A 120,991-nucleotide genomic window follows, 5' to 3' on the forward strand; every position below is an offset into this window, starting at 1 on the left:
GGTAAAGTAATAGTGATGCACTGTATAGTGTCATATAGCGGGTGTTTGAGCGAACGCATGCAATTCTAGGGTCCTTCCTGTAAATCATAGAAAAAAGCGCAGTGGAACGAAAAAGGTCACTCTTTCGGTGACACATCATTCATGCCTGCGGGTGTCAGAAATTGTGAGATAATCTATATATAGTTAATTAACATCACTAATAAACATTTATTCACCTTACATAGTAAACATAATTTTGCTATTTAGGAGTCAGTATGTGCCGAAGGGGCTGGAATAAGCCCATATGCTGCTGAACTAGATAGGAAGGTCATTTCCGCAATAGTTTTCCACATATAGTGTCGAGGAATTCGTCGAGCAATGAAAATAATGCGCTATAATCGCGATGAAAATTAAATTCTCCCATGGACCAATCTCCGAGTACGCCTTACCGATAGATTTTCTGCTTGTCCAGCGGCCATATAGTTGAATCTTTGTGTAACGGCGTCATGTTTGTCGTACACCCGTTCTTTTTATTTTTCGCATAGTTTTGTGTTGAAAGCACATCTGCTGCTTTGTTATTTTTGTATCTGTACCTGTACAGAAACGTCTTCGTTTCTGGTGAAAATCAGATACGAAATACACTGTTTTACCGTATTGTGTCTTTAATGTGTCTAGATGGCTGAGCTGACGTGGAGCTTAAGCTCTTCGGTGTCTCTTTCTAAATAACGACACATTCAGGCGCATAGAATGAATGAATGAATGAATGAATGAATGAATACAGACGAGCTATTCTTTTTATCTCTACTTGTTTAATCTGGACTGATGCTACTGATTCTGTACGCGAGACGGTAAAAATCTTGTCTGCACTCCCGTGGCGCTGGAGGACGATGTGCGTAGTGGCGGCAAAAGACGATGAAACGAGCGGCGAAGTCGGGCCGGCTCTCAGAGAAGCCTGTGAAGCGCGTCGGTGAGAGGGAAGGAGCGCGCGCCGCACGAGCCGCTCGCGTCGTCGGCGTCCACGTCGAGCACGACGACCCCTGCATTGGCGAAGCGTCCCACCACGCCGGGGACGCGCAGCGCCCAGGGGGTCAGCGAGGCCATCCAGGTGCGGTTGCGGTGCGCCACGACGCACTCGCCCGTCGCGCTGCCGTAGCCGGACCAGCCGTGGTCCCTGCATTAAACGTGACAAGGGGCAAAGCGGGTGTTCTTGGATTGTATCGCGAAGTGACACGGACAGAGGCTAGAGGAAGACAGGACGAGCGCGCTCGTCTTGTCTGCTTTCAGTCTCTGTCCGTGTCACTTCGCGATGCAATCCAAGATCATGTTACCGTATTAACTCGCCCAACTTTCTATAATTTTGCATTACAAAGTGTGTGTTGTCGTGCTGGTGTGATTCAATGCATTGCGCGCTCTTAACAGACGGGTTGCGAGGGCGGGTTAGCGCCGAGACAGGGGAACAAAACAAGATAACCATAATGCCGACACGATATTCTCCAAGTCCTCGCTCCTCGCAAGTCCTACAGTGATGACATTTGACAAGTGTGAAAGTTGGGTAACACTTATAAAATGTATTGCCTTAATGTTATACTTGGTCTCGAAACGTCAGAGCTGGCGTCTTCGACATTATAAGATGACGTCGTGACACAGAGGTAAATTTGTTCAAGTCGCGCAGCAGTAAGGGTAAATATGATGACCTTGCTCTCTCTGCTCTCTCTTGTACACGCACACAAATAAAAGCGAAAACACGAACATCGCGTCTGTTTTCTGGCTGCGATCACGTGTGTCCGCCGCTAACGATCGTCGGAGCGATGCGTGTCGGTGCATCATGACGTCACGACGAATTCATGCCTCTCTTCGGTACGGAAACTGAGACTAATTCGTAGAAACAAGCATTACAGTAATATTTCATTGTTTTTTTTTTTTTGGGGGGGGGAGGGCGCTTTGACGTATGCCATCGCTTTTTCTCGGGTTCAAAGAGCTTTGGCCTTCAGTTGCTGCAAAATATAATAGTAATAATAATAGAGAGAGAGGTCGAAAATGACATGTCAGGATTCTGTCAAACGAGCGCCAGTACGCGCTTACGCGTACAGCGGAAACATTATATGCTAAGAGGTGCATCAAAATCAACCCGACCAGGTTAAGGAGAGCTCAAAGAAAGTAAAAAAAAAATTCTGATATCACCGACGTAGCTTCCAACCGGAAGAAAGCGCAAGACGCTATGGCCGCGCGTTCTCGCATGCGGCCACACTTTCAAAATCTGTCTCCACACCCAGTTTGACAAACCAGTATCCTGACACGGGGCGCTGTTGTCCATCATGAGCATAAAGTCCCCAGATAAGTTTCAAGTATAGTGCTCTAGAAGGTATATAGTTTCAAGTTAGCGCCATTCGATCTTTCCCGCTCCCCTTTTCCTCCTGTAATATCCTCTCACACGGAACGCCGCTAGCACCCCCAAAAGGTTCCAAACCTCTGAACACGCGCATAAGAACTAGCTTTTAGTTTGTCTCGTACTGTATTCCTTATCAATACTCGTTATGAAATTGTATTCCGTGCAGTAAATCCTTATTCATGCGTACGTTGGCATAAGCTATGCTACGCGAAAAAAAAAAAAAAGCTTTCGAACCATTAGGAGGCATTAGGTCACTTAGAAATGCCACGTGACCGCACTAGGTCACGTGGCATTTTGCAATATTGTCTCCGTGTAGATGGAGAGTAAGTAAACGCGGCGGTCACAATTAGAGAACCGACCACTGGTGCAGTGGAAGCCGTAGCTATTGATGTGAATGTATACAGCTGGTGGCTGCAACGGCTAGTGCGCCTTCCCTAATTTGTTGCTGGTTTATCCAAGCTTACCGTTGATACTGTAACGTTGTCAATCACACGCACACACAGATTTTCGAACTTTCCAGGTTATTGCATTTAGCAGCGTGGGCTCCACCTCATGAAGCCTTTTATAACAGCGAAGCCAGCTTTACACACACAGGCAGGGACAGTATTTGAAGTGCGTCCTATGTACCACAAACACGCTGCCACCTTAATGTAAGCGGACATGGCTTTTGTTCCTTTGAAACAAGTCTATGCGTCTTTCCTCAGACAGTGCACTGCAGAGGCGTACAGATGCCTGTAAAAGATACGCATGTATAGTTACATTGCTCTAGGAAAGTGGCACTGTTCCCTCCAAAACAATTTTTGGCTCCTCTTCCGGTGCTTCTTAGCACTGGCTCCGCTGGCAGCGATAGGTGTCGGTGTCGTGGCACCCGTACCTTATGGCGAGGCATACGTCCCTGTAGGCCGCGCTGCTGACGAGCAAGGCGGCGGCGCCTTCCCGGCCAATCGCTTCGCCGCCTTCAGGAAACGTGTATCGGACGCCCGAGAGCTGGATGCCCAGCATCACGTCGGTCGCGCTTTCGGCGTCGTCCAGCACGCGTCGGGCGAGGCCCCGCTGCGGAGACGCGAACAGCAGCGTCGTGTAAATGGGTTAGAGCGACAGCTACTTCGGGGACGTTACAGCTGCCATGTCGCTGCGTCACCGTACGTTGTCACCACTGTATATACGTCCTCGATAGTGAGCCCTTCACTGAAATGGAGCCCGGACATTATCCGAGCGTCGTTATTATTAAAGGAACGCTAAACGGCAACACTACGTTAGTTCAGTGTGGTGAAGTATTTGTTGAATCCATAATTTTGGAAATTGGTATTTAGCGTCTCGATGCAAGACACGGACTACGAGAAACGTCGTAGAGGGGGGCCCCCGGATTAGTTTTGGTCATCTGGGATTATTTGTGCTCGCGCGCGTCCTTGAGCACAAGCGCCTTGTTGCCCCCATCGGAACGCGGCTGGCGCGTTCGGAACTCGAATCCGCGACTTCGATCACAACATCAAAAGACCACAGCCACTGAACCACCGTGGCTAGTTAGGACTCACTTGATTTGCATTTGTTTGGAAGCAGCAAGAAAGTTCGCTGTTAGCTTTCCTTTATGAACGTCGCGCTGAAACTGTAGCGCCGGTACGTTAGTTGTGACGTTACCAATTAATACGTACTTTCACTCGTCTTGGGCCTTTCCTTCTTTTCAGAAAACGCCCACTGTGAATCGGTGCGCTTAGTGCAATGAACGCGTAAGCCGGTAAAAAAGAAAGAACCGCCCGTACACTTTGCCCGCTTCTCGCGCGTAGCGTTGCTTACACGAACGTAATTCTCATGTCATCATGCAGTCATGAAGCGACTAACACTGCACAAGGATTTTAAGCTGGGATAGTCAGTTTGCGGTCACCATGGCGAACAAGAGATGCCTCTGGAGCCAACGTTTCGACAAGCTGTGGATCAGTTTGAGCTTCAAGTGGACCTTTACGTTGCTGGGAGTTCGTTTAGCCACGCGCGTTTGATCGCTCTCTCGAACCACACTTCGCAAAATTATCTCCGTGTAGATGAAGAGTAAGTAAGCGTGGCGCAGCCACAATTAGATAACAGGCGTCTGGCGCAATCAAAACCGTAGCTAATGCTGTGCATGTACACATCTGGTGCCTGCAAAAGTTTTCGGAATGTGGAAGCTGCCAAAAAAGAAAGACCAAGCACTTTGCAGCATGAGTATATGCAGCCTGAAATTGAGCGTCGCCTCTGAGAGTTGGCCTTACGCGTTATTCTAGCTTTATTATAATTTTCGATTTCCTGCAAGTTTTGTGCGCAGCTGCACTGAGGTTTGTGCATATCTGACGAAGCTTTTCATTTCATCATCATCAGCCTATTTTATGTCCACTGCAGGTCGAAGGCCTCTCCCTGCGATGTCCAATTGCCCCTGTCCTGCGCCAACCGATTCCAGCTGACGCCTGTGAATTTCTTAATTTCGTCACTCCACCATATGTATTCTGCCGTCCTCGACTGCGCTTCCCTTCTCTTGCCACCCATTCTGTAACCCTAATGGCCCACCGGTTATCTAACCTACGCATTACGTCACTTGCCCAGCTCCATTTCTTTCTCTTAATGTCAATTAGAATATCGGCTATTCCTATTTGCTCTCTGATCTACATCGTTATCTTCCTGTCTGTTAACGTTACGCCTAAGATTCTTCGTTCCATCGCTCTTTGCGCGGTCCTTAACTTGTTCTCAAGCTTCTTTGCCAGTCTCCAAGTCTCTGCCCCATATATCAGCACTGGTAAAATGCACTGATTGTACACCTTCCTTTTCAATCATATTCGTAAGCTTCCAGTCAGGATATTATAATGTCTGCCGAATGCACTCCAACCCATTTTTATTCTTCCGTAAATTTCCATTCTCATGATTAGGCGTCCCCTGTGAGTAATTGACCTAGGTAAACGAGCTCCTTCACAGACTCTAGAGGCTGACTGGAGATCCAGAACTCTTGTTTCCTTGCCCGGCTATTGATCATTATCTTTGTATTCTGCCATATTAATCTTCAACCCCACTCTTACACTCTCTGTGATAAATCGTATTGCTGGAATATACTGGCGCTGGGTGTTGCCGGCGTTTACTGATGCAAGCGCTTTAGGTAGTTCAAGGGACTCTTGTGGGTGCTCTTTAAGGGACACACAGTGAGAGAGGCATAAATCAGAGATGTCTCGGCGTGCCTCTTTCAGGGGCAGCAAACACGAATACTCAGTTGAGTTTATTATCAGCAAACTACGCTTCTGCAAAGATTATTCTTACGACAATTGGATGCTTGGTTAGTCATAAAAATGCAAGAACGGAAAGCACGTGGCGATGTGACCCTGAACTTTACGCCCCGTATCTCGCCGTGCAGTGCATTCTAAATGGACAAAAACTACACTTAGCAACCTCCAGAACTTTTCCGGCGCCAGAACGTCCGCAAACGAAGCCTGCCACCATTTTCCTCACCATAAAGGCGCACCTTATTATGTACTGATGTGGTGAAAATAGACCATATAAAAAGCAACGAAACTTACCTGTTTACCATGACAAAATCTGTTGACATCACAGTGGTGTGCCGGCATCAGCTTTTCCATATGAAATTCTTTCCAGTAATTATCACTCTATTCCCGCTCCGCCAAATGATAATGGATAGATGGCGTTTCGAAAGAAAATAAAAAAAAGCACCGTACCAATCTAAACTCGTCTAGTATTTTCCGTTAGTATTGCTTGAACAGCTTTCGAGCGATTTGAGGTGTGGTGTACCGGACACTGGGTCCTGCTGGAGTTCGCTGAAGTCGGTATCAGTACGACGGGACCCAGCTTAGCTTCAGCGAACAGCCGCGTTCCGCCTTCGCCATCCGGGCACGTAACGGCGGCGGTGTAGCCGTGGTAGTCCAGGCGCTCGTACAGCGCCCGGTAGATGGCTACCTCGTCCGGTCCACCTGCGAGTCGATGCAGAAGTCACTAATATTTAACGCCACGGTATTCATCTTCTTTTCACCATAACCGGTACGTGTCAAGCACTGTCAGGAATGTGCGCGCGATGACCTCAGAGCTGTATCAACGTGCGCGTGCGTTGTGGCGCATATTGAAAAGTTCAGGGAAATAAGTACTTAGTCGTAGCTATTTCTGCCTTCTCCTCTTTCAATTGAAGTAATGGAAGCTAACCATGTCCATGCCTTGCTTATTTTACGCAATGTCGTAGCAATTTTGTGGGTAATTTCGTATTGTTAAATTTCCTTGTTCGATACTCTTTTGCCCGACACCAAACGTACTGCGATCGTACACATTGATAAAAAAATTTGTTTCTCTTCAAATTGGCAGATGAGCAAGATATTTTGACCGCTGCGTATTTTTCTTACTTTGCCGTCGCATATTTTCATTCTTGACTTGGCGTTCATTTCGGGACAAATAAGGAGAAAAGAAAAGGAACGAAAAAATACGTTCGCGCACTAATTCTCATCTCTTCAGTCGGCGGGTTAAAACCACAGCGAACATCTAACACATCGACGAGTTCGCGAAGCTCGAAGCTACAACGTCACAACGCGAGCGAGTCCGCGACCCACTCACAGTGCAGCGTGTAGAGGAGCACGCCGTCGAGCCGGTTGAACTCGACGAAGTGGAGCACGTGGACGGCGAGCCTCTTGGAGGCATTGCCGTGGTCACGTTGCGCCAGCGAGCGTAGCACCCCGGAATCCTGTTGGGGACCAGCCAGGGCCACCAGCAGGCTCGGTCTACGTAGAACGAAACAGTATGCACAGTAGATCTTGTGGCTGGTGAAGCTGTTCATTTCTTATGCCCGCAAAAAAAAAAGAAAGAGAAATGGTAAGTGACCCTAATCTTTGACTTAGGTGTCTCTCAGTGGCACTCGCACCTGGACGTTAGTGTTCTTTAGCTTAACTTTAGGCGAACGCAATGCACGAACCGAAGCCGGAGACAACTGCTTTCCATTAATTAGCTGGTTAAATATCATGCTATCTTCATGTGTGTGACGTCATTGGTGACGTAATTACTTCGGCTTTCTATTTCCGGGTTTCCAGGAATTTCGCCAAAGGCGTGCTCACGTGGCGGGTCTCTATAAAGTCTACGATGCTGTGCTTTGGTGTGCGGTAACCAGCGATTTCTAATCCATTCTAATTATCCCAGACACTTCAGTAATTCAACTTCTAACTAAACTTACGCTCTGATATCATATCTATAATGAAACCTATGAATTTTGTACTGTATTATCTTTTTAATTCTTTTTCTGATTTAATTTGAATTTCCTTCCCAGGCGTCTCGGGAAGTGAATGGGAATTGCTGCGCAAGAAACAAGAGTGTCACTCGATTCTCGTGCCACTCAAAAAGAAAAGCGATACTTCTGACCATACTGATTGTTAACTCCTTTACTGCGCATGTGTGAAAATTTGTTTGAAAATAAAAAAAAGTTGAAAGATTAGCCAACAGGTGTCTGTTCTTTCCTTCGTCCTTGTCCATGTCGCGCTTCGTGTTTCCTTCATCACAATGCACACATCATACTGGTTTGTGCGTGCGTGCGTGCGTGCGTGCGTGCGTGCGCGCGTGTGTGTGTGTGTGTGTGTGTGTGTGTGTGTGTGTGTGTGTGTGTGTGTGTGTTTGTGTGTGTGTGTGTGTGTGTGTGTTTCGTGTTGTTCCTTCCGTTTCCTCAATTCGTATGAAATCCTAAAAGCGATCGAACTTGAAGGGACAGAGAAAAGGTATAAAAGGTACCACTAGGCAATGTAGTACTTGTAAATTAGGCTTTCTTCAATTGTAAATAACAAAAAAAAGGAAACACAACAGACATACAAGCCAGATCTTACGGCGAGAGGGGACTCGGTGAGCCAGAAAAGACACGAAAACGGCGTATAACAGCGTGGCCATGAAATTCCCGCGACAGCCGCGCCGCGACCTCGTGCACTTTGTCAGCGACTGCTTGATTATAATTGTTTGCTTGTTTTTTTGGTAAAGAAACACTACACTGCAGTTTGAAGGTGAAAATAAGAGACAACCTAGTACGATAAAAACGAAGAACTTTTTGTGTTTTCGCGTGTTTCGTGTCGGTTTCGCGTCAAGACGGCCCAAATTCAAGTAAATACCTCAAAACCTGTGACGATGTGACGCTGACGCAAAGGCGTCTAGTTCTTGGCGCGCAATTCGAAGAGAAGATCATATTCGTATTCCCGACCAGTGTAACCATTTTCCTGCCAAATTAGTACAAATTGACTTTTTCAACAATCATATAGAAGTTAACATAACACGAAATGTCTTTTTTTAGATCCGGGCGAAACGGAAAGAAAAACTAGCGTGTACAAGGTGGCCAAAATCAATCCGGATCCCTCCACTACAGCGTCCACAATATTTTTTTCTTTTATTGTCTCTTTAAGCCACGAAGGATGGAAACTCAGGAGAGGCCCTGACGTCACTCTTTGTAAAGCTAAAAGTGAAGCCGGAAGTTGGTGTTGCTCGTGGCGTTGCTCCGCCTATCGGGCCAGCTCTCCTCTCTTGTTTACATTTCTCGTGAAACCACGCCGCGCTGCACGCAAAGGGGCTGCTCGGACGCGCGCGCTCCGCAGCAATACTAAACAATCGCGATGTCTCATTGCATTACCGTTGCCGAAGTCGTGTTGAAAGAATTTCGTAATGAACTTCGCAAATTTGGCAATGAAGTCGAATCGGCCGCTTTTACCGGTATTTATTAAAATAAGCATGCCTTATAAGGCTTGCCAACTGAACTGTTTTCATCAACCGCAGGTACCGGCCGCTGCTCAGTTCTTGCGTGTTTTTAATAGAAGGCCACCTTTATCGCTGCCTTCTACTTGGCTTTCTTAGCTTGGGCTTCCTGCGGCTCTCAGACGGACTTGCGAGCTAGACGTCTGGCGGTACGCGAAAAATGTACGCATTCTCAGTGCACTGCAAGAACGCACTGGAGACACGTACGACATACCGACCCATTTGCGATCCATTTGGAGTTTATGAGCACAAACGCATTCTCGCTTGAGGAACCGTCGTGTTTTATTGAACAAAATTCTGGTGGCCGCGCATCACTACGACAGCGCGCCGGCGAGGAAGCAGAATGTCATTTCTGACTCCGCGTTTAGATTCATTGACTGCGGCCTGAGGTGCATTCTTACCACGGTAAGTGAAGCATCACGAAACCAAAGTTTTACGATAGCCGGTGCACGGTGCAGAACAGTACGTGCGTAGAACCGGCCTACGTGCGACCATGGAACAGCCATTTGATGTGTTCGCAGGCGTACGTTCTGTGGAGCCTTGCTCACGTACTCTTGGGGCGCATCCGCTAACCTTCACTTCCCTGCGCTTCTCGCGCGCACATATAAGATACGCCTGCGGTAGGGAGGATTCGTTCCTTAAGTCAAAGCAGCCGCTTCTTTCCCATCTTCCAGGATGAAGCGTCGGCTGGCAGGCGCACGGTGCCGAGGGCAGCAAAATGCACATATTCTGCGTAACGCTCTATCAGCACATGTATTGAGGTACACCTGCGCAGGTGTAACTCAAACCTCGAACGCGCTCTGCTTAAAAGACCTCGTGCTGTCGCGAGTACTGCGAGGAACAAGCAACAGTTAAGCAAGGTGTGTTTTAATATGCGCAAAAGCAAGTTGTTACTGAACACAAACTATGAATTCATAACGTACGTTCTACGTGCCGCAAATGCACCATATGCGCTGTCAAAAGCAGGAATCGCTGACCTGCAAGGCGTTCATTGTACAGATTCTGAAACGCATCGGTTTCCGCCTGCGATGGCACGCTAGCATGATTCCGCCAAAGAGGGCAAAATTTCCCGCGGATATTCCTTCGTCCGTTGCAATTGCCGTGGCGTGGTACATTGCGTACAGCGTTGCATGCGCGTTAATTTCACGAACTTTAGTTCCTCTTGTCCCACCTGGCCGCAGCAATATTCGGGAGATCACAGTCCAGATAACACATCGCAACAAAACACGGAGACCAACGCAAACCTGCCCGCACGGCGCCTTTGCCACGGTACGAAACCTACGGAGGAACACGTGTGAGCGCACAGAACCAAAACAAAGCCGCCATTGTGGGCCGAAAGGCGTGGCCGCTACAGCAAATAAATAAAAAACAGCAAGAAAATGAGAACCTACTACGTCATTTCCTCCACACTTTTCCCCTAGCGCGCGAAGGGGGTAGGGCCTCTCCTCAGTTTCCTTCTTCCATGCTTTAAGCTAAAGCTCCGCGGCTTTGGCTTAGCATAGATAGGTGTTCACCTGCCGAGCACAGCGTCGCGGTTTCGATTGCCGACCGCGGCAGCATTCTTACGAAGCTAAAGGCAGAAACGCTCGTGATGATGGTGGTGATGATTTATTGGCATTTGCTTTGAAACGGCGCGGAGACAGTCACCTAGCCTGTGCATCTTTGGATTGGATTGGGTTTATTAGATGTGATGATGATGATGATGATTTAATTGCATCGCCTTTGAAACGGGGCGCTGACAAATAGTCACGTAGCCTGTACAGGTTTATACTGGATTGGATTTATTAGATGTGATGATGATGATTTAATTGAATCGCCTTTGAAACGGGGTGGTGACAGTCATCTAGCCTGTACATGTTTAGATTGGATTAGATTGAATTTATTGGATGTGATGATGATGATTTTATGCCATCCCCTTTGAAACGGGGCGGTGACCAGCTTGATTTAATCAGGTATGTTATATATGTTTTTTATCTAGCATTTTTGTATACATCTTAATCTTTTATCCCCCTTTAATATTTACCTTGTACCGCTATAGCTATGACTGTAAGAGATCCATAAATACTTTAAACGTCTCTTGATTACCTCGACTGCTGACCGGTTGAAGCTTCCGTTCACTTTAAACCCAAGCGCTTCTGGAAGGTGCACGTTATACCTACGGTTGGCACTGGGTGAATGCCTTCGCATTACATTAGGACGTGCTGAGAGGTCTGCAGATTTTCGCTGCAGCATGCACGCGCCTCATCTAGTTGTGAATATTTGTTCTGGTATGTTCTTGTTCTTAGACAACCGTCACGAGCCTCAAATAGCAAGGCACTGCCCTCTGTTTTGTCGTACAGATGTGCCATTCTAATTTCGTTCTTCTCATTCCTGTAAATCTCCATTGTCTTTTTTGTTTCCATTCTTTGCATACAGTTAACTGCCTCTGTTTCTCTTTCTTTCTGATGAATCAATCCTGGTTGTCTATTTACAGTTTCAATTACCCTGTAGTTGGTTGCCAACTTGCTTGACCTATTCCTCCATTCTGTGTCCACGCTTTTCAAGCACAGATACCTGTGCACTTTAGCTACCCATTTATTTTGATCCATGTTCCCGAGTCTTTCTTCAAAACTAATTTTGCTTTGTGCTTCTCTGACTTCAAAAGAAGCCCAACCTACGTCCTCCTGGACTGCTTCCCTTGTGGTTTTACCGTGGGTTCCCAAAGCCAACCGGCCTACCAATTTTTGTTTAACTTCCAACCCCGACAAGATATCCGATTTTAAGCAGAGAATGGCATTGGTGAACGTTAGCGCTGCTACCATTACTTCTTTCAGATTCCACGCACCACCTCATACTTATTGTGGCCCCACAGTGCTCCGTGTTTCATTACTGCAGCATTCCGCTTCCCCTTTATTTTCGTATTCTCTTGATGGGTGCTTCAGTAAGTATTTCCTTCGTTTATGTAAACGGCGAGGTACTTATATTGCTTGACTATGGGTATGGCTTGCTGTTGAGTTGACACCACGTATTTACTCGTCTCTTCATTAAAGATCATAATGCTCAATTTCTCTGTGCTAAACTTAAGGCATTGATTTGTTGCTGCGCGTTGCCACAAATATTCGCAAGTGTCTGTATATCTCTTGCATTGTCCGCTATTAACACTATGTCGTCCGCATGCATCAGGCCAGGGACCTTATGTTGCACCATTTGTCCGTTACGCATATAGAATAATTCAAACCTTAATTCGCTGTTTTCCAGTCGTCTTTCTACACCCTTAACATAAAGCGTGAAGAACAGTGCAGACAAAGGACATCCTTGCTTCAGTCCTTGGGGAACCGCCACCACATCATTACATTTTCGACCTTCCCATACAACTTGTACTCGGTTGTCTCTATCCATAATATCCCTCAGTAGCACGACGAAATCGTCCTTTACGCTTCCGTGCTTAAGAATATCCCATAACAATTCCCTGTCTACGTTGTCAAAGGCTCCTTTAATATCTAGAAATGCTATTGATAAAGGTCTACTCTGAGCTACTGAAACCTCTATGCACTGAGTTAGTACAAACATATTATCCTCTAAGCGTTCGCCTGGCCTGAACCCATTCTGCAGTTTCCCCATTACATCATTTTTCTCCACCCACTTCGACAGTTCCGATGTTATGGCTTGCATTGCCATTCTGTATATCACCGACGTTACTGTAACTGGCCTGTACGAGCTCGACATATCCTTATCACTTTTGCCTTTGTAGATGAGCGTCATCTTGCTTTCACGCCATCCAACCGGAATTTTCTTCATTATAATCACTTGCTCTATGGCATTAGTCAGCAGTGCCTTGTTTTTTGGACCTTGGTTTTTGATGAGCTGTATTTCTGCTTTTTTTTTCAATAAAAGCTTTCTATACTAAATTTGATCTTTCGGGCTTCTCTGCTGTTGCTGGATCTGTTTTCGGCCGTAAGAGAGATCGACGAACAACGCTACCAGAAATGACCGTTTCTGAAAAAGAGATCGCTCCCTGTCGTGTGTCTGCGGGCGAAACTTTTTCAGAAGTCTTTTTAGCTCAAAAGACTTTCGAGTGCCTGTGTGACAGGGACATAACTCAAGCAAGCCCTAGGTGACGATATTTCATTGCCCGTTTCAAAGGGGATGCAAATAAATAACGATCATTATCATCTGCCATCCACGGCTCAGGCTACTCGGTAATCTGCAAATGTTGAGGAGTTTACGGACAAACTAAAGCTCTCTGACAACAGTGCGTTACCCACCTCGTGTTCTTGCTGACGTCCTGTATTTTCAGGAAGTCGGCAAAGCGGAGATTGGGCGCCGACGGTTCCCCGTCCGGCGCCGTCAGGGGCAGGCAGCAGAGCACCACCGCCGAGCACAGGTGCAGCGGCAAATGGTGCGGCCTGAACCGGGGGTCGCTGCCGTTGTAGGCGCACCACAGGTTTTTCTTGGGCTCTGACGAACTCTCCTGGACGCCAGAGCGCGAACGGGGTGCTTGCTTCGATGGAAACTATATGTTCTCGGTGAGCCGTGTGCGGCGGCTTAATACCCGAATGCTAAGCCGTTGGTTTCGAGCCCAAATCAAATTTGTGTTGACTCAGATTAGGTCAAAACGATGAAGCACGAGAGAAGTGCTTCGGCTGGGCTAGTTGGTAGCATGACTTTATGGCGCAAGCGTAGCGCCGCTTAGGCCACGTGCACATGGGACACTGCTGCCACGCAAACACGATATGTGCGGACACAGACCTTGCGCGTAGACCTTGAACAACGTGTTTGCGTGTCGGTCTCCCTGTGGATACCAACTAAGCAGCGCTAATTATGCCATAATAATAAACCAAGAGATTTTTCTAAGCATGACGAAATTCAGGACGATATACATGTGACTATCACTGCAGCACTAGATGAAGTACTGTGCATACTAGTAGCGCACGTTGGCGCCATAGCAGCATATTTTCGTCTATTATTCTTCGTGTGGAACTTTATGACCTTGCCCACATGCCCTTTAGCAGTGCCCTTTAGCCTTCTACTCAGTTTGGGTGCCAGAGCATGTTTTGCAACTTCCACTCGCGTGCTAGATTACTGTGAAATAAAGTACAAATGTCATTCAAAATATTTTTACTATTGGCACCTTTCGCCTTAATAATAGGTAAGAGAGCATATCAGTTTCAGGTTGGTTACTTTCCGAAATAATTTCTGTGTGCATTGTGTCATACCTTGCAAGCGAACGCAGTGGCAAATATACCGCTGTTTAACTTGAAGAGAATTCACGTAGTTAGGGCAACCAATTTCGTTCGCTAAATTGCATGACGCCATGGTGGAGGGGAACTTCTTTCGATATAGGCGTCCCTCAGGAACTATGTTTTAGAGCTCGGAGGAACAGAGGGGTGCGGTTTTGTGGACGGCGTTTGTGCTGAATTCTTTGGTTCTTACCGAGTGTAGCTATACCTCGCTTCATCTCGCATTATGACACAGGCCCGAAGTATAAGGAGTTACAAGTACGATATTGCGGGCTTTACCATTTCTTGGCCGGAGTACGAAGCCGGTGCCGTTCTGTTCCGTAAGGACTGCCGCCACAGTTGTAAGCGACTCCAAGCAGAGGTCGCGGCGGCCGATATCCGCGGCCGAGCCGTCGACTTGGTCAACTTTGTTGCCCCGTTTATAGAGCGACGCGCAGTTCCCGTCGCGCTGAAAAAAAGGAGGAGAGCGCCTACTGCGATTTCAGCGTAAAAGAGCACAAGGGACAGGAAACAGAACAAGCGTTTCGAGTAGTAACGTTAGCAGACAAGCTGGGTATGCAAAAAAAAAAGAAAGAAGTAATATTGTGCGTATCTCCAAGTGACGGCAAACAACGTTACCTTGGTTCTGTTCAGCTACCTGTCATTTGCATATTTTTAAACGTTCGTGCGTGGCAATTGGGACACCCTGCAGACCTCACGGTGCCTTCTAGGTTTGCTCTTTCCTTCCTTTACCACTTCTTTCCTTCTATCACGCGTCGTTGCCTTTCTCCAGCACAGGGCAGCCAGCCGGTATTTACACCGGGTAACCTCCACATTAGTCCCTCTCCTCTGCCCTTCTCCTTCACCAGACGCAGCACGCGATCCACAAAGATTTGCATACCTCGCGCTGCCTTCGGTCTCGTTAGCAGCCGCCGAGAATACTCGGCCCGCACCATCGGGAGGGAGAGGATAGTCGCTCATGTGACTCGGCGGTGGCCGGACCGCGACGTCGCCAGATTGCTGTCCCGTGGCATGGGTCAGGACGACGGCCAGCCAGGAGACCACGAGCAGCAGGAAGATGCCCGACATTACCCGCTGGCGCCGGGTGCCCAGGTACAGAGCTCGCCCGTCCTCGAGCACGTCAGGCGCGTCGGGAAACTTCGAGGACGAAGGACGCGCCGAAGGCCTATCCTTGTTGCAGAGCCCTGGAGTGCGAGTCGCCTCTACCTCCGACGTTGTCGCCTCTCCTTGGAGCGGCGCCGTTGAAGATGGTTCAGATGCGGCCATTTTCGGAAGTCTTCTTCGTTTTCTTCTTCGCCCTCTGGAATACACGTAGATGCAGAGCCTAGACGTTAGTGGCACATACCCACTCTGGAGGATTGGCCAAGAACCGGGTAGTTATACATAACAATAAGACAAAAGAATGATGAAATAACTGTAAGGACACACGGACTCTTTCTTTTTCTTTTCACTTTCAAAGCCTACCTTTCGGTATAATACAAACTTATGTTTGCAGGTGCTCAAGTTTGAGTTGTAGATATTAACGTCCCTACACTGCAAGATAGTTTCTGAAGAATGCATAGTTGAGGGATCTGGATTACTTTTGACGACTCGGTGTTCTTTAAACGTGCACTTAAACGCGGCACAAAAGCGTCTATCTGGGGAGTTGGTAGGTTTTAATGCGCTTAGCATTCCTTGGGACCTTCACGTACTTTTTAGGGGCTATCTGCCTGTACAGGTAGATAGCCCCTAGACAGATAGACGTCTATCTGTCTGGCTGAGTCTGTAACTAATTTGCCCACCAACTTGGATCACTCGGTAGTCCAGGGTATAACGGGTACAGAATCGGGCCGTTGTGCAGAGGGAACAGGATTCAAAACAAACTGTCGGACCAACTTGGGCCACGGATGTGGCACGGGGTGTTTCCATCTTTTCAGTGAGAAAAAAAAAAAACTCTAACTGGTGCCAGCTAGAATCGTAGAATCGAAACGGCGACATATATATTGAGAAAATTTTGTCTGGATATATATTCACACCAGCGCCACGCGCAAAGTTCACGGCGGCGCCACCAGATGGCGCAGGGTGTACAGATCGATGCACGAGATAGCAACCCCGCTGCATACGCACCTCGTACAGGACGCCTTTCGGTGGTGGCAATATACGGCGTGTCGCTGCCACGTGGTCGCTACACAGTAATGTTAATCGTGTTAACGTGGACATTCGATCATTGTAAGAAAGGTCCTGCCAGATATTTTTTATTCGTTTGTATGACGCCATAATTTGTTAGTATTTTCTACGTAAGGTACTTGGATTGTCGCAAATGATATCCGAGCTGCCTTTGAAGATAACAAAAAATGTCTGGTTCCCTTTTTACTTGTTGAAAAACATAAACTACGACTTCTTTCCTGATGATAGTTTGAATACTTAGTATCATGGTGTTTTATAAAAACAGGCGAAGTGTGGTTCACGTATGGTGCATTTGCAATTAAATGTACTGCACCTTCTTGTAATAAAAACAGGCTTAATATATGTTAGTGTTTCGCTTCCACAAACGAGAAGGCAGTAATGAAGTCTACAGCCGCTTTAAGCCACTAAGGTAGTAAATGGTTTAATCTGCTGATTATAACAATGGATGCACTTAAGAGAATCGTCTTGAAACAACTATGAATTCCTCCACGGCTGAGCAGACATTTCTGTGGTAGTTTCCAAGATACGAGGCTCCTAGAGCACGGATATTTAAAATTGCAAAATTTAAACCAAGTTGCGTGACCGTCCACGGAGACGGCCGCCACTTCTTCCTTGTTGTTAACAATGCTGATCGCTTGCGCTTCTTTTTTTCCCCTTGTACTTCCGCGTCTATGCGCCGCGCACATTCTTCGTCTTTCTCGTAGGAATTTCTAAAGGTTTTCACCCTTGCTATTCTTCCTTCTTTGGTGGGCTCTGGATGCTTATTGCGAGGAATAGAAGTAAGGAAGGAAGGAAAAACTTTATTGCTCTATTTACAGCTTTCAGCGGCTAACAGAGGTATTCATGTTTTATTGGAAGTCTCTGTCGTCTTGAGTGGTCGGCGCCCCTATTCCAAAGCATCGCTGAGCCTGGTCACTTTGAGAGCGTGTTGCAAAGCAACCTTGGATTTGGTCTCTTAGATGTAGGAGAATCTTACACTTTTTGAATTCTCGACTCGTCTGCGACTGCATTGTCCGGACTTCTTAATGTGTCGCTGCCCGTCCTGGCTCGACTCGTGTGCATCTGCAAGCTCCTCCCACGTGATACCCGTCTGGAGCAGTTTATCTGTGGAGGTTGTTGGAGGAAGCGCTGAGGCAGATCCGCTGGTCCACCTTTATGACTTTCTTTTATTTGTGCACCTTATCTTTTTTTTTTGCAGTTTTAATCCGCACGATGACTTGGTTATAGGTGGCATGGCTTCTCCGCCAGAAAAGAAAATGTAGAAAAATAAAAAGACGTCATATTCTCGATTTAGAGCGGCATCGTTTAGCGTCTACCTTCATCGTTTAACGTTTACCGCCTTGAAGGCATGCATTCGCGGGCCTTGAACCTGCTGTGTCGCTTTGAAGCAGCTGTGCGTGTGTGAGGGCGATCGAAGCAATAATTATTAGGGACTATAAGTCGCAAGATTGAAGGGTAGTTTGACGGCACAGCGATGGTGATATTCCAAGGCAGTACACTTCCTCCTCCCAGCCTCCCACCGCTTCTGCTGCTGCTGCTGCTACTACTACTACTACTACTACTACTACTACTACTACTACTACTACTACAACTACTACTACTACTACTACTACTAATAATAATAATAATAATAATAATGCTACTAACTACTACTGCTGCTGCAGCTGCTAATCGGCCTCTCGTCCCGTTCAACGATCGCTGGGTCAAAACCGCCAGGCGCTTGCTAGACGCTCGCTGTTCGCCGAGCGCTAGCTGGAGAGCGCCGTGGTTCTGCTCGTTGCATCCTGTGCGGCGCCCAGTGCTCAATAACCGTGGCGTCCCTTCAGTTTATCATAACTTCTTTTCGGGGGCACTATCGACGACGAAGGAGACAAAAACCGGCGACGGAGTTCAACGCTCCTCCAAGACTCGCTCTCCCTTCCGAAAGCGGCAGCGGCGAAGCTCGCGTCGTGAGGTTTTGCCTCGCGGAAATCGGCGCCCTCCCTGCAGCGCGCTCGCGTTGGCTCCCGCCGAGAATGAATCGCTCTTCGAGCGCCCCGACATTCGCGTGGGCGTCCGTGTTGCTCGGTGCACGGGCGCGCACGGAACAGGTTGCCTGCCCGCCCAGCGGCAGGGCATACGATGCGCGCGCAAGCAACACCCCGAACCATCGCCGTTGCACTCGTTGCCTCAGCTCTGCGTGTACCTGGAGAGAGAGGCTGCGTGTTATGATATGCCTGCGGACAAAAAAAGAAACGAAGCGATAACGTGCGTGCCCGGCGTGTCTGCCTCGCCTTAGGAAGGACACGTGTGAGGAACGCCCTGAACTGTCGCCTATGATCTCGCCGTGTAACAGCGATGGACTTCGATGTTAAGATTGCTTAGGGGGCGCTATTTTTTACTGTATATAGCGCTTGCGTGTGGCGCAGGTGCGGCGGCTGAAGACAGTGTGGAAGTGACTGGCAAGCGGATGGATGTCTAAACGTCGATGCTGTTTCGAAACGCCTTTGAATTTTTTTCTCCTATATTTTATATAAATAATTTCTCGGAACTTTGGGCGGCATTGTTAGTATAGTGGTTATCATAGCTGCCTTCTTGGAACTTGCTTGAGAAGCTTGTTTTGCTAATAAGTGAAGCGGACAATTTACGCAGGGCGTGCAGAAGTAGAGCCGCATTAATTAAAGCGCACCGCAAGGTCCAGGCGACACTACGGAAGCGGTCGACTGTCAACTTTGAGGCTATGTCATTTGATAATCACTAACAACCTTAAGTAATCCTCCCACATCAAAAACATTTGTACAGCAGCTACTCGTAAACTCGGCTTACTTAGACACAAACTAAAAAAAAAAAAAAAACGCGCGATCCGATGCAAAGCTTCTTGCCTACAAAACTTTCTTGTCTAAAGTCGAATATGCGAGCGTAGTTTGGGATCCCCACTATCAAAAAGATAAACATAGGCTCGGGATGGTTGAGAGGCGGGCAGTATGCTTTATATCTACAGATTCACGGTCATCCATAATGCTGGAAAATAAGATCCCAACTTTAGAACAGCTCAGGAAGGTAGCGAGACCTAACTTTTTATTCTTGCTTTATCAAAACAAACTGAATGTGATACGCGCGCATATATTCAGCCATTCCTGTCGCGCACGTCGAGAAATCGGCATGCTCACAATCTACTTCCGTATCAAACGCGCACAAACCTTTTCAAGTACTCATTTTTTCCGCTAACTGTTACTGATTGGAATGCACTGCCTGAAAAAAGTTGTTTCATCAGGATCTACAACTGCTTTTGAAAGTGTGCTACTTGATTTATCCATGCTTTAGCATTTTGTTACTTTTTATTCTAAATGTTTTATTGATGCAGTGTTATTTCATAATTTGCAAAACATTGAATTTGTACACCTGATGTATTTCGGAGGAGAGTTCCTTTATTCGCGTCTTCGTCTTCCTGCTGTTATATATATTGCACTCGATTGTGAGCTCTATTATTTTGCGCACTCCTGTTAGCTGTATTATTTTAATTGTGCAGGTTGCACCGGATTCTGTTAATGGTTCCAGTTACACTAATATGTTTGCTTTGTATTATCCATTTTGTGAGTTTGTGAGCCGCTCGCCACAAAACCGTTCAATTGTATGAACTATTTGCCTCCTGCATGGTCCTTCGTAACCGCAGTATACAGCAAATAAATAAAGTAAATAAATAGAGGTCGCGGATGTGATCCCGAGCGCGGCAGCCTCATTTCGACGAGGGCGAAATAGAAAACGCTTGTGCACTTAGATTTAGGGACACGGTAAAGAACATCACGATGGCAAAATTAATCCGGAGTCCGCCACTACGACGTGCCTCTTAATCCGATAGTGGTTTTGGCACGTACAGCCCCATAATCCAATTCAAGTTAAATACTTCTGCCATGATGCAATGTGCCATGTGAGGGAATGACAACGCTCAACCCTCTCAGAGGTTATGAAATACGGCGCACAACAACGCCTCAAGCAAACACCTCTCCCTGTGTGTTCTGTGTACTATACGCAGACAAACAGCAGCGGTGCACGCAAGGTAACGTTTTACATGAACTCGCCACTCTCGTGTTAGACTATAGACGTTCAAGAAATTAAGCTTTCGCCGTCAACATCACCGCTAATTATCGTCAATCATAGCAACCAGCACAGAAAGCTTCACTTATATCGATTCTCACAGTGCGTGGCATCTGCATAATTTTCAATTATTTTTGTTCGAAGAAAAACAGTGCGGCAGGAGCAAGCGACTGCTTGTGCAGACAATTAACTCGAAACATGTCGCGACGCGCGCTCGCGAGTTGCAAGTCATGCTCGCTGCCGGAGCCCAACGCGAATGCGAAGGCGGCTACGGAACCGCGAAGGTTCCGCCGGCGGGTTGTAACATCTATAAAACTACGGCGACAGCGTTAACGCCATTGCATGCACAAGAACGCAGTGGAAGCATGTGGAAGCTTCTAGAACATTACGAGTTCGGCAACTGTAGGCAGGCGGCGACTTTTTTTTTTTTATTCCTTTGTTTTTTTACCATCCCCACTGGCGCCGATCACGGTGATAACAGCGGCGCGGCGGCTAGCGAGCCGGTGACGTAGTTCCACATTAGACCAATGCGAGAAGAGAAGAAATGCCCGGGCGTATCAACGCATGCGCCAAAGAGCTTAGCGTCGTGGGCTTCTTGGGCATATAGCGAGCATCCGATGGCTTGGGCCACCATTTTGCTTTTTCAATCCGCTTCGGCGTGACTTATCGGCTGCCTTCTGCGTCGCACCGTACTTCGAGGTCCTGCTGGTCTAAATTACGCCCTAACAGTGGCAGAGCTTGTCCAAGTTGCACGCTGCGCGTGTTCCCGCCTTCGGCCGTCTCTGGAAGCACTGGCTTCATGCCCCGGGCCTGCAAAACGTGAGGCACGCCTCGAGAGACTTTTTCTCCAACCCGCCTGCCGCCTCGGCAATTCCTGGCCCCTCTTTCGAGCTCCCGGAGTGTAAGTGACGGCCAGCCGGCATTTACTACGTTACTATACGCCAACGACACTCCGGTCGAGCCGGCGCAGCGTACAAGTCGCGAGTCGTTCCTGCCGAGTCCTCGTTCTTTTGTTTGTGCGCGTTCCCACCCCCCATGGCGCCTGGACTATTGAACTGTGGATGAACTCTGAGCGTGGCCACTAACCCAGGACCTGCGCAGCAACCCCTCGTCACGGATAGCGTCGTACTCTACGAGCTTCGCATCGAGCGTCCTAAACGCTCAAAAGGCATTTGCATTTGCTTTTTGCATTTTTCGAGGTCTAGCTGGCGAGGGTGGCGCATGCCTTAGAGAAGTTAACTGTGTGTTCAGTTGCAGTAGCTAGCGCTTACTAGGATGTATGGCTACATCACAAAATAACGTAAAGTTAGTTTTTTTGCTTAGCTGTAAGCCCGAGGTTTCGCGGGCAAGGCTTGCGGCCACACGGGTCTTCTCCGTGCCGGAATCGAGGAGGACGGGCCACGTGTTGCGGGGTGGCGGCGTATAGCTTCAGGTTTAGCGGTCACACAGCTTAGCTCACACTAGGCAGGCTAGCTGATAGCCGTCCTCTTACGACTGCGTCAGGGACATGGACCCATCCGTATGGCCTTGCGACCCGACCCCACTATTTCGTGACAAGGTAGCCCGCGTGCGGGAGTGCGCGGGCTACCTTGCGAAATCTAGCGAAATGTGGACTCGCGGAAGCAAGCGTCATTCGGAAACTGCCTCGCCAGCTATCATGTACTAACCCGCTCTACGCAGCAGCTCTACGCCGGACGTCGCCTGCTGTGTTCGTCGGAGCCGGGCCGGGCATCAGCTACGGTAAGCGGCCCGTTTCATTGCCGTTGCTGCTGCTCGTTTTTTCAGCGTGTGTGTTTACTGTCCTTGCTATTTTCCAGAGCGTCACTCGCACCGCCGCACACCGTGTTCCTTCGTCGGTGTGGTCTTGTGGGCCTGGATTACTACGGGTAAGTACCACGTACAGACGCTAGTAGTACTACGGCTGTGTTCTCGAGTGCTTAAAAAGAAAAGCTTTGTTGTCGTTTCAGGATCCCGAGGTCCGCTTTCGAGATTGCGGACCACGAGTAGAAAGGATATCCACTGTGCTGCTCCACATTTGCCATCCTCCCAACGTCCCCCACCGGAGATGGCCTTGAGCACCTCTTACCGTGGCTGACCGCGTTGGCTCCTTTGCATTTCCACGTCCATGACGCCCAGCTGGCACGGGGGACTTCGTCTGCTACTACTGGTAAATTTCGCTTAAACACGATTCGTACTATCGCTGTGTCCTATTATTTTATTATTACTATTATTATGTCATTATTCTTTTATTATTTATTATTACTATTATTTTATCATTATTCTGTTATTATTTTATAACATAATACTGTTATTCATTATTAATATTGTTACTTTTACTCCAAATACTGCCGCTCTCGACTCGGAGCACAGCAGTTGGGACTACTGCAGGCGCAAACGCGCTTCGTAAGAGCTGCAACGCGTAGCCGCTTTGCCAGGTGCTCACATGCCGTATAGTTCATACTGAATGCCATAGCGCATAAAAAATAAAAATAAATTGCGCGGCTCCCACGCGCTATTGGAATCGCTGTAAGCCAAGCTTTCTTTACTATTTGCGTTGATTGACGGCGATTCGCGGTGGTTTTTCACGTATGTTTTTCTTGGACCTTCAGTGCGATAATGTATGGCAGAGTTCGTGTGATATGTTCCCTTGCGTACACGACTTTTGTCTACGCAGTACAGTGTGTCAATGTTCATAGACGGGGCGAAATGTGAGCACTATCATTGCCTCACACGGCGAGTGGCAGAAGTGGTACACTTGAAATAAATTATGTTGCTTTACGTGCCAAACCAATATGTATGGCACTTTCCCAGAGTTGGGTATCGGGCCAAGAAGTTAATTCACACTGCGCACACCGTAACTAGCTCTCGGATCACCGCGGCGTGTTCACACATGTTAAAACGATCGAGACCGGTGACTGCTTCGAACATGAATGGTTTATTGAATTCGCTCGTGGCATGGAGCCTTTCTCGTGTTCGTCTTCGAGTACCTACAATATATTTTACAGGCTCCCGCCTTCCAACTTGCATTGAGACAGGGTTTGGCGGGCTATTCGAGGCACCCTTGAAGAGGGTAGATGTTGCAGATGGTCAGAAATTCTTTGTTGCCTTTTCGAAGTAGACAAGCTCTTGCTATTTCGTCATAACCAGGGTAACATTTTCAATTCGGTACATTTTCGAAAATGTTCTTGGTCAGCGGTCTTAAATTAATAACTCATCGCCTTTGGACAAGGGTTTCGCTTGTCTCGTTTTGTCTTGACAGTAGCTCCTATTTACTTCAGATATTCGCGATGTCATCCCTTCCACGAAGCTTTCGCGAGTTCGCATCTTCTTTGCCATGCTTCTTCGTCTCACGGCCTTGTTTGTCCACTTTGAAGCTGTTGCCGCCTGCCTATGTCTGCAGGCGTCAGTGGCATGGGCTCATTAGGTTCGCCATGCACGTTAGTGAACAGTCGATTGTTGAGCGCTCCTTCACCTTCTGCTACAATTGCGCGTAGCTTCTCCACTGTAGTTCTACTCATCGCGATTTTTCGCATCGATGCCTCCGGTCTCCGTATGAGGATCTCGTAAAATCGCCGCTTCCCCCCCCCCCCCCTCCGCCCCACGGGGCGCACTCAGCTATTTTCCTCTGGTGTATACTGCAGCAATCCTTCACCCATTCGTGCTCAGTAGCTTCAAGCATTTCCTTCTCGGGCCTTTGTAAAGGCATTCTCGTTGCCCGAGCAGATTACGGCAGGTATACCCCGTCGTGCGGTGCATTGCCGGAAAGCCGGTGATTGCCGGAAAAATCTGGATATCCACATGTCGTTGGTCATCTCTAAGTGTACTGCTCTCATTACCGCGCAGGTGAAAATTACGACTTATTCTACAATGTTGTATTTGTTTTTCGCATAACATGTTCCGGTAAAGTCGGCTCCTTTGACTTAATGGGCCGGCTTCGTTGACTCTGTCCGCCAGTAGGGGAAGCAGAATGTGACAGGTCTTGCGTTATGCCTCTTGCAGAATATGCATTGAGTTAACACTTTTTACAGCTTGGAGACCTTGCAATACTCAGAACTTAGCCCGCAGTTGCGCTAGCGTTGCTTGAAATCCGCCGTGCAATATTTGATGAACGTGACCTTCTGGCGGTTCCGTGAAACACCCGTCCTTCAGAAATACGACGACGTCCCGGCTTTGATTCTTGGCTGTAGTGCTCACGTCCTTTGTCTTGCGAGTCTTTTGTTGGAAAAATAGATTTGCGCATTTATTTTAAACGATTTAGCGTTTGAGTCACCATCGCCACTTGGCTTCCTGAGTAGTACTTTGTCGTAGCCAATATCTCTGCAGTTATCTCTTTTCCTGTTAACGGTACTTCTGACCTTGCGGTGTCTATGAACCTGAATGTCCATGCTGTTGCTCTTAAATGCCGCCCGTATAACGAATTTTTGGTTTCCAATATTACTTTTTCCTGTTTCTTCCTGTGCAGGTGTCACATTGAGCTCCGTGTTTATCTTCCACCCGTACATTCGTGTGAATCACGTTTGGTCTTTCCGGCTCCACAGATGCAACTCATTCGGGTCCATGCAATCATATTTTTCGAGTCCGTCGACGTCTTTGCATTTATACAACGTCAGTGTAGATCGGCCAGATTGTCTTCACCTTGAAAGAACGAATCGCTCTCTTGTACTGTTTTTTCTTATTTATGCGACTCTGTTAAGAAATGTTTCCCCCTTTGCTTGTCCCTTTGATTCAGTGAAGTACAATCATTGAGTCTGTCAAGCAGGCTGCTTCCTGAATTCTTCCGGTAAAGTGACTTACGGTGTAGACACCTAGTGTTGATGCTATCGCCGCTGCCATTAGCTAGTCTTGCTAAACTTGGATTTTGTTGGTGCTACGCGGATTTTCGCGTCGGTAGGCTTGACTCTTTTCCATCAATTTACATGACTGCCAAGTATGCTGCCGCTTGTACGCTGTTGGACTCGCGTCAGCAAACAGATGCAGCTTGTATGCTTGTAATATTTGATCCTTGCTTGTATAGTATTGGAGAACTTCTAGAACTTTAACAGCTCCTTCGTTTCAGAAATCGGGTCCCTCCACTTGCCGCATTCTTTATGGAGTGGCTCATCTCACGTGTCGTCCGTTTCCAATTTTTGAAAGCCTATCTCCGCGCGTATCGTACTAGGTGAGGGCAAACCAAGCGGATCAAACAACTTTCCGGCGGCTTGTTCAGTACTGTCGTGTTAGTGAAGTACGTTATTGCTGGTAAGGATGCTTATTTGCCCACAGTAAAGGATAGCACGTCTTTCGACTACTTCCATAAAATTGCAAGAAGCATTGTGCATCCTTTCGATCGAATCGTTGTGATCGTCGTCCCTTTCATTTTCATCTATTTTGTTTAGGCTCTCTTTATTGGATGTCCATTTTCTGAACATGATCGCCGCCACTTTGATCGCTTGTTTTGCCTCCTCGTACAGCTTGACAGCACCTTAATACATTGATGCCCCTAGGAGTACACCATCCACGTACATCTCTTTCTGTACTGTTTGTTCCATCTATAAAACACTCAGCCACTTGTTTCGCATGGTGCTTGATTGTGGCTGCCAGAAAAAAAAAAAAAAACGGGCTCCTGGTTTTACCGGAGGTTATTCTAGCCATGCGCCAGGTTTGTACTTAATTCAGCAGCTTTCCCTCATAGTCATCCGTCCATCACAGAAATCTCATGGCATCTCTCCTCTTCGTGGATTGAAATTTGTAGGAATGCATTTTCAACGTCTCCAAATGGTCGCCTTTTCCTTTAGAAAGTTAATGTCCTGCCTTCAAATTGTCGTTTAATGGCATGCCTTTCTGCGTGTGTGAAGAGGCGCCGAATACTTCACGAATCTTTCTCGTGGCTCGATCTTCTGGAATAACTGCGTGATGTGGCATGTAATAACACAGCGTAGTCAGTGGTTCTGAGGATTCCTGAACCTCTTGCGCGACTCCCAAGGCCATGTTTTGAAATCGCGTGATCGTAGCGACGAAGCATATTAACACATGTAGTATATTTTTCTCGGCTGAGAGCGTTTCAGTCTAACAAATGCTGTCGCTCAGCGCAGAGCGCGCCTGCATGTATTACAGGTTTCTCGAATGTTATCGATGGTTCTCCATTGTCAGAGCCTTGTGTAATCTGATTGCACGTATCCGGGACGCTAACTGTGTGGTGCTTTCTAGACGACGTGCGAGCACCTGCGATTGCTTTGAAACCTTCGATGACTCGCGTACGAAAGCCGACGCGCTTGACCCGCTGATCAGATTTTTCGAAGATCGCCGACTGTGTTCGCTGCGATCACGATGCCTTCAGTGTAGCCTGCATTTCTTGGCACACATTCTTCCAATAAAGATTAGGTATTCAGTTTTGCTTCTGTCTTCTTGGTCCTCACTACCACGTGACATCTGATGGAGGAGGCTCGCGTTCATGCGCCGGACGCCCTCAAGCCGTGATCCAAGCCTGAACTGCGAAGACTACACCAACGTTGTCAAGGGCCAGCGAGGTAGCCTCAGGCTACAATGACTGCCCCCGGAGCATGGACTTGTGCCTGAGACGACCAGGAAGATCGTGGCCAAGTCGACAACCACAATGGCAGCCCCAGCGTCCTCCATGCTTCAACCCAGGGAGCCACCTACCTTTCGTAGAGCTTAGTCGGACGATCCGGAAACCTCGCTTCCGTCTTCCGAAAGAATCTCGGCCTTCAACAACTGAACCCCTGAGGATAAGCTACGCCACGTGTACTCCCTGGAAGATGCCACGAGGACACGGTTTGAGAACCGAGCGACCACCCTTACAACGTGATACCTGTTCCGCAGCAACTTCCTGAGGAGCTTCACGAGCGTCGTCCTATAAGAAATGACCGAAGTTCTATGGGAAGCCCGTGTGCAGCTACCTAACGAGAACGCTGCCACATTTGCGGAATAAGCAAGCCTTCTATTGCGCCACGCCGATCCGGAAATGTCCGAGAGTCCTGCCCAAGCGTGGGGTGAAGCAAATTTTCGCCGGAATGATTCGAAGACAATCCGAGTTTTTTTCACCAGGCCACCAGCATCGACAAAGCACTGGACATGAGGAACCGAGAATTAAACCGTCGCGCGATGTCAACAAAGCGATCATGCCGGAAGAGGTTCAGTAGTTGATCTTTTCAACACAGCCTCAAGTGGCTTCGTTTGCCGACGTCGTATGCGGGGGAATCCAGCAGTCACCGAGTCCCTCAGCCGGAATCCATGACGTCCACCACCGCCCCTGCCAGAACGTCAAACTGTCGTCCCACGCAGCACGCCTTTCGTAGGCGCAGCACGCGCCTACGAAAGGCGACCTGACGATGACACGTACCAGCCACAGGTCAACGCGACGCAAGCGTGAACCGACGCGAAGATCGAACTGCAACAAAAGACAAAGAACCAGACCACGACGTGCTTAATGACCACGAAGTCGCCACACTTGTAGACACTGGAGCCGACTACTCAGTGGATTATGCGCCGCCGAGTGGGACAGCCAATGGGACAGCCCTAGAATTCGGACAGCTGATGGACACCTCATCACCATCACGGGACAATATCTTCATTTTTCTTCAACCTTGTCGGCAGTCCGGGGGAGTCTGTTCATTAAATTTTCCTCGATTTCGAAGCTAACGCTTTCATTCCACTACAAGTGGACTTCATAGCGACCGTTCAGTTTCAAGATTTTAATCTGCGATTGAGTTCAAACTTCCTTAGTATTGAAGCTTTGTTTTGTCATCCCCATTGATTCCATGCCCCAATACCTTTGTAGCTCTTGTTGAATTGTTTCTGCACCTTCAATTCTTCAGCACAATGAATGACTGCTTGATTTGGACCTCGCAGTACCCAACCCAGTATTGTCTCGACTGCCATCAATCTACTTTACATTTGATTTCTACCGGCGAAGGACTCCCAATAATTTAGCCGATAAGCATTCCTATGGCGCCTGTTGCAGTCGCCTTCGTTCTGTCATCCGCCACTTGTAGCTTTCGTTGCATTTTTCTTATGAAAGTTCTGATTTGCAGCAGGTAGACAACTGACACATGGCGTCGGCTTGCAGATCTTCTATTCCCGCTGCTGATTTGTTCCCTTGCGTTGCGGCAGTTAATTGGACAAGGTTAATATCAATTTTTTTCGTTTCCTCCGAATGAAGCAGTCAACTTTTCCTGTCATATCTTCGCTCCTATTTCTTTGTCTAATCCAGCTTATATAACAGTCCGCTGGCTTACGCTGTCTAATAACAAGTGGCAATGTCTGCCCCCTTATTCTCCCCCTATCCAAGCTACAGCTGTCTCCAAAAGCGCAAAATGGTTTTGCATCCTCAGTTGCGTGTAGAGTAGCCGTCGTCGCTTCCACTTGCTGTGTTGACCTGCTCTGCCTTGCCGCATCATAATGCACAGATCCAGCATGTCGTCCTTTGCATCGCTTGCATTTCACTCTTGCTCTATAGATGAGGTATTTCGGCCGAGTGCATCTCAAACATTCTCTATTCTCTGTGAGAATTGGATTTTTTTTTCATCATTGGAATATTCCGACGGCACTCCTCCGTTGCGTGGTTGTTCTGCTTGCAGAACAGGCAGCTTCTGTTTCTTGGCTACAAAAGCTGTAATTTCGAAGCTGTCTGCTGTTATTCCTTGGTTTCGCAACTGTCCTCTCCTGTTCACGCTGTGTTTATTCTTGGATAGGTATTTGCTATCGCGGCAGTGACTTAAGCTTGTCCAGGTTTTCCTCGCGTTATTGCCTTGCGCGCTAGCTTCCATGGCTGAGCTGTGTCTCATTGCTTCTTTTCACTTGAACGCCACTTAAAACACGAGTGGAATTTCTCTCTGCAACGCTGTCAACATCGACGCGAAACTGTCGGTCCCACCTTTAGTGATTTGAGGGCCAACGTGTTGATTTGCGTTCCGTGTACTAACTTGCATAGTTAATCAGTTTCTTGCACCGACCTCGCTTTTTCTTGGCTCCATAACACGCTCCATGTGCAGTTCCACTGACTGCTCACGATTTCCGAACGTTCATATTTTTATTGCTTCATAATTTTCATCTGCAGATCAAGCACTGAAGCCCTTCTATAGCATGCGCTGCATCTCCAGTTAGAAGTGCTAATAAACATTTGTCCCTTGCTCGTGTTAGGTCTGAGGCGTACTCACTTGTACAGAGCCCAGAAGCGATTCTCTTCCACTAAACCTTGTTTCCGGATTAGATAGTTTATGTAGTTCCCTTGCCGTCTTGTTCTGTATTCAGTGATGCCGCCTGCGTTGTTTTTCTGTTGTTCAAACACAACTGTATGGCCTCTCGAATTCTGAACCCTAGTGTAGGCAAGATCGTCATTATTTTAGTGGTCGTACTCTATTATTCAATCAAGTTCAGCTTCGGCAGTATCTTTTGTTAGAAATTCCTCTATTTGTTCGTTGTCGCTGTTGAGGCTTTCGCTTATTCTCATGCGTTGTGTGCAACTTCTGTCTGTTCACTGCGTTGATGAGCTTCGTGATCTGGAAGCGAAGCGCTGTCCTTATCTTTGTTACTATATAATTGGCTCATTTCTAGTCGAGTAACAATGGAGTCTTGCTTGTCAATGAGCAGTTTCGATGCTTATATATGGTTTTTTTCTACGCTCTCGTTAACCGATCCACTGCTCCACCGCCGTTTCCTTCTCTGCTGCTTCTTTGCAGGTTCACCTTCGTTGTGGACGGGGAGGTAGTATGCTGGTTCATGGCACCATTGTTAAAAACTATGGACCGGTGACTGCTTCGAAAATGAACGGTTTATTAAAGTAGCACGTGCTCGCGACAAGGAGCCGTTCTCTTGATCATAGTGTTCGAGTTCTTCGATGATGTTTTACAATTGATTTCCATACTGTTACGTAGGAAGACGCAGACGAAAAGCTATATACAAGTATATTTACAAGAGGGTATACGCCGCACTTGGCCAAGAGGCAACAGCCCGCGCTAGCCTCTAAACATCATCTTCGCCCTGCTCGCCTCTTTGTCATCGTAACTACTGTTCCGTAGCAATACTGCGAGTCTCAGCGGGGATCGGCCAAGAAGTGGGTGTTGCAATGGCACAGAATGGGTCCCTCCCTAGGAAGCAGCCGGCACAATTAATAGCAGACGCGAAGAAATACAAGCCAGCTTAGACGTCACATTGTGTATCACGGTTCACTACGCCAGAGAACGTGCCCGCTCCTGTTCTTCCGTCAAACGCGCCGGTATGAACTGCTTCATGAACGCTTCGTTTTGCCGAAATTCCAACATGTTCGATGAATCCGCATTTGTCTGCATTGACTTAGTTGTTTTGGTCGCTGCAGACATGTCTGTCCGATTGCTGTTGCATAGCTTGACCGCGAGCAGCACTTTCTCATGTCTTTTACGGATTCTTTAGTCCCGTCCCAAGCTTTCAGTTTTCGTGTAGTCTTTCTCGATAAACCTTATCCGAATTTTTCAATTTGTTACCTCATTAAAGTATCCTTTGTCGTGAATTGGGCAGCTTCTACCTAACACGGATTCCTTTGCTTTTCGTCTTGCCTTGCATTAACGGCGGATGGGTTCAACAGTGACCGCTTCATAGCCGAGCACGTCTCGCTTAGCTGTCATGCCGAAGAGAGCTCGTGTGTCACTCCTGCCACTTGGCTCCTGAGATGACGGAAAGTTCGGTGCTGCAGCTCGCGCTTGCGTTTGTCGGGAATGGATCGGCTGCTCTGCGCAGCATTCCACGTGACTGCACTTCCCGCTGTCAATAAACACCGTACCAACAGTATTCTACTTGCGTACTTTTCCATAGACGTCAGACGATACAATTTGTCAGCCTAGACATTTTCCACATGGTCGGTTCTTTTGTTTGTGACATTCCATTCATACTAGTAACCCAGGCTTCGCAAGCATGAAATTTTGTTTGCAACGTCGTTAACGAGTTGAATTTTTAATCAGCCCATATATATTCCTTAATAGCCTTGATATCAACAGCAGTTTCCTCAAGTTCCTTAGCGATCTCCGTAAAATCTAGTCCTGATTTGGTTTCAGTCTACCTTCGCATCAGAAGTAGGCTGAAGTACACAACCGTGTAGATCACACGTAATGGTCGTGGGCATTACAGCTCTACTAAAAAGGTATCATCATCAGCCTGGTTACGCCCACTGCAGAGCAAAGGCATCTCCCATAATTCTCAAACAACCCCGGTCGTGTACTAATTGTGGCCATGTCAAAAAGGTATAACTCGCGCTAATTCACGTACCACAACGTTTACCCACGTGCACAACGTAGGTGAGGGGGCTGATTTGCGACCTGAGTGCGGGTAGCGCTGCCTTGTCCCGTCACCACGGCGTTGACGGTGCGCCGTTTTCAAGTTCAGAGGTATCGTTGCGCTGTCTCGAGATGCGCAGAGCGGTCCAGGCGGGTAGCCGTTCAGGGTCGTACCACTTAATCCGACGAAATGAGTGGCATGGAGTAGTATGTGGCGATGTGCTCTTGCGCAGCCAAAGTCTCATCGAACCGCACCGCTTGTTCCACGCGCGTTGAATGATCTCGCGCGAACATTAGCTACAAAACGTAGAACTGACTCGTTACGAGGTGCGTGCTCGTAGCGCTGCCATGCGCATGCCTTATTAAACAAGCAACTAAACCGCCGATCACGATGCGTACACAGTGCAAATAAGTGCACAGGAAAATGCTGGTAGAGTCGCTTGATAGTAAAGCGAGCATCGTCCTGTGCTCTTCTTGGCTATGTATGCGCCTGGTTAACTGGGTTTATTCCTCGTTCGATACGTGCCAACTCCCCCATCACTTAGCCCCAGTGCATCCATGTCTTATTGTTCCAGAATCTTGACCTCTGCTTTCGATTGCAGTCCACGTGTAAGATGGATATCCAGCGCGCTGCTCCACGTTTGCCATCCTCCCAACGTCCCCTTCAGGAGATGGCCTAGAGCACCGCTCGCACCGTGGCCGACCGTTCCCCTTGGCCGGTGCGGTCTCGCTGGCAGACGAGATTGCTCATCGCCCTGCTTTGCTACGGGCAAGTACCACTCACAGACGACTGTGACGACTACGGCTGTGTCCTCGAGTGGTCGAAAAATGTCTTATCGCATCAGTTCGTTTCAGATTCACCTTCCCTTTCGTTGCATAAATTTGTTTCATCGTTTGGACAACGAGTATACGACAAAGGAAATAGAATACGAGGAAAACCAGGGAATACAAGTGCTTGTCGGTACCTGACTAGGTCCGTGTCCTCAATATCTTGCAAACTCGAGGCACTGTAACATCCCATTGTCACTGAAACAAAACTTCATAAAGTGCATAAAAAGCACATTTCAATTCACTTATCTGGATTAGCAATTCATAAACAAGCATGAAATGCATTTAATTTGTGGTAATTGCAATTCAGGACATCACATGACTAAACAAAGCTTGACCTTCTTTAAGGAATTAGGTTTTCCTTGTCTAACTGTTAATTGCCCAAATTTGGATAACCCAGGAAAAAGAGAACCTGGCATCTAAAGAAAATAAAGCCAATCTTTATACTACCGGAATCCCAGGAGAAAGAATAAGAATTGGTCCCTTAACCGACGTCTCTAAAGTAGCTTGCTGAAATGTCTCTGGGACTTTGCTTGCTATATTACAACCATTCTCGATAGCGGGGCTCAGAGACAGGAGAGGGGAAAGGCGGGGAGGTTAAACAGAGGGGAGATCCGGTTTGCTACCCTACGCTGGGGAAAGAGGGGAGGGGAGGTAGTGATAACAGTAGAGATAAAGAAAGGAGCACGTACATAGTTCGTCACTGTCGCTGCACACGGTCACCGCACAGCACAGTAGCACTTGCAGCACTACGAACATCTGTTCATGCTACAGCCGCTTGTCCAATTCTGTAGCCCTTAAAAACTGCAACAGTGCCCTCGTCGCCCTCTGATGAAGAAAAGTTCCTCTGTTAGAGGTTAAGTCTGTCTGCCATAATGTCTTTCGTTTTTCAAGTTCTTGTGGATCTCTTAACCTCTCAGTATTAATGTCGTCGTTATGCACGTGTGGTTGGCTTGCGAATGGCAATTTGTTCCAATCGCAAGAATCCCTAGTAGTCCGTGCTGCGGCAACTTTGAAGCGAATAGAAATATTTTACGTCGCTCGCCTTTTAATTTTAGCACTCGTTGTGCCACATATGCGAATATAGTACTGCATCTGTGGCCGTATCGAAGATCGACTTGACCTGAATCTAACTGGTATTTGGTCTTATCCTTCCTATAGCACGTGTTATGCAGGGACAACTTCACGTCAGTCATGAAAAACGTCAGTATACTGTGTTTACGTTCTATATGATAAATTCAGATACGAGATCTAAAGGGTTTACTCCCGTGCTTCGAAACCTAAAAAATTACTTCGCTTTATGGATGTCCAATTGAACCTCATTCACAACTGGCAACTTTGGCAACTCTCTTAACCACCTGTGTTTTATCTCTTAAGTCAGCACAAGAAAAACAACTGATATCATCCGCGTACAAAACCTTTCTTTTTTCTGTTGGTGTAATTGTAGAGCTATTTACCTATAAAGCAAAAAAAAAAAAAAATAGCGGCCCTAAGATATCCTTGTCGTATACGTTTAGTCACTGACATTAACTTGGTTGTTGATGCACAAGTGAGTTTAGACAAGCTCTAATTAAGCTCAGCCCGCACCCACTAATCCTGTAAGAAAACGTACTGCTAATTACTTACTGTTTGGCTGCATCGAAGTCCTTTCTTTCGCAGAGAAATATTCGTACTGCTGACAACTTCTGTTCCGTATCTTTTTGTTTCCTTCATTTGCAATATTGATACCATTCCATGCTTTTTTAAGAGCGTGGTAAATCTTTTTTTGTATTAGGCTTTCGGATGCTCTAGTGAACATTCAGTTAGGATATTGCTCTTTCAGGATCCCGACGTCTGCTTTCGATTGAGGCCCACGAGTTGGAAGGTTATCCGCTGTGCTGCTCCACGTTTGCCATCCTCCCAACGTCCCCCTCGGGAGATGGCCTAGAGCACCACTCGTACTGGGGCCAACGCTGTAAAACTACATTCCTCACCCATGGCGTCCTGCTGGCAGTCGGAACCTTGCCCCCTCGCCCGCCACTACTGGTGAGTATCGAGCAGACTAATCGTACTTCTGCTCTATCCTCGAGTGGTCAACAATTACGCCTAACAAGGAAGCATCACGCGGAATACCTAACTCGGTAAAACACTAGAGCAAATGTTTTTAATTGCGCTTCCTTTCCGCGCACAGTAACTCAATGGAATTTACTCCCGACTGATCTACTAACCAGTATTGATGCCTGAAAAAATTGCTTATTCACGGTTGCAGATTTATTGTTTACTGTTCCTGCTATCTGTCACTCTTTACATATTCTGTTCACTGCAATGTAATTTGCGGTGCTTTTGTAGTTATTGTTGTCGTTTTGTTTTGCCCCACCTGCTAGGATCCATAAGCACTCTGCTGTCTTCGTTTTCCAGATGACCGTTTTTGACGGCGGTGAGCGAGGAGGACATTCGAGGCAGAGTTGCCAAAAGGTTGGAAATTAACCTTGTAAATTCTTCTCGTAATGAAAAACGTGGTCAATTTATTTTACGCCAGCAGCGTTTTTTTTTTTGCTTTATTGTGCTGTAGTGTACCAATACGGGTAATAATAGTTGCTTATATTAGTAGACAATTGTAGTCAATGCGACGTGCCTGAATTATTACACGGACGCTATTTTGCAAGATTTCTAAATGTCATCTCTCATGTGGGCAACTTCGGCTACGCTTTCTACGGCTGATTGCAAGTTGCAAACATAGACATTACAGAAGGCTCACATAAGCGACCTTAGTCTCTTTGGTGGTGATTGCAGTGCGGGTAAGACTAAATGTTGGAAGTTTCAGCAAAGCAGGTTGGAACATCCTTTGTTAAAGAGCGGAATTGCTCCACTGAAGGGTGAAGACCGCTAGCTTCACACGTATTGTGCAATCATGTGTTGAGATAAAACATGGCCATATAAACTGAACATTTCGTAATATTTTATTCCTTTAAGCCAAGTGTAATGCTTGAAACATGCCGATTAGGAGCGGGAAGTGTAGCTTCCAATTTGTATAGCTTTCTTGATTCAGATTATACATTGCTTGAAGGCATGGATCGCTAACAATAACAATCGATGTCTGAGCTTCGAAAGGCATTTTATCAAGGAACTTTATTTGGTATCAACATGTACATTTTTTTTTATCTTCTGGCCACTAAAGCGCACAGATTTTGGACTCCATCGTCCTTGTTTATCGTTTCCTCTTTGAATGGGTTTTAGTTGTAAGTCAGCTGCAAGGAATTTAGCCGCAGATTCTCAGAAAGCGCATTCCTCGCATTTGTATAGCGGTTTTTGAACAAATGTTGACCTAGCGTTCGGAAAATTTCCGCCCTCATGTGTGGCAAAAGTACACGTAGCAATTCGACTGCGAAGGTACGTGTCTGCTCAAAATTCCAGGTATTTTCTTGCCTACGTTCCAGATGGGATACTTTTGAGCAACAATCGTTTCACGTCTATCCAAGTTTCCACATCGGCCGGCAACTGGACATCCAAGTCTGAGCGTGGCAACGAACCCAGGACCTGCGCGGCAACCCCTCGTCACGGCGAGCGTCATCTCTACGAGCTTCGCATCGAGCGTCCTAAACGCTCAAAAGGCATTTGCATTTGCTTTCTGCATTTTTCGAGATGGTCTAGCTGGCGAGGGTGGCGCACGCCTTAGAGAAGTTAACTGTGTGTTCAGTTGCACTAGCTAGCGCTTACTAGGATGTATGGCTACATCACAAGATAACGTAAAGTTTTGTTGCTTAGCTGTAAGCCCGAGGTTTCGCGGGCAAGGCTTGCGGCCACACGGGTCTTCGCCGTGCCGGAATCGAGGAGGACGGGCCACGTGTTGCGGGGTGGCGGCGTATAGCTTCAGGTTTAGCGGTCACACAGCTTAGCTCACACTAGGCAGGCTAGCTGATAGCCGTCCTCTTACGACTGCGTCAGGGACATGGACCCATCCGTATGGCCTTGCGACCCGACCCCACTATTTCGTGACAAGGTAGCCCGCGCGCGTCAGTGCTATCGAGCGAAATGTGGACTCACGGAAGCAAACGTCATTCGGAAACTGCCTCGCCAGCTATCATGTACTAACCCGCTCTACGCAGCACCTCGAAGCCGGACGTCGCCTGCTGTGTTCGTCGGAGCTGGGCCGGGCAGCAGCTACGGTAAGCGGCCAGTTTCCTTGCCGTTGTTGCTGTTAGTTTTTCAGTGGGCGCTTACTGTCCTCGCTATTTTCCAGAGAGTCACTCGTACCGCGGCCTACAGTGTTCCGTCGTCGGTGTGGTCTTGTGGGCCTGGACTACTACGGGTAAGTACCACGTACAGACGCTAGTAGTGCTACGGCTGTGTTCTCGAGTGCAAGCTAAATCGTGCACGCTCAGTCTAATAAGTGCAGGAGCGTCTTCAGTGGATGGTACATTGACCCATGTGCAGAACGGCGACTGCCCAAGAAGCGGGGGTCACGTGTCGTGCCAACGCGAGTTTAAGCTCTCGGCGATGATGGCTGCGTGTTGATCTCTACGCTATGTCACATTACCCAAAAGGTGTCTGGCGAAGTGATTAGTACAACTAAAATGAAGATGCAAATCAACTCCAATTGTATAAAATTTTTCACATTGTGAAGCGCGGTTATAGGAGAGAACGTGCGCTCGCTTTCCCCCAGATACGCCGCAATTAATAGTTTCAAGAAAGCTTCGCTTCAGATTCTAGCACGTCCGTTAGATCTGCATAAGTTTTTTGCGACGGCACTTTATCATTTCGGTCGCACCAGACGTATGGCAGATTCCTCATGCAGTTTCTCGATCGCGATGGACACTTACTTCTTACGGTTTATTTCTTTCGTTGTCCCAAGCTTTTCTGACCTTTCGTGCAAGGTGTTACTTGAATTACTAGTCCGTATTGCATTTTCTTTCAAATACCTTTTCCTCTTTTCACGTACATTTTCTTTCTGCGAATTTAGGCGCCTAATTATAACACATTCTTGGCTTGCATAAACACCGGAGGCGTTCAATACTTACTGCTTCCTGGCGAAGCGCGTCCTGATCAAGTTTTCAACTGTGTAATGACCAAGAGCTCGCGGAACGTTCCTGCCATTCGGCTGTAGACAAGACCGAACCCTAGTCGCTGGAACTTGCACTAGTCTGGAACGGGCAGGCTGCTCTGGGCGTCAACCGACCCGATTGGTTTTGCCGCTGTCAACAAACGCCGCAGCAAGTTCATTTTCCGGTAGCTTACTAGATTCTCCTTCCACCTCGGGATGCCGTCGACAATCAAATTTCACCTCCTGAGCGATTTTTCCCTAGTGCTCGATTCCTTTTCAAAGTGCTCATCATACGCCATTCGCACAAACCAGGATTTCGCAAGCATCAATTATTTTTTTTTCAGTCATCATTAACGAGTGTAATTTGGTTTCTATATCAACCTGTAGCTTGTCCTTCATATCGGCAAGTCTCCTAATGTTCCTTCGCAATCTGCTTACATTCTGGTCCTGCGATGGCTTCAATGTCTCCTCCAAGCGTAAGCTTTTTAATACACGGTCGTGTCGATCACAAAGGTGTCCGTGGCCACGCCAGAACTAGGAAAAACTAGGTACTCGTGATAACGCAGGTACAGTCAACCGAAAAAGATTGCGGCACGCAGGATGTGCGAAGAAGCTGGATTCTGGCGAAGCGCGGTCACACAGCCTCGGAAGAAATGTTCCAACATGTAGTAGCCTTCACCACCTACAGTGATTCATTGAATTAGACGTGCCATGCCTTAACAGTGGAGGAATCGCATTCACAGGGGAAACCGTATTCCGTAAACCTTTGCGGTTCACTGTACATTCGCTCACCCGCGCGATGTAGGCCAAAGGTTCATTGTGCAACCTTCATGCTAGCAGCGCTGCGATGCCCGGTGACCAAGGCGTTGCCGGTGCGGCTTTCTACAGTTCAAAGGGGTGGTTGTGTCGTCGCGATATGTGCAGAGTGCTACGCACCTGTAGCTTTTGGGAGTCGCACCAGTTAATCCGACGAAAGATGTGGCAGGAAGCAGCTTGTGGCGTTGTGCTCTTGCACAGACCAAGTCTCGTCGAACTGCTCCGCCTTGTCCCACGCCCGCAGGCCAAAACCACGCGAACATTAGCTGCAGAATGTCGGTGAACGGTTTGATTGCCAACCGAGGGCTGATGACGCTGCCATGTCCATGCCTTGTTTTTTTTTTTCAGGATCTTGACTTGTGCTTACGGTTGCGGCCCACGTGTAGGACGGATATATAGTGCTCTGCTCGATGTTTGCCATCCTCCCAACGTCTCCCTCGGGAGATGGCCTAGAGCACAATTCCCACCGTGACCGACCGTGACCCCTTGACGGTTTGGTCTTGCTGGTAGACAACGTTGCTCATCGCCCTGCACTACTACGGGTAAGTACCACGTGCTGATTTGTGCTATGACTGTCCTCCAGTGATTAAAAATAAGCCGTGTTGTTGCCGTTAATTTCAATTTGATCTTCCTTTCTAGTTAAATATATTCATTTTATTCTCAAATGGAAAATGAATATACTACAAAGGAAAGCAAGAAAAGGGAAGTACTAAACATTCTCGTCTACGCCTGACTGGGTCCCTGTCAACATTTTTACTCCAGTGGCAACGGTAGCATAATACTGTTCCACAAAAATAAATCATTGCAATATAAGTCTTGATGCACTCTAGCCATATCAACTTAAATACCTGGACAAGTAATAACATTAAAGGAAATGCATTTATCGTAAGGCAAACGGTGCAAGCATAAACTTAAGATTCTACAAGTAATCAGGTAAACCAAACCGACTAACAGTTTGTTGTGGAAGTTTAAGTACAATGCAAAAAGCATGGCGTCAAAGAAAAAGGGGCCCGGGCAAGTTTAGTATTACCTAAGCCCTAGGGGGGTGGGGATTAGCTTGCTCCCTTAATAGATCCCTCTAAAGTGGCTTTCTGAAATGTCTTGTGGACTTGCCAACCTTGAAACTCAAATTTAACATGCAATCATTAACGACAGCAGGGTTCTAGAAGCTAATATTCCGTTTGTCATAACTTGTCTTTAATTTCGGCAATTGATAACACATTTCTGAGCTGCATTTATTTTCGTCAAGTCTCTTTTCGTTTGGCTCGTTTAACCTCGGTATATATACGTTGAGCGTCCGCACGTGTGTAGTTCGCTCGTGAATACCAATTTGTATGCGTCGTGAAAATCCCTAGCAGAGTCCGTGTTTCTAGATTTCAAGCGCACGGCAAGGCTCGACCTGAACCTAGCAGGTATTTGGTGTCTTGTCCTTACTAAAGAGCTTATTAGGCGTGACAGCTTCAAGTTTCAATTAAAATGCTCATTACAAGTTAAACTCGGGAAAAACGAAAATACAAAATATGAGTTTGTGGGTTCCACATTAATGCACATACAAAGACTAAAAAGGAATACTTAATGGCGCTTCCAGACCTAAATAAATTCATTCTTTCTCTGACGTTCACTTGAAGCTACTCGTAGTTTCAATCTAGCATCTTTGGCAACTCTCCTCACCGCCGATTTACTTTGTGTTAATTCTGCGTCACGAAATGAAATTGATGTCATCAGTATATGGTATGAAGAGCTTTACTTAGATCCTGAGGGATCAGTCTGGAACTGATGCGGGCCGCTTCCACGTCGGGACAGAGGCCGAGCACCTCTGCGGTCACACTGGAGAGCCCTGAGTTGTATCCCACTAATGAAAAAATACTTTTCTACACAAGTCGTATGGCAGATATAAAGGAAAACGAAAAGCAGCCCTAATGAGCCTCTTAGTGCACCTGTAGTCACCGAGATTAGTTTGGACAATAATAAACCCAGTTTATCATCTTGCGTACCATCTTGCAAATGGCTTCTAATCAGGTTTAGCCCGCACCCTTCAATTCTGTAAGAATACAGCTTATTGAAAATTACTTGGTGGTTCACTGAATTGAAAGCCTCGATCCAGACATACTTCCACTGCATACAACGTTTGGTCCATATTTACTACGACTTTGTTTCCAGTAAAGCTAGCTCAGTTGCCTTATCGTCTAATCAACCAATTTGGGGTGGCTTAAGTTATTCTTTTTAGAAACCTCTATAATCTCTTGTGCAGTACGCGTTCAAGTACTTCATTGCAAATGCTCAGTACGAATATTGTCCTTTCAAGATCCCGACGTGTGCTTTCGATTGCGGGCCTCAAGAGTTGGAAGATGATCCAGTGTCTTCGCATCCATCGCATTCCCTCGCCGGTGAAGTCTTGCTGGTGGACTGGACTTCGTTCCTCGCCCGGCACTACTCCTGGCAAGTACCATGAACCCTAGAATCGTAGTATGGCTGTGTTGTCGAGTGTTTAACAAGCCTTGCGTAATTACAGGTTCCTACAGTCTGCTTTCCATTGTGGCTATTCACAAGCATATCCAGCGGGCGCTTCTGCACATCTAGTCTCCGACCTACGGTACAGAGCTCCACTTCATCTCTACTCGTCCTATGGTCGGCTGTTTTACGTCTGCATTTTTCTCGCCGGTGGCTTCCAGCTGGCAGACGGAGATTCGTTCATCTCGCTGCCCCACTTCTGACAAGTACCATATACACTACAATGGTACTACGGGATCTTTTCTCGAGTGGTGTCTAAGCCCTGTGGCGTTTAAGGTTCCGAACGTCTTTTGAATGAAGCTTTGTTGAGATGGAGCTTTTCCAATGTCGGCTGTTCAGTTTCTTTCAGTGCTCTTTTCCTTAATCATGTTCCTACATCTCCCCGGTGCCGCAAGCATACAAACTTTGTGGGCTTCCGGAGAAATCTGCTGTCGAATGTATATACTATGCCGGCCCTCGACGTTTGGTTTATGCTACGGAAAACTTCCTTCGTCACGCAGATTTTACAATAGGCTCTTCAATGTCACTCTCCGTGTAAGACGACGTATGACTTCAGTTCCTGGTGATATCAGGTGATATAATTTCCTGACACATAATTTATTTCGTCTACTCTCAGTGGCACTATTTCTTACAGTGCTTCTGTAACTTCACATGGTCTCCCCTTTTATCGAAGGTTGCCGTCCTATTCTTCAGTGCCTTGTCAGGATTGGGGGCTCAATCCCATCGCTCGTGATCCGTTGTCAAGATTGGAGTCCGGCATGAATTGGAAGGTAGCTGGCCCATGCCGTCGTCCAACTTATCCACGCTGAGGACGTTGATGAAGGGGGGGGGGGCTGTTTCTCATTGAGAACGAGTAATAAGGGTTTACAGTATTTACATGCAGTTCATCAGTCTAGCATGACTGCGAGAGAAAGTACGTCAGTCCAACACGACTGCTTGAGAGTGTCTAACATGACTGCGTAAGAAAGTGTGTCGAGCATCCGCACAACAGCGGCTTATAAGCAAGCACTCGGCCCCCTTGATTCCAAGGGGACTGAAAACGTTCGTCCAGTCATTGTAAGCACGCCGCCACTCCCCGGGACGGGTTACACAGACACACACACACGTGCATGGTCCGGAGCCGACGTCAGAGGGGCTAGGAGCCGACAGGAGTAGCGTGCCTGGGTAGCACATTGTCTTGCATCTTGGTCAGCGCGTGGGAAGGAGCCTACGACGACGTTCCCGCGGCAACTCCGCCACCCGTAGCAGATCAGGTCCGCGTTGGGGAGTTCGGTAACAAGAGTTGGCCCGCCGAACTCAGTCACAACGGCGACGAGGCTAGAGCGTAACAATGGCGGTTTCAGGACAAAGCCTACTTCGTCAAACTCATCCTAGCTGAAGCGACGGAGAGTGGAGGGCGCGCGTATTGTTCCCGACACAAAGTCGACTTAGTCACGCCGTGGCTAGAGGTTGGCAGCGGCGTTCCAAGATGAGGTTGCCACCGCTGGCGTAAATGGCTGGCAAACTTGCACTGCATCTGGCCGTTCTTAACAGCCTCCTCCCAGGCTTCTGTTTCCGCCCGTTGCGCACAGCTGCCTCCTCCCCAGAGACCACCCATACCAATCACCACAGAGCTGCCCGGCGTTTCCAAACAGCCCTACCCGACTTGTGCCCTTCAACAGACGGCTGCCTCCCTCCTGCATGAGGACCACGGAGGGAACCTGCAGATCTACGTTGACGGCTCGGTGATGCCGGACACAGGCTCGTCGACTGCGGCCTGCGTAGTGCCCGCCTTGCGGAAGAGCAAGCAGTGTCGACTCCCCGACCATGCGACGTCAACAGCGGCAGAGGTAGCAAGCCTTCATCTGGCTGTGGACTTCCTCGCAGAGGAGCTGCCAGTGACCCCAGTGACCATCTACTGCGACTCCAAGGCGGCACTTCTCGGCCTGCAGAGGCCAGAAAGGGCCAGCCTCGGGGTTGCCCTGCTCTCGACAAGGCTGATGGCTCTCCAGGAGGCGGGCTGCTCGGTGTTCCTGCACTGGCTTCCAGCCAAGGTAGGGATACCGGACAACGAGGAAGCTGATGCACTGGCAAAGCGTGCCCACCACTGCGTGGTCCCGCCAAGCCTGGCAGTGACAGCCAATGATTTCACAAGCCACAGGCTTCGGCGCCATCTGCTGGCCTGCCATCCGGACAAGCGGATGTCCTTGGGCCGCCCTCCGCGACCACTTCCACAGCGCGGCCTCGCACGCAGGGGGACCTCCCTCCTTCTGCGACTGAGGATTGGCTGCTGTTGGACGGGTGCTCGCCGCCACCGGCACGGCCTCATCGCCTCTCCAGCGTGTGCCTCCTGTGGGGAGCCCGAGACCCTGGAGCACCTCCTGCTGGCCTGCCCTGCTTACCTGCAGCAGCGTGACCGTCTCCAGCAGGAGTTCCGACGCCTGGGGCTTCCTTCTGCACGGCAAGAAGACATCCTCTTCCCTGGTCGTAGGAGCTACCAGCCCTCCTAAGTGTCGTCGAGTGCCTCGACTCGTCGGGGCTCTCGGCGAGACTAGGATTTTCTGCAAAGACGGATAGCCTCACGGCTATCCAAACCACTCTAGGCTACTCGACCTGCCCGAACCATCTGGCTCCTGCTGGATCACCGCCCCCTGGCCTTTCACCAGATCACCTCTCCTACCGGACCCACTGGGCCTTTCCTGCCGGACTGCTCAGCCGCTGCCATGACGACACTTTAACCCTCTACTCTCCTATCTCCTTTGCTCCCACGATCCCCCCACCCCTGTTGACGCTGAGCCGTGCTCCCGCAAGGGCTGCAGAAAACAGCGTCAACCTTTCCTTATCCCTTCAAGAACCACGTCTTTCTCTGCAAGAGCTAAAGGAATAGGTTCTCTAGGTCCATCGTGAACTTGCGTTAGCAGTTGGTTGTTCTTGACACACTTCGTATATTAAGGTATATAATTATCCATTGTGCAGTACATGTCGGCCGATCGCTTTTCGCAGTTGACTTTAAAAGTACGGATGGGCCTTTATAAGAAGCCGCCCCCTTACTGTGCTCCTTCAGCGGTTAATTCCGCTGCGTAATTGGTCACGAACTCTTCAGTTGTTTGGCGACGTAATGTCGTGACAACATTCAATTCCTTATTAGTTTTCCGGTGTCTTGCGATGTCGCTGATCATTTATTTTCGAGCTGAGAAGCACCGGAAAGAGTGTAAGAAAGAGCTGAAGCGTGTCCACCAGTTTCGCAGTGTACACATATGGTCACGGCTCATGTGAAAGTTACACAATATGGCAATGTCTGCGTTTTCTTTTTCGAAGTTGATCCCAGAGCACCGTTGAAACGTAGCCAAACTATTTCAAACATTGTGGTCTTTAGTCCATCGTGAAGAGGAGGTACTTCCTCTTAAAAGGTTCTGTAACGTTATCTTCGCCACACAACGCACTGTCGTATTGCTTCACTCATTTTCGTCCCCTTTGCCCGAAATCTCGTCGTTATAAAAGTCTGTGTTCCACGTACTCCGTCGTGCAGTTTGCCCATATACTTGTCGCACTAATAGTAAATATTTCTTCCTTGTATATGTGATCGGTTGCTGCTAGTCTTGTCGTATAGGCCCTGCCAAAGGTGCCCGTGAAGTGAAATTTGGCATTTTTTTCTTCTTTTAGTGGACCTTTCAACTTGTCTGCTCATATTATTCACGGAACGAAACATTCACGCAGTTACCTTCCCAATATTCAAGTAAATACCGAACCTGTCAACTTCAATGCCTCGTCTTGAGATCCTTTTCGACGTGTATCTAACACGTGATTCATCTCCTTTTGTCCTTTCATTATCCGGCATTTTGTAACGGCTATTCCTTGGTCAGCTTCAACTCGCATCCCTTCCACAAAATTGTTCACTACAACATATTTTCTACGGTGCCTCCTTGTTATATCTGCTAGTTTTCACTACCGCTGACGTGTTCCCATAGTTCTCCTACTGAGGACTCCTTGATTATTTTTTTTCAGTCTGCGCTCAACTTGTGCTTCAAGCATTTGCTTTCTCCTATGCAGCATGATTGTACGAGTGGTCCAGTACTTTACTGATGCTCGTAAGTTCTACTTTTGCTAGAATGACGACGGTATCCATCAGAACTACTGTTTTTTTTTTCAGGACCAGCACTATCTCCGCTCTCATATAAGAGTACCATGAACGCTGCACTTACATACGCCATCGGGCTTGCATCCGAGAAAGTGTTGCTGTTCAGTTTCATATTGTCGATTTATTCCGATTTTCCTGGCTGCATTCCTTCATACATCCTTTATCTTCGTCTGAAAGACTGCTGTCCCAAGATGTTTCGGTTATTCCTCATTATTGAATACCGATAGCAGGAATACCGTCGGCCCTGTCCCATTTCATTCCTAAGACTCTAGTCTCGCTTGATCACGTAGGAACGGCGTTTTGATGCGCATTAAAATTTTCATCACTGGTTGATGTCTTTCCTAAGATTCATTGAAGCTCGGCGATTTTTTTGTTCTTGCTTCCTTGTTCATGCATTTTCCCTGGTTTTCTTATGATGTTCCAAGCATAACTTCATCAGCGCGAACCTAATTACATTTACTGTCATTGCGAGAGTTCCTTCGAAAATTCATTATTGTTGATACATCTGTACTCAAATTTCCTCCTGCCTGCACCTACACGACAATCACTACATTGTTGTTTTTTCAGCTACATTGCTTTTCCTCGCTGCTGTCTTCTCAGTCTTTCATTTCCCCTTGCCATTCTCCCAGGGCAGGGAAGCACGCCAGAATCTCGTCCGGTTTCTCTCCCCTCCTGCCTGAAGGTTATCATTCAAAACATTCTTAATCCTGACCACGAGGCGTCAAATACTACGCTTACTTACTTGTCGGTCTTCTGGCATTTGCTTGATGCGACATAGTATTTAACGTTGATCCTTCCGATCGCGGTCGTTATGCCATTTCAAGCGTGAAACCACTCGCATTGAACAGCTGTACTTTTCTCTCGGTACTGAATTTGTCTCCAGCTTTCGGGATAGTATTCCAGTTGCCACTACACTGGTTTCCACGTTCACTTGCTCTCCATCCTTCTGAACAGTCCTTGTGCAGGATGTAACTGCATGGTTAAATTCATGCATCGTTTCTTTCTCAGGAATTCGGCCAGTATTGGCCATTTTCAACTTTTTCTTGGCCGAACTTTCGTCAGTTTTTCTGTCGTCAAAAACCATAGTGCATTTGAGTTTCAAACTTCTTATTCTAGACCACATTTGTAAGGAAAAATCCATTCGAGAATGCTTTCCATTTTCCATTGTATCTTCGTTTCGTCTACGGTCTGCGCTCCAAAAGATTACTTCGGGCACGAGCATCACCTGCGCCAGGAGCGACTGCTATTCTATTCTCCAGTGGCGTCCTGATGGTAGACTGGACTTGTTTCCTCGCCCTGCACCACTTCTGGTAGGTGTCGCCTACACACGACTCGATATACGGCTGTCTCCTCCAGTGGTTAACAAAGAAGCACTGTGTCGTTCCAGGCTCTGCACTCCTGTTTTGCGGTCCACGAGGGTACCCAGCGCGCTCCTGCACGACTCTACGGTCTGCGCTCCAAAAGATTTCTTCGGGCACGACAATCACCTGTGCCAGGAGTGACTGCTATTCTACATTCTCTTGCCAGTGGCGTCCTGCTGGCAGACTGGACTTAGCCTGGCGCGCTTGCACTTAATTCTGGTAAATATCATATACAGACGACTGTCCTGAGACTGCATGCTTTCGAATGACCAAAAAACGGTGCTTGTGTCGTTTCAGGTTCCCAGTGTTTGCTGTAGCTTGTGGCGGGAGGGAAATGTTACAGCACGATCATTCGCAAGATTCCTGGCCTTACCTCAAGAGCGAGTAACTTCAGCCCGATCGTCCTGCCCCAGAGTCCATACAGCACGCTTCCTCATACTCGTGAAGGCGTCGCACGCCTGTCTTGGCGGTGTCCTGCACTGTGTTAACGGCGTGTTCATGTTCTCAAGGACTGCGTGTCGTCGCAGTCCCGCGACCGTCCATCGGATGTGCTCCTACAGTTCGCTGTTGCCTTTTTCCGCAGGCATATGTAACAGATTTAGTGTAGCAAGCCTTTCTGCTTTGGAAGAGTGGTACGCTGCTCAGCGAATAGATGGTGCTTCTAGGAATCCGGTTAATACGAAGCAGAACAGTAAAACGGTCTGGTTATATGGACACCACTCAGTCAGTAATAAGGATTGTCGATGTACAAATGAGCCGATCTGTAAATTTTTGGTGGCGAGAGTAATGGACATTCATTCACATTGTGCACTTTCGTAGTAGTGTGTGTGTGTGTGTGTGTGTGTGTGTGTGTGTGTGTGTGTGTGTGTGTGTGTGTGTGTGTGTGTGTGTGTGTGTGTCACACGCGTTTGGTTTGTGCATTTGGGATAAGTCTCCTTACTCCTGTGTTCCTTTTGTTCGGTCGAGAACGTATGACGAGCTCCACTGGTATACCCGGTGCACTTTGAATTTTTTATATTTCGGTGGCCTTTCCAGCGTCCCAGTTGATTCTTCATTTTTGCTCTTTCATTCCTGTTGAAAAGTTCCTGGTTTGATCGTTTACTATCTTCTATGGACATCCGCTTGGTTGAAAGGCTCGTTTCTTTGGCTTTGGTCCTCGGGTTGGCCTCGGTGCTCGTTTCCGCATTCAACGGATTTGTTCAGGCGTCTTTCTCGTGCCAGAAACGAGGTCTTCACACATTCTCGGTTCTTCCACGTCGCTCGTCACTGACTAGAAAAGATCAACATACCACTACAAAAGGACACAATGCCAATGAATGGGAAAGGGGAGGGTGATTATTCTCGCCAACAAAAATTTCCTGATTTGCTCATTATGATAATGACGTCCATATTTAAGACTGGTTGGTGGGAAATGTCACCGGGCTCGCTGTTTCTAGTTTTTTGGTGTCCCTAATTAATGAAATCCTTTTATGGATCTACATGGTCCAACTTATGTATTGCCTGCCGTTTGTTTGTCGGACAGTGCTACCCGCTGTCGTCACTTGTTCACCGCGTATACTGCGCCGTAGTTTGATACATTTATCTGTGCACAACTATCGTGTACCCTGCAAGGTGGGTAGGAATACTGAAGCGCCATGGTACCCTTGACGCAGCTGTCACGTCGTTGCCCGCTGACTGTAGTTCAGGTTACGCACAGTTGGACAATTTCGTGATTAAAGCACACCGCGTGAGCGATTCTCAAACAGCTGCTTCGAAGGTGCTACATGTACTCCCCCTACGCCATGTGTAAACATGTCGAGGCAAGTGATGCGCACGAGCACGCTCAAAGAAATAAGAAAATGTCAGCTTGTATCTTCTGTTAAAACGAATTAAGTTTACCAATGTAGCCCCCGTACTTGTTTTCTGTGCGCTGTATTAGTCTTTCCATTGCTATGTGAATGCATCTGAATGAGTTTTCTTTCAATAGTGTTCGAATTCGCACGTGCTACCGCTATTGTCCTAATCTTGATATATGGACGCACACTTCATTTATTACGAATTACTTTTATTCTCAACCTTACCTCTGCGTTGATTGATAACCAAATAAAAGGTGGGCACTGTCCTTAATCCCGGTATGTACTTGATATGTATTCCTGTATAAATACAGAAATGTATGCATGTTAATGCACTGTGTATATGCTGCTGCTTGCAACATCTTAAAGTCAAGTAGCATTGAATCGCTTTTATTTCGTTTACTGAAGTCGTGTTCTGCGTTCTTTGTGCTGATCATGCATTGCAATAAACTGCACGTTGCCCCCAAATATTCTATCAAAATAAAACTTCTTATTCCTGTTGTCCGTCTCACTAACTCAATGTAGCGCAAGGACTGTACCAGCCAACCGTAATGGCAAATTCGCCGTCTGCAACAGGTCGAGAAAGAGATAAAACTTATGTCCTTGATGGTGTTCAGGGGTGGCGGGTCTCGGGAGACTAAGCCCCAACACCCCCCTTCCTCAAACGGTGGCCAGTCCTTGCTTTCTGGCGGTGTCTTCGGCCATGCGGACGGCCCAGAGCTGCTCCTCTGGGTCCAAGCTGAGCAGCAATGTCTCCCACTGCTCGGCCGTAGTTATGATGCGTGTTAGTGCGGGAGGTGTTGGTGGGTGAGGCTTCGTGGCATTGCCAGATAACATGATCGAGGTCAGCGCGGGCTTCGCACGCTTTGCAGAGTGGGGAGCATGCATCGGGGTACATGCGGTTGTAAAGCACGGGGTTCGGAAAAGTTTGTGTCTGAAGGAGTCGCCAAGTGGTGGATTGAGACTTATTCAGTGTTTTGTGTGCTGGGGGGTAGCGTAACCGCTCTCTGCGGTAGTGCAGGAGAATTTCTCTGAACGTGACCATTCGGCCCCGCGCGTGACCGCGATGCAGAACAGAGGGCTGGTCGGGATCGGAAGACGCAGGAGAAGGATGATGCGCCCGGTGTGCGGGAGCTCGGGTGGCTTCGTGGGCGGTTTCCAGGCAGACCCGAGTGACCAGGGGCCCAGATCTGCACGCGGCGTTGCCTTGAGGGAGGAGTGCCAGAGAATCTTCTGCGCTTGGGGTGCTATCAGTCCTCTTGTGTAGTTATGAATGGCCGTTTTTGAATCGCTCATAATGCAGTGTGCATTCGCAGCCGCGTAGGCCAAAGCGATGGCCGTTTCTTCTACTTGGGGTTGCGTGGTGAATATTGATGCGGCCGCGGCGAGGCGGTACTGCAAACCCGCGACTGCGACGACCGCCATGGCGTTTTGGTTGGGGTATTCTGCTGCGTCCACGCAGGTTACGTCAGCGGCTTGGTCGTAGCGCTTTTGTAGTTCAGCTCTTTCTGCACGTCGCTCCGGATTATGTTCAGTGTGCATATTGCGAGGTATGGGCGGGATAACTAGCTGAGCACGAATGTGTGGAGGGATGGGTACTTTTGGCCCGAATTAGGTGGTATAGGTTGTGCCTAGCATGTGCCTGCCCGTGGTGCAAGTCGTGAATCGTTCGTATTGGCCAATACGCTGCGCTTCAATAAGTTCGTCTATGGTGTTATGAATGCCGAGGGCGTCCAGTTTCTTGTTAGAGGTGGTGATGGGAAATTGTAGGGCTTGTTTATAAGCCCTCTTGATCATGGTATTGAGTTTGAGCTTGTCAGTTGCATTGAGGCTGAGGTACGGGGCGACATAGGTGATCCTACTCAGGGCGTAGGCGGTTACCAGGCTTAAAGGTTGCTTTCTTTCATGCCGTGATGTCGATTTCCGATGTGTGCAATGAGGCGAGTGGTTTGGTGTACATGATTATCTAATTGCTTGAGTATCTCCGTGTTTCTGCCGTTTTGTTGGATGCGTAATCCAAGGATACGAATGCTAGGTACAGTAGGCATGCGTTGCTGGTGCACGTGGAGTTCTATCTCGGGCGGGCGGGGGTCTGGACGTCGACGTCCCCAATTAGGCTTGTACAGAAGGAGCTCCGATTTCTGTGGGGAGCACTCCAGGCCGCGCGGTTCTACGTATGCAACGACCTCGTTGATGGCTTGCTGCAGCGTGTCTTGGATGTCCCCGTCGCTGCCCCCGGTGACCCACAGGGTGATATCGTCTGCGTAGAGGCTATGCTTGAGGCTGGGGATGCTAGCTAATGCAGGCGGTAGTCCGAGCAAGGCCACGTTAAACAGAAAAGGGGATATAACCGATCCTTGCGGCGTGCCTTTGCTGCCGAAGTGAATAATTGGCGACTGCAACCCTCCGGTGGTAACGGTGGCCGTATGACCTGTAAGGAAATTCTTCACGTAGTTATATGTTCGATGTCCAACCTGGAGTTGTGCCAGTTGGTTCAGTTTGGCCTCATGCGCCAAGTTATCGAAGGCCTTGGTTAGGTATAGCCCCAAGATGGATCTCGTGTCCAGCCTGGAGCTTTTGTCGCCATCGATAATTTGGTGCTTGAACTGAATCGTATCTTGAGCAGAAAGTTTCGGGCGGAAGCTAACCATGGTATTGGGGAAGAAGTCGTTGTCGTTCATATGTCTGTGTAAGCGTGTGAGGATGACGTGTTCGAGGACCTTTCTCCGACACATGAAGTGAGGGAGATAGGGCGGAGGTTTTCGAGTAGGAGGCGCTTCCCGGGTTTGGGAATCATAATTTTGTCTTCTTTCCATTGTGAGGGGAGGTTTCCAGTTTCCCAGTATGCGTTAAAATAAGCTGTGAGGGCTACTATAGAATCCTCATCTAGGTTGTGAAGCATTTTATTAGTAATGCCATCAGGTCCCGGGGCCGAGTTAGGGCGAAGTGCGAGTACTGGATTTGCGTGCGAGCGTGCGTTCCTATTCGCCATGTATAAGCCGGTTGACGTGCCATTGTACGTTCCTCTTTTCGTGGAAGTGGCCTCGACGACAGGAGGGGTATGTGCTCCGCTTGAGGTCAGTGACCCCGCAAACGAATGTCGCGAAACAAAACACCGACAGCGCGTGCCTTTTGTGTTAAATCTTCTCGGGCTTAAATATTAAGAGTGCGAAACAATAACAGAAGCCTGGAAATCATGTAAATTGTTTTGGCTCGAATGCACTACTTCCGGGATCAGCCCGCATAAGAAGCCGCGTTACTACCAGAAAGTTCTGCTTCGCGCGTAGCATTCTCCACCAGCGTTTCCCGGTAGACATTACGGTTACGTAAGCTGCAATTGCCCGGAAGCGTGAGAAGCAGTCAGGGATCTTTGAATACTACGTGTTCCGCTCTCAAAGGCGAAGCTTAAGCGTCCTCCAAGAGAGAGATGATAATGATGATGATGAAAAACTTTATCCCTCTTTAAAGGTAATGGGGCAACGGAATAGAGGGTGGGGGGAGGAACTACTTGAAGTAGGCCGCCTCTATCCTCTCAGCCCACTCCAGGATGGCCTCCTGAAGGTCGGGCCTCGAGCTGCGCAAGGCATTCTCCCACTGCTCCTCACTAGATATTAATTGCTTGAGGAAAGGGGGTGATTAGGGCACCCCCACATGATGTGGTTTAAGTCTGCTTTGGGAGAGAGACAGAATTTACAAGAGGGAGAAAGGTAAATGGAGAGATGAATGCGGTGGAGGAGGTAAGGGGAGGGAAAGGTGCGAGTCTGCAGCTGTCACCACAGAACTTCACACCTACGCGGGGATTTCCCCATGAGTGGCGGAAAGGTTAAACGGTCTAATCGGTAGTGTGCGTAGATGTCGTGGTTGGTAATAAGTCCATCCCGCGCTGTAAACGGGGCCGCTTCCGTGGCGAGGTACGACACACACATCTGATGCCTGAGCCCGGACTGTAAATCCTCGGGCACTGTCATGAGCCGCCTCGTTTCCGGCAAGGCCCGCATGCGTGGGAGTCCAGATTAATGCCACAGGTTGGGCCAAGAGGAGGAAAAGGGCTAGCTTATAGACCCTGCCCGCTCCAAAGTTATGTATGACTGCTTTGGAGACGCTGGCCGTGAGAGTTAATGACTGATATTGCGTAATGACTTCTGTTCAATTTTACTGCTAGACCAGGCTTCTTGAGCCCAAAAGTGGGTGGCCTTCTCAGTCCAGATAGCCATGGCTCGCTGCCGCCGCCCGATCCCTGTTCACCAACCGTAGCTGGTTGTCAGGGTCTTGCGTCACCAGCAGAGCCTCCCACTAGCCTTCCGATTCTTCCTCTGAATCCGCAGCTTCCTGCATTTATGCCTGGTGGTGATGATGACGGTGGTACTTCTCGGTTATTCCTGCACCCTAGCACCATGTGGCGCAAGGTGTTCGGCGTGTCCGGCGTGCAGAACTTGCAGACTCGCCCGTAGGTGCCCGGATAAGTGGCGTGCAGCAGTGTTCCATGCTGGTAGGTTCCAGCCTGTAGTCTTCTCCAGGTTACCGCTTGTTCCCTACTCATCGTCTTATGCGTGGGCAGGTAGCGATGCCTCTGCTTCCTGGGGTGCGCCAAGATATTCGAGCACTTCTTGGATATCCGTTCATCATCCTCGTCACAGTCGTTGGTCCGTGTTTTCTGAGTGTCGGAGATGGCTCGGCGTGCATGATCTGGAGCCGCGGCGTGCGCCGCCTGGTTCCCCGTGAGAGACTCGTGTCCCGGCGTCCAGAGGATTTGTGCTGCGTCTATCTTGGTGTTGTTCAAGACCTGAAGTGCTGCCTTTCCGATCCTTCCATTCACATACCTTCTGCATGCTTCATGCGAGTCCGTCACCACGGTAACCAGGGTCTTGCACATTGCGATGGCCAGGGCTATGCCCAGCTCTGCCGCTGTGCTCGTGTCCTTGGTACATATAGATGTGGCTGTAAGTAGTTCGCCCTTCTCGTCGACCACGCTGATTGCAAATCGGTCTTAAAAGTTTTTTTATTATTATTAGCTGTGTGTGTGTGTGTAGGAGAGTTTAATATGATGGGTGATGCTTGCTACTCATTCTCGCTTATATTCATTTTTTGCGGTATTCACTCTATTTAGTTATTACTACCCAAAGCATACGCTTAACCAGTACCACCTAGTCACTGATTTGACAACTTCCAGTTATGAACTTCGTCTGAACCTATATTCCTCAAAATTTCTTTTCATATTCTTGACCTGTTCTACCGCCCCGTTCTTGGCCGAGGCCTTAAACTTGGTTGCACTATTACGCTAAACAACAGCCAACCATTCGCAATAAGCTTTAGCGCGAAAGGGACAACACAAGGAGGTCTTGTCCTGTCTCGTTCTTGCCTTGTGTTGTCCTCTGAGCGCTAAAGTTTATTAGGAAAACGCACCATCTAATCCGCCCACGCATTCTGCTGAACAACCAACGAACCAACTTGGCCTTGTGGTTGCTGCTGTGCCCTCGACACGTATGGCTCACACGCACGAGGGGCATTGGCCGTGGCTCTTGTTGTTCCTCTGCAACAAGTGGCACATACCCAAATTGGGAGACAGGTCAAGAATTGGGCGGTTTGCACAACATGGGTGACAGTTATTATTATTATTCATCTACTTTTCGATTCACTTAGCATGATGAGTGTTCCACTTTGAACACCGTGGCAGATGGGTTCAATATTTAAGTCAACTTTTACTTCAATTTCATGTACCGTTGATTTGAAAGGTTGGACACGACGTCATTGACTCGGCAAGTTTTGTTGCCCAAAGGTATATCTTTACAATTTGGAAAGTCCGCAGCTCCACACCTAGACACTTTCGCATGTTTGCGTATGTATTTGAGGTTTCTGAGACGAGGAAGACGCAGAAGAAGACAGCACGTGCTGGTGTCCGGTCTGCCCAACGTTCCACAGGACACGCCAGCCAGCGAGCCCGCCTCGTCGAAGCGGCCGCGGAAGCACCAGCCAGGTGCGTTTCCATTTGCTTTTTCTACTGCGACAGCAGTCGTGAGGTGCGTATTCAGTTTGCGACGTGCTGCCTGCACGTTAAAACCAGCTACGCCACCACGCAAGTGACTACGAGCTACGGCTCTTGCAATTATCCCACGACCCTCTGTCCCCAGCGGTTGCGGAGCACGTGACCAAGGCGGCGGTCAGACCTTGAACGTGGCGAGGGTGCTAATTATATCTGGATCCGGACAGGTCACCGCTGGAAACTGGACATAGGCAACGTTTAACACGCGAACCCTCTCGAGTGAAGCTAGCTTAGCAGGACTCTTTGGGGAACTATCAGGCATAGCGTGAGATTTTATTGGCCTTAGTGAGCTTATTATTGGCCTTAGTGAGGTTAGAAGAAGTGGTGAGGCTTATACAGTGCTAACGACTGCGCCCTCTGGTGTAGAGGCCTTCCAGATAAGAGAGAAAACGGGGTGGGATTCCTAATCCCTAAGAATATAGCTGGCAACATTGATGAATTCTACAGTGTTAACAAGAGGGTAGCAGTCGTCGCTATAAAATTAAGTCGGAGATATAGCTTAAAGGCAGGAGAAGCCTACGCCCCAATCTCAGGCGATGATAATGAAGAAATAGATCAGTGTTGTGAATTAGCAATGAGAAAGGTTCAAACTTAGTACACTGTAGTCATAAGCGACCTCGGTGGAAAAGTGGAGGAAAAGCAAGCTGGGGCAGAAGCAATTGGTAACTACCGCACCGATTCTAGAAATAGTAGGGGAGATATATTGGTAGAATTCCCAGGAAGCAATAGACTGAATAATTACCTTTTTCAGGAAGCGCTGTAGCGGGAAGTGGAGGCGGAAAAACCCAAATTGATAAACAAATGAAATAAATTTCATACTCTGCCAATCACAGCATCGCTGGATGTAGTAGTGTTAGGTAGGGTAAATGGTAGTGATCATAGGTTAGCGAAGTCTAGGATTGCTCTCGATTTGAAAAGAGGAAGGGCTAAATTGATGAAGAAACAGGCCAACCTAGACGCAGTAAGGGTTAAAGCAGACGAATTCAGACTGGTTTTCGCAAACAAATATGCAGCTTTAAAACAGGAACGTGAAGATAACAAAGATGTAATGAATGAAACCGTAACTAAGCTGATTTCAGAAGCAACAATTGAGGTTGGAGGTGAGACACCAATGCAACCGCTAGGTATTATCATCTTCAGCCAATTTTTATGTCCCCCTGCAGGATGAAAGCCCCTCCCATCGATCTCTGATTATCGCTGTCTTGTGCTAGCTGAATCCAACTTCCGTCTGCAAATTTCCTAATTTGATCACCCCATCTAATTTTCTGCCGTCCCCGACTGCGCTTAGCTTTCTTTAGCGCACATTCTGTAACTCTTATGGTCCACCTATCCTGCACATTAATATGGCCTGCCCAGCGCCATTTTTTCTCTTATTGTTAACTGTAATATCGACTATCCCCGTTTGCTGTTTCACATGGCTCCCTTCCTGTCTCTTAACATTTTTTTTCCAATCACTCTCTGCGCGTTCCTTGTTCTCGATCTTTGTGAACCTCCGAGTTTCTGCCCCATATTTTAGCACCAGTAGAATGCAATCATTTTACCTTTTCAACAGCAGTGGTAAGCTCCCAGTAAGGGTTTGGTAATGCCTGCCGTATGTGCTCCAACGCATTTTTATGCTTCTGTAAAGTTCATTTTCATGATCAGGGTACCCCTGGAGGAATTAGATGAACATATTCCTGCACCTACTCTAGAGGCTGACTGGCGATCATAAATTCTTGCTTCCTTACCAGGCTACTGAACATTACCTTTGCATTCTGCATATTAATCTTCAACCCTGCTCTTACACTTTATCAGTTAAGGTATTCAATCATTTATTTGCACTTCATCCCCAGTATTCCATGATCGCCAGTCAGCTTCTACAGTATGTGCAGGAGTACTACATTAATCTAAGTCAATTACTCAGGGAACCCTTATCATGAGAAGGAAATTTACAGAAGGACGCAAACAGGTTAGAGTGCATACGGCAGGCATTATCAAATCCTGACAGGGAGCTTCCCGCTGTCATTGAAAAGTAGACAACCACTGCATTGCATTCTACCGGTGCAGACATATGTGGCAAAAACTAGAGGTTAACAAAAAATTGAGGACAAGTTAAGGAACGCACAAGGACCGATGGAATTAAAAATGTTAGGCGTAACGTTAAGAGACGGGAAGAGAGCGGTGTGAATCAGAGCAAACAGGGATAGCCGATATCCTAGTTGACATTAAGAGAAAAAATATAGAGCTGGGCAGGCCATGTAAGGCGTAGGGCAGATAACCGGTGGACCATAGCGTTACAGCATGGGTGCCGAGGGATAGGAAGCACAGTGGAAGTCGACAGATAAGTAGGTGAGGCGATGAAAATATGTATCATTTTGGCAGCATTTTCGAAAATATTTCAGAAGGGCGCTTGAATTTCGTACACTTTGACTTAACAACGTACAGAGGGTACGCCTTTTCGATTACGTACGTATTTGCGGCATTTGGTTTTAACATCTTTGCTGCGTTATTTATTTATGTATTAACACTGTCAACCCTCACAGAGGGTCAAAACAGAGAGGACAATAGCAGTGTTTTGGTCAGGATTAAAACGCTGCTATACCCCAGCAGGAAAGTTACGGATGAATTCCGTAAATGCGTATGTTACAAGAAGGGCAGACCCTCTCGACGTTGCTTCCTGAATGTTGTGGAATTCAGGCAGCCTTTTAAAATATAATTTGTATAAGTGCTGCCCATCGAGTTACGCTGGTGCACTGCTATGAAGTTCGACAAATGGTCGCACGCAGGGCAATGTCTGAAATTCCCGGTATGCTTGTGATGAAATGTTTTCGCATTGTGCGCATTCAACATATAGACATATTCCTTCAACTTCGTTGTCATGAATTAGTTTATAGAAATGCTGCTTCGTGGACTACTTCCAATCCATGGTCTTATTCATGTCTTATATATCGTGACGCTTCATGACCGTATTTTGTTATTCCTTGTGATCTATCGCCTGACAGTGGCTCCTTGGGTCAGTTAAGCTATTTGGTGCAGTTTTCTTGCCAAGGAGACCATCAACATAGGCATATATTTTGGATAATAGAATCCTAAATTTGCAACGACGCGTAAGAGGGCGAGGTGCGCACTGTGTTCCAAAACGCATACGTTGTTGTGCGGCGTAAACTTATTACAGGATGGAGGTCCCGCGCCAGAAGTGGGCCAACAATGTGGAGTTCCTTCTGGCGAGCACAGGGATGTCCATCGGGCTGGGAAATATTTGGAGATTTCCGTACGTTGCCTACGACAACGGCGGAGGTGAGTGTGAGCGCACGCGCACAGCGGTGGCTCTCGGCGAGGTGAGACAAAGACGCGCCACAGGTCACGTGCGCCCTATCTTTTCGCGAAGTTGTTCAGGGACACTTAAATCTGTTTGCGTTTACCGGTCGGGAACTTGATGGTGTTTAGCGGAAAAAATTACCAGCAACGTTTCCCTTTTGAGATCGCGTGTCGGAACTACAGCGGCCTCGCGTTAGTATGACGCCGTATATTTCGCAAGTTTCGTGGATTTTTTTGCAAGTTTCGGTCGCTTCTGGTGCAAAGTTCTCAAGACTCCCTATGCTGAGTCTGTGGTTCCCCTAAAATTGATTACTGTTTGTTTACATTCTTTGCTTATTAACTACTAGGGAACCCCGCGATGTTTCAGGACGTCACGTAGGGACAGCGTGTTCACACAAACTGGCAGTTTAGTTCTTGTGTCTTCGCGTGCTTTCCAAAACTCCGCTCACGTTAAGGCTTACGTTTCTGGCATTCAACAACACTGAACGCACTGCAGTGAGTGCGGCGCCTGTCAAAGAATGAGTTTCCGCTGATGGATATGAAAATGGCCTGATAATGATGGAAATGTACAGGGCGCAGAAGTTTGGTTTCCCCATTACTCAACAAAACGTTTCCTCTCGACTGCGCCGGCGCCACATGGGTTTATGACGTCACAGGCGGAGCATAACAGGGGGCCTCGAAAGCCGCTATGAGAGAGAGAGAGAGAGAGAGAGAGAGAGAGAGAGATCTTTAATGCGACATTGAGGGCTCCCTATATACTGCATGCAGCGGAATGACGTTTGGCTAGTACGTTCATGGCAGCAGGGTATCGCCAAAACATCGCCTGTCGCACGGTGCCGAGTTGAATAGAAGCAGAACAATGGGGTAAGATGCGTTCTAATGTCAGTTCATAAACTGAATTAGATGCAAATAGCTTTGGAACGACGTCACTCACAAGAAGAGTACTTGCCAGAATCTGGGGCCGAATTAACAAATGTTACCGTTCGTAAGAGTTGTTTGCCGTGGTAGGATGCCGTCGCTAATATGTCCACTGACATCATAATTGGCAGGCCCCCTGCTTATATGAACAAGTAAAGTTTCTTCTGAGCACAAAACCTGGGCCCGTGTCCTCAAAAAAGATTTTCTTTTTACGTTAGAACTGTTTGTAAGAGCAAGTACGTTTTAAACACTCGCATTCATCAATAAAACGCTGCTCATGCGCATTCCACTTTGCAAACAATTTAGGTGATGTCCTCAGCCTTACCTGTGGCTTATCATTGATGACCCTTAACCAAGGGTTGTCCTTAAGGATCCTCTGCCCCCCTTTCACAAATTTCAATGGCACCCTGTCCTCCGCAGGGGCCTTCCTGCTTCCCTACCTGCTGATCATGACTGTGGTGGGCCGCTCCATGTTCTACATGGAGATGCTCATGGGCCAGTTCCGGAGCGCCGGCGCCACCCAGGTCTTCGACTGCGTGCCCCTGGCCAGGGGTGAGAGCCCACGTTGTGTTCCCTATATATGCTCACCCTACTGGTCAATATGCTGCTATGGCTATGCAAGTGTCGCCATAGCAGGGATTGGTTGGCGGTATCCTTAATAACGAACGGGTATCACAATCTTGGCACTTATACGCGAGTGATGAGCATGCAAGGGTTTCTAATTTTCGACGCTTCGAGATTCCGACGGATTTGCGTCCGCCAGCTGATCTCCTGGCTTGATCACATGGACCAATGACTGGCCTAAACTAATGCGGATCCAAGTTCTGATTTCTGCACCAGGAGGGATTTTTTTCGTCAAACTAATGCGCATTCAAGTTCCGATTTCTGCACCTGGGGGAATTTTTTTGTCAAATGCGAAGCTACAGCAATACAAGGCAATCCGTTGCAGCAGGATGCCACGCTGAGGTGGCAATATTTCCTTGCATGAAAGGCATCTGGGAATAAATTATGTTATTGAATTCAAGTACTCCAAAAAGCATTCTTGCCATGATATTAATTGGGGAAAGAATGTATGATAAATCAAGTAGACATTACAAATTGCTAAAGCAACACAAGTGGACCACGGACAGCTAGATCAAATAAGTAAAAATAAAAATAAATTGCAAGATACATAGCAAAATACACAGCAACATTATCGAAAGCGGGCAGTAGCTGTTTACAGTTCAACTAAAAGAAACTGATAGTGACAGTATCTTTAAAAGTAGATGCAGCTTCCACAAATAGACAAACAATACATAAACGTGCGCGTTAAACCGAAAGTTTCCTTGCCTTATATAATTTGCCCGATTTGGCGTGGCTGCCTCGCTGCTGCTCGATCGGTCGCCATCTCGCCGGATATATTTGTGGCTATATTGACACGTGCACCACGTGACAATATGTACAAAGGTTATACGTGCGCCGAATGAATGTACCAACGAACTGGCTTATATAAGCTTCGTAGGCCTGACCAGATGTGTGCACCTCTGTTCTGTGTAACAAAGAAGTCGCAGTTTGGCCCGAAAGGCGAAGCATCGATTGCGACAGCAAATTGGTGGACAGCTATACGAAGTAAGGATAATAGCTTTATGGACCATATAAACTTGTAAATACAGACATACTAACTAAACTAACAAGCACGTTGTCACACGCGCGCAAGCAGACATGAAAAAATCTCACTCGATGACCACGGAAACTCGCTGTCAAAACGCTGGAGTGGGAAGCGCGGCAGCAGCAGCGAGCGAATTGACCTTCGCGCTGCCTCTACAACGCGAACTAAGCCGCAAAAACACAGGGCATGGCGGACTCTTATCCCCGTCGCCGATGGCTTTCAATATACAGCGGCCAGGGCGGGCGCGCGTGGCCGCCCGGGCCGCCCAGAGGAGAACGCCTGCCCTCCCATCACACCCGCCCGTAACCTTGTGCGCGAAGGAGGACGGCGCGCTTCGTCCCCTCTTTCCTTCCTGGCGTGCGCGAGATTGAGCAACGATCGCTGGCTCGCCCTCGCGCCCTTTCACTCGCACATGCAGCATACGGCGCGCGGCGACGATTTTTACCGCCCTTGGACTTTATACGGAAACCTCGTGGTGCTACATTGAACGATACGAACCATAAAATGCGATCTTCCTACAAAATTTGAACAAGAACCAATCAGCGGTGAGCGCATTTATTTATTTTTTTTGCAATTTTAAGAGAGATAAAAATAAACCGTCCCTGTACTAATAACCACTGTCCTGCAGATAACCACGTAGAAGAAGAAAAAAGTCCGTGTATTGTTTCATTCATGTCGCCTCTTCGTGAACGGCGACTGCGCAGGCGTCGGCTGGGCCATGGTGTACACGTGCTTCGTGATCTGCCTCTACTACAACCTGCTGCTCTCGTACGCCCTCAACTTCCTCTGGCACTCGTTCACCAGCGAGGAGCTTCCCTGGACCCGCTGTAACCCCGACTGGGCAGATGATGAGTGCTTCGACTCGAGGAACCCCTTGGTGAGGTTCCGAGGCACCTCTTAAAAGGGACACAGAATACGAACACTGAATAAGTTTACGAATTCTTTAAAAAAGCGGTACTAGTTGATTATTAGTACCGCTGAAGGTCGAAGTTCATTTTAGTTTCGAGCTGAAACCCTCAGCGCTGGTACGTCACTGTGACGTCAGTGCGACGCCGATGCTATATCGTGCCACCGAAACGCGCTGCGCATCACGCATTCCTCTGAGAGATTGTCTGTCATTTGACGCAGAAAGCCTGCAACTACGTGAACAAGACGCTGTACAACATGTACCTAAACCAGAACGGCACGGACATGGCAACCAGCGTGGTGCTCGGAGGCGCCAACGGCTCTGTGCTTGTGCCCGAGAAGCTCTTCACCATCTACTTCTCCAACTGCACCGAAACGGTCGTCACAGCGCCTGAGGAGTTCTACGAGTTAGTTACTTTGGCCCGAACCTTTATTTTTGATGGCCACTTCATGCGTTCCTTGTGGCTAGTACCGAATTCACCTCCTGAAGTCATGGTCAGCAGCAAGTGTAATGGGCTCCTAAAATTTAAATTATGGGGTTTTACGTGCGAAAACCGCGATCTGATGAGGCACAGCGTAGTGGGGCACCCCGGAAATTTGCACACCCTGGGATTCTTTAACGTGCAGCTAAATCTAAGTACACGGGTGTTTTCGCATTTCGCCCCCATCGAACTGCGACCGCCGTGGCCGATGATTCGATCCCGCGACCTCGAGCTTAGCATCCCAACATCATAGCCACTAAGCAACCGCGGCGGGCAGTAATGAGCTCTTATGTGCTGCAAAGGACTGGCTCTTGTCTCCTCAATTTCTGTTCATTGTGCTAAACGGGAATAACTGGAGCGGACTTCAGTAGAAGCGAGAAACTTGTTCCTCATGTGTGAAGCCGACAAGTGCATTGTCTTCGGTATCGGCCGAACTGCACCTTAGGGGAGCCCCTACAATGCTTCAGCTTTACGAAGATCAGTAAACACAATTCCAGTCAGTAAGCACAATTTTTCATAAGGCTTAAAAACAGCGCTATACCGACACAGGACACAGAAGAGAGAATGGGACAACTGCAGACGCAGTTGTGTGTCAGCGCCGTGCGTGTCCCGTTCTCTTTTCTGTGCGCTGTATCGGTAGCGCTGTTTCTAAGCATTATGGAAAACCTCCAACTCGCCCAATCTACCGTTCTTCAGTTCAAACTATTTTTAGCAGTTAAGCTGACATGAATGATCTCTGAAGGCAATAATCATTGGCGTGGCCACGTTTCCAAAGTTACCTTGCGGAAATAATTGGTCAAAGCGGCAAGCGATGAAAAAAAAAGGTGTCTACATTGTCGATGGCTCTCGTCGCCTGCGTACTATGCACGTTCCCTTACAAACATATAGCTTGTCTACACGGAAATGTCGCGACGTGTGCTGTCGAAAAGTGACGCATTGCTTCGCGGCACTTAGATACGTTCACTCCGCTTGAGTAAAGGGACATTATAGTTAACTATCATAAAAGTCACTGCAAGAATTTTGGGATGAGTTTATATTGACTTTTTCAATATAATATAGAAGTTCCCTTGAGATGAAGCTCAGTTTCGCAAGAAAAACGCGTCAGTGAACAAGCCGTATAGGCGTGAATAAATAAATTCCGTTTTCTCAGGAGTTCCATATGCAACTCCCGAGAGAATGGAATTGAAATATGCGGCCAAATTGGTTGTACAAATGTCACTGTAGAAATTTCAGTGTTTTTGTATTGACGTTTTGATACCTACAAAAGTGTTTCTGTTGGTGTGCAACTAAATGTAAAGTACAATTTTCGCAACGGGGCTGAGGGAGGGAGCGCGCCGCACTGTAGTCAACTCTCGAGAAAATGAAATTGAATTATAGCCAAGTTACTGTCACATGAAGAATTGAAAGCGCTCTGTTTGTCTATAGTGCGCATAATAAATCAACGTGTGTCGGAATGCGTCAATTAATTATTTCGAAAGCTCCTATTTGCACATCGGAATGAAAAAATTATTTTTTCTTGGCACCCACTGCACCGAATTTGATCAGGTCTGTTGCGATTCAAAGAAAATCTTAAAATCCACCTATTTAAGGATGCAAATTTTTAAATTTACGCGTCAATTTTTAACAAAAATTTGTGGATGCTGCCACGGCGAAAAAACATTCAGGACAAAATTTTCAACTTTGCAGCTCGGCGATAAAAAACGATATCACAATTTTGTAAAGTGCATCTTACGGACACAACTGAAGCGGATAAAATTAATGCGTTATATACCGCTGTGAAATATGCTACTAATTTGTGATTAGGATATACGCAAAACCCTACTAAACATTGTAACACTTTTCACGTACTGAAGCGGATAAAATTAATGCGTTATATACCGCTGTGAAATATGCTACTAATTTGTGATTAGGATATACGCAAAACCCTACTAAACATTGTAACACTTTTCACGTAAGTTCGCACATCATAAACGCCCACCTGATTTGCTCCAAAATATCCAGGCTACAGAAGACGACGTCTGTTTTTTGTGTTGAGGTAGGAATTTGTAAACTTTGTGACTCAATTTATTTTTGGTTTACCAATTTTCGTCATTTTTTTTTGTAATGCATTCCAGGCAATAAACCACAATTGTTTCTTACAGTCACAACAACTTACTCTTTCAAGTGTAACAGATGCCATTCAAATCAGTCCAGCGGTTCTCTTGTAATGGCATTTTCGCGTTTTACGTGCATTTGAATAGGCAGTATCAGGTTTGGTCCTGACCTAAAGGGTTGGCGTCTGTGAAGTCGCACCGGAGTTGACGAACATAACGCAAATCCCTCGCTTGTCCAGGAACTACGTGCTTGGCGTGAGCAGCGGCGTACACAACCTGGGGCGCGTACAGATAGGACTGGTGATCGGGCTGGCGGCATCGTGGGTTGCCGTCTTCTTCTGCGTCTTCAAGGGAGTCCGTTCCTCCGGGAAGGTGAACTCACCCACGTGGTCCGGCGTTCTTGCGTTTTTATTCTGACCCACTGCCGGCAATGTCGTTGTGGAGGACGGCGTATATCAGACAGGAAGTTTCCTAAGCCTAATTCACATTGGGGTAAGGGTAAGGGGGGCGCTACGCGGCTGTGCCCCCCCAAGACAGCCCTTACTAAACTCTCTACCTCGCACAGACACGCGACCCTGGCGTAGTGATTGACGAACTCCTACACCCCTACAAGATGCGGAACACCTAGATGTGAACTAGGACTTTCTACTCCATTCTCGACTTTCCTCACCTACCGGCTTCACCTAACCACACTTAACATACCATGACCTAACATACCTTGGGCCCTTCATTCAGTGTTCGAAGAAGAGATGACTCGGAGGCTGGAGCCAACATTTCAGCAAGGAGACTTGTCCACACGCTCTAGCCTTCGAGTCATCCCTTGTTCGTCCACTTGTGATTGCTTAATAAGATCCCAGGTATGTTAGGCTGGAAGCTGGAACAAAAGAGACGAAGTAATAAACGGTGCTCGACACTATTTATTACTTCACATATAAATATTCCTGTGAATGCTTGCCTTACTGCTTGAGTATTTAAGGCAATAAAGCTCCCCTCTCTGCACTCCCGCATCTCAGGTGTCTTACTTCACGGCTATCACTCCGTTCTTCATACTCGGCGTGCTGATGCTGAGGGGCGTCACCCTGGAAGGAGCGGGCAACGGCCTCTACTACTACTTCTATCCTCAGTGGGAGAAGCTCAAGCTCTTCAAGGTAATTGCCGCTATCTCGCACGAAGCATGAGAGCGTTCGGTCTGCAATGACCTGCATCAAAGCGTTGGCTCCAGCCTTAAAGATACCCTTATTCGAGCACTGTTGACCAAGCAAGACAGATATGCACAAGAACATGGATGCCAAGTGGCCGGCAACGGTTGAACAGTGGGATGTGTCAGCCTGGAAGTCAACGTTTCGACAAGAGCACTTCTGCTCGTAAGTGTCTTCATCAGTTGCCCTGAAAAGACAAGTCCTACTGCCGGAAAGTTGGCTTGTCTTCCCGGAACGTTGACTTGTTGACACAGTTCATTCGTCTTCCCATGGTTGATCGATAATATTGTCTTGCATTTACCAATGATCTGGTTTTTCGCTCAAATTTAGCGACGAGATTGCGCTTCTCGATCAGCGTCGTTTGGTACAACAGGCAGCGCGAAGTTCACTCGGTCACAGGATCGACGAAGCAGGAGGCTGCACACGAACCTTAATGCTGTGTTAATTGCACGAAGTAGCGTGCTTAATACTACAGTTGACAATCAATCAAGCAATCAAGCAATCAATCAATCATTAATTTCAGTATCAAAGACAATCGGTGGGTACAGACAAAAAGCCATTCATCAGGCTTGACGAGGTCTGCACCCCCGAATACTGGCAGACAAGGCGCACAATAAACACAGCACGCCAACATAAATAAACCGAACAGTGTACAGAAGTCAGGTGTATATATTTGTTACGGTCTTAAATCAGCTGATATCGTCATAAATACTAGTAAAAGAAGCATAACAACAAATCATTGTGTAGAAATACGTAATAGAATAAGAAAGAAATACGCTTGAACACACGACAGGGTCACATGAGTACATGAATACTGCATGAGATTACACATTCTATTGCGAAAGCAAAAAGCACCGGTAAATAGAACGTCACAGCAAAGCAAATAAAACAATTAGGTGTGGCATTGTGTTATATTTGGAACTCTGGATTATTAAGCAGCGCAGGTATCTAGTATTTTAACATCTGAGTGCCGTACTTTGTGCGTGTACTAGGCACCTTCCAAAGCTCGCGCATTCTCAATGTATGGGCATGCTCAAGCCGGCGCAGTCCGGACAATTCAGTAAGAAATGAATTGTTATTTTTCACTTCCAATTTATAGCGTTTATTTAACATTATAGGGTAAAGCTCATTTACTGGTAATAGATTTAAGGCCTTAAAGATTGGTTCCATGTGTGTGTCATATGCAGCATTAACGATGTTCCGAAGGGCTTTCTTTTGAAGTTTATGTAGTTTCTGAGTTTTTGTGTTGTCGTGCCCCAGACTAAATAGCAGTACGATAATTTTGACAACAGGGATTTGTACATTAACAATTTTATGTTCTGAGGCAAGATGTGGCAATATTTGCACGAAACACCTACAGTTTTTGAAAGTTTATTTAATGGTTCATTTACTTGGGGGGGGGGGGAGGGGACTGTCCACGTCATGTGTTCTTCAACAACGATGCCAAGACTTGTAGCTTCGCGCGATATTGGTATATCTGATGACCCAATTTTTAGACTGCTGATTATATTGAGTGCTTTGTGCTGAGGGCGAAATAAAACTGCTTTTGTCTTTGCACCATTTAAATTTAATGAGTTAGCGACACTCCAAGTGTGAAGTTTATTTAACACCACGTTGCCTTTTTCTATGAGGCTAGACGGATCACACACTGTTATGAAAATACTTGTATCGTCTGCGTATATAATAAATTTTGCGTTTCGGTCTATGTTTACTATATTTTTCACATATATGTTGAAGAGTAATGGGCCTAGGATACTGCCTTGAGGCACACCAGCATGAATTGGTTTTACTTCAGATAGAAAATCGTTAACAGTGGTTTGCTGCCGACGATGATGAAAATACGATGTGAGAAGTGTTAGGAAAGTGCCTCTAAAGCCATAATGTTTCAGTTTCTCAAGTAAAGACTGGTGATTGAGTCAAATGCTTTAGAGTAATCAACGAATGTGCCTAGTGTGCATAGTCGATTTTCAAAGGACTGCAAAATGTGTTCTTTCTGGCTGAGAAGTGCCGTTTCGGTTGAGCAACCTCTCCTAAAACCGTACTGACATGGGGTGATAATGTTGTGCTTTGTTGTAAAGCTGGACATGCGTTCATATACCAACTTTTCAATGCATTTTGAAAACACGGGAATAACTGAGATTGGTCTGTAATTAGAAAAGTCGTTAATATCACCGCCCTTGAATATCACTGATACTTTTGATGTCTGAAGTCCTTCGGGAAAAGTGCCAATGGAAAACATAAGGCTGACTATATGTTCTAAGATAGGTGCGATTATATTGATGGCATATTTTACAGGTTGTAGCTGGAAGTCATCAGCACCGTTACACATACTATTCCGCAGGGACATGACGGAACTTACAATTTCGTGCACCGTAGTGGGAAACAAAAATGCACTATCCATTATTCGTGTTAAGTACTCAAGGCGTTTGGGATCGTGATTACTCTTGACTAATGATGTGAAGTACTCGTTAAAGGAATCCGCTAATTGGGTATCTGTTAATGTCTCGCCTCTATTGGTGTTTGATAAAATTGATTCCTCTTTAGGGTCGCCTTGCAGTACGGTATTTAGTCGTTTCCAGACTAGGTGGAGTTTCCTACACACTTCGGGAGAAAAAAGTTTAGTCATGTATATCCGTTTTGCTTCTCGGAGCTGTTTGTTTAGATTGTTTCGGAAATGCTTAAAAACCTGCAGGTCATTCGGGTGTCTTGTTTTTATGAAACGCTGGTAGAGCTTATCTTTTTCTTTCATACTCTGCAGGTGTTCCCATATGACCCATGGCTTACGGGCTTTCCGAGTTCGTTTTCTTAACTTACACGGAAAACTTTGGTCATACGCCGCCTTAAAGACCCTTGTGAACTCTGTATAGGATCCTTCTGGTTCAGTAGAATCCATGACTCGGCTCCAATCAGCGTGACGCAGATTACAGCAAAATGATTCCAGTGTACAAGAATTTATCTGTCTAAGTTTTGGCAGGCCGGGATTTTAATGTGTTGGATGGTTTAGCGTACTGCGTTAAAAGAAAAATCGGGAAGTGATCGCTCATGTGACAGCTGATGACACCAGCACTGAGATGCTCGGAGGTAATATTGGTAATAAAGACGTCAAGTAGAGTCGATGAAGTTGGTTGCACTCACGTCGGTAGGCTAATTGCGTTGATGTAGTTGTTCGCGTGCAGGATTCTAGAAAATTCGTTATGATTTGATGATTGTTGCAAGCAATCGATGTTCATGTCACCTCCAAGGATGACAGTGTCGGCCATATCGTTAAATAGCTTAGGAAGGTTTCCAGAAATGCAATGAAATTGGAAACATTTGCGTTGGGTGTACGATACATTACGTTGTACACTCTAGCACCGCTTTTCATGGTGAGTATTTCGAAGCTGATGTTACATTTAATTAGCATCATAACTCCGCCCACATTTTTAGAGCCGCGGTTTAAAAAGTATATCCTGGAATTTGCAACACTTTTGTAGCATCTCGATACCATGTCTCAGTCAGCATCACAACATCAAACTGAAAAGCAATACGGAAAAATAAACATTGTATTTCTTCCTCTTTACTTCTAGCGGACTGGGTATTAATGTGAAGCAGAGAAGATGAGTATTTCTTGTTTCGCGACAACGTGCGCAATTCTGAAACCGATAAAAGGTGGTTTTCCATGTTGTTGAAATGAAAGGTGTACACGTGCGTAACTTACTCTATCTTATCAAGGTCGCTGAGCTTTGTGACAAGAAGAACACGTGACGACTCAGTTTTCCTCACGAATATTTTCCCTTCTTTTGTCCAGCAGAAACGCCAGCTCTTCTCGTTTTTTTTTTCTTATTTTGGCTACTGTCTTTCCAAGCAGAATTTTCAATGCAGGACAAAGGTGCTCGTTTATATATATGGGCTGGGAATTTTGCTGTCCGATGTCAGCGGTGGTAATGCGCTTTTTTCGTGCCTTTTCAAGCAGGGCATTCCGTTTGCAACGGCTACGAAACTGGACAACAATATTCTGTCGCGAGGCGTCCCGAGTTGGTACCCGGTGGCATATGTCAATGTCGCTCTCCGCAATGGTTCGTTCATTGTATCCCCAATAGCCCTAAGTATGCTGTCGAGGTTTTCGTTCGTTGCCTTAGGAATACCCTTAATCTCCATGTTCTTGTTTCTAGAGTATTGCTCCAGTTGAACGATTCTCAGTTCATTTTCGGACACTTTATCTGTCAAGATGGTGCATTCACCCGAGAGGGAGCTGTTCTCGGCCTTCAATTTAGTATTTTCTGTTTCAATTTCTTTCAGTCGGTTGGTGATATCTTCAAAGGTTTTTTTCATGAAATCAAGAGAAGCCTTGCCCTCGCGGAGCTCTTTCCGCAGTTCCCTCTCGAGCGACTGGCGCATTTCAGACAGGTCATGTTTTAGATCCTTTACAAGTTCGTTTTCTTCTGAGCGCGACAAGCTCATGGCAAAAGGAAGGACAGTACACTTCAGTGGCAGCAGCACCAGCAATGAGAACTATATATGCTAATAAATCGCGGTTACAAAGAAAATGCAAACCTGCAATCAGTAGAAGGACGAACGTGAGCGACGCTATAAGTTAGCTGCCGCTGTTGCCAAGTGAACATTCCTAGTTTCCCTGATTTGTCCGGACATTTACGTGCCAATGGACAGCGCACGCACTCAAGTCTGTGCAACAGCCCTCTCTTGCGATGTCAGGGTGCGCCTAAAGTGCTAATATTTTTCCTTTATTTTTTCTTCCGGGCGAAACAAGCAATCAACAATGGCAAGACTCTTATTAAACGACGAGAATTGTTTCAAAAAATTTTATGTTGCTGCCCGAAATGTAAGCTAAAACAAACCAGCAATACCAAGAAGAAGAACGATACGCGTAAAATTTTTTAAAAGTTCGAAAAGGAGAAGTTGCATCGCGCCTAATAAACGGTTATCTAACACGTTGTTGAAACACTGTCAAACATCGCAGTGAACTAAGGATTCTGAGTGCAACCGCAACCATCCTAATTGCGAAATAATTGCTGTTCCATGTCATTGTTAGTATCGGTATACTAATAGTTACAGAAATCCGGAGCAATGGGTCAGAGTGAATGGTCAACAAAAAAGTGCGCGTTTACGTGTTCTCCTTTCGATCTAGACTAAAATGCTCTAGCAGTTAATCTAACTGCAGAACCAGAATCACCTTTTCGCGTGCTCTATTGTCGATACCCTCCCCGAACTTATAACGTTTTTGTACTATTTCCGTGAAGACATGGAGAGCCGCGGCCGTGCAGATCTTCTTCTCCATCAGCCTCGCCCAGGGTCTTAACATGTGCCTCGCAAGTTACAACGACTTCAGCAACAACATCGTTCGGTAAGGCGATATTTCATCTTCTTTAACACTGGCAATTGTCCCGCAACTGCGTGCGATCAGATTGAAGGACAGAAATGCGATAGAAGAATACCTCAAGGAAACCCGTAGGCTGTAAGAGCCGCCACTGATGTGGACTGCTCCGAACTGATTTCAACTGGCTGGGGGGTTCTTTCACGTGCACCCAGTGTACGGTACGCGAGTGCGCAAGATGTGGCCGCCGTGGCTGGGCATCGAACCCACGACCTCGTGATCAGCGACAGAACGCTATGGCCACTGTGAGCAGCCGTGGGTGGGTGACTGACTACATCCTGTGTTTTAACCACCAGGACAAGGAGTCTTTCTCAAAACTCTCTGCCAGACGAGATGAAACTTGGTCTGAAAAAGAAAATTCCCCGTTTTACGTGTTTATGTGAGGCGTCTTCAGTATACAACTTCAGTGTCACAAATTATCAAACTGCAACACTAAATGTCGTAGATCCAAAATAGAAGTGTATAGCGGTGAACTTGTCGGTGGTAAGATGCGCATGGAGCTAAAATTTTGGGCAAAGGAGATCAGTGTCACTGTTAAGCGCAAATAGAGTAAAGGAAGGCTCGGTGATTTGCATGGTACAGATTACAAAATTCGTACTGCAGAAGACCATAAATACGAGGGCGAATCACAAATATTTGCCCTATTCCTTATTAGCTAAAATAAGGTACATACAGGTAATTACAAATATACTTGCTGTTCTATGCAACTTACACTATTTTCCCACATAGGCCCCACACCGGTTGAGACATATGTCCCATGACTGTACTAAATTTGATCCGCCCCTGTGGTAGGATTCGTCCGGCTGACTGTGGAACCACCGCCGAACTGCTGCTTAGCCTCACCGTTGCACGTGAATCGCTATCCTGCCAGGAACTTCTTCAGCGATCCGAAAACGTGGAAATCACTAAGGGCGTGGTTCGGACTGTGTGGTGGGTTGTCCAGACTCTCCCAGTGAAATAACCGGAGCTTGTCGGCGGTGCTGATTGCCACATGAGGCCTCGCATTGTCGTGGAGGATAACCACGTTGTCCACATCGACAATCCCTTGGCGTTTTCGCCTCATGGCAGCCAGACGTGACAGGGTGGAACAATAACTGTCGGCATTGATGGTCGCACCTTGTGGCGTGAAATTCAGCAGGAGCGGTCCTTGGCGATCACAGAAGACCATTAACATCTCTTTCCCAACAAGTGGCACTGAACGGAATTTTTTGTTTTTGTCACAGGCGAACCCAGATGCTCTGCTGCTTCGATTCTGGCGTGAAATGCAGTGTCCACGTTTCATCTCTATTAACAATGTGGTCCAGGAAACTTTCGCCCTCCTTGGCATACCGTTGCAGATGATACAGCGAAGCAATAATTCATTTGCGTTTCTTTACGTCATCCAACTGCTTAGGCGTGCACCCACATGGAACCTTCCGGTACTTTAAGGACCTGTGAACGATGTCGTAAACATTCCCATACGAAATTCCAAGCTCCCAGAACATGTCCTCGAGGTGCACACGCCGGTACGCTTTCACCATAGCATCCACGCGGGAAATGTCATCAGTCAGGCGCACGTGGCCTCCCCTAACGCTCATTGTCATGAAAGTCTTCAGGGCCTTTTTGCGAACTCGCAACACTACCACCTCACACTTCCCAAAGCGAGACACCTTTGTCCATACGTGGGCTGCATTTGCCTGTGGATTTCGATGGGAATTCGACCCTTACTCCATAGAAAACGAATCACACTTCATTTCTCGTACGCCGTGGACGTGTGAAGCACAACAGCCATCTTCAAAACTGACAGCAGCGCCGTGCCGCGGAGCTACCGGCAGATAAGGCCAGGCCGGTACAAGAAAGGTCCACCGCTGGGAATGGATTTGTTCACTTCGCATTTACAGCTCTCATTCGGCGAGAAAAAAAAAGGGGGGGGGCAAAGACTTCGCGATTCGCCTAGTATGCTTAGCACTTAACAGTGGATGACACGGCACAAGCAAGTAACTACACTTCTTCGCTCGTGTCTCGCGATGTTGTAATATACTACGCTTCTCTAGCAGCTAAACCCGCGGAGGTGGCTTAGTGACTACGACATCTTGCCGCCGAGCACGAGGTTACGGGCTCGATTCCCGGCCACTGCGGTCTCGAAAGGGACGAAACGCAAAGACGCTCGGTGGTCAAAATTCATTAACAGCCCTCCACTGTAGCGGCTCTCATAGCGTGACTGTTGCTTTGGATCTCTATGAATCAATCAGTCAATCAACCAACTAGTCCCCATGAACACACTGCAAAATTGCTAATATCCCTGTTGTTCACGCCTCGATCGCTTTCGCGCAGGGACGTGTACATCATCGCGGCGACGGACTCCTTCATCAGCATCTTCGGCGGTGTCGTCATCTTCTCTGTCTTGGGCAACATGGCGCACCAGCTTGACGTGGCCGTGCCGGATGTTGTTCAGTCCGGTGAGATGCCCGGGACACTTGTAGTGTCTGGCTAGCCGAGCGTAAAAGAACACCAAGGAAAAACGTACTTGGTCAAGTATCGCTAAGCCCGTAGCTCAGGAATATGAAATAAGTGGCTAACCGAGAGCTGCAGCCGAGAGTTGTCCGTTTGGCCTAGGCAAACATATCAGGTGATGAGCTATCTTGTTGAGGAATATAGTTCTACAATATGAAATAAGCGACATTAACTGACAACATAATCTCATCATATAACTGGAAAATGACGCAGGGTGCAAGGAATTGTGCAGCGATTCGGCCTTGGTAGTTGCAAGAGAAGCTTCCCATGACGTCACAATGTTTTGCAATTTGCGGCGGAGGCAGCAGTAATCGACTGCTTAACACGAAAATAAGGGAACGCGCTTCATCCGCAAAACAAACGCAAGTAAAGGTAGTAACCTTTTAATGAATTTGACCGCAGTCGACGCATTCTATTGCGCCAAAGTAGCACTAAACTTGTTATGCAAAGAACGGACGTCAAAAGTATCACGTTTTCGACGCGAGAAATGTTTCCTGCATAAAGTCTCGAATCACGCGTTAAATGCTCCTGCTGTCAGGATTGGGGGCTCAATCCCATCGCTCGTAACCCGTTGTCAAGATTCGAGTCCGGCATGAATTCGAAGGTAGCTGGCCCATGCCGTCGTCCAACTTATCCACGCTGAGGACATTGATGAAGGGAAGGACTGCTTCTCATTGAGAACGAGGAATATGGGTTTATTTACAGTATTTACATGCAGTTCATCAGTCTAGCATGACTGCGGGAGAAAGTACGTCACTCTAACGCGACTGCTTGAGAGAGTGTCTCAGTCTAACATGACTGCTTAAGAAAGTGTGTCGAGCACCCGCACAACAGCGGCTATTAAACACTCGGTCCCCCCTTGATTCCAAGGGACGGAAACGTTCGTCCAGTCATTGTAAACACGCCGCTTCTCCCCAGGACGGCTTACACACGCACACACACGCACACACACGCACACACACACACACACACACACACACACACACACACACACACACACACACACACACACACACACACACACACACACACACACACACACACACACACACACACACACACACACACACACACACACACACACACACACACACACACACACACACACACACACACACACACACACACACACACACACACACACACACACAGGTGCACGGTCCGGAGCCGACGTCAGAGGGGCTTCGTAGAACTCGGAGCTGACCGGGGTAGCGCGCCCGGGTAGCCATTGTCCTGTGTCTTGGTCGGCGCGTGGAAAGGGGTCCCCGGCGATGTTCCCGCGGCAACTCCCCCGCTCGCGGCCGACCCGGTTGGCGGTGTCGTGTTGCGGCACAAAGCCTGCTTCGTCGAACTCATTCAGTCCCAATCACGACGAGGTCGTTTAGTTACAATGGCGACGAAGTGACGCCGTGGCTGGAGGTTTGCGGCGGCGCTCCAGGAAAAGATGACGCCCGTTGGCGCAACTGGCAGGCAAAACCTGCACGTCATCGAGCCGTTCTTAACGCTGCCTACGCTTGTTTAAAAAATTCGCAGTTTCGCCCGAAAGGCGAAGCACCATTTGCGATAGCTAATAATAATAATAATAATAATAATAATAATAATAATAATAATAATAATAATAATAATAATAATAATAATAATAATAATAATAATAATAATAATAATAAACTTTTATTATTTCTATAAAACCTAATACACTCATCAGGCCTGCCAAAGCCACATTGGGCTTGACTGGCAGAGCGTGACAGGCAGCATACAAACTGTCACAATATCACGGAAAAAAAGGAAAGAAAGAAATACAGGGAAGCGATAAATGTATATACAGACACTGATACACACATTATACGCATTTATAATACATGTACGTATATGCACATATACAGGTTTGAGAAGCGCATCTGGCGCGTACAATTATCACCCTGCCACACGATTAGTTTGCATGGCACAGTAAAAATTAGTACATGATTATAAACAGCAGAATGAGTTAAAAAACGGAAATGCTCCATGAAACCTTTGCGGAAACAAACTGTCTCGTCACATTTTTGACGAAAACCACTTTTTAAGCGTAACACAGGAGGAGGTAAGTGAGGTCTATTTCTTCATGTATTATAACCGCCCAAATAAGCGCGTTTTAGTGCTTTCTTGAGCTTGTATTTTGATATAGACTGCAGCACGTTACAAGGTAAATAATTAAGCAACGCAGGAACATAGTATTCGCGCATTCTTTTGCTGTATTTTGTTGCACAACGAGGTATCGTATAACGCCATTTTGGTCTAAGGCTATGGGGAGTTACATAAGGTACCTTATAACTATTGTCCCAGCAATGTTGCAGGGTTATTGTATGCAGTAAAACCGACGAAAAATGTGGCATTGGTAATACCTTAAAAATGTCGGTGTTGCCTTCAAGACATAAGTCATAACCTATAACTTTTAAGAGGGAGCGCGTTGGTGAGTTGATTCTTTTTTGCCAACGAAGAGCACAATGTCCGCAGGCAGTAATTCCGTGTTGGAACAAACTGTAGCACAACGCATGCACGGTGGTTTTCCTGACTGATATCAGCATGAGGTGACGGATTTTATAGAGTAAGCAAAGCACTGAGCGAATTCTCTGACAGACATATAAAACATTCAAATTCTATGATAGATCGCTGTCAAAACGCAAACCAACATATTTTACGGATGGTGTCTAATTGATAGGATCGCAAGAACATGGATCGCAATGTGAATTACGTAATATTACTTCCCTAGTCAAGTGTACTCTCTTTAAAGGACTTCGAAAGCAGACAAGTTGCGTTTTTAATACGTTAATGTCGATTAAATTTGCGGCGAACCAGTCCATTGCCTTCGTTGCCGCTGCTTGTAAATGAGAAGCTGCATCAGAATATTGATTTGCACGAGAAACTTACACTGTATCGTCTGCATACTGAAATATCTTAATGGGGACTGCATTAAACAGATAATTATCGTAAATGTTAAATAGAAGAGGGCTTAATGCTGAACCTTGTGGAACACCGGCTTTGATTTGCGAAAGGCTGCTGTGAAAGTTTTGAATTGAGACGTACTGAAACCGGTCCCGGAGAAAATTATCGAGAAGTGACAGAAACAAACCACGGAATCCCATCATCGAAAGCTTCGTTAACAACAAATCACGGCAGAAGCTGTCAAATGCCTTGCTTACATCAAAAACAATGCGCACGCCACTTGTTTACTTTAGAAACAGAAATTCAGGAAATCGGAAAAATAATCCAAAAGTGCTTGAGTGCCTTTGCCTTTTATAAAGCCGTATTGCTGCGGTGATAACGTGTTGTTAGTATCAAGGAAGCTATTCATAGTGAGCAGCATATGTTTCTCTAAAATTTGTGTTATGCAAGATAAATCTGATATAGGGCGGTAGTTTTCAACTTTGCCTTGAGATCCTTTCTTATAGAGTGGTATAATGATTGCCGTTTCCAGTCTGACGGGAATAAAGCCACATGACAAGATATGATTAATTATTGCTATCAAAACGTCCTTGATGTAGCTGTAGTTTCTTCGAAGCTCGATAACGGAGATGTTATCGGTACCTACGGACTTGTTAAGTTTAAGACTAAAAAGAATTGTTTTTAGGTCAGAGTCAGTCAGCAACGGTAGCAGCCGATTGCAGGTTACTTGTTTTTAGTGTACATGTATCCGGATGTGGTCTGGGAAAAACCTGATATTCTAGAAAAGAAATTATTAAAATCATTTGCTATACTCTTGCCATCAGATGAAAAGTGGGAAAGAAAGTAGCTATCGTTACGTAGTTTTTTACCAACACCTCTGAGGTCATTTATTAGGGACCAGGTTTTACGGCTGTCAAACCGGGCATTCCTAAACTTGTAGCGAAAGTGATTGCGTTTAGCGAGGCGAATAGCTGGATTAACTTTGTTTCTGCAAAGTTGAAATTTTAAACGAAGTGTGTTTCAGTTAGGGGCTCGGCGACACAGACTCCAAAGGATATCTTTTTCTTTTATAGCAGCCAGAATTTCTGCTGACATCCAACCATCATTAGCGCTGCGCTGTTTAACTGTTATAATTCGAGTGGATTCTCTCCTAAAGTCATCGAAAAGAGCAACGAATTTTTCATAAATTTTAGACGGGGCACGGTTATAGAAAACTGTGCCAATCGTATTGTTGGACTAGTCTATCAAATAACCTTGGATCAGTTATTGAAATTTCTTTCTTGGAGGCGCTAGAAGCAATGGTGACAGATGACTGTGCTAGAGAAGTAGAGAAGTGCTAGAGAAGAGAAGTAGTGATCAGTTAGTTTTGTTTAAACTACCGTGGAATGAATAACTAGATTACATGACCGCACATTTATGTGGTCGATACATGAAACCGTAAGGCTATCAGTCAAAATTTCTTCGCGTGTGGCACAACGGATTGTTGTTTCTAGGCCCCATTTTGAAATAGTGTCAACGTAATCACTGACAGGTGCCTTCGCAGGACAGAGTGCTATAGACAGCTGTAGAAGCATAGCTATAAACATGCGTAAACTAATGAAATTAACTTGGTATCACGCGGGCACAGGCAAAAATCAACACATCTCACTCGATGACCGCGGCCACTCGCTGTCAGAACGCTGGCGTGAGCAAGAGCGGCAACAGTAGCGTGCGAATTACCCTTCGTGCTGCTTCTCGCTGCACGCGAACTAAGCGGCGAGAACACAGCTGACATGTAGCCATCAGCCTTCGGCGCGCCTAGACTTTCTACCCACCGCAGATTACTTTCAAGTTAAGCGCGCGCTGATCGGCGCCCATACGCAGCCGCGATCTGAGTAACGCCTCCTCCCAGCTGACTTGATCGCGGCGGAAGACGACGCGCTTACTTCCCACCTTCCTCCCCTACGAGCGCTAGATCAAGCAACCATTCTCCTCGGCTCACCCTCGCGCGCTTTCACTCGCACCTACAACATACGGTGCGCGGCCGCGGCCTTATCGAACTTGGACTTGACGCGGAACACCACGGCGACGCCGACGTTGGACGTTCGCCTGGAGTGTCCATAGAATTGCTATCGCAATAAAAATAGATTCTTCAAACCCACAGCTAACAAAAGCGAGACTCTTATACCTACCAACCCAAACAGACCACACCTCAAAACTACAGCTTCATGGATCCGACACTGGTACTCCACTAGCAGCGTCTGGAATCAGCTTATTTCTTCTATCGACACGATTGTGGATGTTGAGGCCTTCGGAAATGTCACAACAGATAAAGCGAGTGCATTTAAAATAAAATTCTCCATCACGTAATTCCCCGCGTTCAACTACAATTAACTATTCAGGCACTTAACAAAATAACAATTCACGCAGAAACTCCTCTGGGAGTTGTCTAAGTATGCGTAAGCATTGTGCCACTTGCTCATCTCCGCGCAACCTGATGTCACTGTAGACGTTATGAAACTTGATCCGACCAGTATAAACGACAGCGCAGCGGCGACATGAACTGCTGCGGACGGCGGCGCAAAGTGAATTGACGCAAGCAAACTACTGTAGGTGGCGGCACCAGGTGCGCTGATGACGTTACGATTATTATAAACCGTTATCGCTCTTTAGCGCCTTATCCATCGGTGTCGGACCAATATAAACCGTGGCCAACCGTACCCCGGCGGCGGCTGCGCATGGCGCGGCAGTGCCAGCCTGTGTTCTCGCCGCTTAGTTTGCGCTGAAGAGACAGACGGCATGAAAATTCGCTCGTTGCTGTGGGCCCTATCTTGAAAGCGATCGTCTTACGTGACGGACGGACTGACGGGTTTTCTCGTTTCGTAGGCGTAGAAATGCGTACGCATTTAATAAAGTGAAAGTAATTTCGGCGCATTTTCCTCGCTAATCAGTTGCGTACTTTGTTTTGTTTTGGAGAAGAGACGTCATATAGAGAGTTTCGAAGGTGTAACATATCGACTTCACGTCACTTCGCCTTTCCCTTCCTTTTGAAAAAGCGTTATTCATTTTTTGGTGCAGCGTTCGGCCTGGCGTTCGTGGTGTACCCGCAGGCGCTCAGCCTCATCGAGTTCCCGCACTTCTGGTCGGTGACCTTCTTTGCCATGCTCTTCCTGCTGGCCATCGACTCCGAGGTACGCAGCGATGTTTAGGTGTACACATTCCGACTCACTCGTATGCAGTCATTCGTATAAAAGAAACACTGCAAATCTTTCTTTTTCAGCAATAGCTCGAATTAGGTGCGGTTTCCAAGATTTTTGAAAGATGAGTGTGCATGAAAATATCACACTGTACCAAATTAGCCATTTAGACAACAGCCCCCAAGGCACTAATAAAAAAGCAAATTTTTGTTGGTCTTCTGAAGCTCACGTTGTTAGCGGAGAAGTATGTCCATCTCGCCTACGAACTCGTCTGCAAAAACACAAAGTTCATTGCGCTCACTACTTTTTTGCAAAGAATCTGTATTTAAAAAAGAAAGTGTAGGACGCTTAAGCTTCGCCTGTAAGAGTGGAACGCGATAGCATTCAAAGATCGCTGACTGCTTCTCACGCTTCCCGGCAACTGCAGCTTATGTAAGCGTAATGCCTACCGGAAAACCCTGGCGGCGATTGCTACGCACTAAGGCGAGCTGTCTGGTAGAAATGCGACCTCTTGCGTGGGCCACGGATAGGTAAACGTGTTTTATATAGGGAGGTTACGGATGGGGCGCAGGCGAGCGCCATCTAAATGGTGTTGCAAGGAAGCGAGCGGGCCGCGCCGCTCTATGAATGGTAGAAACACTGGAAAACGTATCAGTGTTTCAGTTACCCCTTAACATAATTATGTTTTCTCGTATATTCAAATTGCAATCCGACTCTGTCGTGTATGCAAGTAGAGTGTAAGTCGTACTTTACGATCTTTTTTCTGAATCGTTTTATTTCGAGAAATTCAATTAGTTCAGTAATGCCTCTGCGCTGCACGGAGGGCCTGCGTGGATCGGAATAATTTTTTCGCTCGCAAGACGGCCTGCGCCGGATGCCGGATTTTCTGCGACGCGGGGCTCTTAACGCTGTCGCGTTAAACACCACCCTGTTTATTAGGACTATGTGTGCGGTGTCCCGACCACTCTGAGCAGGCAGGCGCTCCAGACCGGCCATGGCCGTATGTGCGTTCGAAGGATGACGTGGATCGGGCAATGCTTTGCTTATCACGTGACAGCGTGCATATATTTCAAGCAAGGCATTAAACGTGCGCGCGTTTGTTGCTGTTCAGAAAATCGTCTCGTTTCCGTCGTAGCCCAAGCGGCTGCTGGCGTCGGCATATCTTGTGGGAAGCTGAAACAGCCGCTACGCCATCTGGCCAGCGGCCGGCTCCCATACGGCGACGACAGCACAGATATACCGTAGTGCTTATGCGACACACGTTGCGAGAAAGGCAGACATGGACGCTGCGCTATATTCAAGCGAAATTTTGTTTCGGAATGTGACATATTTGTACATTAGGTCAATGACAAAAAAAAAAAGAATGTGAAAAAAGACGAGGCAGAATCACAGCACATATCTCGCTTCCGCGTGTGGTCTGCGTTACCGAGCTCAGGCACGACTACGTCGCATTTCGAAGTGTAAGTTGAAATTAACACACCATCCATGTCTGTCCTCCTTTCAATGTCCATTACATAAGTACTATGGTACATGTGTCGAAACAACTAGCTCGACAGCACGTCGGCGTCACCATGCATGGCACACACACAGCGGGCCAACGGCAGATTATCCGCTGGAAACAGACAGTTTCTTTTTTCGATATGACATTTTCCGACGTCATCAATTTTTGCCACCCCTCAAGGCCAGCTTAACTTTCCTCGAACGCTGTTTTTTTTTTTTTACCCAGCCAAACACTCGTTTTGTAAGGTGACCTTATGACACGGTTCCGTTCCGCCTTGCAGTTCGGTTTCGTGGAGGCCGCCCTGACCCCGCTGAAAGACGAGGTACCGGCGTGCCGTGCCCATGAGACCTACGTGGCCACCATCTGCTGCCTCTGCTTCTTCGTCATGGGGCTGCCCATCGCGTCGCAGGTATAGAAACACATTGCATCAACTACTGGACAAGCGGTTCACGAGCTGCCAACTCTTCTCAGCAATCACAGTCGCGACAACAAAGATAAATTTTGATAGCTGCAGCCTAATTAAAGGACATACACACTAAGAGAGAAAACAAGAAGTGTTGCATTTCTACACAGGCAACCTGCTATCATTTTCTACATTGGAGAATCGAAGCTTCACAATATTATGCGCAAGAAAATACAGGGATGTATCTGCGCGACAAATGAAAACAACCAGAATAAAGAAATTTCTTTTTACGTGACCGTCGGATGTTTATGAGGGAAGGCGTACTCTGGAGATGGTGGTGCTGGTGGCCGTGGTGATTTCAACTGGAATCCCCTTTGAAAACGGGTGGCGACGAATAGTTACCTAGCCTGCTTGATCTAATCAGGTTTTACTAATTCCATCTCTGTCTATATCATTTCGCCTATCTCGCCTTGATCTCTATTTATTTATTGCGATAGCAATTATTTGGATATTCCAGGCGCATTTCTGCCGTCGCCGTGAGGTTCCGTATAAAGTTCAAGGGTGACAAGATCGTCGCAGCGCGCCGTGCGCTGTATGTGCGAGGGCGAGCCGGCGAACGCGGCTCAATCTCGCGCACACAAGCGAGGAAAGCGTGCAGGAAGCGCGCCGTCTTTCGTCGTGCGCAAGGATCCGAGGAGAGGGTAGGAAGAGGGGGAGGGGAGTTCTACTCCGTACGGCTGCGCGAGCCCGCCCAGGCCGCTGTATCTTGAAAGCCATCTGCGATGGGGACAGAGCCCGCGCAGCGCCTTGTTTTCGCAGCTTAGTTCGCGTTGATACGAGACGCAGCACGAAGGTCAAATCGGTCGCTGTTGCTGCCGCGCTTCCTCACTCCAGCGTTTTGATAGGCAGTTTCCGCGGTCATTGAGTGCGATGTGTTCACGTTTGGTTATGTGCGCGTGACACCATGCTTGTTAATTGCAAGTATGATTGTTAAAATGCAAGTATGCCTATGTTTACAAGTTTATACGGCCGATAAAGCTATTATGCTTACTTCGTATAACTAGCTGTCCGCTAATTTGCTATCGCAATCGATGCGGCGCCTTTCGGGCGAAACGGCGACTTCTTTTCATTAAAAGCGCTATGCCTGTAACGACTTTGGTTCTAGTGACGATAATGTTGATTTAGTGGCACCTCCTTTGAAACGGGGAGATGACAAATATTCCCCTAGCCCGAGTTGCAGTTAACATCGGCTCTATTTCCTGGCTCTATTTTCTCACACTATCTCAGGGAGGGATGTACATCCTGACGCTGCTGGACGAGTTCGTCTCCAGCCACTTAATCCCCTGGGTCGGTGTGGCCGAAATGGCTACCCTCGTCTTCGGCTACGGTGAGCGGTGCTTGGTCTCCTTGATCCATGGTGGTCACAAAGTTTAACCGCCATTTGGTAGCTTTTTAAAAGCGAAGTTTTTCTTTGCGAGCCTCGTCGGGTTTCGTGACCGTGGGCGCTCCGGCTTGGCTGTTCTTTAACTGCACAGGCCAACCCATCACAGCGGAAGACGCGCCCTGCGCGCACCGCTGCATTCTTTGCAGCACTGCCAGATGGCGCTCGTCTCTGCGGTAGCGGCGGTGCCGGCCGTGCGGGAGAAATTAATAAAAAACCAGAAATCTCGCCTTCGCGCATCCGCGGTAGCGGCACTGCATTAGCCTCTCTACAATGTCTGAACAAAGCCTTCCGTGTCACTTTGTGCCTGAACAAAGCCTTCCGTGTCACTTTGTGCGGACATTAAGTAAACACAAACTCGTGTTTCCACTCTTTATGCACTCACGCTAAGCTTAGCTGTGTGTAGATTCCAACCCGATGGATACGCCGCATTTATTTTTCTCTCTCTTTTCAACGCAGGCAGTTTTCCTTCCTTTTTCATCAAGGTACAATATACCTTTCAACAGCATTGCGCCTGACTTGAGGCAAAAGCTGCTCTTTTGTCTTGTCAGAGTAGAGAGGGCTACACCACTTACACACACAAGCTTCGCCTCCCCTATACTATTGCTACTTTTGCCAAAGCTGGGAGAGTTGGTTACTGGCATTGTAAGTCATTGCTGTTACGCTAAAGAAATGAAACGTAATAACCGTGAAATGCACAGAACGAGCGTTGGGCATTCTGTGCTGAGATTTTTGTGTTGCGCCTTCTGTACGCCTTGAGTGTCGTCAAGCTCATATCACTGTGACCATGTTTCCCATAGTCCCGTCTCCTTTTATTTGTTTGTCTTCTGGTGGTTTTGCTGTGCCAAGTTTACTGTGACGGTTTCGCGCGCTCTGCGTTTTGCGCGTCCGCGTTGCCGCCGTATGTCCGTGCCCTGCAGGCGATGCGCAGGAGACGCAAAGGGCGATGGCCCTGACGCCATCTCTACATGCTAGCGAGGAGGGCGGTTCCTCCGTGAAAGGCGGGAGAGGGGTTTGCTCGAATTTCCTGCCGTTTTTCGCTGCGCGTGCATCGGAGTAATACATCGCAGACAAGACCGTCACGTGCACGATCACCGCGCCTTGTCTGTTTGCAATGCGAGACACAACAGGAGCTACCGATAAGACACGAGCGCGTTTCACTTGCGGAGTAGGCGAGTCTGTCGCAGTCGTTCATGTGCGTTGACGTTGGCCGCCGATTCACGACACTCGCGCGCACGTTCTCACGGTTGCAGGCATCTCGCGCATGATCGCCGACATGGAGTTCATGCTCGGAGGCGCGCCGGGCATGTTCATGTACGTCACCTGGAAGTTCTGTCTTCCAGTGGCTGTGGCGGTGAGTGATGTCCGTTTTCGCACAATTTCCTACAAAAAAAAAAAATTACCCAGAGGAAACGCAGGCTATTAGTTTCTATCCGGGGCTGCAAGTTGGCAGTTAAGCTGCATTCAGCACGGGAATGGTCGGCCGTGCATAGATTTGGCTTAAACATCTTCTTTCGGGCTCGCCTTGTGATTTTGCAAATTTATCCTTCTCGATAAAAAGAAATATCGGGCATTAAATGCAAGATGTCGCAAAGATTACGCTTGTGCGTAGAAGCTAATTGCGCTTATGCGTTTAGGAAAAATGTTTATAGAAAATTTAGAAAGATAAACCACAATAAATAATGGAACGAGAGCATCTTAAGCCAAACGCTCGAAGATGAGACAAATCCATATGTACTACATGCCCTTCATTTCCGTGGTAGGTAAACGCTGCATAAGAAACCATGTGTTTTTGCATTCCTAAAAGGAGCGCAATACCCGCTTTAGTTAGTACGGCACTTCCTCATGCGTATCTTCCAGGCCCTCGGCTATCAGCGCAGATGCGTTCTCCTTAATTGAGGACTATACATAGAGTTTATACAAATTTAATAGAAAGAAATTCAGATAATCTTTTCATTTATCATCAGCCTTTGCGGAGCTGCGTTACTTCTATATAAGACCGAAGCCGACAAACTCACCAGGAAACTGTTTCACTTAACATATTGCTTTTTAGTGCAAATAACTCGAAAAAAGAAAGGACAGTGAGAGGCGAAAGGAAAAGACGAGCGCTACACTTACAACGGTTTATTCCGAAAAGCAGAGCATCCCATATATACACACAAATGCACATGCGCAAACGCATAAAACAAGCAAAGGACGTCAGTCAGTCGGAGGCATTGTTACCGATTTTTATGTGCTTAGCAATCTGAATTCCGAATCGTGATTCGAAATTCAGATTGTGTCCGTGACGAATATTTTACGCAATTGCTTCCCGAATTAGTTTTGAAAGGGACTGACGTAAATGTGCAGTATAAATGTACAAGAGGCCTCGGCGAGAATATCGTCACATCGTAGCTACACGGTGGATAACCAAAACACCGCCAAAACTGTTAGTTAAGAATTTCGCTCTTTATTGGCTGTTTAAACTTGTGCCCGGAAAATGGATCAGCACTTAAACCACGACAGTGGCGAGCGCGGCTGTCGAATCTGAAATGGTGGGTCAAGTGCGCCCGCTATGTGCCACCACGCGCGTCACAGCGCAATTACTGGTGGTCGTATGCATTCTAGAATGTAAAGCGGTACTCGTGTCGCGTACGCAACCTAGTTCGACAACTTCTTTATAGACCTTTTTCATTGGGCGAGGAAGAAACCAGCGCGCCGTGGGCATGTGCTCCTCCTCTCTGGCTTGTGCGAGCCGGCGCGGCGCGCTGCTTCAGTGTGCTGCCACATCGCGTGCTGCGGGATTATTTGGATATGTTTTAGCTGTTTTATTTTTAGTGCTTCGGTTGGCACACAACACTGAACATTCGTCCAAGCCGGAGTGGCGGCGAAAGCGGAGACCTCACAGATGGCGCCACTGCGCAACCAATATGGCGGCGCCCATGAAACAAACAAAAGGTTATATAGGGTTTGCGATTCAAGAAATTTCGAATATAGTATGCGCTTCTTGCGCCGAGCGATAAATGGATGACGGTGACAATCTTGCGAAGTGTGGCCAGGGGGGGGACACTCCGTATACATCCCATTGGCCGTTTTCGAGCAGACGCTCTTTCGACGCTAGCGCCAAGGTCCCCTTCAGTTACGGCCCTAACCAATGGGCGACGCATTAAGCAAAATGGCGGCGCACATGATTGTTTATGTTGTCATGGCAACAGCAACAGCAGCCGCGCGGCACCTCCTCTCCCAAACGTTCTTCTTTCCTTTTTGTTTTTATTATGCCGACCCGCTCCACTCCCTTTCCCCCTTTCCCCCATGCCGCGCGCGCCGCTCACTTTTTTTTTGTTTTTACCCGTAAGCGGCGCGTTTTTTCTTTTTTATAGCGCGCTTGTTACCGCGCGCCACGCGCCAGCTCGCAAGCAATGCGCGCGCTACGCCGCGCATTGGCATTGCTTGCGAGCTGGCGCGTGGTGCGCCGTGGGCTATGCGTTGGCACGCACGCAGTCTTGCCCATACTTATATTATACCAGCATGTGCCGGGACATAAAAAAAATTCCACTTTCAACACAACAGATGTTTAGTCTCGCTTTATTGACTTCGTTTCCGAAAAGAGATTTTTCTTACAACGTGGTGTGATACACGCTCAAAAAATTAGCAAAAGTGAGAGGTGCATGACATATACAAGAGTACTAAAGACAAGAGTTAACAGATGGTGAAATAACAAAAGAAAGTGCTAGAAAACGCGAAGGCCATTTCATGTACATACATATAAAACAAGATTTTTATATAACGTCCTCAAGACCTAAATGTAGACGAGCTCCTGATATGTGCACTAAGATATTGCAGAAAATTGGACGACGTGTATGACATAGTCATGACAACTATAAAAAGGGAAAACTCACTAGTAATGGCAAAAACAATGACACGCAAAATACCTGAAAGATAGAATAAAATGCTAACATTGTTTGATTGAGAGCCATACCAAAAGAAAGCTTACTTATAAATCTGCACGAAAGTACATGAAATGCTTGACATGTTCATTACTGCTGAACAAATTGAAAAAAACATGGCAGAAAAAAATAACATTGTACTAAAAACTGAAACACACATTATCACATTATTTTGCACTTGGCCACAACTTGAGTAACGGTGGCAAGGGAACAGAAGATAGTCGGCTTTTGCAGCAGCACATAGAAAACATTCGCAGAAAGGCTTATTCCTCAATCAAAGACCAGGTAAAACAGGCCAACACGACTTTTCTTTCTACCCGAATGCAATGCTTAGCAATAAAATTACGTCACTTCAGGCACTAAGTCCTACCTACTGGGCTCTCCCTTGTATAATAAACACGCAATGCAAAAATCTGCATGTAGGACACTTGCAATGCTCATGCTTTCCAGAGGAAAAAAAAGCGTATCATGCCTACACATGAAGGTTGTTCGCGCGGTTTTCCCATCGGGGGTTACTGAGATCGTACACAAACACTAACAGTAATTTTTCAGCTGTTAGTCGGTTTGTAGAACGTGATACACAGAAAAAGCACTGAGGGCGGTATGGAAAGCTGGGCAAGTTACTGAAGTTGCAGAATGAGACTTGGCACAGAAAAACACAAGTCACAGACCAGGTGACAATGAGGAGGAACATCTATTTGTCAGCTTTCTCTACCGGGAAGAGGCAAGTGTAGCACAATCAAGGCGCAACGACGTCCGGAGCCTCATGGAGTACACAAATGGACAGGGCTGTATTCGTGTACATGCGCCTTCTGATGTCCTTGGGTCTGAGCGCTCACCTGTTGTCTTTAGGCACCCGGAACAACCTTGCAGGACTTGTTTTTGAGGTATTTGTGCACCACTCCACGATGCACGAGCGGTACGAGTCGTGAAACGGGTGAAACATCGCGGAGCACAAGCACACAGCTACCGAGGACCACAGAACTGACGAAACTAGCCACGTCGGTCAACGCACAGCAGCGCACGCATCTCGATGACAGTAGATAACAAAAATAAAGCGTTACGTAGCGGACTAAGCAGCAGCCGGGCCGGCGGGGATGGCACGGCGGCGCGGACGCGTAGACAGTCGAAGGAGAGGGATTTGAGAGGGTATTACGAGAGAGGGCGTAGAGAGAGGAGTTGAGAGGGGGGAAGGGCTTGGCCACCTGGATCGGCGCGCGTGCGCGCGACGATCTACGAGGCCGTGCAAGGGAAACGGATTTTTGCGTCGCCCATTACAGAGATGGCGCCAATTTCCTGTGCCACCGGAACCGGGGAGTGTCCCCCCACTGGTGTGGCCACTTGCAGAAAAGCAAAACGATACGCACGTGCGACAATGTAGTGTTGAACGCGCGGTCCTTAATGTCAGACCACCGAAAACTAAGCACGCACAGAGCTCGCCCAGCGACACCATTGCACCTGAGAAGCATGTTCCTGTACCGTCCTCTCCCCAGGTCCTGGCCGTGACGTCGCTTACCAACTTCGAGTCGGTTAAGGTGAAACGACACGGCGCCATGTACGAGTTCCCGGTGTGGTCGCAGGTCACCGGCTTCTTGGTGGCCGGCATCGGTCTCGCCATAATCCCCATTGTCGCCATCAAGGAACTCAGGGCCGCCAAATGGGTGAGGCCTATCTCTGCTCTAACGGCACTGCACTCGCTTACGTTACATGCGTAGGTATAGTCGCGCGCGCTTTTTTATGCTCAACCACGTAGATTCATGACCAAAAGTACACCCACCAGGGGTTCCGCTAAGAGATAGGTTCAACAAAGTGTCGACACTAAAGATAGCAAAGTCGACGTGCATGGTGATTCAAATGATTCGATGATCAAATGTCAATTATGTCGGCGTATTTTTTTTCATGTCCATTATTCACTCATTTCGTACCTTATTCATATCGTGTTTCACGCGCAATTACATCGACAATGCCTTCTTTACTGTCAACACTTCGTTGACCTTTCTTTTTTTTTCAACCAATAGGCCAGGTGGGCCGATATTGCAGATAGTGCAATCTAAGGTGCAAAGTGGTTATTTTTCTACTATATGGGCGCTGCTTACGCCCGTATCATTAATTTTACCTACTCTGCGATTAATTATTGCTTCTTATCTTATTAAGATCTACATTTTGATACATTTTGCGACTCAGTACGACGCATTGAAGGCGCGGAAGGGTTTTTTTTTTCCTTCTTGAAGTGGTTACAAGGTACCGAGTTACACCAGACCCTTGTGAAATCAGCAGAGAAGACCTTGTTTTCAAAATCAAAATTACTTGGTAACTCTGGTAACTCATACCGACAACCTTAAACTGACGAATGAACTTCATCATCCCTTCAGAAAAAGTTTTGCCTCAGGAGCTCCTATGTAAATGCATGGGAACGAAGAAATCCTTTTTCTCGGCATCTAATGCACTAATTTTTGTTGTTTGTTAGTGTTCTTCTAATTATTGAAAAAAAAAAATCTGGGAACTGCAGGAAGTAGATATTTCTTTATTGAGGCCATATTTTGCTTTTTTTACAAGGTCTGCTGAAAATCACAAAATTGGAAAGAATACTGAAGCATTAAGTTTGCAGTTGTGTAACTAAGCGATAAAAAGACCACAATTCTATTCATCCGTCCTTTTTTGTTTTTGCGCTAGCGCTAGGAAAGAATTTGGACGAGGACGCGACTGAAGATATCAAGCATGCTAATGTGTTCAGTCTCGTACGTATTTGTACGTTCTTGTTCAAGTTCTTTCCTAACGCTCGCGCAAAGATGGAACTTCACTAATTAGCTGAATTTCAAGCTTTGTTGACATCTAAAGCCGACAACATTGTTAGTTAACCGATGATCAATTTCGGTGTGTCGTGCGAGTAACTTCCGTTTCCGAGAATTCCAGCTCAGGAAGTGGAATTGCGCTATGTCCCTCAAGAGCTTTTTAAATGCTGCGTTAGGATTTTTTAAAAGGAGAACTTTACGTACACGTTATCCTGTGCACAATGAGAACAGGAGAAAACAACACAAAGGAAGAAATTGGGGAACGCAAAATTGCGCGTATATCGTAAAAGCCATTATCACGAGCCTAACGTATGAACACCTTACACGTGAATATGTCGCCCGCGTTCTCGTCTGTAAGTGGTCCCTAAAAAACGCCGTCGTCTTTTCAAGAAAGAAAAAAAGCTGTTCGATTGATATTTCGCGCTTCTGTTGTCCGTGATTTGCTTAATTAGAGAAGAAAGTTGGGTTAGTTGGCACGTATCCCAGGACAGACATTTTCAGCTGCCATCATGCACTGCGTTCCTCTCGTTCTCGTCCTGCGTCAGTATAGCGCTAGTTAAAGAAAACGCGCACATCCAAAGCAATGATGAAATCCAAATGACGCGAGGCTTCTTCTATTTGGCGAGGTATAAGCAGTAGTGTGTGACACGAGCAGAGCTTCGTCGCTTGCAGCTGTTAGGACGAAGGCGGTGTATGACGCTTGTCAAAGGAAGAATGTTGATGAGAAGTGCGTGGGCACAGTGAAGTACAACACACCTTGTGTCACAGTGGCTCATACATTCTGGGGGACTGGCTATGAATGAGCATATGCGCAGTGACCCAAGTGGTCTACTAGGCCAGCCAGAAACCATCGGAAAGTTGTCTGTTCGGGTACTTGTCAAGTGACCCAAGTATCTACTCCTTAAGACAGCAGGCAGAACATACCCAGTCACCCAAGTGGCCCACTAGGTCAGCCAGAAACCATCAGCAAATTGACTGTTCAAGTACTTGTCAAGTGACCCAAGTAGCTACTCCGCAAGACAGCAGGCAGCACATACCCAGTCACCCAAGTGGCCCACTAGGTCAGCCAGAAACCATCAGCAAATTGACTGTTCAAGTACTTGTCAAGTGACCCAAGTATCTACTCCGCAAGACAGCAGGCAGAACATACCCAGTCACCCAAGTGGCCCACTAGGTCAGCCAGAAACCATCAGCAAATTGACTGTTCAAGTACTTGTCAAGTGACCCAAGTATCTACTCCGCAAGACAGCAGGCAGAACATACCCAGTCACCCAAGTGGCCCACTAGGTCAGCCAGAAACCATCAGCAAATTGACTGTTTAAGTACTTGTCAAGTGACCCAAGTAGCTACTCCGCAAGACAGCAGGCAGCACATACCCAGTCACCCAAGTGGCCCACTAGGTCAGCCAGAAACCATCAGCAAATTGACTGTTCAAGTACTTGTCAAGTGACCCAAGTATCTACTCCGCAAGACAGCAGGCAGAACATACCCAGTCACCCAAGTGGCCCACTAGGTCAGCCAGAAACCATCAGCAAATTGACTGTTCAAGTACTTGTCAAGTGACCTAAGTATCTACTCCGCAAGACAGCAGGCAGCACATACCCAGTGGCCCAAGTGGTCCACATACCATGTGCCTCACGTAACGAGAACCAAACTTAAAAAAAAATTGGCTGCGGCTTAGCTCAGCTAACCCTAGATATGCAAAGTGAAAGCTCGGTTTACCGTGGTTAGGTCTTCGTTTCATTTCCTTAACCTTTGATTTAGCTGTAATTATTATACTTAGGTACACAATCATCGTTAAGCCAGATATGACGGCTGTGCCTAGGTCGGTGGCTAGACATGATTGTGATTAGGCTTGGGTAGACACGCATCGTTCGACGGGGCGACGCCTGTTGTGCCACAGGGAAAGCGTAAGTACTAGACATACAAAGAGACGCCGCGAACATGCGCAGCATCGAATGCAAACGGACAGGGCGCGAACGCGGTCGCTACATTGATCTAGACGGTGCGACGCCTGTTGCATTCCGGACCCTCTCCAGTGGAGGAGCACCTTTCCGGGCGATATCCGCGGGGTGGTCAAACGCCGCTTGGCAACGACGGCTCAGTCTCCCGCTCCCGCGCAATGCTCAGAGAAGACGGCCCGACCTCACTCTCATCCATGGCCAAGCTCGCACTGATTAGGCGAGCGCGGCGCTCCTCCTAGCCAGGCGCGCGGCGGGTCACGTGGCCAGGAGGCGACATAGCTGCGGAGAGCGCATGCGCCAAATCGGCGGCGGCGGCAGCGGAGCTCGGCGGCGGCGGCGGAGCTCGGCAGGGCGAGTCACGTTGTGCGCTACGACGCAGCTGTGGTCAAATGAAGGTCAAATTGCTGGCGGCAGCGAAACTCGGCCCGACGCGGTTAGTAAAGCTTTCGATTTAGTAGTCTGGTACAGCTTAGGCGAATGGTACCAGTGGTACATGTTCGTAGTCATCTTGAATCACTCAGACTATGTTGTGAAGAGTGATTGTGCAGCTAATTAGCTAATCTTATTTATTCAAAATTTTAAATATTTGTTTTCTTTTTGGGTGTAAGCCCATTCGAGAAGTTGGAGAGCGTGCTTAGAAGCAGCCAAGAAGACATTTTTTTTGTGTGTTTGTGTGTAAGCCACATTCAAAGCGTTGGAGAAATCACTCAGAAACAGCCAATGAAGCCGTTTTTAACACTCAAAGGCCGCATGCCCGTTGTGAAGAAAGGCGACGTGTGTGTTTGTATCTGCGTTCAGCGCCTATCATTCGCTTGTCTGCTTGTGTGCACGAGCCCGTTCTACTTGGACCCGTGTGCAGTAACAATTTACACACAGTTGCTCAACCGGAAGGTTAGTACGTGCCGTGCACAACTTTCTTGCCGGAAGAAGACGGCAGAACGTTGCCCCCGCTCCACTGCCGAGACGATTGAGCGCACAGTGTGAGAAATCCAGTCAAATGAAGTATCTATTAATCGCAATTAATTACAAAGAAAATTATACAAGTGGGACCATAGAACTTCTCTCAAAATTGTGTGAATGGTGCGTGGATTAACAAATATGTACTGCGTCCTCCTGGCTTTTTTGTCGTTCCGCAGCCAAGATGGTTTGCGCGTCGCTTGCGTCTTTGCGTCTCCGAGAGACGCGCTTATTGAAAATGCGAAATGAACGCGTTTCTCCGCGACGAAGTTTCCATAGCGCGTAAAATGTGAGCGTAGCGGACCGCAAGCAGCGCTCAACTAAAGCTCTCTAAAATTTCGCTTCGCAGGACTTCCGGAAGGCGATCAGTCCTCGAGATAACTGGGGTCCCCAGGGCTACGAAGATCGCCGCCGCTACCGGCTCTTCATGGTCGAGAAGGGCTACATGAAGGCCGAGGAAGCTGCGAGACTCAACGAAGAGGAGAAGGAGTTGCGCGAGCTCGAGATCAAGCTGAAGGCATTGGAAGAGGCCAAGGAGGCCGCCGCTGCGCAAAATCCGGAAGTTCACGCAGCCGGTGAGGCTGCCAAGGTCAAGAGCAAGGATGAGCCGAAAGCAGCGGCGAAAGCGGATGCTAAAGGGGAGGAAAAGAAATAGACAAATCGCGAGCCAAAGCCCAAGCTGTGTCGGTCGGAGATTTGCGCTAGCATCAAGGAAATAAACGTGGGCGGACGGGCCGAGTCCTTCTTGATTGGTGTACATTCTACGCAATGCGCAACAAGCAATTGAAATAGCACGGCGGGGCGTTGATATAGAGAGTAGTAATGATTGCAAGGAGAAACGCGTGAGGAAAAAGTGGACGTGGCAGCGCGCACATTGTGCAGTCTTTCGTCCCCGGTAAAGCGTGCTCTGCCTCCTCTAATGGTTTTGAAAGGAGAAGCCAACTTTACAAAATATAAAAGGTATAGCAAAAAATTGTCATCGTCAAATTATGTGGTAATGAAGAAAACATTTGTTGCGTATGATAAGACCACTCCTCCCATTCTCTGTAGCCGTGTTATCACTCGGCTGTCGCTTGCGCTTATGAAGCAGTAGCAAGCTATTGTCACACTTCTCTTTCGGCACAGCACGCTCTGCTTTTCGTTCACCGTAATCGGCCACTGCCCGACTTTTTTTTTGTGTGTGTGTGCTAACCGCGTCGGCCCTGCAAAATACCTGCGAATTTCATGCGTGCTCCGTTTCCTTGGGAAATCGTGCTCCTCTAAAGAGACACCGACATCTATCCGCTGCAGTACTGGTCTGTTAATAAGCCTATTTTGATTTCCTCTTCAGATGCACACGCGCGCGCGTGCTTGCGTTCCGCTCATGTACCTGCAAAGAAAACTTCGCCGCGTCTCCACCACGCTACTGCTTGCCATATCGTACGGGCATATATATATAATTAACCGACAGATATTTAACCGAGACGCCGCTGTTAACGTGCCGCGTTTGTTACCTTAGGTAAGCTGAGATCATAGTAAATTGTCAGATGGATGTCAGGAAGCCAAAATCAAAGCATCCGAGCTAGTTTCGGCCTACGATGCGACTTGTAGCTTCTCCACCAGAGTACACTACTTCTTGCCAGATCTCGTACTGGCGTGCCACGCTAATTTAATTATTCTACATGCCTCTGTCACGTGCACCAACGTCAAAGCATAATCATCCAGACGGTTCCCACACCCTGGGTACGTAGAAACTGTGTGTACATAATTACACTTCGTTCACAGAGGTGCAAAATTATCGCTTTACTCACGACAGTTTATGAAGACAGGTGTGATATAATTATAGAATTTGCCAGTATAGCATCGAGTAATTTCACGCAAGAAAGGTACAGTTGGAGAACACTGGGAGAGCTAGGCTTTCATCCGGCATTAGATATAAAAGGTGATGATGCTACTGATTAATGGTAGCGTTCAGCACGACGACGACGATGTGCTGCGGCAACATCGCTCAGTTCTTGCTAACGACATCGCGGCGTTTCTAACGGTTCAAAAGCCTACATCGCATCGAAACGTAGTTTGTCTCTGCAATATTCTGTTACGTTCACGACGAACTCCCCATTTTTGCGTTTCCTATGCAACATTCCACATCATCATAACGACGCCGATTGCAACTGCGCTGTAAATTCTACCCGTCCGTCGCAGCGTAAATGTCACAACTTGTGGCAGTTTCACTCGTACCACAAAATGAACCATCGAACGGCCAGTACGTTTGCAACACGTTTTCAACACGCCGGACATTTCAAGATAACGACGTTGTTGTGTAGGCTATGTTGCGACATTGAAATAAAACAGGTGGCGTGCTGAATAATATACTCACGAGGGAGAACCAAATCTTTTATGTACCGCTTTCCGAATTCGTGACTAGATTTAGAATTATTTACAATTATGCTTGACACGCTGCATACAATTGCCGCTTTTCTTTTGACGCGGACGTCCACGAACACGTTGCAATAGGTTTAGGTGAACCGGTGTGAGCCGGAGACGCAAGTGCAGTAATCAAACGTGGCCTTCGTGCCATGATAAGCAAAGAGTAGTCACGACATGAGGGAATTTCGCTCGGCCAGCTTACAACTCCGTAGGTCGTTGTAAGCCGTCGCCATAGCATTGGACGTGATAGTCACTCGGGTTCGGCAGCTTGCCTAAATGACACGCTGCCAGTGGAGCACAGGATAACAGGTTGCATACAAGAGTGTCAAAGAGCACACAACACACACACAGGACACAGTTCACACCAGACATCAGCATTGCGGGATTAAAGCGGAAGCACGCGATGGCGGTCAAGACTAAGCAGCGCGCATTTAAGAATGGGAGAAAAGCGGGAAAGTTCAGGACGAACCAAATGTTAACTACAACGAGGTTTTACCTTCGGTGTAAACACCCGAAGAAGACAAGCACACCCTTCGCAAATCACGCGATCATTGAACCTACGTGCTCAACAAAATCTATCTTTAAAGAAGAAGCTGCACAAGTATGCAGCCTGGTTGCAACGATTGTGTCGCTTCCCGAGTGGCTTCCATTGTTCAACTCGAAGTACGTGCTTGCCACAGATCTTGTCTTTTCTATTTTCGCTAGTTCACGTAACGGTAGACGTTTACGATTACTTCTTCCGCGCAAGTACACAGCCAATCGCCTTTCTGAATGCATAATTTCACGGAGCAAAAGGGGGAAAATTAAGGATAATGGGCGAGCGTTATATACAGCGACAGACGCGCCAAGATAAACGTCCCGAAAACACGAAACAATATTATTCGATGACAAGAGACGTCGCCATGTCCATCAACGCATCTAGGATCTTAGACGGCCGTCATATTGGCGCCAGAAGTAATGGCGGCAGGTGGCGCGGCGTCCACGTCAGGCAAGTCGGGCGTGACGTCAGGATTCGCTGGCGCATTGTCCGGCAGGGGCGCTGCTGCTTCCGTCAGCGGCACGGGGTGATCGACTCCGACAGGGGGCGCCCGCGGCGAAACGGCGCCGCTTTTGTCTTCGAGTGGCGGCAACAGCTGCGAGTCTTGCTCAGACAGGCGGCTCATGCCCCGCTGTCGCAGAAAGCGCAGGTACTCGCGATGGTCTACGGGGTCCTTAGGTCCCCAATTGTGCGACGGAAGCAGGGCCTTGTGCAGGTCCTGCGTCGGGGTGCGCGATATTCTTGACGCTCGCAAAGACTCCGTGGTACAAGGCGCTATGCATTAGTACGCGTAGTGTTAACCGACTCTTGAGACATTGGTTTACGCCCCTTCTTCTGGGCGCCATGTTTGACCCCGTGGTACCAGGCGTTATGCTTTAGTGCACATAGTGTTAACCGACTCACGTGACGAAGACGCCGACGTGAGACATTGGTTTTCGCCGCTTCTACTGGACGCCATGTTTGACGCTGCTCAACCACGACGTAGGCGCTCTTACTAGCTTGTTTGCTGTCTTGCAAATATTGCAAATATATATCCTTCACATGCAAGGATCTCATGTTCTCCGATCGTCTGCTCCACAAATGGTGACTTCGGGCGCCTATTTTGGTGAACGCGAAGGCATTCACCACTACGCTACATCTTCATCGTGACTCCACGAAAGCCGTGACGGTTCCCAAAGACGTTTCTATTTCTACGACCGCCACTGTCGCCGCTGCAGAGCTTCCCGACTAGTGGCCGTAGGACAATCACATTGCACTTCTACGGCACCAAGAAAGCTTCTCTTGCCGACATAGGAGGCACGGAATTCCAGAAAAGACGCAAAAACTAATGATGAGTGGCGGAAGAAAAACTTGAAGAGCTCCCGCACCAGCTGGCCATGACCTAACTTCGACGGCACTTGCTCGTACCTAGTTAATTATTTATTAGTAAAACTGCATTTCAGCGACAAGATAGCCAAGGACTGAAACTGGAAAGCTTCGAGAACTTCTTTGATTAATCCATAACAGCCCAAGTGCTAGAAGATACTTTGCAATCCATGATGGCAAACTGACGTACCGGCAGCTAGATTTTGGAGCGAAGTTAACGAAAAATGAATTTTGGCCTTTACTTTATCTTTGTGTATTCAATCTCTCACCGCCATACTAACTAAAATAGAATTGTGAAAGTGTAGTTTATCAGGTTAAAGTTACTCTGTTTCTCCCATTTTGGCTTTTAGTATACAGCATATGATTAAGTAAAAATTTTATTCTGGATTTCGTTCCGAGCAATCATGTCTAGCAGGGGAAGTGGGACCATGCGCTGGACCGGCCCTTGCCGATGATTGATGATGATGATGATGATGATGATGGTGGTGGTGGTGGTGGTGGTGGTGGTGTGATGATGATGATAGCTGTGGTTTTATTGGTAACGCGATCCCTATACTCTAGCTAGTTCTGTTAGTAGTGAGAGTAAAAAAAATGCACGTGAACAACGGGGGGATGGGCCAAAAATCAGGTTATTTGAGTTAATCAAAATAAACAGATGAAAAAACGAAAGAAAAGGATTAAAGGAATACTGGACGAGATTATAGCAGAAAATCTTTAAAAAATGACATAAGAACATCATTCAACAGTTCAGATCAAAGAATTTGGAGGAAAGTTAATATAATTAGGCACGTTAACTGTCCCGTTACTCGGCTGCGGCGCAGGCGATGGCAACGCCACAGCAGACGGGGCTTCTACGGTATACATGTCCTCTTCCGTGCCGCAAAGTGACAAAGATTGGCGCCTGCCGTTGCCTATCACTGCCAATACTGCAGAATCGGTACTATGCACCCAAACATTCGTCGAAAAATTCCTGCGACAGGTGCGTGGCAATCTTTCAGTGTACCCCTTAATTCTTTCGTACAGCAGTCAAGAAGCATGTTCAAGCAGCAGATCATTGCAGCCGCCGTACCTAACGAGCACGAGTGAACGCGGCTCATTTCGCGCACGCGCCTGTGCGCTAGCGTAGCCACATTGCTCGGGTATGCAAAACGGCGAATGTCGTCTATATAAGGAATGCGAGCAATGAGAGGAAACGACACTCCGAGTGCCACCAAACCGAGGACAATGATAATGATGAGGGCAATTTACAATGGTATGCGGCTGCTATGAAACGGGCCGGAGACATATAATCGCCAAGCTTGCATCATCGAGCTATAGATTTTTTACTGCATAACATTCTGCCTATCTCTCTTTCTACATTATTTTTCCTCGTTATATATATATATATATATATATATATATATATATATATATCACCTCCATATATTGTAAAGTTGTATTCTACGCCACTACGTCGGGAAGGAGCGCCTCGCAGTGGCGTGGTCGAGCCACTCACGTATCCGCAGCTGTGCAAGTGGTAGAGGGCGAAGGCGGCGATGATCTTGACGGCCACGATGACCGTGTACGTGCCGACCACGTTCACCCACGCTGGAAACGTGTACTCGCCCAGCGTCAGCGGTTCGCCGTACAGAAACAGGTCGGCTATCACGATCCACTGCGCGAGAGCGGATTGGGAAGCGCCCGTGCGGCGCCGTTTAACCAGCACCAATGCTGTTTGTCTCTTAGCGACTTCATAGTTCTAGACCCAAATTTAACACCGTTTATGGCGTTGTGAGAAGCGGTTGTTGAATTTTTTTTTATAACACAATAAATACGAAGAAGCAAAGGGTGTGAGCGAGTAGAACATACTAAAATCGACTAAGCCCACTACGTACCTCTGGCCAGTGCTGTTGATGAGGTGGAATGACTCGTATATTAGCACGATTCGTGGGCTTAGTCCACTGCGCGCTCGCGGAGGGTTGGATTCCTGGTTTGGCGGTGGCCTCCTCTGAGAGTAGCTATCAGTCACTATGATTCCCTGTGGTGACAATATTTAGACAGACAGGCGGGAAAGGCGCTAGACTAAGAAAAGGACTAAGAGTTATCAGTCCAGCGTCGCTCCTGAATAACGGACCTGTCCCTCAATTACAAATGATGGACTTTTCATAATGTGCTCGGTTAAGTAACTATAGTCAGTCTTTAAGCTTCTGGCTAGGCATATAACCCTTCGTGTTCTGTTTTTTTTTTTTTCTGTCCACGTACACCTCCACAGTAAGCAACGCAGGTCCGCTATTGTTTCTTCTCGACGATATATATATATATATATATATATATATATATATATATATATAGCGCCATTGCGGCTTAAGAGGAAGCTTTAGCTCGGGCCCAACTCCGTTGCTGCCTATTCATATACATGTAAAACGCAGAAACGAATTTGAGAAACAAAGTTAAATTCTAGTGACTGTTGGAAGCGGAACATTTATTTAGGCCTGACTTCTTTTACACAATTTTCAAAATTTGGAAAGTTTGAAAATACATAAGCGCAAAGTTTGCAAATTCGTTGCTCTGGATCAAGAACAGATATTGCAGTTCTGTAAAATGCAACTAGCATCCAAAGCGGAGAAATTTGATATATAAATTTATACCTTACGTGAACTTGTTACGTTGTTTGCATGATTTTTGTAAAAGTCCTACTCACAACAGTAAATTGCGAAGCGGTGTAACATTAATTTTGTCTGCTTTATACTATTAGATGTAATTTACGAATTTTGATATCATTCCAAATTGTTAAGTTACCGAGTTGTATACTTGGTAGTTTCGTTTTATGAAATTTACAATATTCAACAAATTTTCTTATACAATGGACGGCCTAAGTAAAACATTTTGATGCCAATAGTCACTAGATTGTAACTTTTTTTTTAAGTGCAACAAGCCGCATCAAATTCGGTGCAGTGGTGGCCGAGAAAAACGGCTTCTCCTTTCCGAAACTTCCTCTTAAAACGAGGCGAAAGTGCGAACTCCCAGATGATGATGATGATTATGGAGGTGATGATGATAATCAGCGGACGAGCGTGCAATATTTACTTTAGCATAGACATATAACAAGATAATGCAGAAGGGCTAACAGTTAGGAAGCTTAACACGAACATGAAGCAAAACATAGAGCAAGAATCAACAATCGACACCAAGACGGTAAGATGTACATGTTTTAGAAATGATTTTTACGTTCGCATGTGCAACGAACAGACTGGACAGCTGGGTTTTCAAGAAGCAAATCGCCAACTTCTTTATTCTGCGTCGTTTGTTTATAGTCAAAGGTGGAAAGGGTTAGTAACAGTGAGGGGCAGGTATATGCACGCGGCAATCGTGCATGTAGATAGCGCATGCGCTTTCATCAGATATGACACAATGACCAGCATATTTTACAAATGTTAAAGCAACCATGTTACAGTGAACAAATTGTGTTTCTCAAGCCTTTTTTATGTAATGGAGAATGCCTCATTTGGCAAATCGTTCAGAATTTTCCGCACATAAGCACAACGCCTAGCTTCACCATATCTCGTTGAGGATCGCGGAATTACAAAGCGAACACTACTACGAAGGCTTAATAATAATAATAATAATAATAATAATAATAATAATAATAATAATAATAATAATAATAATAATAATAATAATAATAATAATAATAATAAATCAATGCTACGCGACGCCAACTCACCGTGAGGCACAAGGGGCAGAACACGGCCCAGCAGATCTTGAGCGCCACGCCGGGCTGGTCGCCGGTCATGAACTCGATGTCGGCACAGAAGCGCGTCATCCCTGCGACCAGCATGAAAACGCCGCGCAGTGGGAGAGAGGACGGCGGCCTTCTGTGTGTAGGGCTCGGAGCTCGCCTGCACTTGAACTCTACCGAGGTTCACTGCACGTTTGCAACTGATGCCTTCGGAATTTTTCCACGCACATTTGCGGGACTCATCGCTATACCTACGCTCGACGCACTCATTGTCGTCGAAATGATCTTCCCCGGTATCGATTCGTTGTTTATCTTTTCTCGGTGAGTAAGCAGCACCATATAAACTTTCTCTGTGTTTTTCTGGTTTCATCTCCGTGTGATGGTAACAAAAAAAATCTCGGTTTTCCTTGTTAAACTCGCTCATTATATATATATGCGAGCCCTTAGTCAATGTAAGATGTAGTTAGAAGTCAACGCCCGTGCATTTCTCCCGCCTTCCCGATTTGTGCTATCCACAGTATAGATCGTGTTAACTTATACGCGCAGGTGACAACACGTGCCAGCGATCGCGTCGTACCGTAACCGAGCAGGACGACGAGCAGCTCGGCGAGTCCGATCCACGGCAGCAGGTATCCGCCCAGGTAGGTGTCCATCACGGTGAGGATGTAGAGGCCCCCTCGGCTGGCCATGGGCATGCCGAACACGCACATGAGCGCGCACACGGCGAACGACAACAGCGCGCCGTGCGATCGCAGCGCCGGGAACTGGTCCTTGAACGGCGTCAGCAGGCACTCCACCGACGAGAACTGTTGGGGCGATGCGAGCGCCGGTCCCACGGTGACGCGCATACAGTACAGGTACGGTGGCTAGTATATACATAGTATGCACGTGACGTCACATCCGCTGCTGTCGTCTGCTTTCGCTACCTTCCGCCATCTTGAGGTACCTTAACGGGCGCGCGCATAGGCCTAAAGGTTCCCCAAGATGGCGCTGCCGTAAACCGGAAGTCGCGGAGTATCGTTGAATGACGTACGTGCATACTATGTATAGGTGGTCATTACTCGCCCACGAGTACACTCACTCGGTCATGCTCGTTCGTATACTCATTTCTGAGGCGTGAGTTTGAAACCAGCGGCGAAGGGCGTGAGCGGACAGAAGAGAGTACGAACGCGAGTCCACCTGTGAGAGGTGAGTAGACTTGGTTGCGAATGCGAGTGAGTGCCTAATGGGTGCGAGTAGACGCGAGTGAGAACGATATTATCTATACATACATTGCGCGACCATTGTATAAGATATACATATTCAGGTGTGGACAGCGCGCCTTGCAGGAAGGCCTGATAATGTGCCATATTTCTAAAAAGGCGTCACGGGGTGACTCTCGGATCAAATGTCCGTCACGTGAGAGGCGTCATTGCTTCTCTGTGGGAAATGTCTGCTTTTCTATGGCGTTGGTTTCTGTACGCCCTATTCTCTTTTTTTAACGAATAATATATATATATATATATATATATATATATATATATACATATATATATATATATATATATATATATATATATATATATATATATATATATATCCAATGTGTGACACTTGAAGTGCGTATGCGGTTTACCTTTATTTTAAGATTTATTGAAATATGTATTTTTACTTCGTGCTGAATGTACACGCGCTGGAACGTTATTTTTATATGTTTTTTCCACCTCGCGCTTAAATGTGACGTCACGAAATGCACGGTTTCACCCATTTCCTTCATTAAAAAAAAAACTGTCCCCTGAAGTCATGATGCCACCTTCCACAGTCGGTAGAATTCAGTTTTCTCTTTTAAATTCTACTAGTGTCCTTCAAATTGGTTCAGAAAGTAGTTGAGTAACGAAATCTGAGTTGGCCCCAGGGTAGAGCGCCCACTTTAGGCAAATGTGAGCCCGAAGGAATGAAGCTATAACAAGTTCATTCATTCATTCCACCTACCTCCGTATCAATGGCGAGGAAGAACAGCATCGCGTAGAAGGCGGCCGACCAGATCTGCGGGTAAGCGATCATACTCAGCGCCTGCGGATACGCGATGAACGCCAGTCCGACACCTGCACGAAAGGAAGAACATGGACAAATAAATGCATACCTGCAAACTCTGCCGAATTTTTCTCAAAGCTTATGAAGTTAGGCCCCTCTTGCGATTGTTGCGTCAAGTTTTTCGAAAAATAATTTCTGTTCTCAAAAATGTATCGCGCCTCGGCCTCGGTATACCTCCCGATGTAAGTCGTCTCTGGTGGTGAAAGGACGCAAGAGATGTACATGCTTCGAGCAAGCTTATACCAACAAGTTCTGAAGCAGGTGAAATTAACGACAGCTCAGTCGCTCAAAAAATCAGTGTGATCCAGAAACAGTTTTGTTGCTCGTCAAGATTTGCTGCTCCAAGTTTCCTGCATGTTCAGTGTGCTGCATCTAAAGCTAAATCCTCGGTACTCAAGCCCGTATGTATCGCTAAAAAGACGTGTGCTAAAGAGAAGTTAAAAAAAAAAAAGCATGCCTGCTCCTTTCTTCCCTCCCTCCTTCCTCTCTTTCCCACACGTATGAAACGGAGCCGGCAAACGGAGCCAGCAACGTGCGACATAGGTTCTTTTTTACCGTCCATGATTTAGTTGCCAGAGCCGCGAACTGTTTCTCGATGGGTGTTTCCCGTCGAGTGCCATCAATATTTCCGCGTTGACCTTTTTTTTTCTTTTTTTTTGCCAAATTATGCGTAACCACTTACAACTACTGTATACGTGCTGCGATAAATTGCGGCGGTCCGTAGTACTTGCGCAAGTGATTTTCGAGCGCGACGATCCTCACCGGAAGAGACGACATCGTTGACGGGAACGTCCATGTTGTACGCCATGTTGCCGAGCACCGAGAAGACCACCATGCCGCCCACCAGGCTCACCACGAAGTCGGCCGCCGCCACGACGAGCACGTCCCTGCGAGCGTAAAACACCACCACCTGTCTGCTGGTGGCCTGTCGCTTTTGAGATGGATGCAGTCGGCAGAGCGAATTGCTGACACGTGAATTCCACAGACAGAACCTGACGCGGCTCGTGGCCACCGAATTACCATGACACATGGACGGCACCACCTGCTGACTATGCACGCCTGCGGCGCAACAGCTGGAGCGTCACGTTGCGTCTGCGACGTGGATCGGCGGTTTCGTCCACCGTGCGAATTGCCCAGAGAAACAGTTCCACGTGATTGTTGCACATGTACAAACAAGATTACCATAGCTGGTCACTATATGTCTGGGTGGCACAAGCGTCTGTCGACCTCCGCTGGCTATCTCTCGCACGGTCTATTGATAACGGTACTACATACTCTATAGCTGCATGTGTTCTACAAATATCTTTACGGTGCGTAGCTCGTATTAGTGCTTTCGCGTATGTAAGAAACCTGTATGGAGACCGTTGACGCGCTACACACGGGAACACAATGAAGACGATGCGAACGATCGTTTGTGGTCCCGTCTCTCGCACTTGAAGCTTTTCAAAGCATGCTCTTCCAAAGTCGTACTTTTCGAGAGTAAGAAACCTCGTACCCGCCGTGGTTACTTAGTGGCTATAGTGTTGAACTCCTAAGCACAACGTGGCGAGATTGAATCCCGGCCACGGCGGCCGCATTTGAGAGGGGGCGAGGTGCGAAAACACCCCTAGGTTTAGGCGCACGTTAAAGAACCCCAGGTGGTCAAATTTTCGGAGTCCGTCACTACGACGTGCCTCATAATCAGTTCGTGGTTTTTGCAGGTAAAAGCCCACAATTAAGAAACCTCATGTGCCTAAGGTATACATTAATGAAACTGAATGAGTAAGAAGAGCACCAACTTGTGAAGCCGGTTCCTGAATTCGTTGAATCCGCCAAAGCAAATGATCATGCCCTCGGCGAGGCTAAGCGAGTAGAATATCTGCTCGGCAGCGTTCTTCCACACCTGCAATGCCCGATCCATGAACAAAACAGTGAGTTCGGGTACTTGTATCGTCGCCTCTAGGATGAGTTAATAATTGCATCGACTACTGACAATTTTGTATGGGACGCCAGGTGGCAAGTGCCGTGGTATACGCACATGTTACCGAAATTTGTGTGCGTGAATAATAAAAAAACCAGTAGCAAAACACCTCACACATCATGAAGGAATAACCTCCAAGATGACTTGAGTCAAATTAGAGATAACGAGTTGGACAATCAACTAACGCAAACGCTCGTCAAGGCCGCCTTGATTAAGCCTTAGTAAGATAAAGTAGCGCAAGAGAGTGGTGATCCTATACACGAGTTTTCAACAAAGCTTGAGACATTCTCATATTAAATTCATTCGTAAAGAAGTACGTTCGGAGCAATTTAAGTCCAGAGGAGTGCAATTTGGCGAAGAAATCATCCCCGTATTGCCTGAGCGAGTTCCTGAATCTCTGTCGGCTAGAAACAAAATTCGCATCTTTACGGTATTTAAGTCGCCCTAAAGGAGAGGTAGCGTCGCGCTTAAGCTGAGAAATTAAGTACAATGCGAAAAAAGAAGAAGGAAACACGAGTTTTCGCATCGTCGTCGCAATTGGCGAGAACTGACATTATAACCCAAAGGTGAAGTCACTGCGACATGAGAGCGACGTTTGGCTAGAGTGGATTACGCTGTAGTTTGGTAATATCTTAAGTGCTTGACATTGCGACAACACAGTAATAAAACGGCGCAGAATGAACTCAAAGATCCTGAGTGCTGACCCTTGCGCGCATGATGATCGACCAATCGGGCACCAGGTAGAACCGGATTCCGTCCGAAGCGCCCGGAAGAGTGATGCCACGCACGAACAGCATGCCCAGGATCAGAAACGGAGCCAGTGACGTCACGTAGACAGCCTACCCAGGCGGCAAATGCACAAAAGATTAGCAGCTCCTAAACTGCTAGTAAGACCAAAACAGTGTCCGTATTTTCCTGTACAGAAGTATACGGAACGCTCAGCGTTTTCGTAGCATTCTAATGCCAAATTATGATTTCTAGGGCCTGGGGACGCACTATGAGTATTTGTAGTAAGTGGGGTCAAGTAGACGAGTTGGTAAGACTGCACTTAGAAGACAACAGCGTGAAGGGGCGAAGCAAGATTGATTGATTGATTGATTGATTGATTGATTGATTGATTGATTGATTGATTGATTGATTGATTGATTGATTGATTGATTGATTGATTGTCGTAAGACACTCGTGCTTTTCCGATTACGAAGTCTATTTTCTTCTATTTCTTCTTGCGATTCCGCATTCCTTCTTTCTCTGACGATCTGGTCCCGGTGAGGATCTGGTCCCGGTGAGGATCTGGTCCCGGTGAGGATCTGGTCCCGGTGAGGATCTGGTCCCGGATCTGGTCTGGCGAGGGACCAAATCATGGTGAATCTTTCGGTGCAATCTCCTCTTTTGGAACCTTCTTCTGCGTATTTACCTGTACGTTTAACTTTATGTGTGTTATGAATTTTTCCCGTGTACTAAAGATTTGATTGGTTGATTTCATCTGACTTCTAGTTTGGCCGCAAGATACCTCACATGCCCGCGATAGCTCGAGGTAGTGATATGGCGCTTCCTGGTCTGTTCTTCTTTGTACAATATCAAGACTATTCCATGGTTATTCCAGATTATTATACAATCAACGAATCAGTCAGTCAATCATACAATAAATCGATCAATAAAGGTCACCTCGGCGCACTTTCTGAGCCGACCCCGATGCACACCTTTCCCGACGACTTGATTCCCTTAAAGATGCACAGGTACACGCACAACCACGACACGACGAGAGCGATGGCCAGCCGAGGCTGTAGCGAGCCCAGATCCTCGATGCCGCTGCTCAGTCCAAGCACATGGCGACTGGAGGTGGAGAAATAAGCAGCAGCGCGGGGCCGCAAACCGCCATGTTAGTGATGGTAGTGTGCATCAGAAAAATTACGATGTCACAGAGCGAAAACGTGCATTTTTATCTTCTGCTCAGGCCGCTACGCTCAGGTGCCACGTGTGGTACGCGTTGGATGAAGAAAAACACCGGCTAATTATTTCCCAGTCAACGACTGCGCTAAATCAGCTTTACTGCAATGTACCCATTCTCACGACTTATAGCAACCCCCAGTCATGCAAATGAACGAATGTTCGCTTAAGCAGTGCTTCTGGTTTATCTTGAGCGGGGTGTGGTCATGCTTTCTTCCTATATGGTAACTGCTTCAGAAGGTAAAATGCAATTTTTCTTTTTATGGCTCAATTCTTCCTTTCGATGTTTTTTTTTTCGCCCGAATAAAGGTTCGATGCAAACAACTGCGTTTCAGGTTATCGATAACATGGTGAAAATTGCAGCTTCCTTTCCGTCAGATGTATGATTCAGAAAAGACTCATCCAAAGATGCACGCCTCATTTACGTACGGAACATAAAGTGTGGGCGTCTTTCAAACGATCACCACAGGCAAAGGGAAGACGTGATGAGACGAAACACTTCGTCTTGTTTTTTTTTTTTTCGCGCTTTTCTGCCGGCATACATATCGCGCTGAAGACAGTTCGTCAAAGCTGGCTTCCCCACAGTAAATGACATTGCGGAAAGCGCACCGCACTCTCTTAAAGGTACAGATAACGCAGCCTGCATACTGGGGATATTTCTGAGTGCACATTACGAACAATATCACAACTGCAACCACTGTGATAACTGCACAAATTCGCGTCGGCAGGGATTTAACACTAGTTTCTCTAGATTCACGCGACAAGCACCGAGCGCGGTAGATTGCAACACCACGGCATCGCGCACCTGTACATGCGAGTGAGCAACACCTGACAACTTGCGATTCCGCGTGCAGTACGCGCGGAACATGTTAAACGCCGATGTGTATACAGACGCTGCCGAACTTTACGGGAAACAATTCAGTCGCACGTTACGACAATGAACCCAATTTGCAGTGGGATTCATAAGAACAGTGGACGTAAGAAAAGCCAGGAACTGGGAGGTGGGCTGACCCGAGTCCGAACCAAAGCGTCTCTAATCGACGCTGCAAGTCACAGAAAATCTCTTACTTAATCATCTCCCAATTTGTTCTGTGAAAGCGAATCACATCAGTATTTTGTGTGTTGTTTCTGACCACTTCCAGCTTCTTTTTTTTTTCAATGGCTTCTCGGTTTGTTAAATCTGCCCGAGTGTTAATCAATCTTAGTTATCGTCCTTGATAAGTGACTGCAAAAAAGGCAAGAGGGAAAAAAGGAAGTTGCACAGTGGATAGCATCGAACCCGTGCGCAGCGACTCGTGCTGTTGTTTGCCAATGCTTAAAAAAAAAACGGTTCTGTTGCCTCACGAGCTAGCTCGGAGTCAGTCCTTAACGCAGCACAATAGCACTGTTCACGAGTCATGTTTAGCGTCGCTCTGTAGTGTCCCTTTAAGCACCCTTCTGCTGCTTTTTTTTTTTTTTCCTTTGAGAAGGGCACCTACTAGAAGAACTGCTCGGGCGCCGTCTGGGTGGCCACGGTGCAGGAGTTGGCGAGGAGCTCGTAGGCCTGCCGCGGCACGAGCACCACGTCGGAGCCGTGCAGGATGGCGTGCGCGTCGGGCCCCGTGTAGTTCTCTCCCGCGTACAGCCTCAGCAGGCGCGGCTCGACGGTGCGGCACGGCACCTGTGCGTAACCGACAGAACTTGGCGCCTCGCCTCGACGCGTATTTGCGGCCGCAACAATCTGCACCCGTCACGTGAACGCCGACGGGTGAAGCTGTCCGAGTCGGACGTCTGAATCGACACTAGTTTGTCGGGTTCGTGCAAATGAAAGGCTATAAAAACAGACTGCGCATGGTTTAAGTAAAGTTCAAAGCGTAACCCTTTCATTGCTCGATTTCGTCATCGCCGTCAGCCCTTCGTGCTCTACAGTGCGTAGGCTTCTCCCAGAGATCTCCAATTAACCCCGTCATGCGAGCTTCATCCTATGCCTGTGACTTTCCCATTTTAATCGTACCGCTTCATCCTCCGGCTGTACTCGAATGTGTTTCCCTTCCCTTGAATAAAAATTGGTAGCAGCGCATACGGCAGGCATTCTCCAGGCATTACCGGCAGCTTGCCGTTGTCTTTTACAGGAATACAATCATTGCGTTCTGCCAGTGCTAACCTATTAACCTATGAAACAAACTCAGAAAATAACAAAGGAGCTTGAAAAGAAAGTAAGGACCGTGCAACGAGCGAGGGAATAAATAATGCGTAGCGAGGAAAAAATATGCGTAACATTAAGAGACAGGAAGATAGCGGTGGGATTTAAGAGCGAACGGGGGTATACCCGATGTTCTAGCTAAGTTTAAGAGAATCAAATATATGGAATTGGGCAGCTCATGTGATGCGTAGTGGAGTTATTAAAGCAACAGAATGGGTGTATTAACATCGCTTTATTTCCAGGTGGCTGGCTTAGATGACAGGTCCTCTAAGCAACCAACAATGCATGCCCTCGTAATCGGCGTTTGTTTTCCCGTTTCTTCATTGGCCCGATCCAATCAGGAGTGCACCGAGCCTGGCTGCGGCATGAAATCGCGTTCCGGTGTGAATCACATGGATCACAAGGGGCGCGGCATGCGACTTACAACGCCCGGCCGAGGGTTGTAACAGTCGCTGTCGGCCCAATCGGAGTAGTCGCAGCTCGTCCACGGCAGTGTCCCGCTGAAGGAGTAGACGAGATAGAGCAGCGCGTAGCCCAAGATCACGTTGTAGTACAGGCTGATGAACGCGCACGCGTACACCATGGCCCAGCCCACGCCTGCGATGTGATCGGCGATGCCACTAACGTTAGTTTCGTAATTTCGGAGCAAACAGGGTTCGCAGCAATCACAAAGGTACAGGCAGTTTCGCGAAAGAGATAAGTTGCCATCCAGCCGAATTTAGCACAAAACTACACCCCCCTGCTTGAATGAAAAAAAACTTGACCTCGTTCGGGGTTCGAAGCCGGTACCAACGCCCTAACTCACGAGCGGTTGCTGTCTGTTCGCTTAGAGTCGTCGACTCTGCCATCTGTTAACCTCATGGTTAGCCCAGATCGTAGAGCGACCTCACCGGGAAGGTTTTGGTGTCGCAAGTTTGATCCCCGCGGACCAGGAGTAATTTTTCTTCAACTGCGAAACTTTCTTTCAGAGGAATACCGGTAACGGGGCGCGTCGATTCTTTCTAGCTTCGTGCTATATTTTTGAGTGGATGGTGTATATATATATATATATATATATATATATATATATATATATATATATATATATATATATATATATATATATATATATATATTATTATTATATTATGGCATGGCTGGGCCGTCGCCCAACCATGCCAACGCCTCAGCCAGAATAAAATAAACACTTGCATGTTTTCTTTGTCCCTTTTTCTTTTTTACCGACAGAGGCGTCGGCGAAGGTCCAGCACAGCACTGTATTGAGTTTTGTTCGTTCTACACTGCGTTCTACACCCAGCTCACGTAGTTACGTCACTAGGTCGCTGCTGTCATATATAAGCGGTCGCGCGCACTCTCACCCTTGGCGAGAGGGAATCCGCCGAAGGCCCTGGCCTGCGCGTTGCTGGCGAATTGGCCCAGGACGAGCTCCAAGTAGTACATGGGGCGACCCAGGATGAGCATGAGGACAATATACGGCACCATGAACGCCCCTGTGCACGGAAAAGGAAGAAAATCACAGCGACTTGCTACTGCGTTGAACGGATCAGGGGGTAATATACCTAAGGTCTTGTGTTACCGACCCATCGCGAGAGCATCGGACATGTATTGCAGTCCGCAATAAAGAGCGTCATTTGCTTTAACATCCTGCCGGATGTTCGCAGGCGCGCAAAGAGCAGACAAGTGCTGAACTAGCACTGGTAAGAATTCTTCAGAATTGATTTTGCCTTTACCGCGCATTTATAGCTCAAGATATAACCCCCATCGCAATACGAATGCTGGCACAAATGTGGCACACGTCCAAGTAACCCTGCCAAATCTCTGTCAACAAAAGAGTGCTGACTTGCGCTGCTTGACAAGTCAAGGTCAGCACTCTTCGATGTATCGAAATAGAGCAACAGCTTATAGGACGTCCGTTTCCTTCGGCATGTCCAGTCGAACGCACCATAAGGGACTGCGTCAAAACTGCGGTATCGCTTTCGCTGCATGTTATGTACCGACCTCCGCCATTGTCGAAGGCCACGTACGGAAAGCGCCAGACGTTGCCCAGGCCGACGGACAGGCCGACGGAAGAGAGGATGAACTCGATCTTGTTCGACCACTTCTCGCGCTCTACGTCCGCCATGGCCGCGGTCGGTCAATGTAGCTCGACAAGATGGCGGCGGGACGCTGACGCCGTCTTTGGCCTTGCGTCTCCGGCAGACTGCAAGGACGCCGCGGAAACGGGGTCTTCACCGTGACCGGCCAAAACGCTGCTGCTGGACGGGTTTCGACGCAAGGTGCTGAATCGCCTGCCTGCTCGAATTGATGAGCGACCAGCACGGAACGCACCGCTGAAAACCACGAGCGCTTCTTCTTCTCTGTGCGCGGTGCTTTGCCAGCGCGATGATCAGTGAGCGATGATGAACGTGAGGTCAAAAATAATAAAGACGAATGCGGTTGTTGTTGTTTTTTCTTCAGGCCTAATTGCGATCAACGAGAGAAATCCAAACGACAAGCTTATATTTAGAAGTACACAGCAAGGGTCACCTGCACTGGCAGTTGGTTTCTACTCCAGCAGTTTGCAAAATTCTGCAACGGTGATTGCTCTTGGCTTGGTCGCTGAAAATTTGCAAGTTTGTGCAGTCAACAAATTATACAGTTTCACATTTTACAAAGTTTCATAATATCAACTAACCGTGTGTAATACGTATTCAATGAATAAATGTGCAAGAAAGCTGCCTCGGCTTCGAACCGGCAGCAAAGACGAACATCGATTGATCCCAAGGACGACGCGCGTGCCCCCAGGATTTCCAAAGAGAATTGGTGAGGGAGGAAGTGATACAGAAAGTTTAATGTTAAGAAAGGCGTGCAGAGGTCTGCCTGAGGTGCATTCCTCTAGCCAGCTCAGAGAAGCTGGCGAGATGAATGTATACCTCAGGCAGACCTCTGCACGCCTTTCTTAACATTCAACAGAAGCTGGCTAGAGGAATGTACTTCAGGCAGACCTCTCTGCACGCCTTTCTTAACATTCAACTTTCTCCTCCTCCTCCGCGTTAGAGTAAAGAGAGGAGAGACGAACAAGATGGACGACGATGATGACGACAGAAGGAAGAGCCAAGACACAAGTATACTCATAGCGTAGAGGCCATCGACCGTAAAGGCCTGGATGGGTTGCAAACTAGATTGCCCGAATATACCACCCGCTTGGGAACTGTTTTCTGTCTAAACAGGCATATACATTCGCATCGCACAGCTCAACGTCTGGAAGCTCAGCGCGACGCATTGAGTGCGTTTAAGGACGTGTAGGCGCCACTCTCCGCCTAAGTGGCATGAGAACGCACGTGCGACGGCCATAGATTGAAAAATGGCCTATTCCAGTGTTGAATTGCTGGGAAGGAGGTCTGCGCGATTCGGCACGAGCCGAACGCATGATCGACCGTCGGACCTAGTTAAAGCAGTCGGCGTACTAATCGTCTATGGCCTAAAGACATATATAACACTGCTTCTTTGATGCTCGAGCTTATTCACGTGAAAGTTGAATTATCTACAGCACCTAAAAAATAATGAACGCAGTCGACACCAACTCCTATTACCAAAAGTGCAAAGATGGTCGACCTACCTTAGAATATTTAGGAATTTTGAGTTTGAATAACTTGAATTCTAATATTTGATGTCTTGTCACACACAAAAAAAGAAAGAAAATCAGGCCTCTAAACCCGCCAGTGGCCGCATATCGCCCCAGGTCTGTTCGCGCCGTTGCGTGCGTGCGTTGCACTTTTTGTTTGGTTAAATTTATATGGACACTCCAGGCGCATTTCTGTCGTCGCCGTCGCCGTGAGGTTCTGTATATAGTCGAAGGGCGATAAAATCGTCGCCGCGCGCCGTATGCTGTATGCGCGAGTGAAAGCGTGCGAAGGTGAGCCGGCGATCGCGGCACAATCTCGCGCACGCAACGGACGAAAGCGGGGAGGAAGCGTGCCGCTTTCCATCTCGCGCAAGGCTTCGGGAAGAGGGGACTCCGCGTTCTACTCCATGCAGCCCGGGCTGCCGCGTGCGCCCGGGCCGCTGTATTTTGAAAGCCATTTGCGACTGGTACAGAGACCGCGCCGCGCTGTGTTTTCGCGGTCTTAGTTCGTGTTGATGCTAGCTACAGCACGAAGGTCAATTCGCTCGCTGCTGCCGCGTTTTGACAGCGAGTTTCCGCGGTCATCGAGTGAGATGCGCTTATGTCTGCTTCTGCGCGCGTGCCACCATGTTCGTCAATTTAGTTAGCAATTTAGTTAGTATGTCTATGTTTACAAGTATTGTTGGGGGCGAGGACTTACGAAGTCGCCATCTGTCGGAAACAGCTCCTTGCATAGTATGAGGAATAACGCCGCGCGCTTCTCACAGGTTTGGCTTACGGCGCTCAATAAAAACACCACGCGGCAGCCTTCCTAGACATATCTGTAAGTACTCTCAAAACGAGGGAAGTTTCTTACTGTCAAAATAATAATCTTGGGCAAACTGAAAGCATAGAATCGTTTGCAGACGATATCTCTATACCGAATATGTACAGTGAGCACCACTGCGCGCCGTCGCCGTGATGGAATACGTCTCCCGAACCGGCTTCTTGCGTGAAAGGTAGCCAAACGCTGAGAGTAAACTATCCGAAATATGTTCTTATAATGGGCTGTCTGTATAACCGAATGGATCATAACAGAATGAAGCCTTAACAGAGCGATTGCACGGGTTCGCAGCGACCGACTGCGCGTAGATCTGCATGCATGTCCGCGCACAATGTTTTGCTTTCGCTGCGAGCGCGTTTTCGTACCGTGCCGTGAGCTTTAGCCCGCAGAATATGAGCATTTGACAGTACACAAGCAACCATTGTTGCGTGGACGCTATCAGTGCTGTTCAAAATAATTTCGTTATAGAGACTTGGACGCCTACTGCGACTATGATGTGCCGTCGCGACGATTCAATCTTTTTTTTTCTTGTAAATTCTTGGACGTTTTAATATTATTTCTCAAGTTGCGTCGCATGGTATGTTTATCGGTCTTCTCAGCGTGCGATTTCATGCCGCTTCTTTTTCGTAATCCAGTACATTAATTCATAACACAAACATGACCATGTGTCATGCCTTTTTTAAATGTTTCTTACCGCTCCGTTTCTATTCCAGTGAAATTGCCAGAATCTAGCATCAAGAAGTGCATAGACCAAATAAAGCGTCATGAAATTAGCCGGGCAGCGGGCGTGGGCGAACGTCTCAGTGCGCGTTTTCTGCCACTTACCGAACATCGCAGTCCTCACTCCGTAGCAGAAATCTTCCTCGCGTCTGTGCTAGCTGCATGCCCGAGTTCTAGCCGATGGCTGTTTGCCGGTTCTAAGTCTCGCGAGCCACGCTTTGCGCAGCTTCTTGTCCTGCGGCTACCTGTGAATAAGGCTGACACCACGCTCCGTTGTGTACGTCCGGCACTGCGGCACCGAACAGTAGTAGCCTACCATGCTGCGCGCCTCCAAAAGCAGCCACCACCTATTATAGTATTTTCAAATGCTGTCAGGCAGATACCCAAGGCGGGAAAACCTCACCAGCTAATCAGAACCGCAGCGCAGGTGAAACTTGAAACTTTCGTTTTCAGTTCGCTTCGGCGCTTCCGAAGCAGCCGACGTGATGACGTGATCCCTCATGCCACGTCACGCCGACGGTGGCGCCAGCTCTTCCAATCGTGGAGCTCGCCCCCGATACGGCTGATTAAACTATACTATGCTTACTTCGTATCCACAATTTGCTATCGCAATCGATGCTTCGCCTTTCTGGCGAAACTGTTACTTTATTTTATTGCGATAAAAATTAAGGGACAATCCAAGCGCTTTTCTGCCCTCACCGTCAAGTTCCACATATATTAAAGTATATGTTGCTATATGCCATGCCATGCTATATGACATGCGTTATATAACCACGCCATTCTATCACTGAAGCTGCTCATACCAGGTTTTACATTCTTGACAAAGTTATTCCTCAGAATTTCGAGAATGGTAGTCCACAAGCAAATGCCATGAACCGAAACACCCATGGCGCATACCTTTTATCCTAAATCTTCTCAGCCTTAAATATTAAAAGTGCGAAACAATAATAGAGCTCAGACTTGAACACGATGTAAATTTATTGGCGCGGCTGTGCATTACTCCAGGGACCGGCCGAGGAAAGAGGTTTGAAACATACCAGATATGAAAAAATGGTGATAAATTCGCTATGAAAACGTTCACTTTGATTAATAAACATAAACGAGATTTTCAGACGGCAGGGTGCAGAGGACCCCTAGCAGGCTAGCACAACGGTTCGCTTTTACTTAGCTTACCTTTACTTAAATACTGCCACTACAACTATAACATTCTAACAGGTTGCTATCGCATTCATTGCTTCGTCCTTATGGCGGCACCATTTTTCACAGGTTAAAGAAGCGGGGGGGGGGGGGGGGCGCAGGAATTGCGCACAAATTAAGTTGGGGCCAGCCGAGGCAGCGCACTGCTGTCACACGAGACAAGTGCCGCAGTATAGTCGCTGAAGTCCGCCGATTTTTGTGATAGCAATTAGACGGACACTCAATGAGCGTTTTCGCGGTCGCAGTGCTATCGCGGGTACGTTGGAGCGTGCTCTAGCAGTACGCTATATATTGGAAAGAGATAGATTTCATTGCGGAAACTGGGCCGGGATCTTGCAACGGTTCGCTTCAGAAACGCTATGAATAAGATCACGCCAGTCGCAGGCGGCCTCGCTGGTAACACGGCATGTGTTGTACTGGAAATTAAGTGATCCGAGTTTCGGATGCGCGCGTCACAGAGATAGACAGAACGATCGTTGAATAAATAACGTAGGCCGAAGGCTTCATCTCCTTACTGCCGGGGTGACGCCAGAGGGAGAATCATCTATCCAGGATTCTTTTAGGCCACCAGACCAGACCGCGCTCGTTTATTCGTTGATCATGTATAGTCAACCACAAAATTGTACAGAACCAGAGATCAGAGGGAAAAAACTGAATACCAGCGCAGTCTAGTATTAGTATTTACAGCTTCTACTAGTATATATGAACAGCACTGTGATCTTCGGTCTTACTGACTACCGTTATATGCTGCTCGGAAATTGAACGTTTTCAGACATCCCGTAGTCCGTAAACTTTTGTGGTTGACTGCACAATTCAGGCGAATTTCCGCCGTCGTCATGGGCTTCGCCGTAATTGAATTCTGGGGTTTTACGTGCAAGAACCACGATTTGATTATGAGGCGCGCCGTAGTGGGGGACTCCAGATTAATTTTGACAACAAGGGGATATTTAACGTGGCCCCAATGCACAGGACACGAGCACTGTTGCGTTTCGCCCCCATCAAATTTTGGCCGCTGCGGCCGGGATTTGATCCCGCGACCTCGTGCTTAGCAGCGCAACGCCATAGCTGCCAAGCCACCGCGGCGGATCGGTGTCGCCGTGATGTTCCCTATAAAGTCGACGTGCGATAACATTGCGACCGCACGCTGTGGGTGCGAGTGAGAGAGAGAAGTGGTTCTTGTGGGAAAGGGCGAAAGGCTCGCACTACCTTCTGCAAGCCATGCGGGGGCACGGCTTGCAGAAGGTAGTGATCACGCAGGGTGAGGGAGATGGGATTAAAAGAAAGAGAGGCTAGGAGGGAGAAAGGTAGATGGTCGTCCGAGCAGCATCAGAGCAGCCCAGCCGGGAGGGCCCAGTGGGCTCGACCGGAGGAGCAGGCTGGAGGTAGACCGTATAGGAGGTGGCCCAGTAGAAGTGAAGTAGTGGCGGATCAGGAAGCCCGAGGTGTTGGGATGGCCGTTAGGCCATCCGTCTTTGTAGAAATTTCCTATAGTCTCGCCGAGAGCCCCGACGAGTCGAGGTACTCGACGACACTTAGCAAGGCTGGTAGCTGATTACGACAGGGGAAGAGGATATCTTCCTGTCGTGAACATGGGAGCCCCAGGCGGTGGAACTCTTGCAGAAGTCGGCCGCGGTGCTGCAGGTGAGCAGGGCAGGCCAGCAGGAGGTGCTCCAGAGTGTCTGGTTCACCACAGGAGACACAGGCTGGCGAGGTGGCTTTCCCAAGGCGGTGCCGGCGGGCTGCCGTCCAGTAGCAGCCAATTCGCAGTCGGAGCAGCAACGAGGCATCCCTTCGTAGGAGGCCGTGCTGTGGAAGAGGCAGTGGAGGCCGGCCCAGGGATACCCGTTTGTCCGGGTGGCAGGCGATGATGTGCCGGCGCAGCCTGTGTCTCGAGAAGTTTGCGGCCGTTACAGCAGCGCTGAGGGGGACGCTTGAATGGTGCGCACTTTTTGCAACAACGTCCGCCTCTCCATTGCCCGGGATCCCCACGTGTGCCGGTAGCCAATGCAGGGATAGTGAGCATCCTGCGTCCTGAAGGGCCGTCAGTCTTGAGAGCAGCGCAACCCCATGGCTAGCCCTGTCAGGGTTCTGCAGGCAGAGCAGCGACGCCTTGGAGTCGCAGAAGATGGCTGCCGGGATCGCTAGTAGCTCATCTGCAAGTAGGTCCACAGCAAGGTGGAGTCCTGCTAGCTCTGCTGCGGTAGAGCTTGCATGTCCCGGTAGACGGCACAGCTTGCTCTTTTGTAGGGCCGGTGCAACGCAGGCTGCTGTGGATGAGCCCGTCTCCGGTATCACGGATCCATCGACGAAGATGTGAAGGTGGTCCCCAAGTCTCTCTTGGAGGAGAGAGGCTGCCGTCTGCTGTAGGGCACATGCTGGGGAACGGTTCTTCGAGACACCTGACCGCTCCGTCGAAATAGGGATTGGTGGCCGATGTGGTGGACGATGCTGTACAGCGTTTGCAGGCGTGTCCCCTACGAGTTCCTTATAGAGGCCACATAGCCGTCCCATGTGTGATGCTGGCCGGGAGCGTAGGCGGGTCAGGAGTGTTTGACCATCTGTGGCATGGTGTAGGCGATCAATGTGTCGTAACCCCTGTTGCAGGAAGAGTAATGACAGGGGCCAGGCACCTGCCTCAGCCAAAGTGGCGGCCACTTGTGAGGTTCGGGGAACGCCAAGTCAGAGCCGAGAAGGATGGTGGCTCATTTCGCGCGCGCGAGGGAGGAAAGCGGGGAGGAACCGCCGTCGTCCATCGTGCGAAAGGAAACGAGGGGGAGGCGTAGTATTCCGGCGACGGATGCGTATGGCGCGGGCCCTACTTTTACGGGCGATCTCAGATGAATAGAGTCTAGGCGCGCCGAAGGCTGGTGGGTTCGTGTATGCTGTTCTCGCCGCTTAGTACGCGTTGAAGCGAGAGGCTGCACGAAGGGCAATTCACTCGCTGCTGCTGCCGGTGACCCTCATGTAAGTTTTGACAGCCAGTGTATGTGTAAACACATCAAGCGAGATGTTTGCCAGTGCGCGCGTGACACCATGCTTAATTTAATTGGTTAATTAGTAAGCAAATGTTTGCAAGTTTTCCCTGCCGATAAAACTATTATTAACCTCGTATAGCTGTCCAATATTTTGCTATCGCAAGCGATGCTTCGCCTTCTGGGCAAAACTGGGATATTTTCTCTTTCCTCCGTTGTTGGAGCTCGATCACTGGATCAGCTGCTGCTGGGAGGGCAGGCCGAGAAGGCAGATTCCTTGATGCGCGCTGACTGCTCGTATGCCCAACATGATGAAACGCGTACTATAGCGCGGGAGGTGAGCGGCGGTGGTGAGCGCGCGGTAACAGTTACCAAGCACTCGCTAGCTCGTGTGTGCATGTGTATGGGGGGGGGGGGGGGGGGGGAGGTAGCGCGTCTCCTCTACTCCGTCCGTGGCTGCGCAGCGTGTCCGCGCGGCTGAGTCCATACACGAGCCAATGCGCCGTAACTTTTAGGTAATCTGCGGCGGGTGCAAACTTTCGGGGAACCGAGATGGCTCGTCGCTTCGTACGCGCTGCTTTCCCGAGCGCCTACCGTTAGAAGTCGCACAATCTCGTGTGTCGAACACACGTTGAAGCGAGAGGCAGCCTCAAGCGTTCGTTTCTCGATGCCAGCGCTCTTCATCACGCCACCGTTGCGACAGTGATCGTTCGCGGTCATCGAGTGAGATTTGTTCATTGTTCATGCCTGCCTGTGCACACGTAAAACCATGCTTGCTAATTATTAAGCGAATGTTTATTGCAATTTATACGGCTGATAAAAGTACCTTTGCTTCATGTAGTCGTCTAATACGTTGCTATCAATGCCTTCATTACGACATGGCCATCAGAGTTCTGGTGTCGGTTTGAGTATGTGGGGGCGGGTAATGATGAAACCCTTGTATATGCTTGCTGTCTTTGCTAAATCATCCTTCTCCCACTTGCAACCGGTCAGGCTAATGTGTTACGGATCGCCCAAATGATGCCGATAGATTAGACACGAACCGTACATTTCAGTGACCACTGCCACCGCAAAATTTGGTTCTCAGTCTGCTGCTAAGCCGCGGGGAGCGATTCTTGTGCTAGCGATGGTCAACGAAATGCACAGTTCGTCTCCGACCACGCAGCATCTTTTTCGGCGATCCGTAACATGAAACGTGTAGTTAGCATGACCATGCACTTCGTCAATAGCGTCGGACTCGGAACACGTCAGGAAGACATCGCGGACGGACATCCGCCAATACAAAAGCAGGAAGGAGGACAATACTTTGGTCCTCGGAAATCGTCTTCGCAAGGTACACCCCGGGTGAAAAGGCCACCTCATTTCGAGGCCTCCAAAGAGATTTCGGACATTCCAGGAAGATTCAGGAAAAGAAGCAGGCATGAAGAGGGTACACATGTTCCGCCAGAGAATTCCGAGTGTCCTCCTCTAAGCATTTCAGTTCACGAGAGAGAGAGATAAACGGTATGGGAAAGGCAGGGAGGCTAACCGGACGAGATTCTGGTTTGCTACGCTGCACTGGGGGAAGGGTAAGGGAAAATGAAAAACAGGAAAAACAGCACCTGCACCCAATGGTTTGTCTATGAATGCATTAACAAATTTGCAGCATTTCTTAAGTGTAACAGCGCCAGGGTAGCTGAGCACAAGCCACGCTGTCAATGTCGGATCACTGTCAGTTTTACTTTGCTGAACACCGTGAGAACGAATAAGACTATTCTGCAGGTCTGGCCTAATTTGAGTGGTACTGTTTGCCACATTGAGAGTGGAGACTCGAGCTATCCATTGCCAATTTTTACTGCAACACGTACTAGCTTCCACAACAGCGGTTTCAGTTAGCGGCTGTAAATGCATCCTGCAAATCTGAGGGATGCAAAGTTATTCCCGAGGAGCACACACCTACAAAACTGCCAACATAACTCAATATGCTGAAATTGTAGGACAGAATATCACAGCAACTGCACAGAACATGCGCAGCTGCCAATAAACACAGCAGTAAGGAAATCCTGATTAAATACCGTATTTACATGCTTGTAAGTCGACTCGAATCTAGGTTGACCATCCAAAAATCGCATGCCTCAAAGGGGAAAAAAACGTGCAAGCGCATTTCACACAAGAGAAATTTATTGATGTGGTTGCTGAAGACTACCTATGGTCACTGGAGTCGTCCTCACTGGTGCTACTGCCGTCATAGCTGCTGCGGTCTCACAGCATGTCGTCATAAAGTGAGAGTCCACATTTGGCGAACGACCACACCACAACATCACACGGTACTGCCGCCCACGCAGAGAACCCACCCACACACAGTAGCCACGGAGGCCCTCCTGACACGCCCGCTTGGGGTAAGTTCGCGGTTTTCTGTGAATATCCAGTCGTCGTATTCGCAGCGTAGCAGGTCCTTAAAAGGCTTGTTGACCCCCACATCAAGAGGCTGGAGCTGCCAAATCAAGCCGCCGGGGATTACGGACATGTTGGTGCGCTCCTTGTGAAGTACCGCTTTCACCTCGTCGGTGAGGTGGCCCCGGAATGAGTCCAACACTAGCAGGTTGAGGATGGCTCTCTTGAGAGACGCCCCCGGCCTCAGGAACCACACCAGACAGTACCACTCCACTACGGTGTCATCCTTCATAAAGCCCTTTGCATTCGGCCGTACAACGCCTTTAGGAAGTACTTCTTCAGGTATTGTCTTCCTTTTGAACACCATGTACGGGCGAAGCTTGGTGCCATCTGGCAAGCATAACAGTAAAACACAGCTTCATTGTGAGCAGACTTACATTGCGTGCTCCCTTAACGCTCACTGTCGTATTGCTGGTGATGTCAAAGTATAAGGGAGTTTGGTCGGCATTGCCAATCTGGCCAAGCAAATACAGTCGGGAGTCGCGGAGTTTCAGAGTGCCTAGGGAAGATGGACCTTCTCCTCGTATGTGGCTGGCAACTTTGGGCACACGTTGGTGCGTCTACGTAGGGAGAAGCCAGCCCTCTTCATAAATTTAGATGCCCAGGCCCCACTAGCTCTGAACTGAGTCCTTGGTATCCTTGCTTTCGAAGCGAAGACATGGGTTTGTTGCGTGATCATTGCACATGTGACCAACAATGATCAATTGCGTAGATCAGTAACATATGCCGCAAGCTTCGTCTTCAGCTCCGGAAAGCATCCTGACTTAGGCCCGCGAAAACCACGGCGCTTGGAGTCTCATGAGAAAATTCCCTCGCGCTGAACCCGCCACTGCCGCACCACACGTTCACAGACTATGAACTTGCATCCTGCTGTGCACTTTAGTTTCGTCGGTATGGAGGACAGCAGCCCATTTGAATGCTGCTGTGAATGAGCGCCGAAAGTTCTTTGTACCCAGGACGCTCATGACAGGTGCGAAGATTCAGCGCATGCACAACAGAAGTGACAGAAGCATGCGGCCGTCTAAAATATTGTATCTCAGAGCTCAAATGAGAAGCTCTCTCGTCAACTACCAAAACCCCCCAAACGGCAACTTTTCCATCAATGATTGATGTTCCCGCCAGAGCCTTGCACTCGTGGTGCACGCAGTAAATGTTTCCTTAAAAAAAAAGAAAAGCTTCTGTACAAGCTCATGGAATAACCATACGCTGTGGGTTGAGCGTGAAACTTTACTTGCAAGAACAC

The 120,991-nt window shown here is 47.7% G+C and overlaps 5 protein-coding genes and 1 long non-coding RNA gene across 6 annotated transcripts; 3 read left to right on the plus strand and 3 right to left on the minus strand.

The window, feature by feature from the left end:
* Positions 1 to 770: 770 nt before the first annotated feature.
* On the minus strand, positions 771 to 15,671 carry LOC142558558 (uncharacterized). Its single transcript, XM_075670692.1, has 7 exons — positions 15,194 to 15,671; positions 14,593 to 14,761; positions 13,339 to 13,544; positions 6,935 to 7,098; positions 6,128 to 6,306; positions 3,243 to 3,421; positions 771 to 1,150 (listed from the first exon to the last, which is right to left on the minus strand). Exons 1-7 carry the CDS (start codon positions 15,577 to 15,579, stop codon positions 922 to 924), a joined length of 1,512 nt encoding a protein of 503 aa, XP_075526807.1. The 5' UTR covers positions 15,580 to 15,671; the 3' UTR covers positions 771 to 921.
* Positions 15,672 to 21,841: 6,170 nt separating this feature from the next.
* Positions 21,842 to 32,560, plus strand: LOC142558209 (uncharacterized). The gene is made up of 4 exons (XR_012822981.1): positions 21,842 to 22,293; positions 22,371 to 22,439; positions 22,521 to 22,720; positions 32,399 to 32,560. It is a non-coding gene; the product is annotated as an uncharacterized LOC142558209 (long non-coding RNA).
* An 8,344-nt stretch (positions 32,561 to 40,904) lies between these two features.
* Positions 40,905 to 47,790, plus strand: LOC142557629 (uncharacterized). The gene is made up of 3 exons (XM_075669598.1): positions 40,905 to 46,398; positions 46,476 to 46,668; positions 46,747 to 47,790. Exon 1 carries the CDS (start codon positions 42,699 to 42,701, stop codon positions 43,458 to 43,460), a length of 762 nt encoding a protein of 253 aa, XP_075525713.1. The 5' UTR covers positions 40,905 to 42,698; the 3' UTR covers positions 43,461 to 46,398; positions 46,476 to 46,668; positions 46,747 to 47,790.
* Positions 47,791 to 54,168: 6,378 nt separating this feature from the next.
* Positions 54,169 to 92,543, plus strand: LOC142557630 (sodium- and chloride-dependent glycine transporter 2-like). The gene is made up of 15 exons (XM_075669599.1): positions 54,169 to 54,255; positions 57,476 to 57,597; positions 58,957 to 59,088; positions 60,889 to 61,061; positions 61,313 to 61,497; positions 63,905 to 64,037; positions 64,679 to 64,813; positions 70,102 to 70,205; positions 72,549 to 72,673; positions 78,708 to 78,820; positions 80,608 to 80,736; positions 82,018 to 82,117; positions 83,425 to 83,525; positions 87,591 to 87,758; positions 92,160 to 92,543. The coding sequence occupies exons 2-15, from the start codon at positions 57,477 to 57,479 to the stop codon at positions 92,463 to 92,465; spliced, it is 2,025 nt and encodes a 674-aa protein (XP_075525714.1). The 5' UTR covers positions 54,169 to 54,255; position 57,476; the 3' UTR covers positions 92,466 to 92,543.
* Positions 92,544 to 95,142: 2,599 nt separating this feature from the next.
* On the minus strand, positions 95,143 to 107,888 carry LOC142558559 (sodium- and chloride-dependent glycine transporter 2-like). The gene is made up of 11 exons (XM_075670693.1): positions 107,880 to 107,888; positions 107,296 to 107,477; positions 105,571 to 105,703; positions 104,575 to 104,709; positions 103,689 to 103,792; positions 102,673 to 102,797; positions 101,809 to 101,921; positions 100,415 to 100,643; positions 99,823 to 99,923; positions 97,615 to 97,773; positions 95,143 to 95,472 (listed from the first exon to the last, which is right to left on the minus strand). Exons 1-11 carry the CDS (start codon positions 107,886 to 107,888, stop codon positions 95,143 to 95,145), a joined length of 1,620 nt encoding a protein of 539 aa, XP_075526808.1.
* Positions 107,889 to 108,083: 195 nt separating this feature from the next.
* On the minus strand, positions 108,084 to 110,493 carry LOC142558210 (sodium- and chloride-dependent neutral and basic amino acid transporter B(0+)-like). Its single transcript, XM_075670368.1, has 3 exons — positions 109,998 to 110,493; positions 109,358 to 109,489; positions 108,084 to 108,596 (listed from the first exon to the last, which is right to left on the minus strand). Exons 1-3 carry the CDS (start codon positions 110,119 to 110,121, stop codon positions 108,397 to 108,399), a joined length of 456 nt encoding a protein of 151 aa, XP_075526483.1. The 5' UTR covers positions 110,122 to 110,493; the 3' UTR covers positions 108,084 to 108,396.
* Between the last annotated feature and the right edge of the window lie 10,498 nt (positions 110,494 to 120,991).

The sequence above is a fragment of the Dermacentor variabilis genome, chromosome 9 (assembly GCF_050947875.1).
Source record: "Dermacentor variabilis isolate Ectoservices chromosome 9, ASM5094787v1, whole genome shotgun sequence".
In the NCBI taxonomy this organism is placed as follows: domain Eukaryota; kingdom Metazoa; phylum Arthropoda; class Arachnida; order Ixodida; family Ixodidae; genus Dermacentor; species Dermacentor variabilis.

Excerpts from the sequence above, each read along its gene's own strand:
- LOC142558558 (XM_075670692.1), bottom strand. The coding sequence starts at position 15,579 with ATGGCCGCATCTGAACCATCTTCAACGGCGCCGCTCCAAGGAGAGGCG. Across the intron at positions 14,762-15,193 it reads GAGACCGAAGGCAGCGCGAG|CGCGACGGGAACTGCGCGTC; the intron begins GTATGCAAATCT and ends CCTTTTTTTCAG. Across the intron at positions 3,422-6,127 it reads CCAGCAGGACCCAGTGTCCG|CGGGGCCTCGCCCGACGCGT; the intron begins GTACACCACACC and ends GCGTCTCCGCAG.
- LOC142557629 (XM_075669598.1), top strand. The coding sequence starts at position 42,699 with ATGCCGGACACAGGCTCGTCGACTGCGGCCTGCGTAGTGCCCGCCTTG.
- LOC142557630 (XM_075669599.1), top strand. The coding sequence starts at position 57,477 with ATGGAGGTCCCGCGCCAGAAGTGGGCCAACAATGTGGAGTTCCTTCTG. Across the intron at positions 59,089-60,888 it reads CTGCGTGCCCCTGGCCAGGG|GCGTCGGCTGGGCCATGGTG; the intron begins GTGAGAGCCCAC and ends GCGACTGCGCAG. Across the intron at positions 80,737-82,017 it reads GGCTGCCCATCGCGTCGCAG|GGAGGGATGTACATCCTGAC; the intron begins GTATAGAAACAC and ends ACACTATCTCAG.
- LOC142558559 (XM_075670693.1), bottom strand. Across the intron at positions 102,798-103,688 it reads TTCAGGAACCGGCTTCACAA|GGACGTGCTCGTCGTGGCGG; the intron begins GTTGGTGCTCTT and ends TTACGCTCGCAG. Across the intron at positions 99,924-100,414 it reads CGTCGTCCTGCTCGGTTACG|GGATGACGCGCTTCTGTGCC; the intron begins GTACGACGCGAT and ends TGCTGGTCGCAG.
- LOC142558210 (XM_075670368.1), bottom strand. The coding sequence starts at position 110,121 with ATGGCGGACGTAGAGCGCGAGAAGTGGTCGAACAAGATCGAGTTCATC. Across the intron at positions 109,490-109,997 it reads GGCCTTCGACAATGGCGGAG|GGGCGTTCATGGTGCCGTAT; the intron begins GTCGGTACATAA and ends TTCCGTGCACAG. Across the intron at positions 108,597-109,357 it reads CGGATTCCCTCTCGCCAAGG|GCGTGGGCTGGGCCATGGTG; the intron begins GTGAGAGTGCGC and ends ATCACATCGCAG.